Consider the following 143,621-nt stretch of genomic DNA (forward strand, 5'->3'; position numbering starts at 1 on the left):
GAAAACATTTTCTAGCAATGGGTGAAACAACGATCTTCAGATAAGAATCAGACATGTTGCCAGCCAAACTACCACACCACCAGTCTTAATTACACTGAATATCTACTAAATATTCTTCGTGATGTACATACCATGAGTGGCTCTCACCATGCAGTAACCTTTTTCTCCAGAAACTGATAATCTGTCATCAGACAACTTAAGTTGAGGAGCTGAAATTGTTCAGTAATTCAACAGTCATTTCCTTAAATTGATGAAGGTAAAATTCTGTGAAAGGTGCTTGCCTAGAAGGGAGGTTGCGTAGAAGATGTCTTCGTTACAGTGACTTATCTAAAAGTGTCACCATGAACAATTATGACTAAAACTGTTAAATAAATGATACTTGAAACAACGAGCCTGTTTTACATAAGTGCTGTGCATGTGTACATCATCTAAAAAATTGCTTGTAGCCTTGTGCTAGTCCTGAAGGCCCCAAGGGAGTTTGCCTGTCACAGCTCAACAGGGTGGTTTATTATTCCAAAGGACTGTCCAGGGCAGGCTGCTGTCTTGCAGGTAAATTGGATTAATTTTGTGCTGCAGTTGCTTGGTGAATTTAGCCTGAATTTTGGACTCCTCTTTCCCTGTGGACAGTATTAGCAATCTGACAAAAAAAAGTGTTTTTGACATGATTGTATAATTTTTATGTTTTTTTAAATAATTATTAATTTTTATGTTTTTCACCGTACCGCAACGGTGAAAAAACATAAACACCGTTGCGATTAAAAGCACAGACAGAAAGAACCCAGATGGGGTGGGCACCCAGGACTACTATATACAGACAGGACTTCAAATCCCCCACCCATCCCACCCTAGCTAAGGCAATATGTAATCGTGGTTTAAAAGATCCAGCTGCAACTATTCATCTACCCAAGGACTGGTCAACATAAAACTTGAACATATATTTATTTCCCAAAGATTCACAAACCTCTATCATTCATAGACAGGAGCACTTCCTTGTGGAGCTTTATTCTGTAAAGGTCTCCTGGTATGGGTTTTCCAGCCCAAAATTCCATGTCCATGTTTGCTAAAGGAGCATTTGAGTCTTGCTCTGCCAAAATGTACCGATAACCATCCTGAAAAAAAATTTCACAAAGGTTAAATGAAAGTTAAAAGTTGCAGGCAGTGGCATTCCCTCCAAAACTGAATAGCTAACAAAGTGCTCACAAAATAAATGCTATCATCTTTGCAGACAAAAAAGTCTCGCAATAAAATTTATCACTTGTAATAAATTCCTCATTTTACATGCTCATTAATTTTATTCTACAGTGCATGGGACACCACTACAAGTAAGAAAAGTCGTATTATTCTAGAATCCCAAATTTTCTGTTACAGGTGTATTTATACGAAGAAGGCTTGATGACCGTTTCCATAATCCAGAGTAGTACAACAGGATACCTATCTGAAATGTTGTCTTTGACACATTAGCGAACTTAAGCAATGAGAACAGTAACGGCAACGACAACGCCGCAGAACAATAGGTTTAATGAGGAAAAACAATCTCCACGCACATGTATTTTGAATTTTAGTACATTTCTTTGCCGTTCTCTGTAAAACAACAACATAAAATGACCAAATTCAAGGTTTTGTGGAGAACGTGAGCACACAAAGGTGAATTTTTCATTATCTTTATTAACTTGAACGCCATGCTTACTAATTTGTTTCCTGGATAGTTCGTTGTTTTTTTAGCCTCCCACGCAGACGTTCTTAGGGGTTCGTCACGCGTTCCTGCGTTCGTGGGGCAGGAACGCGTGACGAACCCCTAAGAACGTCTGCGCGGGAGGCTATTGTTTTTTACAAGTTGGATGAGCTGCATTAATCGCAAAGTAGCATAAATAAAATGTAGTTATATTTTAAAGTGGCATTTTTGTTGCCGTTGTTGTTGTTATTTATCACGGACTTTAAAATACGGCGACTACGAACTACGGACGAGACGAAAATTAGGACTGGGAGGAGACAAGTGTGCTCTCGTTTTCCACCGTTGCGGTGTGTAGTAGGCGAATTTTCGTACTGATCAAGGTGAGTACAGAGCCCTGGTACAGAGTGATAAAATATTGTACGAGAAAATAACGTTTTCGTTAGAATGTGGACTGAGGGCTTAATGCTTTCTATCACGTACACGAAAAACCACATCTGGACCAATTTCAAACGCTTTTGAACTCCAAAAAGCGAACAATTTACGGCTAAGTTGTGTTTTCAGATTTTGACCGCCGTTTGTTTTTACTTTTATTTACATGAGAAACAAAACTTGTAAGTTATTGTTTTCACTTCCCCGTACGGTTTTGACGTTATTGTTTTCTTTATGTTACGTCAGCGGTGGGTTTTACGGGTTCTTACGCCGAGGTAAAGCCAAAATTAGTGACGGGTGTCGTATCGTTTTCTAGAAAACTCATGATTGACTTGAAATTGTGCAAAACGATCGTCCAAAAACCGTTCCTGCTAGCTAACAAAGATTTTAAGTAATTAACAGGGTCTGTAATCCCAAGGAGCCACAACTCATTCAAAATCACTCAAGAATGGCGCTCATGTGATTTTTTTTCCCAGCGGAAATTTGAACTGTTTACCATTAAAGTTGTATGATAACAATAACACATTCATAGAGCTATTTCATGATCACATCGAGCAACGTTAATAAGAAACGGGAAAACGCCAGTCGCCGAAGAAATGACTATTCTATAATGCATATTTGCCCTAAGAGATGACACAGCCTGCACAGCAACAACGTTAGCCTGCGAGCAAGCTCTCTCTCCCTCCCGCCCCCCACCCCCAAGAGAGCTTGCTCGCAGGCTAAAACAACGTGGAAAAAGAAATCTCTTATCAGGTGACCCCACGGTTCATTTCGGCGGACATCTGTTTGGAAGGCGTTAATCTCCTTAGAAATTCAGATTTAGTTGTGAAAAACATCAAAAACTTTTGTTTTTCTGCAAAACACAGCTCCAAATCTCGTACCACTGGAAAACTGAATGATTCCTTTCGTCTTCAAAGGAGCAAATATGTCGTTAACAATGCGATAAATGGTCAGTAAGGACTTTGGTTAAGCCAACAACACCTCGTAAATTCGAGGAATAATATTCCGTTTCCAAAACCTTTCTGCGAATTCAATTTTCAGATAAAGCATCTAAACAGAACACATTGTATTAGGTTACACAAGTATGTCTTTCAAAGGGCACAAAACGATCTGGAAACACAGGAGAAAATTTTTTTAAGGTTTCAGTATTTTTTGCTTAAACGTTCTCGTTGAGTGCTCCTGATTTAATCCCGTTTAACGACTTCTTTATGGCGTTTTACCTGCGTTCAAAATAATTCTAATACCTTTCACCTTTTCAAGAATTTCCATTCGTTCTGGGAATTTTCCGTATGACGTGGACTGTTTTTTTTTTTTTTTTTTTTAACTGTAACCTGTTGTAGAATTTCCGTTCATTCTCGGAAAGGGAATGAATTGCCACACTTGAACGACTCTGAAAAACTTCCTGTCATTAAGCACTTTCACTAGCTAGTGCGTTCCTCGTGATATTTTTTGAATGCCCAACAAAGTTTTCTATTGCCACAATTCAATTGCCACACTTGAACGACTCTGAGTTCACCTATTCGTTCAGCAGGGTTTAGCTTCACGCCAAGCGTACAAAGGTGATATTTTGTTCTTTTGTTCAGAATGCTGACCGTTTTTGTTGTCCTAGGATCACTTCCGGTCCTGGTATCAGAACGGCTGCGAGGAAGACTAGTACATTCCTTGTATGTTTTCAGTGAGGGCTGTCCAACAATGTCTAAAAAACATCTTTTAGCTTAGCTTGATTGCTTGTAAAGAAGCAGCAAGAGCAGCTAAATCACTTACAACCGGCAGATAACTGTTCATTTCACGGAAAACAAATTATCTCCACACTTGAATGATTTCTAATTCTGACTTCATTTGACAAGCGAACAAAGCGGATAATGTTTCCATCGAAAGAGATTAATCCCGGGGATTAATCATCCTCCAATCAGAAAAACTTCCTGTCATTAAGCACATTCACTAGCAAACACGTTCCTCGTGATATTTTTTGAATGCCCAACAAAGTTTTCTATTCTCTCTAGCTTGGTTCCCGATGCGGTAAGGCAAGCTGAGAAAATGGCAACCGGAAGATTTCGAGGCCTTGGTGACACAAGGTCCATCTCGTAACTGGTGCACACGCCGGGTGTGGAAGTCAAGTTGCTTCGGTCAAGCTTATCTCATGTGAACGAAGTCAGCTTGATAACACCTAACCTGTGGATCAACTGACCATGGCTGGATTCATCTTTGTGTTGTTGGTCGTTTTACGTGGCTTTATGGCGTCTTCTGGAAGTAACAACCGCCAAATGTATTGTTGGAGGGCCAAAATGGCATCCGTGTACGAAACAAAACAAGGAACTGCCATTCCGGTGAGATTTGTATCTTGTTACCTAAAAAGCCAAGACGCTGGGATAAAGTTTCAATATGACATCAGCTGGGCTCTAAATACGTCTGTCACAGCAGAATTTGGTAAGGATATTTTAGTTCAAATCGGTTTTACTGTCGGGTGCCTTTCGCCAATGGAACTGGATTTTGTCAATCCTTCCAGCATCACCAATAAAAACGTTTTACTAAACCTGATATTTGTTGGCGACTGCAGGGTTTCAATGGAAAACCTTCTTGTCTGGGCCAAGGCAACCGACTTGCGAGAACTTGCTTTGAAAGGGAAGAAGTTGACCATATCCAGCAATACAAATCTAACTCAGCAAGAGGGAAATGTCACGCTTGCAAAATACTTAAAAGACATCAGTTACATTTATGCCAGTCAAACTAAAAACATACCAAGCATTTTTTCCAACACAAAGTATGTCTGGCCGAATTTGGAAGGAGTTGAGTTAATCAACATGCCAATTAAGGGAATTCCAGAACAATGGAAAACCACAATGCCATTGCTGCAATCCCTTTCCCTGACTTACAGCAACTTAACTGAACCACCAGAATTTCCATGGAATAACTCAACTCTTGGCATTTTTCGTGGATTGAAGAGAAAGGACCAAGAGGCTATAGGTGGAGTTCAGGTGGAAAGAGGTCTTTATATTCGTGGACTGCGCCTAGATTACAACAACATCCAAGATCTCTCGTCTCACGAATTTCGGGGATTCTTGCATGTGCTTCGTCTTCGAGGAAATGGCTTGAAAATAGTTGGACCATCATGCTTTCAACGTCTGGAAGGAATCCAGATGATAGATATGTCCAGAAATAAGTTGGTGTCTTTACCAGAAAGTCTTTTTCAGGGATTAACCTCTTTGCGAACTATTCTCCTCGGAAAGAACAACATACCCTTTATAAAACCAAACCTATTTCAAGGCTTAAACAATATCAAAAGGATTCAATTAGAGCATAACAACCTCAGTTCTATTCCACCTGGCTTGTTCAATTCGCTGAACACATTGGAGGTCTTGCGTTTAGATTCCAATAAGATTACAAGCATCGAGGAAAGCTTATTCCCACGAAGTTCTGCTTTACAGCAGCTTTCCCTACAAAACAACAGTCTGTCTTCCATTCCTTCTTGGATATTTCGCCTGAGCAAAATTGAAGTAATTGATCTATCGTCCAACGGACTAACCTTTGAAGATCTTGACAAAGCATTAAAAGCCGGTTATGATATACCGCTGGAGGACCCACTTGGAAATCAGCCAGTGATTCTTTATTTGGAAAACAACAACATCACAAGAGTAGTGGATTCCGAGGGGCTGGATAAAATAGAAGAGAATGAACAGCGGGCCCTATATTCCAATGTTTGGAAAACATTTTCGATAAAATTGACTGGAAACCCATTAACTTGCGATTGCGTTATGTCGGCCGCGGCAAAGAACATAAGAAAGATTTTGAAAACCAATCCTGAGATCAGCTTGCGCTTCCAAACCTGGAAATGCGACTGGCCACGTGGACTGAGGAATAAAACAATTTTGGAAATTAAAGAAAAGCAGTGGATGCAAAGAGAGGAACCACATAACTGCCCTTCTAAATGTTCCTGTCAAAATCGATGTTCAGATGGAGTTACTGTTGTTGATTGTGAGGAGAAGAGTCTTGTTGAAGTACCAAGCTCAATGCCACAAGGTCTGATTGAACTCAACTTAAGAAACAATGAAATCAAAGACATTCCTCCATATCCTTATTTGATAAATGTGACTGTTTTAAAACTGTCAAATAACAAAATTGATGAATTACAAGTCTCCACTTTAAAACAACTAAAACATACCCACACTCTGCTGATTGATGCTAATAAACTGACAACTTTACCCAGGAAAATTGAAACTATGAATTTTACAACATTGGCTCTGGATCAAAATTTGTTTAAATGCGACTGCACGACTAAATGGATGAAGCACTGGCTACTGAAAAACAAGCATCGAATAAAAAATTTTGAGAAGGTGCTTTGTACCTCAGGCGACACCCTTGGCCAAGCAATGTTCAATTTGTCAGATGATCAGTTCATTTGTCGTGCTGCAAATGAAAAGCCTAGCCTTTACTCAGAAGAGAAGAAGTTCCCAATAGGAACTATTATGGCCATTATTCTCGGTAGTCTGCTTCTTTTGATGGCGATTGTTGCGATCCTGCTGTACAAGTACCATAGAGAAGTGAAGGTCTTCATGTTTACCCACTTTAACTGGCATCCTTTTGATCGCATTGATGACTCCGATCCAACCAAGATATACGATGCCTTTATATCGTACAGTGGAAATGATCACCAATGGGTCGTGGAAACATTACAACAAAGATTGGAGAACCACGATCCTCCTTACAAACTATGCTTTCATCACCGCGATTTTTGCGCTGGAGCACCAATTGTGGAAAACATTCTGAAAAGTGTAGATCAAAGCAAGCGCATGCTGATGGTGCTCTCTCCCAGCTTTGCCAGGAGCGAGTGGTGCTTGTTGGAGTTTCGCGCTGCTCATCGTAAAGTGATAGAAGATCGCATGAAATACCTCATAATTATTCTGTTGGATGATGTAAACATCGCTGAGTTGGATGAGGAAATAAAGGCGTACATGCACACTAACACCTATGTGAGTTACAGCGACAAAGGCTTCTGGCAAAAGTTGTTCTACGCAATGCCACAGCAGCAGGCAAGCAAATCAAGGAAAGAGCAAAATATTGAGTTAGTCGAAGACATGACTTCAAAGGAGGAAGGAGCAGCGACTCTTAATGACGCCGACACTATCGGTTTGGTTTAAAACTAGAAACATTTAATATGCTTTTGATCACAGAAGAATGTTATACCTTGTATAGGGCGTTTTTCCATTGAGTGTCCCAAAACCAAAAGTAATTGCTCTAAACAATCACAGTATAGACGCAAACAGTGCAATGAACCAATCAGAATTCGAAGCAAATTCATGTACATGTGACCGACGCCAAGCGTGGAAGAATGCATGAGTTGAAATCACGCTTGGTTTTGGTTTTGTCTCATTGGTTGAAAAAGTGGCGCGAGTTTTGCTGCCTAATCAGACTGTAGTAGAGTAAAACTAAAGCAAACGCGAAATTATAATTCTTTCGGCACCCAACTGAAAACTGCTATAAGCAGAAAATATAGTTCAGATTCTCTTGAAATACGTGCCAGTATTTACCAATATTTACCAGTATTTGGCGATCAATGAAAGAATGAAATAAGTGGAAACGGCAGAATGCAACAAAATGAAAATGTTTTTGTACGGTTAGAGAAAAGGAGACAATTATTCATTCACATTTAATCAACCAGAGGGCTTTTTTACAAAATACTTGGGCTTGATTGATGATGTTTTTTTCCCTTTTTAAACCGCAACATTTTAGAGTTTCAAGCCTGTTTTCATCTTTTTTCCTGTCGTAATCACTGTTCCCTGTAGCGAGTCTCCCACTACCCTACTTCACGCGCTTCAATTAATTTGCGACGCCAGCGCCTCTCCCCTCTGTCTCAATGGGGAGAGAGCTTTGACGGTTGAAAGTTAAATTTTACCGATTTTGACGGCTGACGGTTAAATTTCAGGGCTTTTGACAGTTGACCGTTATTAAGGGTAAATTTCTTCCATGAGTTAAAGTTAATATTAACATTTGCGTTTTTAAATATTAACTATTGTGTTCTGAAGGTTGTTTTGTGGTCACAAACACGTTATGTAGTAAACCATTAATATTTTAAAACCAGAAGTACTTCAAGACGGAAGTTAGTTGTGATGTCAGTTTAGACACAACTAGTAAGTGGAAAAGCCCATAAAGTGAGTATATTTGGGAACATGGAAACTGGCTTACCATAAAACGATTCTTTGATAGCCAGCCGGTGAAAAAGTGATATTTGAAAGACCTTAAAACCGTTTGACGGCAAAAAAGAACTGCTTTTTTGACCGTTGACGGTAAAAATTACCCTTTTTTGACAGTTAAATTTTAGGCTGTTTGCGGCTGACAGTTAACCCGATTGAGACCCTCCTGAAACTGGGTAGTCTTCCACTTGCTCAGTTGATAGAGCATGCGACCTGTATACACGAGGTCATCGTTTTAAACCCCGCATTTATATAGTTATGCTTTGTTATTTACTGTTTGATCGCGAAGTTTTGCGGCGTGGCATTGAAACAATGTCAATCTGCACTTCTACCTACGTACTTGTTGGAAAATTAGTACTAACAAAAATAATTAAAAACCTAACTGGTTTCTTGATCTCCTGTCTGCTTTACATATTATTCTCTTTTTATAATGTACCGTAAGCAGCTGTGTTACGTAGTCTTACAATTTGTGTATGCCATATGAGGCAAATAAACAAAGTTTACATTTTACCTGTACCAGTGACATTTTCTTTAATTTCCTCCGTCCGAGAATTGGAACTGCTTTTCAATAAGTGAGTGCAGAAAAAACACGAGCAAAAGGACGCTCGTTGGTGGAACTGCACCAGTGAATATGTGATCACTATTTAACAATTATCCTGCGAAATTAGTCGAGCTGAATATCGCTTGATACGTAGCCGACGAGGCCATAGGCCGAGTTGGCTAAAATCAGGGCATATTTCGCAAGATTGAGCAGAATAATTGTTTTATTATTCACACATTAATAACAAAGCACAGTTTTATTGCAGCAAAGCTGGAGACGATCTTTCTTTTGCCATTTTTCTCCCCAACACACAAAATTACGTATATCGCAGGATATCTGTTGACTAATGACGACGAAGATTCAGCGCACCATGACCATATCTGAGCAGTCTTGCAGTGTGTTAGAAAATAATGAAGACTATACAAGGGCAAAAACCGTCCCGTGTCTACTGGTTCTCTTAGCCCATCCACTTTCCAATAGAATAAGAACAGTGGTGGAGTTAAACAGTGCAATTTTTCCCCACGCAGAACTTTTCTCTCATAGGCTCAAATAGCGTGCGAAATTAACCTGCATCTCATTGCTTCAGGCAAAGCTGTTACCCCGGGAAACCTTTCTTGCAACTTGACTTTGAAGAGGTGAACACAGATGATTGGGGGCTGACTTAACTTGCACATACACTTATGAAAAGTTGCAATCGCTGCAGAAAGTAAAACTCTATTCAAAGTTTTTGCAATGAGTGAATCAGATTTGTGCTACTGCAAAGAATTTTACTACCATGCAATTCTGGTTCAGCTCGTCTTACAACAGCCTCCCAAGTTGGGAAATTAGGGGGGGTGGGGGTGGGGGGTGGGGAGGGGGAGTACTCAGATGATACTTTCATGGGGAGACCTAATGGTTTCACAGTGAGATGTCTGTTTAGGCTAGAGTAGTAACAACAACTGGAGAGACAACAAAAAAAATATTGCACTAGCCTCAGTTCAGGAAAAATGCGGCTTTGCAGTTGTTAAATTTTTATGTAGCTTTCCTTTGAAGAATGAGAAAGTGGTACAATGTTTTGTTTCATGAAAGTGAACGGGGTAATATTTCAGTAAAATTTTTATGTCAAAGGTGAAGGGCCTGACCCTACAGGTGTAGCCTGCCCTTATGAAACTTTGTTGAGGTGGAGAGGGTGGGGGGGGGAGGGGGAGAGAAAGGTTTGCAAGTCAGCTAGCTTTGTTCTGCTAGCGAGCAAGTGTATTGCCTTGCCTTGTCGTTGGTCTCTTCCACTGTGTTATTATTTTAAAAAAGGACCTGGTGACACTAAGCATTTTTTGGCACTAGCGCTTGTTTGTCTTGTTACAAGTACATGTACACAGCGTCACTGAACCTTCACAGATTGTGCTTGGGGTGAGAATTAGGATCCAGCTGGCTCCCTCATACCTTCACACACATGAAACAGGCTTTGATCTCATTCCGTCAGGCTAAGAATTGGATATTTTGCTGACTCAACATGAACATGAGACTCAGACCACCAGCATGGGGCTTTGATGTCATTTGCATCAGAAGAAGGCTGTCATAACATGTCATGATATCTTCACCAATCAGAAGCTGGTTTGTCTCAACCAATCAGGAGCCACCATTTACGGTAGAGCAGCCTGTATTGCTAGTATCAGTTATTATTACTATTATTCCACCAAATTTTTGTAGTAGTAGAATAGTTGTATCTCTCAAGTATTATGTAATATTTTCACAGATTTTGTATCCACATCATGTAATTCACAATTAGCTTTAATTATTTTTTGCAATTTATAATTAGCACTTCCTTGTTGTCTGCTTTATATAAATTATAGTGTGAAATTTGTAAACATCCTTGGACTGACGATGGATATGGAAGTGCATGTATCCGAAACATGTCTTCTACACTCAAACATTGTGTCATGTTTTGAAATATTTAATACTATTGTAATTAATAATGAACAAAATTCATTTAACAAAGTTACAACAGACCTTGTTGAATGGATGCTCCAAGGGATAACCATGTGGCGGAAGTTTCTGCGAAGGTGGTAGATCGCTGGCAAGAGAGAAATCAAAATATGAAAATCAATAAACTCAAAACCGTTTCTAATCAATGACTCTAACATCTAACTTCGAAAACTGAAGTGGACATTAATTCCGGCAGCTCCTAAACGGAAAAAAGGATGGCTGTTATGATGGTGCTTTGTGAAAAGAAAAAGATAAGAAAGGAGGAAGAACTGAAGAAGGCAAAAAAAGAAAAGGAGAAAATCACATGTTTTGCAACTCACTTGACAATAATTGTTATAATTATAACTAGAAATACGTGACTCGCAAAACCTCGCGAAGCTGGGGCTGGGTGGAAAGCTCTCTTTACTCATATTGTAGCATCAAACGAGGAGATTAAAAGGTTTCTGAACATAGCAACTATTTTGATGAGCATGTTCCACAGGCTAGTTTGCGGTTGAAAATCTATTTCTGAGGCGACGAAATGTACAACAGGCGTGCAGCGCTGTCGTGTTCGATGAATTCATTTCCCATGGGAAATTATTTTACCGCGGCCACAAAACGTGTAATTTCTTCAATGCAATCTTTCACAAAAAAGATTTCTGGAAAAAAGGGAAAAGATTCTGGAGAGATAGTTCTGTATTCAGTGAATATTGTTGAAATTTGATCCGACAGGCAAACTTTCCAGATGTACGCAAATTTTGCTCCAGACGACGCCTGACAGTCTGACGTCATTCATACTTTGTTTTTTACTGTTGCTAGGCACCAGTGCGTACACCTTCAACAAAATATATATACAAACATACATACATACATACATACATACATATATATAAATGGCTCGTACGAACCATACTCAAAGCCTAACAACACCCCTCTATACGTGCACCGCGAGAGCAACCATCCACCTTCCATAATTAAAAACATCCCGCTCGCGATCAACAAGCGTCTCAATGAAATCTCGTCATCTAAAGAGTCGTTCGACAAAGCGGCGCCGGTGTATCAAGAGGCCCTAACAAAAAGCGGCTACGAACACAAACTAGAATTCAGTGAAGAGCCACGTGACAGAAGGAACAGGCGAAGAAACATAACCTGGTACAATCCGCCCTTCAGCAAGCATGTGAAGACCAACGTGGGAAAGAAATTCCTGAGCATTGTGAAGGATTCTTTCCCAAAGGGCCACCCACTGAAGAACAAAAACACGCTTAAGATAAGCTACTCGTGCATGCCCAACTTGCAAAGTAAAATAAGCGCGCACAACAAGAACATGCTTAAAGGCGATGAAACAACCACAACCAGAACATGTAATTGTAGGGTCAAGGCAAAATGCCCTTTAGCCGCAGAATGCTTGACAAAAAACGTCATCTATCAGGCTGTCGTAACAACCCCCCATGGGAAGGAATCTTACGTGGGTCTTACCGCGACTGAATTTAAGACTCGCTACCGAAACCACCTGTCGTCTTTCAAAGACCCGAAGAAAAAGAACGCAACAGAGCTGAGTGAGCATATCTGGCGCCTAAAAGAAAACAACATGGAATTTACCATCACGTGGGAAATAGTGGCACGGGCCAAGCCGTACTCAAACTCTAACAGAAAATGCAATCTTTGCACCACTGAGAAGTACTTCATCCTGTGCGAGCCGCATCGCAGTTCCCTAAACAAAAGAAACGAGTTAACAAGCACATGCCGGCACGCCAATGCATACCTGTTAAAACACGCATAAAACCCTCGCTATAAAAGACCAGATCTTGGCCATTCAACTCGCACCTGAAGAGAGAAGGCAACGCTTTTTCGAAACAGGCCTGTCGTGCCTCAGTTTTTCCTGAACATGGACTGATTACTTAACTACAAAGCTCCTTACTGTTGAGCACTTTACGAATCTAAGGAAAAGCAACTTTATATATATTACATATATATAAATATATTTTTCGCTCGAATTCGTGTGGCTTAGCTCCGCTTGGGCCGGCTTAGCCCGACAAATTTATTAACCTCGCTTCGCGAGGAATAATAATAATAATAATAATAATAATAATAACAATAATAATAATAATAATAATAATAATAATAGGTACCAGAGGTTAGCCCTATCAAGATACTTCCCAAATAAAAAAACTGAGAAAATAAAACCTTAATATAAAATCTTAAAAAAAAAACATCATTTATCAAAATGCACATAATATAATTTCTACAATTACAATTCTACAATTCTCCCAAGCTTATAATCTTTAATGAGGAGGCCATTATTACCAGAAGGTCATTCAAAGAACAGTTCATGGGTACTTTTATGTTAGTTGAAAAGGGAACCTAACCTACCATACTTAGTGCATATTAAGCTCTTCAGGTCACTGGTATATTGGAGAACAATGTCTCAAAAATGAACAGTTGGCTGAAAAGTGAAGCTTTGAGGAAAAGTGAGACATTTTAAAGAAAATCTTTCAGCCAAGCGCATTATAATGCAACATACCAGACAGCCGGAGGAGGTTTATTTATAATAAAAACCTCCGATCTGAAATGTACCCACTTTGCTGCAGAAATGGCAAAACAGTCAATGATGGTCATGGAATGATTACCAGCAAATTAAATGCAGACTGACCAATTTATTTGATTTGTTGCTCTGAAATTACATTGAACAACCTGCAAAAATGTTTTTATCTCATTCAAAACAAATTGGGTGACAGATACCAAATTAGATGACTCCTATTGTCTGTCCAATTTTATACCACATGACAGGTTTTTGCAATAATTTTAATTGGTGGCAGGTTATGAAAGGATGTGAGATCTTGTATGAGGGTCTAAGTTACCTGAAGGCAGGACCCCCTATGTACTAGAACTGTTCATTTAATAACAGAAGGAAGTGTTTACTGTTTTACCTCTTTGACTTCTTAGAAGATGACAACTGTTGACTACTGTCTAGCTTCCGTTTCCCTCTAGCAGATTTCCTTGGCACTGTGCCAGTACTTTCCTTTCCTTTGCTGACAAGCATGCCGCTGCTGTTTAGGCTGCTGCCCAAGCTACCAAGGCTGCTACTCAAACTAACGCTCAAGTCATGCTTAGTAATGTGCCCATTTCCTGGCATCATATCTTTGTTCTCAGAAACCTGAGCTAATGCGATGAGCAAGTCATTGTCAGTCAGGCTTCTGTCAACCCTCATCTCTGGTTCACTCTCCAAAGCATCATAACCATCCATCTGTGAATATGCAAAACATTATCCTAAATTTTCACTTAATGTGAACAAGTACAAAGACGAGCCACACGTTTTGTTACGTTTGAATATAAGAACTATGAGCCAGGCAGCATCGCCAGTCTCCTATTGCAACTTGGCTGGCACTCACTGCAGAAGAGACGAGAGATAGATGTAGACTTTGCCTTTTTAAGAAGGGACTTGATAATAGATCTCTCCTGCCCTTAGATTCCCTCTTTAGGCCTTCTCAGAAAACTAAACACATGTAAAGTGAACACTATATCCTGCCCTATACCTGTACTAACATCTATAAATTCAGTTTTCTTCCCTGCACAATTGTTAATTGGAATTCTCTTCCACAACAAGCCATGGACATTGCCAGGGACAGCCAGTTCTATCAATCTAGACTGCTCGCCAGTGCAGTGCATTTATATCTTTAGGACGTAGCATCTAAAATAAAAGTGAAATGTGCTTTTATGTTTAGGAAAGCGTGAAAAAAAGTGAGGCTTGAATGGGATTTGAACCCATGACACCCTGTGATACCAGTGCAGTGCTCTACCAACTGAGCTATCAAGCCAAATGGAAAAGGCTCATTTTGTGAACTTATACAGTATACCTATAGAGGTGAAGATCTGAAAGTGAAATATATGAAATTCATATATTTGAACAGTAGATTCATGAAATATTTCTGTAAGCTTTCTTTTTACAACTGCCTAGGCTGTGTTCTTAACTGTGATGGTCTTTCATTGTTTCATGTGCAATTCAAATACACATAATATGACATAATTTCACATGTATATGCTGTGGTTCAAAATTATTTTTGGTTTAAAAATTTCAAGTCAGTTTGATTTTTTCCCTTTGTCTAAGATTACAATAATGAATACTGCACAAAGAATAAGAAATATTTAACTGGTTCGAAAATTTTGAAACCCCAAAAAATTTAAACTGCAACATATACATTAGGCTGATTTGTCTTGACATTTAAATAGCACTGTGACAAGAAATGTGAAACATCACACAAATTATACATCTTAACCACAGTAATTAAAAATGTTATGTACGCGATGTAAAGAAAAACGTCTGACACTGTTGGTGAGAGAATAAGATGTTAAAATTGAGAGTCTTATCTGTTAAAATAGTGCAGATGTAGTTCTGTAAAATCAGAAATTTTCTGTGATGTCTGTTACCATTATACAAATGTCTATAAATTTTTCAGACTTAGCAAAACTTTATCTTTGCTATTGTAACCATGATAAAGATCTTTGGCTACTTACAGCATGTTCAGCTAAAATGTATTCACCATAACCGCACAGAAACTGTTGAGGTTTGAAAAAACTGGTCAACAGCGGTTTTATTTTTCAACCAAGAGCTTGCAATTTGAATGTTTGAAATTACCAAACCTGGCCAAACTCAATCCGTGGAGTAGGTTTGATTAAAATTACTTTAGCCAATTGAATGGAATCAACTGAATTCCAATCGAACTCAATTGAACTTAACTTAATACCATCAAACTTACAATGGAAACAATTCTTGGCAATCGAATGTTTGGTTGCCAAACCCTTGATTGCTAAGTTTACTGGCAAGTTGTGACAACGATTCAGTTCAATATCCGAACTCCATAAAACTCAGTTCACTGGATTGAATTTTTGATTGTGTGTGACTTATTAATGGTTCAGCAACCTTGTGGAAACTTCATTACTCGATTACATTTGATCAACCAACTCAATCAAACTCATCCATGGATTGAGTTTGATTGAGTTTGATTACCAGATGTTTGATTGGGGATAAAGAAACTGTGGTGCTTCATCAGTGGGGTGTGAAAGGAATGTCTGGTTTTATCAAATGAATTGATAAGGTCAATTGGCTGCCACAAAGATGTACAAAGCTAACGCTTGGGAAATTAGCTCCTGTATCTCTTTACAGTGGCCTAGATACCTTCTTAACACAGTTGATAAAACCAAACATTCGATAAAAATTCTGTTCAGTTGACTAGGCTCGGGGCAATAGTATTATGAATGGCCTTTTCGTTGACCAACCGATCTAGAATAAAAACATTAATATAGAGCCATCTTGTACATCACAACAAGCAGCACTACAAGAAAGTAATGGAAATTCTGGATAATATATAGCTTTCATTTCAATGGTTACACTTTAGAACTTCATCCACAGACTTAAACCCTTGAGCCATCCCGTAGTAACAGCATAGCATAGCATTACTTTCCTGTGGTGCTGTTATAGAATTTCGTTCAGATTAATTAAGATATAAGTTTACAAACTTAACTTCTTTCGTTCCGAGGAAGAGAAATTAAATAGAATCGATATTCATCAACACAAAGGACGAGATTAATTTCTTTGCCATTTCTTCGTAAACAGGTTTCTTCTGAAGTCACGATAAAGCTTAATATTCAAAAAGTTTCGTTCCTGCATCTTGTCATCTGTGTCATTCATATATTAGATAATTACGGTGAACATGAATGCACTGACTCGTGTTCTCCTCAGAACACTACTTCGAGGGGAAGAATTTAAGCCAAGTTACCTTTTCGTTCTCATCATCCACCGCGAAATCGCTCGCCGATTCAGCTCTTTCTTCGCAAAAACTTTCCATCTCGATATCTTCGTCCGCCATGTTGTTTCTTCTTTTGTTTCCCCCGCTTTGTGACTGGGGCGAGAAAACACACGCTTGTCCCCAGTTCTTGTCGGTTTTCAAAATGCCGCGGGGTGCACGAATCGAGGAGAACGAGAAAAGTGAGGAGGACTCACCTTTTCTCCCACTTCTCGCTCCCCTCTCCAATTACACCTTACACGTAGGCTAAGTCCCGCGCTAAATTTAGAATTTGGCAAAAAGGTAGAATTTAGGATCTCATTTAATTTAAACTCGAGGAAATGTAAAAACTAAGACATTGTGTATGTTGGCATCTCTGGTTGGCGTCTTATCTTTTATTTTCTGTGGCTTCAATGGCATTTTCGCCAGCGTTTGGGTCATCGCCAAACTTCATGCCGACTGGGCCTATGTTGTAGGTCAACTGGCCCTGTATATGACTTATACATGAATATGGATTGACTCAAACCAACCCGGACAGATTCAAGTATGTCTTGTACAGGGAGGCTCCAGCCCTTCCATATACCTTCCATAGAAAGTGGTTCCCCTTTTACATACCCATATTATTGAGAAAAACTGCATCTCTTTTCGGTGGCTTGGTTCAAGAAATCTCCCATATGACAGCTTCTTTTCCTTTTAGTCTGTACTTCAGCTGGTGAAATCTCTGCCCTTTAGTACATGGTATCCCTTCATCCTGAAAAAGGCATCCCTGCGACCCTTTCGGGTGGAGCCTTCCCGCTACGGCTAAGTCCAACCACGGGGAAAACAAGGACCGTTATTCTGCAATGTAGATAACAACGTATTCAATATTGAACGTCTAAAACTGAATTAAAAAAATACTTATCGCATTCTGTTATATTGAGCCACAGAAGATCAAACGGAACGCAAGGTATTCTCTAGTACCTTTTAGCTTCGTTGCGAATCGTACAGCAATCACTCTCTATAAAACCCGGGATAAAACCAAGGTCTGAACTCAACCGTCACTAAGCAAGTATTTATTTCCTTATGACCAGTTTCACTTGCCATAGTTTGTGTTAATGATACCACACAACATACGCTATTTCACGAGTCTCTTAAATCAATGTTCCCGAAATATCAACAAGAAAAACCCAGATAGTGAGGATATCAACCAGTTGAATAGTTTTGTTCAATTCAAACTTAAAACATCATTGTAACCGTTCCAATAAAAGGAGAAGTTAGCATAAGTTAGCATTCAGTTTTGAACAAAACTGAATGTTGTACGATTCGCAAATTAAAGTGCCAGTTAAAAATCTTGTCTCATGGAATCTCCATTGAGTATCCATTGAATATCCATTGAGCGCCACTTTAAAAACGGGTGGCGGGAAAAAGCCCGCATTATAATAGCACATTCCTATACACCGGCCTTTTCGTTATCAATGGAGTCGTTTCTTTTGTGTTCACTTGTCGCCTTTTGTTTTTATTCGTTTCTTTCAATCAACCCTAATCATACCTGTCATTCCATAAGTTTCCTTTGTAAAGATTACCGAATTATTACTAATCGTTTGACAAACTTTCTTCACACTAATTGTTCGGCGTAACAGTGTCAATAAAAAGGCAAATTAGCCTGCATGGCGTGTCGGAATGCACGAAACATGAAGTTTTTAGCATATTACAAATTCAAATTTAGCAGTATTCGAGTTTGAAAAGTTATTCATTCAGATTGACGGTTAACTCAGATCTTGGTTTATGAACGAAAGTGAGTGCTGCTTGATTCGCAAAGTTGAAAGTCACCAGTGAATCCATCCCGTTCACCGGCCTTCCGCGATTCAATATATCAAAGAAAGATAAGTATTTGTTGTTGATGTTGTTGTTGTTGTAGTTATCCCGCTTTATAGATTTGATCTTGAGTATGTTACAATGTACATTGCAGGCTAACAGTGTTGGTTTTCTTGGATTTCGCCTGGCGTCACTTGCAAGCCGTCCTTATTCTTGACCAGGCAGGCACACCGGTAGACGTAAACGACACTCTGTATCAAAAGATTTAAACCGCGGAATCTGTGGTGAAATTACATGATTCGCGTCCTATGTTAACAGCCAACTCTGCGGGAGCAATTGTGATGTTTGCTGCGGACTCGATTAACGCAGCACATGACGTGGTTTTCGGCTGGATCCTCAGTTTCAAAGAGAAGGACGGTTCTCTAAATAATAAAACGTACTGGAAACGTGCAGCCCGTGGGCTGCCTCAGGTCTCTTCGTTTGTCTACAGGAATCGCCAGCACATCTCATGTGACAGCCTCGAGCGTGATGCACAACAGCAGGTTTTCGTTAAAAGTTTCTATAAAATAAAAAAAGTGTGTTTTTGTTCGATCTTGTGCTGATTCAGGTGCATGGCCAAATTCTTGTTGATAGTTTTAATTGGATGTTCTTTGCTCGTGTGAACAGTGACTAAGTTTCCCTTGTGGCATACAAAAACGGCAATAAAACAGAGCTAAAACATGCTGTTGTACATCACGTACAGGAAAGAATGGCAAACTAGCGCGTGCTTTCCATTTGTCCGAACTGGCTGGCTAAAGACTGGTTATTCCGCTGAATAAAAGGACCATTTTCAAGAACTGGCTCCGGTGCTAGATCTTCAAGCTCCTTCAAAATGGGGCAAACCATTTCCAAATTCTGCATTATGAAGAATCTTTAGAGCTTACTCTTCAAAATTTCTCGTTCTATTTTAAAACTGATTGGCCAAGCTGGTCAGTTCTGACAAATGGAAAGCACTCTAGTATACAAGGAAAAATCAGCGCTGTAATAACAATAAAAAAGATCGGGAAGAAAGAGTACTCGGAGATATTAGTGACAGGGAGCCGCGAAGACCTTCATGAGAGTTTGAAATTGGCGATAAGGAACTATTTTGGTGTTAGAAATTTTCTGGCGAACTATTTTTTGAACAAAACATTTTGGTAGTGACCTCTATATAGGGTTTAATGCAGAAAATTATGAATCATTTTCCGTGAAGACTGGGAAGTTGGATGATTTGGGGATTCACTTTTAGTACGTTTGCAACAAGCCACCCGTCACTAATATACCTGAGTACCCACTCAAGAGCAGCCAACATTGCGCAATGGTGACCCATACTGGTAATTGTCGACCCTACAGTATGGGTACCCATGGACCAATATTGGCAGACATAGGCACGCATGAACCAATATTGGCATATATGGGTGGGCATGGACCAATATTGGCCAATATGGGTACACATAAACTACTATTGGTCAATATAGGCACCCATGGAAAAGTATTGGCCAATATGGGTCGCCAAACAACAATATTGGCCAATATATGTACCCAAAGACCCATATTGGCCAATATGGGTACCCAGGGACCAATATTGGCCAATATAGGTACCCACGGCCCAATATTGGCCAATATGGGAACCAATGGCCCAATATTGGCCAATATTGGTACCCATGGCCCAATATTGGCCAAGATGGAAAGCAATGGACCAATATTGGCCATTACGGTTATCCATGGACCGATATTGGCCAATATTAGTCCCTGGTTACCTATATTGGTCGATATTGATCCCTGGGTACCTATATTGTCCAACATTGGTCCATAGGTACCCATATTGGCCAATATGGGTACCCAGGGACAATATTGGCCAATATGGGCACGAATGGGCCAATATGAGAACCCATGAACCAATATTGGCCAATGCGGGTATCCATAGACTAATATTGGCCAACATTGGTCCATGGGTAACCATATTGGCTAGTATCGGTATCCAGGGACCAATATTGGCCGATATGGGTGTCCATGGACCAATATTGGCATCCATACACCAATATTGGCCGATAATAGTACCCAGGGACCAATATTGGCCGATAGAGGTACCCAGGGACCAATATTGGCCGATATAGGTACCCATGGACCAATATTGGCCGATATGGGTATTCATGGACCAATATTAGCCAATATGGGTACCCAGGAACCAATATTGGCCGATATGGGTATCCACATTCTCGTCCCCAGAGCCTCCTGTCCCTCTTAGCCGGCGGGGCCTTCGCACGAGGGAAAGGAGGCTCTGGGGACACAGGATTTGATTGGCTAGTTCCTAACAGTAGAAATCTAAAACGGAAGTGAAAATGTTAGTGGCAGACCTGGCGCGAAAAATAAAAGAAGTGTCAAAAAGAAATGCAGCACGATGGCGGACGCTAAAAAATCGATAAAGATTCTCCGAAAAGCCGTTGGCAAATTTTTTAAACATCAGCAGGTGTTATAATCAAACGGTTTTTAATTAGAAACCGCTCTGTCAATAGTTTCGTGAAGGAAACACGGTGTGGCTTTTAGAGTTTTTATCGGGAAGGGAAGTTTCGCTCGATAGTATTAAATTTTGTTTTCACAAGATAAAAAACATTTACGAATTGCAGTCTTTAATGAAAAAGAGTCTATCTTCGCAGGAACTTTCGTTGGCTGAGACAAAAATGAAAGAGCTCGCAGTTCTACGCCATTGAATGGTTAAATTTTCCGACCCTATCGATGGAAACTGCTTCTCGCCCAAGTGGCGATCACAAATGGCTGGAGCATTCCCCACAAATTTCTAACTTGGAATAAAGTACAGTAAGGAACATCTCTCAGCGCCTTTAGCTTTGCGATGTAAGACAGCAAGAGGGCCTCTATTTCATGTATGTTGGTATCCAGGAGCAGTGTAAAATATGTTCTTTCTGTTTGAGTTCACTTCAATGATATGATGACAGGATCCACTATCTCTAAGGAATTTGAAATTATATATCTTGGTTTCTCTGTTGCTGTTTACTGTAAGTGCAACTATAGGTATATTTGGCAACATGGCACTTAGCATACCTAATTATTAACAATGTTTAATATGCAGTTGTTTTGCAACATCCATTTTCTGAATTTTTTTTTGGGGGGGGGGGGGGGTTGGAGGGGGCGGTGGCAGAATTTTGAAAGTGGAAGAGGGCAACCCAAATAATTTGCATTGGCACTGTCATTCCTTCAAATCCAATACCTGCAGGAATTATCTTTGAGCCATAAAAAGAGTGTCACCGAAAATATGAAAATTCCTTAAAATTGTATTTTATATTATAATAGAAATTGCATTCAACATTTGGTCTTTTTTAAAACAACTTATTTTTAGTTTACTTAATATTTGGAACACTCATTGAACCCAATTAACTCAAAATAAGTCTCTTGAAGGATACAGACACATAACATGATTAAACACACAAATGTCAATGCATAATATAATAAGTGAATGAGTTAATGTGTGCTGAAGTCAAAATGGGTGAATTTATAGCAGAGATGGATAATCCAACCCAATGAATCTGTATGGTAGTTAATTTGCAGGTATAAATACTAAAGATGGACTTCTTGTCCAGGAGGAACAACTTGAACTGACAAGTGTTTCTAGTTTGTCTGATAATCTGTCATCTGTTATAACAGTATGGGAACAGATTATCCTTCTAATGGCATTCATGTATTAAAACTGTTAAAAGCATAATTGCTAATAGAACTGAGTGGAGAGCAAAGTTCAATATTTAGTAATTTATTACAACCATTTTGAAATCACATTTCTTTTTGTCAATATAATATTTATTGATCTGCTTCAAGAAACCCACTTTTTAAGCGGTTATTATTTCATTTAATTTTCATGGGCGTGCTAAAGGGATGCGATTTGGAGACAAAAAATAGTGCGATTCGTGAATAAATCACACTGTTGAGAGCCAATTAGGCTGCAAGGATCACCAGTGATTTTAAAATAGGTCAAATAAAAGTAGAAGCGAATAATTATTGAATGAGCCATCAGATGGTCCAACTGTATTATAAATTGAATCCTCGAAACACCAGTTCCATCCTAAAAATGAGAACGTGGTGTGGTCATTTTCCCATTAATGATTAGCATAACATTGTACAACTTTAATATAATGACAGATTAACCCTCACAGGTTTGTAGTGTGATTTAGACTGATCACAAAGTATATAGTTGTAGAGCATCTATGTGTTTATTGTGAAAAGAATTAGAATAAAACTTGTTACCATTCTGCAATGAGATGTGCCTCATCAACTACAGCTGCTTTGATCTTTTCCCTAATCTCAACGCTATCCAAAACCTTTCTGATTTTTTTTCCAATAAACTTAAAATATTCCTTCCATCTGGGATACAGAGAAGTCTAGCGATTCGCCTCAAAGAATCATTGCAGATGGTAGTTTCATGCTGTCAAGTTTGATATCTGATTCTGCATCAGCGCATTCAACGGCGATGCAACCGAAATGATGGAGTCACTGACCTCCAGCCATCAGTCAAAACAAAGGGCAAAAGCTGGAATATCAAGATTTGCCGAAGGCAAAGACACCTTGCATATCCCTCCTTTTTTCGACAATAATTGCGTTCCCAAACTGCACACGAAGAAAAATCGATTCCAAAATAAGACGACGCAGAACATTCGCCAGTATCTCAATAAACTTATCGCCTCTGGCAGCCGCCATGTTATTCTCACTAAATTTAATGACATTTCAAGACTTCATACATGAATACCGGAAGTCCTAGAATCTAGGACTTCCGTAATCCTGTGTCCCCAGAGCCACTTGGTCCTCGTGCCCAGCCTCCAGCGGCTAAGAGGACCAGGCGGCTCTGGGGACGAGAATGGGGTATCCATGGACCAATATTGGCCAATATGGGTATCCACGGACCAATATTGGCCAATATGGGTATCCATGGATCAATATTAGGCAATATGGGTGCCCAGGGACCAATATTGGCCAATGTGGGTACCCAGGGACCAATATTGGCCGATATGGGTATCCATGGACCAATATTGGCCAATATGGGAGCCCAAGTACGGATATTGGCCACTATGGGTATCCATGGACCAATATTGGCCAATATAAGTACTCAGGGACCAATATTGGCCGATATGGGTATCCATGGACCAATATTGGCCGATATGGGTATCCATGGACCAATATTGGCGAATATGGCTACCCAGGGACAAATATTGGCCAATATGGGTATCCATGGACCAATATTGGCCAATATGGGAACCCAGGGACCAATATTGGCCAATATGGGTACCCAGACACCAATATTGGCGAATGTGGGCACTCAGGGACCAATATTGGCCGATATGGGTATCCATGGACCAATATTGGCCAATATGGGAACCCAGGGACAAATATTGACCAATATAAGTACCCAGGGACCAATATTGGCCAATATGGGTATCCATGGACCAATATTGGCCAATACGGGTTCCATGGACCAATATTGGCCAATATGGGAACCCAAGAACCAATATTGGCCAATATGGGTATCCATGAACCAATATTGGCCAATATAGGTAACCAGGGACCAATATTGTCCAGTATGGGTATCCATGGATCAATATTGGCCAACATTGGTCCCTGGGTACCCATATTGGCTAATATTTGTACCCATGGACCAATATTGGCCAATATTGGTTCATAGATACCCGTATTGGCCAATATTGGTCCATGGGTTCCCATATTGGCCAATATTGGGCCATGGGTACCTATATTGGCCAATATTGGTCCTTGGGTACCCATATTGGCCAATATGGGTCTTTGGGTACATATATTGGCCAATATTGTTGTTTGGCGACCCATATTGGCCAACACTTTTCCATGGGTGCTTATATTGACCAATAGTAGTTCATGTATACCCATATTGGCCAATATTGGTCTATGCCCACCCATATATGCCAATATTGGTTCATGCGTGCTTATGTCTGCCAATATTGGTCCATGGGTACCCATACTGTAGGGTCGACAATTACCAGTATGGGTCACCATTGCGCAATGTTGGCTGCTCTTGAGTGGGTACTCAGGTATATTAGTGACGGGTGGCTTGTTGCAAACGTACTAAAAGTGAATCCCCAAATCATCCAACTTCCCAGTACTTAACGGAAAAGGATTCATAATTTTCTGCATAAAGCCCTATATAGAGGTCACTACCAAAATGTTTTGTTCAAAAAATAGTTCGCCAGAAAATTTCTAACACCAAAATAGTTCCTTATCGCCAATTTCAAACTCTCATGAAGGTCTTCGCGGCTCCCTGTCACTAATATCTCCGAGTACTCTTTCTTCCCGATCTTTTTTATTGTTATTACAGCGCCTATTTTTCCTTGTATACTAGAGTGCTTTCCATTTGTCAGAACTGACCAGCTTGGCCAATCAGTTTTAAAATAGAACGAGAAATTTTGAAGAGTAAGCTCTAAAGATTCTTCATAATGCAGAATTTGGAAATGGTTTGCCCCATTTTGAAGGAGCTTGAAGATCTAGCACCGGAGCCAGTTCTTGAAAATGGTCCTTTTATTCAGCGGAATAACCAGTCTTTAGCCAGCCAGTTCGGACAAATGGAAAGCACGCGCTAGTTTGCCATTCTTTCCTGTACGTGATGTACAACAGCATGTTTTAGCTCTGTTTTATTGTCGTTTTTGTATGCCACAAGGGAAACTTAGTCACTGTTCACACGAGCAAAGAACATCCGATTAAAACTATCAACAAGAATTTGGCCATGCACCTGAAACCGCACAAGATCGAACAAAAACACACTTTTTTTATTTTATAGAAACTTTTAACGAAAACCTGCTGTTGTGCATCACGCTCGAGGCTGTCACATGAGATGTGCTGGCGATTCCTGTAGACAAACGAAGAGACCTGAGGCAGCCCACGGGCTGCACGTTTCCAGTACGTTTTATTATTTAGAGAACCGTCCTTCTCTTTGAAACTGAGGATCCAGCCGAAAACCACTTCATGTGCTGCGTTAATCGAGTCCGCAGCAAACATCACAATTGCTCCCGCAGAGTTGGCTGTTAACGTAGGACGCGAATCATGTAATTTCACCACAGATTCCGCGGTTTAAATCTTTTGATACAGAGTGTCGTTTACGTCTACCGGTGTGCCTGCCTGGTCAAGAATAAGGGCGGCTTGCAAGTGACGCCAGGCGAAATCCAAGAAAACCAACACTGTTAGCCTGCAATGTACATTGTAACATACTCAAGATCAAATCTATAAAGCGGGATAACTACAACAACAACAACAACATCAACAACAAATACTTATCTTTCTTTGATATATTGAATCGCGGAAGGCCGGTGAACGGGATGGATTCACTGGTGACTTTCAACTTTGCGAATCAAGCAGCACTCACTTTCGTTCATAAACCAAGATCTGAGTTAACCGTCAATCTGAATGAATAACTTTTCAAACTCGAATACTGCTAAATTTGAATTTGTAATATGCTAAAAACTTCATGTTTCGTGCATTCCGACACGCCATGCAGGCTAATTTGCCTTTTTATTGATACTGTTACGTCGAGCAATTAGTGTGAAGAAAGTTTGTCAAAAGATTAGTAATAATTCGGTAATCTTTACAAAGGAAACTTATGGAATGACAGGTATGATTAGGGTTGATTGAAAGAAACGAATAAAAACAAAAGGCGACAAGTGAACACAAAAGAAACGACTCCATTGATAACGAAAAGGCCGGTGTATAGGAATGTGCTATTATAATGCGGGCTTTTTTTCCCGCCACCCGTTTTTAAAGTGGCGCTCAATGGATACTCGTCACCAGAGCTCTTTCCTGACTCTCTGTTGGGGCGATTTTTTTTTATGAGATTCCATGACACTAGATTTTTCACTGGCGCTTTAATTTGCGATCGCACAGCATTCACTTTCGTTCAGCACCAACACTTAAACCAAAGCCCCGGCGACCGGGAAGAACGAATTGCTTGTCAACGTACGAGTATTGCTTGGTTTGAATGCGTCAGTGAATTAATACAATAAAATAATCCCCCCCTTTATAGGTCCCCCAAATTCATGGTATTTCAGTAATATTAAAGGACCGTTAAGAGACTCGTGACATAGCGTACGATTTGTGGTAGTATCATAGCAGGTTAAACTGATCATAAGAAAGTAAATAAATAAATAAATAAATAAATAAGGCATAAAAGATTGAAAGAGATTAGATGGGGGCTTCCGCCTCCACCTCCCCTCCCTTTTTGTTAATTGTTCTCTGTGCTTTAGACTAACTCGAATAGAACGTGACAGTGGAATCAGCAACACATATCAACATACTTTTCCTTAATACGAGACCCCACACGCCATATAGTTTCCTCGTAGATTTTCCTTTTACAGTGTGGATGGATAATTATGGTGTAACTTTTGCGATGCGCTGATTGGCAGCAATACTTCAAGAATTAATGTTATTTAGGGCCGAGTGCATGTGCTAGGCTGGCTAGGGATAGCTCAGTTTAATTTGCCGATATCGGACCGGTTCCAAATTGACCCCGTACAAAAATCGAGCCGGGATTGGTCTCTTGTTCACACGGAACCTGTTATCGTCGGTACTGGGTATCCGTAGCTAATCAGGTCCGACTTTTGGACCTGGAAAAAAGCAGCTTCAGGCGCCCCTGCGCAAAACTGTTTGAAAATTAATTTTCCACCCAAATAATAGAAGACCTTGACAGTCCGATGGAGGAAAAGGAAAATCCTTGCAGAACATGGGAGGGGCAAGGCAGCTGGCCGACCTGAGCCCATCTAACAAGTATATTGCAATGTCAATGCCCGGGGGATACTCAGAGCCGTACCTAGGATTTTTTGTCGGGGGGGGGGGGGGGTGAGGGGCAAACTCCGCACACCCCTCACAGGGGTCTCCCGTATACAGACAGGGTTTCTAATTGGCCGTTTTGTTTTCACCCCTACACGGAAAGCTGCCTCGAAGACCTTTAAGACACACACTGATGCTTTTTGTCTTAAATGTCATGACTTTTTATGGCATAAACACCTTGTTTAGCTTGAACCAAGCATTGCTTCTCATCTAATGGTAAATTTAAAACACAGTCGATGCACTGCTGTAAACAAAGGGAGAAAATCACCGTGCTCCCACAATTCAAACGCACTATAACAGTGGAGCACGGCATTTGCAAAAACACCGTCGTGGTTTACGTACAATTCAAGCTTTTTGACACGTTGACACGAGTAATAGCGACCAGGTTGTTCTTGCAAAGCGAAATCAGTAAAATCCAGCCATATTTCTTGATTGTTTTTAATAAACAATTGTTCCACTCGTGTCGGATAGCCAACTCGGCGCTACGCGCGTTCTCCATCTTTTAAAAAAGGCCCTGGGACGAGGGCTAATGGTAGCACCTGCTGAGCAGACTCTTGGGAATAACGCGGGCGGCGTTTCGCGCGAATGCAGACATTTTTCTGCGGGGTTGGGTGTTCAAGGTGTGGACACTTCCCGAATTCTTCTCTGATTGCGGAAAACTGTCTTTTCATTTTATTCCTGCAACCTCCGAAGTCAGAGTATACTATATGAACGTTTAATATGCCTGTGTTCCACACCAAAACCATCGAGTCAATCTTGGAACCTGTAGCCCAACAGGTAAAGTACACTTATGACAGACAGACACTACGTGCAGATTCTAGTGATATTGTTGTAGACCTTTATAATTCAACGGACTGTTTCTCGTTTAGCTTTTCTAGCAAACTCTTTTTTTTGTGGGAAGACTGGTTTCTATTTTCCCGTTAAGGGTGCCATACAGAACTATCACCTGAAAGGTAGACCTTGGTGTTTAAAAATTCTTTTGGACAAATATTGTAAACACTGTCCGTGCCCGCGACAACTCTGGAAACGAACGTGACAGACCAAAAATTTTACGACAGCTGTCTGACTTTTTACGATCGATCCAGGCTGTAAGTGAGTTGTATCTTTGTAACACGTTTGGTGATAGACAGACTGGAGCATTTATGAGGTTTTGCAGTATTTTTGTGGTAATTTATAGTCTTCATTCAGTTTACAATTTTTCAGGGTCTTGGAGTCTTTTGTCATGCAAAATAAACAATATCAAGAGGCAATTGATTGTTCTTTTCTACGCAAATAAACATCGCATTTTCGCAGAAAAAATAACACACTTTACGTCGAGGCGTTTGAAATCATCACATGCTGTGTTTTGGAAAGAAATTGAAATTGAAATGTATTTTGTTATCTTGAATAACAGATTGTGCAATGATGCATAAATTATATGATTGTAGTGACTCAGTGCCCTACAATTAAAATTAATTGGAGTTCAAAAGATGTGAGATTTGTAATATTCTTGTCTGTCATTTACAGGTTTCCACATTAGTTATTCTTCATGAAGAAGCTGAGGATGGCAAAGCGATGCCTGATTTGGCCATGCCAGTGCAGGCTGTTGGGGCAGCAGTTCAAAATCTTGTCAAGGTTAGTGTTTTTAGGTCGTTTCCCTTTGAGGAAAAGGTCCTAAGATATGCAATAGGACAAAAGGGAGTCATATATCCATGGCTGTCAGTATTAGCATTGAAGAAGACTGTTCCAAAGGAAAGTAAGAACTTGGTAAATGATAAGGTCACGCAGTGTGTTTACATGTACCTTGACTTTGTAAATAGCTTTGTAAATAAATAAATAACTTTGACGTTGTTAATAGCACCTTTGGACCCATGGGAATGGGCACTCTATAAATGTCTTATTATTATTATTATTATTATTATTATTATTATTATTATTATTATTATTATTATTATTATTATTATTATTACCTGGAGGTTTTCAAACATAACCTGAAATCTTTCTGCAAGCAACATTTTTGGAAACAAGAAAGAGAAAAACCAAAGCATGTCTGATTGCAGGTTATTTTAAAAGTAATTTGCTAACAAGGCCAGGATTCATTCATCAGGGAGCAGGGATGAGAGCATTGGTGAGAGCACTTGCCTCCCACCTATGTGGCCCTGGTTTAATTCTTGGTGATCTAAGCGTGGGTTGGGTTTGTTGTTGATTCTTCCTTTCTCCGAGACATTTTTGTCCGTTTGTCACTCTCCTCAAAACTAACATTTCCAAATTCCAATTTGATTGCTTAGAGCATTAGCATTTATTGTTAGAGGCCAGTAACCAGCCTCATAAACCCAAGGGCGAATGAAGTGGTGCGTTTATGTTTTGATAACTTGACGATCATCTGAAAACTTCAAAGATTCTAGTCTGGTCTTAAAACGGAACAGATTTTAACCATTCTAGCCTGAAAGTCTTGCAACAGGTATGGATTTTACAGAACAGGGGCCCGTTTCTCGAAAGTCCCGGTAACTTACCGGGGGTGATAAGTTTATTTTTTAACATTTTTTCATCGATTATGCAGTTACTGATATGGTGCTCGGCCAATGTTTTCATAGAATTATAAGATTTTAAAATTTGGTTTTCAAAGCTAACAAAAATTGACTTCTGTTAAGAAACATTTATCACCAAAGACACTTATTGGGCCCGGTAAGTTACTGGGTAAGCCCAAGACAGTGCCCTGGAACTCACAGAACCAGAGAATCCTATCTACCTTGGCATCACCTCAATACATTTCTGGACAGTAACTTTAATAAGGATTTAAGGACGGTGCCTACTATTGTTACTGCGCATGCGTTCTGCGCATCGCGAGATACTCGGGTTTCCTATGGGTTGTGCCTACTAATACAGGAATATTTTTGCACAGTTTAAAACTATACGGAGAAAGCAGAACTTACCAAATGCCTTTGTTATCTCAAAAGAAAACTGGGGGTAACCATGCATTTTTCAGAGAAAATTAAGTTTCAATTTAGGAAAAAATCCCATACATTGCTTTGTATTTTGGCGCTTTTTAGAGATATTGTTGCTTAATTATCTATGAAAAATGCATAGTTACCCCCAATTTTCTTTTTGGATTCCAACAGGCCTTGCTAAGATCTGCTTTTCTCGCATAGTCATAAATCGCACAAAAATACTTCGGTATTAGTAGGCATCGTCCTTAATATAAAAATTGGCCATGCATGTAATTGTGGGGCATAGTACATTATGGTGTCATGAATCCAAACAGGCAACGTCCATTGTTTAGTTGTATGGACAGTTGCTTTATCTACCAGCTTGCTTTGTCACAACTGATAGTTGCCACCTGTCTTTAAACAAATTCACTGAGTTTTCCAAAGTATAATCATTATTCGTCCATCTCTGTTAATATAATTCTCAGGTAGGAAAAGAAACAGCTGCATCCAGCAAAGATCAAATCCTCAAACAAGAAATGCCACTTGCCTTTACAAGAGTTGAGGAGTCCTCCATTCTTCTTGTAGAAGCATCTCAGATTTTGAGAAAAGATCCTTACTCATCAGAAGCTAGGAAAAAGTTAATTGATGGTGCCAGAGGTACATGATACAGTGAAGTTCAATTTGAAGTAATATACTGTTATGTCCAGTTGAAAGGTACTCTTAGGAAGTACATGACCTGCTCAGTAGCTTTTATTCGAATGGTCACACTTACAGATTTCTTCCACAGACTCAAAAGTTAGAACCATCTTATCCAGCATAATAAACTTAACATCTCCACAGGAAAGTACTGCTCAGTAGCTTTAATTTGAATGGTCAAACTTAAGGATTTATTTGTAACCAACAGACTCAAAAGTGAGAACCACCTTGCACAAAAGATATACTGTAATTTTGCGTCCTCTTCTTGCTTTATTTCAGGAATTCTCTCTGGTACATCAGCCTTGCTTTTGACATTCGATGAAGCAGAGGTGCGAAAGATTCTGAAGGTTTGCAGAGGAGTTCTGGAATACCTGTCTGTTGCTGAAATTGTTGAGAGCATGGAGGAGCTGGTAACCTTTGTCAAGAATTTAACACCTGGAATCACTGAAATGGCTAAGAAGGTTGAAGCTCGCCTCGAAGAGCTAACTCACCAAGTCCATGCTGATATGCTGAAGAAGTCAATAACCACTGTTAAAGCAATGTCAACGCAGTTGATTACTTCTATCAAGACCTATGTTTTGACCGTGCAAAGAGGTAATAATTAAATTCACTGATTTTAGTGTTTGTTATAAGCAAATACACAGTCATTTCAAACCATCAAGAGTTTCAGTTTACCAGTTTTATTTACATGTAAACCTTGCGAGGCATGTACATGTATTGTGTATAAACAGAGAAATCTTGAGTAATTTGCAGCCAGGTGAGAAAAGCTCCAGCACATGTTACTTTTTAAAGGTTTCAAGTTATGTATTTAATATTTGCAAGTACTTGTAATTGACTGAAAGCAATTTACAGATTGAAGGTAATCTTGATCTAACACTCATATTCAAAGAATTCTTCAGCGTTAAGGCAAAAACGCATAAAATAATGATATGCCATTTAAATAATAATAATAATATATATTACATTAACAATAATAATTGATTATACATTATTAATAATAATTATATGCCTTTTTGCCATAACACTGAAGCAGCTCAAGTGAGTTGTGAGTGATTTCTGTTACTCTCTGTTTGAACTGAAACAAAAGGTCTATTAATAAATAAATTATACCGATGATGATGATAATGGTTATATATGATAGCATTTCCCGTCAGCTTAGTACTGTCTCACAAAAGACCCCTGTTCTGCAGTTTCTTGATTCCTGTTTTCTTTCTTTCTGGAAAACAAGTCATAAAATATACTATTTTTATTGTGATATTTTAAATACTAATATCGTGGGTGACAAATTACTCCTTAATTTTGGCGTGAAATTTCAACGTTAATTTATAATTTCACATGTAAAATTACAACATTGCTATGGCAACGTTTCCTGTATCTCAGTACCAAGATGGCGTCCAGGTTTTAAGATGTTACGAATGAAAGAGGTTACGTCATTAAAAGACACTGCAGAAAACCTACAACACGCAAAAGAGCACAATTAACTGGGTGAGGGTTTTTGAGAACTGGTGTGAGAAAATGGCCTTGAGAAAAACCTTGAGACGGTTCTTCCTGAGCAGTTGGATAAAGTACTCCGACCAGCAATTTTTTTTGTGTGCGTGTGTAAACAAGACAGAACCGACCACGATTGTGAGCGTAATTTGTCACCCATGATATTAAACTTAGGTAATCAAATGGTATACTTGTGAAATTACGAAATCATTTCACTTGTGTTTTGTCAAAAAAACGCGCTTGAAATTATTTCTTTATTTCACTCGTCACCATTTGATTACTTATACATACATAATTTATTTACAGGAGGGCAAAATATAGCTGAGGCACAGGAATACAGAAATTTTGTTGTTGGAAAGATGTGTTTTGAAATCAGTGAAATAATCAGAATTCTGCAGTACACCACCTATGAAGAAGAAGGAGGGGATGACCCATTGAATGACATGAAGAAAGCTGCATCACTGTTTGAGAGCAACATGGCGCCAGCCATGAAATGGGTTTCCACGCCAACAGAATCAGCTGGTGGACTAGGTAGGATAGAGCAGAAGGACGGTATTTAACTAGTTCTGTAAAACTCTCAAACTTGGCCATATTTGTTATTCTTAAGGTGCTCTTTAATAATAATCTTTATTGAGGATTAACCTACACGTACATCACAAGAAGGGATTCAAAATAAGAAAAGCTTTATTAAAACTGCAAAGTAGGAGCAGTGTCACTGGTGTTTCACTTCCCAGCGTACATCAAAATTTTTAATTACCATGATAACAGAGAACGGCAAAATCCCAGAGCTCTAATATGTCAGGATCCTCACCCCCCTCATCCCCCTCCTTTCCCACCCACCCCTCCCCCCTCTCCACACACTTTGTGTTTCTTATTAAGGAAAGGATGAACTTAGTGTTCACTTTCTTCTCTTTGAATTTGCTATTATTTACTGGCCATGTTTGATGTCTATGTAGGTGAGAAGGCTGTCAGGGAGTGTATTGCACAAGGGCGTAAGTTTGCTGATGCTTGTCAAGGACCAGACAAAGAGAGAATAAGGAAAGTGTGCAATGATCTGGATCAACTGCTCGGAGATTTGGCACAGCTGAGAAGGCAGGGCAAGGTGGGTGTACAAAGTTGTACTCGAATCTCTCTATGGTGGCCGATTTACCTTAAGTTATTAACTCTGTTGATAAACTAGATATTCGTTTCTACTCCCCACCGACACAGCACCTCAGTTTGTTTAGTAATCCATTAGCTATTTGATTAGTCTGCCAGAATGATGTTTTTAAAGGCATATCCAGTCCCTATACATGTATTTGTTTATGATGCAGTTTATAATTAACAATTATTCCCCAAAGTGGAGGTGAATAGTGATTGATATTTACTGAGCCATGAAGCAGCAACGCAAAAATAGAAGTGTGTGTTCTTTTTGTGGTTACAAATTGACAAAACATTGTGACTTAAAACAGAGCATTCCCAGGTTTTTTCAAAGAACTACAAATGGCACAAATTGGGTACAAGTGGGCAGTGAGGCTCCCGTAAAGATTGATTAACAATCAGCAAACTTCCATAACATTTTTGTTCCAAGAACTGTCATAAATTTTGTTCTTCGTCTCGTGTTTGTCGCCAAATGAAACTTGATACACATGAACAATCTTGGTTGCCAAGCATGTGACCAAAATCTTCCCCTTGTGTTTAACGTTGAGGTTTTTTCCACGTTCAAACAAAGGCTTTTATTGCCATTTTATATCATTGGAAGGGGCTTTCAATTTTGCTTACAGTAAGTCGTATTTTTGTCTACGGCTTCTAGAGAAGCGTAGACACTATGTCATCGGGTTGAGTGAAAGAGTGTAAGAGTGTAAATGCCACAGGACTATCAAATGGAATCCTATCGAAAGCCGACGCTAATCCTCGACTGAATGAGATCTAAGCGATTGTATTTCCGGATCAGGACAATGGCGACAATACGGTAAATGATGTTTTCCGATGTTGATTTGCTTTTTGCAAATAGTTTAAGTGATGATTTGAACCAGAATTCTGTAACTTCTGTTATATTTATCGCAAACGTGCCCGAATTTACTGCGAGTGATCGCTTTGAACAAACACAGGGTGTCTTCAAATTTTACATGCGTGTTTGCGCGCACGCAAAAAAACTGAAAGTTTTTTGCCTCTAATAGCAGATGCATCGTTTATTTCAATAAAATTTGTTGTTGGAAAAGCTTTTTGTTAATTTTTGTGTCTTTTTTAATTTATATATGCGTTTGAGAAGCGACAGATCTGTAATCGAGGACAATTTGCATAAGCGGGTTGAAATTTGATATGCCAAAGGTCTTCATCAACATGCCATAAATTTTAGCAATTTTTGCGTTCAAGTGTGTTTTTCGGCAAATGATTAATAGGTAACCATATTATTTTACGTCAGAAAACATTATTTTGTTTAATCATTCCAGTTTAGTATGCAGTTAATTTTGGAAGCCAATGATGTTTATTTATCTACTGCGCATTTTATTAAGTTAAACTGCTCTAGGAAAAGTTAATTTATGCAAAAACTATGGAAACACAACAGGAGTCAAAGGGTTAAAGAATGATACTTGCCATTCATAAGTTCAGTATAGATTAATTAATAGTTTCTGTTGCATTTAATTTTATGCCTACGTTTCAGATTAGAACTTTGCTTTCAGTACTTTATGTTTAGAACTTTGCTGCATTGCTCTCAGTACAAAGTTGTGGTTCACGTTGTAATATTATATAATATCGTTTATGTTAGAATAAAGTTACAGTGCTCTTCATACAAAGTTTGTGGTAAACGATACCAGCTTAATCTCTTCTCGCCAGTATTCTGTGCAACATTCTTACAACCATTTTTTTATCTCTATCCTATTTCCCCTCCTCCCTCTTCGTTTTCATTTCAGTCTTATTTCCCTTTTCTTCAATTCTTTTATATCACATTTCTATACCAGTACTGCAGTAGACACATGCAGTCTGAGACTGCCTATTTTTCCGTAATCCAACGGAAATGTAGAAATGTGTTCAAATGTGTTGAGCGTTACGGCTCTCAGTGTTTCTGGCTATCGCTATGCATGAAGTGTTGTGTTATGCAAATTTTCAGTGTCTTAATACATCGTGATCTGATCGATAACATAATTGACACTGAATGAGATTTTAATAATACCACGCTGTGAAATTTCCTATTTTACCTATTGTAAATTCTTTCACTCATGGAATTTTCTTGGATTTTTCGGGTTAGTTCCTTTGAAGGTTTTTATATTTGCACTGCCGGGTCGAAGACTGACCATTCTCGTTTCTTTTGTAAGTTAAGGCTTCACAGACAAATTGATTCTGCAGTGCCCAATCCGTTGTGCTGGCCTTTTAAGTTTCTATGCTTGTGGAGCGACCAGCCTCTGCAATTGTTCACTCCTCAAGAAATAAATAATATTATTATTATGTTGTAATTATTATGTTATAATTGTAATGTTGCTTGATGTGTTCAACTTTTTTATTAAATTATAGTGAACAATGTTTTGTGAGTAAATTCAACCTGCAGCAGTTGAAATATTAAAGAACAAGTTTTATCCTTTACAGGATTCTTTCGCTAGGTGGATTTATCCCTATCACCTGTTACTTGTTGACAGCCCTTCTTGATTAAGTGATTTAAGAACTTGAGAATTGAAAAGGATTATTGAAAGTGTGACTTTTAATAGCACAGAAACCGTGAAATTTAAAACTCTAACCAACAGTTACATTTAGCTGCCTGTTAAGATGCCAGGATCTTGGTCAGAAGAAGGTTAAAAATATTTCCACAAAATGATTGTGAAGGACATGCATGATTTACGTATTTGACAAATTTACACTCCAAAGGGAACATCTCCGGAGGGTCAAAGATTGAACAAGGAAATTGCCCAACGGTTGGAAAATTTAAATGCTGAAATGCAGCATGCGACACTGGAACAAGAACAGTCAGGTGTGCGAAGACCGGCCACCACCTTTGCTGGCAAAATGGATCAAGTCCACCAGTGGATGAACAACCCTTCTTCAGATCCTTCTCGCTTAGGTGCGTCTCTTGTATTACAGGTAGATAATTGGAGGTTGGGCATGCAGTTACCTTGAAAATAAACTGGGCTTGAAAAGCTAAACCTTTAGGAGGCTAATCCTGTAAGCTAATATTAAAGGCTCTGGTACAAGAATTGCTGGCATAGTACTGTACTACTTCTAGAAACAGTGAAAGGTCTGAGTGTTTGTAGTTTTACAGTCAATCCATGTCACGCGAAAATGAAATGAACATTCAAATTCCTCTTTGTAATGTCCAGGATTTGAATGGAATGTTGAACATTTATGTGGAAATCTTTCCCGAAAAAGGTGCATTAACTGAAAAAAAGATTTAAAACACTGAGGAAACAATTGTTAGTCTTGAAATACTTAATGCTGTAATATAAAGTAAAATTCATAGCTTTGTACCGTCAATAAACTAGAGAAATTTCTACAGGAACTCTGAAATCTTGTTGGCGATGTTCAAAACTGACACGTAAATTTCAAAACTCTGTTCAAATTTCAAAAATGCTGGTCACATGTGACGTGAATTGACTGTAAATTACTTAAGCCTGTGACTAACAGGGGAATTTGAATAACCGTGGCAGAAACTCTGTCACCTCCAGATTGGTGGCTGGGTATGGGGCTAATCATCACACTGTTAAAAAAATCTGCTAGTGATATTATTTTACAAATTTTATAAACCTCAAAAGTCAGTATCTGAGTGCTGTTATCACTAGCAGATAATAATTAGATAAATAAATATGATGGCTAGGACTGATGATTGATGATGGTCGTGATGAGGGCAGTGGTGATGATGTTGTTTCTCTTGGTTATGATGATGATGACGATGAGGATCGGAATACCGGTAATGAGGATGATTATGACAATGATGAGGGGGATGGTGGGAGTGATGATGATGTTAATGGTGATGGTGATGATAACAATGACAATGGTGATGGTGGTGGTGGTGATGATGTTGTTTCTCTTGGTTATGATGATGATGATGATGATGATGATGACAATGACGACAATGAGGATCGGAATGATGAGGATGATGATGACAATGATGAGGAGGATTGTGGCGGTGGTGATGATGGTGATGATGTTGACGAAGATTTCTCAAACTCATTAATCATTTATCAAGAGAAAACAAAGAAAATCACTACCGTGACCGTGGTTTGCATATGTGATCCTAATTACCATAAAATTTTGCCAACTTTAGCCTTGAATTTCTCCAAGAATTATTGATCATTTGAGAAGCCATATCAAACACTCAGAAGTGTGTTTCATCAGATATCCAAACACCTGGAAGTCGTTTAAAAAAACTCAGCTGCACCTCATTTTTTCATCCTACTTCTCAGTGTTTGGATATCTGATGAAACACTCTTCCTCATGTTTGATATAATTATTACGTCTAAACATCTTTATAGATCAGAAATGGTGTGTGAAGTAAATCATTTTCTTGGCAGGTGAAAGGGCCATCCGTGAGTGCATTGATGAGGGTCGTGCAATAGCTGACAAATGCTCTGGACCAGAAAGGAGTGCAATCGTACAGCTTTGTGATGAGCTTGATCAACTTACTGATGAAATTGCCAACATGATGAAAAGGGGAAAGGTAGGTGACTGTGTGGTTCGAACTGGAGACAAACTCAAAAGCAAAAATTATGATTATGATGACTAATCTACATGCAATCTTGAGTATTCTTACTCTCGGGCCCTGGATTTGATCTAGTCCATTTCAGTGGTATGCCCATCATTAATTATAATTTTGTCAGGTTTTGTCCCTGTTCTAGAGCTCAACAATTTATCCATCAATAGGCCATTTTCAAGTTGCTTTGGAACTCATTATGATTAAGCAAGGCTTTTGCAAAGCTTTTCTCATTAAAAACTATGTACAAAGCCTCACTTTCATAATGAGTTTTCAAACAACTCAGAAAATTTACAGCCACTTCTAAGACCCAAATATGTGCAACTCTGTCTCCCTTGTACCCAGGGGGATTTACCCATGTGACTACACAGAACACATAGCCACAATTTATATTAACTAACAATAATGACAGACACTATGTGAGTCCCAGAAAATAATCCAGAATGCAAGGAATGAAGGCCCAAATCCTCTGTTTATCTTGGGAGATTGTTCTGTGCAGTCAAGCCCAGAACTTGAACTATATTTGGGTTAAAAGTGTTGAGTTTCCAACCACTTGAGTACCGTACTACTGTCTTCTTATAAGGTAGCAAGAAGCATACTTTATTTCTGTCCATTCTCGTAAAGTGACAAACATGTAAAACTGTTCTTGGTTTTCCAGGGCAGTTCCCCACAGGCTTTTGCCATCGCACAGAAGATTGAGAGAAAGTTGGACGAACTGAACAACAAATTACAAAATGCAGCTATTGCGCAGGTCGCAGAAGACTTCATGGACACAACAACAAATTTGAAGCAGTTAGAGAAGGCAGCAAGGGCCCCACCAGGTTAAAATGTTACAATATTACTAAAAAAAAAATTGACACTACTTGCTTGTTGCATTTAGTTCTAACATAGGACTTATCTATGTATTTTTCACCCTCTCTCAGAAGTATATAATTTTTGAATGCATGCCCTTCAGTCCACATAGTGGCAGTATACACCACATATTAGACCAAACCCCTACCTGTAGGTGTAAAAGTCACACTAGTGTTAACTGAGTGAGTCTCCCAGATTAAATCACGAGCCTTCCAAGTCAATACATATACTAGTTATGCAATGCTTTCGTGTGGTATACCGTGAAATATGCCACGAGTGACTTGATTTTTCTTTGTATACAAGGCGAGTGTGTATACCAAGAAAAATCAAGTCACAAGTGAGATATTCACGGTATACCACAAGAAAGCACTGCATAACTAATTTATCCCATGCCACTCATTGAATTAACGTTTCTGTTTGACGTCTGGTTCCAGGAATTCAAAATTAAGGTCAAAACTGGGGTATTCTTCTTCCATGTTTTAGTTGTTGACAGTAATTTGTTCTGAATGAAAATTTTGACCTGTCGCAGGCTCTTCATTCGATCTTTTGGCTGGAAAAATTTGTAGGCCGCGAGGAATGGCAGGATTTTTACGTGGAACACTCCCCTTTGCAACCGCAGAATATGCAACAGGTTTCTAGCTTTCTGATTGGCTGTATTCTCTATGGCATGGGATGAATATAAGTAGTGATGTTTTGGGCCATGTGGTTTAGGTTATCCTGTTTACTACACAACAATCAAGCCGTTAAGACCCTTGATTGCTTTTAGAGTAACCTGCTTTTTCTTGGTTCTTTTATTTCAATATCGTTTTAATTTCCTTGAGCCTGCCTCAGATACAACAGAACCTACAGTTGTACGTTTGGGTTCTCAAGTGTTTGCTGTGCTTGTTTGTTTAAGTGAATAAAGTTGTTGGGTTGTTATTGTTTACAGATGCACCAGGGCGTCAAGCTGAGTTTGAGAGCAAAGCAGGTGCCTTTGAGCACCAAGCAAACCAGGTTGCAGACACTGCGATTAAACTGGCAAATGCTGGCGGTAACACCAATAAGAGACTTCTGAATCAGATTCGTCAGAATGCAGAGGAAGTGAGTCTTGCTTGTCACAGTGATTCCATTGATTGTCTAGCTTAAGTGAAAACATCGGGGCCCAGTTGTGTGAAAGCAGATAAACACTAATCCCCAGTTAAGAGTTAACCAAGGTTTTCATCTCACCTTTTAAAAATTTAATGTTTTTAATGGCTAATTCTTAAGCTGATGGTAAAGAATAAAGAATGGTCTTAAGTCAAAAATGAGGGACAAAAATCTCAAGGAAAAATTGTTATTGATTGGTAACTAAACTTGAATCAAAGTTCACGTTAACCCAGGATTAGCATAATTGGGCTTTGAACAAGATGCCCCGGAACTCGTAGAAATAAAGCTAGAAAGACGTGGATGGCTTTCTTTATATAAATGCCGTAAGTTTGAATTAGTCATAACCCTAGTCCTTAGACCGTACAAACACCTAAACTCTAAGTTTTAGGTACCACACATTTTTCATGCATAATTTTGACTTTTTTTTTTCACTGTTTTGAAAGTGTTGCTAAACAACCTGGGACCGTGGCCTCTGCGATATAACCCAATATCAAGATGTATCTTCTCCTCACTGTTCTCATATATTTATCATGGGACTAGTAAGGAGAATTTATTTCAACATAAAAAAAATTATCTTCAGTTTGGTGATCACCCCCTTCATTCTCACGTCCTATAAATTTAGTCAAGTAGTGACATTGTAAGGAGGCATTAGTCAAGATGCTTTGTTAGCTTGTCACTAATTATTGGGATTAAAAGGCTTTTAGGGATGGTGCCTACTAATACAGAAGTATTTTTGCGCGGTTTGTGACTATGTGGAAAAAGCAGATCTTAGCAAGGGCTGCTGGAATCCAATAAGAATATTGGGGGTAACCGTGCATTTTGCTTAGAGATAATTAAGCAACAATAATCCAAAAAAGCAGTAAAATACAAAGCAGTGTATGTTTTTTTTTCCACATTGAAGCTTTATTATCTCTGAAATGCATGGTTACCCCCAGTTTTCTTTTTGGATACCAAGAGCACTTGCCAAGTTCTGCTTTCTCCTTATAGTTTTACAGTGCAACGAACTCAACCAGGGCCACCGAAAAAACCGACAGTTTGAAATTTAAACAAATGTTCTCGTTTTTGATCGGTTTACAAACTACCAAAGCCAGACCCCTTTGTTGTAAACGTGACCTGTGATTGACTGATCAATGTTGGGTGGCCCCGGTTGAGTTTGTTGCACTGTAAACCACCCAAAAATATCCCTGTATTAGTAGGCACCACCCATAGGAAGTTAAAATATCTCAAGTATCTCAAGATGCGCAGAACGTATGCACAGTAACAAAAGAAGGCACCATCCTTAACTTTGCTGAGGGTTTAGCAGTTATTGATTCAATGTTTATCATTGTTTTTTTTTTCACAGCTGAAAGAATTGACTCCCCAAGTTTCCCATGTGGCTAAAATTCTATTGGATTATGGCAAATATTCACCGGGGGATGTGCCTGCTGTGTCAGTTCATTTTGAGAGTATGCGAGACAACTGGAAAGACAAGATGCAATCACTGACGAATTTGGTGGACAGTGCAACAGACACTGGGAAGTTCATTGAAGCTTGTGGTATGTTGCAGTTTGTATTCAGACATTGCTCTTGCTATCCCTAAGATACAAGATGGCAAGACAGAAATGAACATTTATTTCAATCCATTATATTCTGGTGCACTTTTCATTAGAGTCTTTTCACAATATGACCATCTCCCAGTTGGCTTGATAGCTCAGTTGGTAGTCAGAACACTGCACTGGCATTGGAGAGGTCATGGGTTTGAATTCCATTCAAGCCTGAAGTTTTTCAGGCTTTCTTTTCACAACTGCTTGAGATGTGTACATAACTACGATGGCCATTCACTCACTGTCTTTCACCTGCAGTTTAAAAATCTGAATTTCATACAACTATTTTACTTTCATCTCAGCTCATCACCTGTACCTGTCGGTATATATTTACAAAATGATCAGCTCCCAGTTGGCTTGATAGCTCAGTTGGTAGAGCATTGCATCGGCATCGCAGAGGTCATGGGTTCACATTTTTTTCAGGCTTTTTGCAAATGCTTTAGTTGTGGAGGTACAGTGTAACCACGATGGTCATTAACTTAAATTGAATTATAAGTCATAAATACAGGAAACTGCCATCATTTTTCTAGTAAGCGCATGAGAACCTCGTAACCTTAACTTTTAAAATTCGAAGCAGAGACTTTGGAGTTTTTAAATGTGACTTTCAAGACTTTTAGAACTTTAACAATTCTAGTCCACTCGACATTCAGGGCATTACAGGACATGACGTCCTCAGCTTGGGGATGGAAAGATAGATCTTATACATTTCAGCTGTCCAGATTAGATGTGCAATACAAAATGGATAATAGTAGCACTTTAAAAGAAACAAAGAACAAAATGTTGGAAAATCCCCCTTGAATAAACATTTAATGTTCTTACAAGGAGGATTTTTCTGCATTTTACCAATTCTATACTAGCACAATTTAAATTAATCATAAACCTTCTTAAATATAATAATTTTATTATTTTCAGGATCCATAGCTTCCTTTTAGTTTACATCATCTGTTTCAAAACTTCAGGTTGATCTCATTGCTCTCATATTTTCAGAAACAGCAATTAATAAAGATGCAGAAATGTGCAATGCTGCAATGGAACAGGGAAATCCTCAGGTTTGAAAGTCTATACTCTACATAAATTGCATTAATTTTTGTTATCATTTGATGGCTTTGTGTGAGAACTTTTTAAGCATATGCCAGGTCACAACATTGGTGCCCATCTCAAGTCATGACTTTAGGTACAGTGTAATGTCTATTTTTTATAAGGTGACATGGGCTGATAGATTTTTTTTGGGGGGGGGAGGGTGGGGGAGAACAAAAAATCAAGAACTGATTTTAGTACTGTCACATTTCGTCTCAAATCTTTTGAGTTCTGTGCTGTGGTTGAACAGTGATTGCATTGCATGTCGTTCTGTGTGTTTTTAGTTGGTGATTACAAAAAGTTCAAACATTGCTCGTCGAGCCAAGAGAGTGGTAGATGTTGCAGAAGCTGAGATGGAAAACTCATTAGATCCGGAGTATGTTACAAAGATGGGTACAGCAAAGGATGGTTTGGGAAATTGTAAGTGACTGCATTCAGTTTAACTGTGTGAACATCCATATTGTGGGTACTTGTAAATAGTTATATAGTATGGGAAATGTCTGGGGAAGTTTTGCTATAGTACTGTTGTAGAGGAATGATGTTGTTATTGTAATGTTATGTAGTTGAATTAATGATATACGTATCATAGATAAAATACACAATAAAACGGCGGCAGTGTGGTTGAGTGGTTAGGGCGCTGGACTTGAAATCCGAAGGTCCCTGGTTCAAATCCCGTTCTGACCACTAGCTGGAGTTGTTTCTCGGTAGCCCCTAGTTCAACTCCTCGGCCTCGTTTGTAAATATCCAGTTGGTCCCCCTCCTGCCAGCTGGGATTCTTAACCATGTTATGTTGTGTTTGAAATATTTGTTTCTTCCTGTTTGTTTCATTGTCCCTGAAAAGCCCCTTCCGGGGAGAGGATAATTAAGTAATTATTATTATTATTATTATAATTATTATTATTAATTCTGAATTTTTCATTACAGGTATCACACCACTGGTGATTGATGCTAAAGCTGTTGCCACAAATCCTGCTGATAGAAATGCGCAGCGGAAGTTAAGGGACTCCACAAGGAAGGTATGGTTGATTGTTGTGAGCTTGTATAAATGTGCTTTGGGACATGTGAAGGTATCACTTTCCTGTGTTCCTGAGGCCTGTATTCGTGAGACTGATACATAGATTCATATCACCTCCCTTTGTAGCTTGTGCTAGTGACAAGGAAGCGGGGGGGGGGGGGGGGGGGCAGTGGTCGGATTACAGTCTCAGAAGATAAGCTGGGGCTACCAGCTGTTCAAACACCCTCCCCCTCTCCCCCTTTTTCCCAACACCATCTACTCCCCTCTATCAGGCAAGCTAAATTACTTGAAGAGTTTAACATGCCTCATTTGCAGTTGCAAGATGCTGTGGCAGGAGTGCGAGTGATAGTCTGTGGTGAACCTGTAGAAGAAGAAGAAGACTTCCCTCCCCCTCCCCCTGATATCTCAGGACTGAATATTGGTGAGAATAAGATAAAAGTGAATATCAAGGATCTTACATCTCTTTGCTTTTTGTTTTAAAAACCTAATGAGCCTGATACGAATTGTCAGTGACAATTGTCGAAGATAAAGTAATGATTTGTAATGGCATACAAAAGTGCAATTGTCACCATAGATTACTGTTTTAGTGTTGAAACAAATTCTCTGAAGTTGTTCCATACATAATATGGAGGAGAATATAAATGGTTGAAGGTTCAGTTGCTATGTGACGTATTTCCAATTGCAAAATGGTGTTCAACTAGTTAGCTTATTAAAATTCTATTCAGCTACAAAATAGAGCATTGTGGTCTTTCTTATTTCACAGCAACAACCCCAGAACATGAAGTGCCTCCTCCCCGCCCACCCCTCCCTAAAGAAGCCACTGCACCACCACCTCGCCCACCCCTCCCATCCAATGAAATGGTAGAAGTACAACAGGTCTTGGAACAGCCACCCGAGGATAACAGAATGGCGGTATGTAAAGAAAACGTCTATCCCCCCTCTCTATAAACTCTTGCGCTGTCTCGGTGACCAGTCTTAATTAAGTTAGTTTCAAGGACGTTGCCTCCTAATACCAACACATTTTTTGCGCCGTTTATGACTATGTAGGAAAAGCAGACTCAGGAAGAGATAATAAACAACAATAATTCTGCAAAGCTTTAAAATACAAAGCAATGTATGGCATTTTTTTCCAAACTGAAGGTCAATTATTTCAAAAAAATGCATGGTTACCCCTAATAGCCTTTGCTAAGATCTGCTTTTCTTGTATAGCCGTAAAACCACGCAAAAATTCATTTGTATAAGTAGATTCTCGGACCATCCCAAGATGCGCAGAACGTTTGCGCAGTAGCAAAAGGTGGCACCGTCCTAGAATCCACCACAGGAAAATTACGGGGCCATTGTAACGAGACTCGTACTCATTTTCTAATTATGCATCGCAAAACAGCGTTATGAAAGTAACGAAAACTATCTCGGTTCGTAAGATAAAAGGAAGACCGTTATTTCACTGACAATAATAGGTTCTTGAAAAACTGTTTCCGCTAGTCCACAGCACGCACTTGTGTTTTGTAGCCTTTTTGGAGGTTTTCCCAACGCTTTTCGTTTTGGAATGAGACGGAAATTTAATAACTGAATCCGCGCTGCTTTTAGCAACGCTGAACCCAACCGGGTTCTTTTCAAAAATGGGCTTAAGTCTGAGAAATGTTAAAAAACCCACAGATAAATTCGCAGCTTGTTAAGACAATAGAATGACACAGGTGTTGTTCGCACATTTGCAGATGGCAGCTCATCATCTGCACAGAGAAGCACTCAAGTGGGAAGAAGAAGGAAATGAACTTATCCAAGCTGCTAAAAAGATGGCTATTCTCTTCGCTAAGATGTCACAATTCATGAGGTAACATTTGGGAGCAGGGATGGCACAGTGGTGAGAGCACTCGCCTCCTAACAATGTTGCCCGGGTTCGATTCCCGGACTTGGCGTCACATGTGGGCTGAGTTTGTTGTTGGTTCTCGTCCTTGCTCCGAGTGGTTTTTCTCCTTGTGCTCCGGTTTTTCACCTCTCCTCAAAAACCAACATTTCCAAATTCCAATTCGATCCGGAAAGTGTCCCCAATTAGTGCTCTACGCTAGATACATTGACGCTTAAATGAGGTGATTTATTACACGGAATGCCCGCAGGGCATGACGTGTCTAGGTTTCGGTCGGGTATCTTTTTCTTCATCGGTGTCATAAATGTGCACATTAATTTATGCATTAAACTCTGTCCTCCCCTAGTAAGGATATATTGTTCTGATTGTCTTCAACAGAAGCGGCCCAATCAAAATCTATTTTTCAGGCACATATCACGAGAGAGGGGACCCACTCATCACTTCTGTGTGACGTCAAATCATCATTTGATTTATTCATTAAAACTAGATTAAATTCTTCCCTCTCCCAGAAGGGATCTATTGTTTTGATTGTCTTGAACAAAAGCGGCCCAATCAAACTCCATTATCTGCGCGTATATCTCGAGGGAGGGGACCCACTCATCTCTACTTGTGTGACGTCAAAGCAAATCATCATTTGGAAAAGTTGTTTTCGTTCAATGGCGGCCACATGTCTGAATTTAAGACTCCGGATCTGCCGTTTTCAGAGAGAAAACCAACCTTTTTCAAGCATTAAATCGAAATAATAACTTCTAGGTAGTACTCGACAGTTGAAACGGCGGAAATTGGGAGAGTTCACAGCAAAGAAAATCCGCTTTAAAAAACAGATCGAATGATCGACGCGAAGGATTAGAGCTAGAGGAGGCCAGACCAGTTCAGCGGGGTCATGACGTTATTGCATAGTTATTTCTGGTATGATTCCTAGTAACACAACGATAAGTATCACGCAATATATCTGAATAAAACCATTCAGACAATTATTTCAATGGCCAAGGGAGGATATTTTTTAAATATCTGCGAAACATACAATGGGGAATAATTGGGGCTACATTAAGCATTCCGTGTAATGCCAGTAGAGGGGCATCTTGTTTGTTTATTTAATTTAATAGAGTTAAATGTAATTTAACTTAGTTAACGACTTGGAGCAAGTTTGCTCCCTGGTGGCGTGGCGTAGCGTGATTGGCTTATAGTTTGGGCAATGGTGGCACATTAGCGTTTGGGCGTTTGTTGTTTTCATTACTGTTTGGGCCTGGTTCAGGTCTGCGGGCAGTTGAATGGCCAGCGGTATTCTCTTGCAATGTAGGCGTTCTCCTTTGCACGTGCTCGGAAATTTATTCTACTCAGCGTTTTTCGTGACGTGGTTTGTTTATTGCGTTTTGTGGGGCTTTTCTTCTTTCTTCTGCTTATCGGGCCGGTAAGTTACCGGGACTTTTGAGAAACGGGCCCCAGGAACTTGAGAGTTGTATACGACTGCTCGAGACTGCGACGTTTCAAGTTTCAAACCATTCACGTCCCAGAACTCCCGCTCTTTTCTGTTGTTTACCAGCAGATAAAGAAACCCTAGAAACAAGATGTATGTGGCAAGCGATAATTTCATGCGAATTCTTCCAACTTCCAACTTCCAACATTCTTCTTGACAACTGATTCCAAATTTCGGAGCCGAATAAGGCCTTTCGAGCAGATTTCCACCGAACTGAATCGCTGGGTGTCTCTGATCTTTTAATTATACTGAAATAATTAGATTGTTCACTGTCATGTGAAAGCTGCTGTTGATTTGCACTGCGCCGTCATCCACTGTCATGTAGTAGAAATCTCGAGCTTACCTTCGAAGTGTTAAATTGCTGTGTCACATTTTTTTTTCAAGTTGTCTTGCTTTTCTTTGACTTCAGAGATGCGGAAGAAGGCCAGCCTCATCGCTCCAAGAAGGAACTGATTGATCTGGCAAAGGAAATAGCTGCTGCTAGCAAAGAAGTTTCGGCTTACTCTGCCAAGATTGCCAAGAACTGTCCTGATAAGAGAGTTAGTCAGGTGGGTATTGGGGGAGGAGTGGGTGGGGATGAAAGAGGCAGTCACGTGAGTAATATGGAAGGGATGGGTGTGGGGAGTTTCAAACTGTCCTTCCTGGTGAAAGCGGATTCAGTTAGGTTGATGGTGGGGGGAGGGGGGAATGGATGTGGAGGGGAGGGGAGGGGATGGTCAATCGCAGTCGAAAGATTGGAAATTGTGGGGTAGATTGTTTTGGAGAGAACGTTTTGGCTGTTCCCTTCTTGTAGGGTTTGTGAAAATCGTGTATTATGGTCCTAGATTTTGGTTGAATTAGCCAGCTGAATAATTAGATTTGCGATCTTTCGTTTGCGTAGTTATATGAGACATGCTCCAATTTGTGGTTTTCCTGAACAAGAATGGATCATTTCCCACTGACGTCAAAAGAATGATTAGTCTGTGGATGCATGATGAATGAATACTTGAGTGGACTCATGAACTACTCCGAAATCTCTTGACTTTCTAGTAAACACTGAATCCCTGCTTAGGAACGTCATGCACGCAAAATAATTTTTCGGCCCTGGCAAGTTATCGGCACTTTCGAGAAACGAGCCCCAGGCTGCCTTTAGAAGTTTCTCATCTTTACTGTCATTGTTTGCTTTTTTAGACGCTGGCACAAACAATTGAACGGATACCTACCATCAGTACTCAGTTAAAGATTGTTGCCACTGTCAAGGCCACAATGATTGGAGCTGACGGTAAGGACTATCCCCGATATTGCATATTTTTCTTTTGTTTCTTGGTTCTCTATTGACTGGGTTGGGGCCTACAAGCTACCGATCGAAAGTCCAACACGCTAACCACTGCACCACCGCGCCTCCACTTATGATGTTGTTAACTAAGTATAATTTGTCCACTGGGGCAGCGTCCGTTTTAGGACACGGTGAAATTGGGAACACTCTGTCAGGCTTGCCATCGCGAGGTTATGGTGTTGGCCGTCAACAGCAAGGCGCATGCCTCAACCATTAACAATAATTAGAAATCTAGGCATTTTATGTTCTGTAAGCCTGGCCTGTACCAAATCAATCTAAGGACATTACAACATGCTTCCTCTCTTTAATAACCTTCCTCCTAGCTTGTGGTCGTAAGTCCACCTAAGCGAACAAAGACGTGGGCATAGTTCTAAAAAAATGTGGCGCCGCCTCTGACGAACGGCTAACGCTTGAAACGTCAGCACTCGAATCTCTTTTCGTTGGCCAAATTACCTTATCAACTCAGCTGATAAAACCCATTATTAAAACATTCCAGAGTTTTAGTTGGCTTTGTGACCATGCTACATCTGTTCTTGCAAAGCGAAATCAGCAAGATCTAGCAATATTTCTTGGTTGTTTTTAATTAAACAATAATTCCACTCCCGCTCGTTGGATATGATATGATTATAGCCAACTCGTACTCGTGAAAATCGCTGAGCGAAAATAGCTCGAATAAGGGACCACTTATGAGCGGTGGGGCCGTCTTTACAGTGATGAAGCCATCATATGGGAAAAATGATGTTCGGGAGTACTTCTATTATCGAGGGCAAATCCTGGGGCGATGTAGCAGCATAGTTAATAAAAGGCCTCTTTGTTATGTGTTTTTGCTAGCATTTTTGGCATTGACCACGCACAGACCAAAATAGATTTTAAAAGTGTTGGAGCAACTGGCCAATAAAAACGTTCCTGTTAAGATATTCAACTGTGGTGTGAACATTAAAACAAAGGATTGTGCACGGCCGCGGCCCTTCCAACATAAATTGCAGTATGGTTGTTTTCATGGGAAGGTTTCATAACCACTTCCTCTATTAACTATGGTAGCAGCTCTCATAAGGTCTCACGTGATTGGCTTGCAACCCTTCTAGAAAACAATACAACAAACAACAGAACAATACTTACCACCCTACAAACAATAGCTGCTTGTAGTGAACCTCATTATGAAAGCGAGGCTAAGTGCAAAGTTTTTATTATGAAAATTAGTTTTCATTCATATGCAAACAAAACTAATTTTCATATGAAAAGCTTTTGCACTTAGCCTCGCTTTCATAATGAGGTTCACAGCAACTCGGAAATGGCCTATTACAAGCTTACGACATGCACTGCACTACTGAAAAACTAGAAAGAGGTAACAACTGCATTACATATTTATTATAGATCCAAAAGCAGACATGGAGGCTACCGAGACTCTTGTAGGATGCGCAGAGAACTTGATGGGAGCTGTACGACAAGCCGTGAAGGAAACTGAAGCCGCTTCCGTCAAGATGCGCTCTACGGCAATTTCGTTTAGAAAAAGATAGGATATGTACAAAGATTTAGGTTATGTGGACAATTCGAAAGGAAATTTACTGTAATACCGTTATTTCTTAAGCTGACCTGGAATTCTACAGAATTTTTTCGTTGATTATAAATTAACTCATTTGGCTTGGAAATTCTTTATGTGGTCAACATCTAACTTCTCGTTACAATATTATCACGTCACCAGGGTCAACCTGGTGTAAAGACCTTTCTGTCAGTAGGCTAAAAAGATTTAACGGGTTTTTATGGAGAAAGCTGTTGTCTTTGTTCCCTAAATCCAAAAATCCGTTCAATTTTCGTCTTTATGTTCAAATTTCCTCACACTTAGCCATTTAGACAATTCTGCCTATCCTCGGAGATCCAGGGCCAGATAGCCGCGGCGAGGGAAAGTTAAAGCTGATTCTCCATGAATGTTGTGATACCCTTTTGTATTCTTTAAGTTATAGTCCATGATAATTTTTTTTTTATGAAAACAAGGTCTTGTGATCCTTTCTTAAAGGGCCTGTTGATTAATTGAACCACAGTGACGAAAAATTGCATCAAGTGTGAAAAAGTCGTACTACGGTTAGGGAAGTGGTCAAAACTACTATACTCGAACAGGACCCACCAAACCACAAAATAGATGGTGGTCTCTGCCTGCATCCCCCTTCCTCAACTTCAAAAGATGGTGTCTTTATTGCATAGCCACCCCTCTATCCAGCAGTAAAAAATGACAATGAGATTGAAACCTCCCTTTTCTTGTTTATGTAGCAATGCTGACTCTTGCTAGCTCACTGAATATTTCAGTGTCAGCTCAAATTTTAAAGCCAATAAAATTTTGTCAACAATGTTCATGAGATAGGCGGTGTCTTAGATAACCCTCCTCACTGACAAGGTGGGTCCTGTTCAAACAAGTTTATAATGACCAGTTCCCCTATAAATAGATGAGTAGCACGCTTTGTCGTTTTGTAGGCTTTAAATAATTTCTTTTTGGGGGTAGGGGGGCTTAAGCTATGATTGTGCGTGGTAATTATATTGTCTAGGGTATTGATAATTTGATTGCAAATTAATAGAATCGATGTAGAACCGTAATGGTAGTCCATCAAAATGGCAATCTTCTTTTGGTAATAATAATATATTTTTCATTGTTAGGGATATCTGAAAATGAACCCGTAGTGGAATACTGCGCTAGGAAATACCTTTTTTTAAAATTACCTTTAGCTAGCGAAATAGATTGTTGACGAACTATTTCATGTTAGTATCTCAAGTTGCTGAATTATGTGATGATTCCGCCCCTGAATTTGTGTGCAATGTTGCGCGCACTACTGCAAAATAATCAGTGGCAATGTGTAAAAGTGTGTACGATATTACAACGGAATTTTTTCTTCCTCCTGCTTCTGGCAAGCGGGGGTTGCAGTAAGTAAGCTACATAGTTACTTTGTACTCTCCCTTGCCAACTTTGGTGTGGTTTTAAGAACAGCACACGAACGCGCGTGAGTCGCCTCGCCACTCGCGCGGTAGGCGATTTCACGCGCACTCACGTGTTCTGCTCGCGCCTTTAAGTGAATCAGAGTGCTGAACAGACAACTCGCTGTGTGATAGATTATTTTTGGAGGTTAAAAACAACTAAGTAGGTTTTTTTACTGAGGGCTAAAATGTTAGCAGTGTTAGCCTTGTCAAACTAGTATATGTGAATAAAGCTTAGAGAGATTTAACAATGATCACACTGAATGTTAATAGATAATAAATAAATACCTTTGCGGATGATTTGAAGATGTCAACATAGAAACGTTAAATTCTCATTAAAACTGTTGTTTTAAGTAACGCTCCGGCAATGTCCATTGTTAATGAAATGCTGAATCATCGGAAACCTCGTGACGTGCTCTCAACGCAACGTGTGTGCAGTGTTCAAGACCTCAAAGTAAAATATCGAGAAGACCTTGGGGACGAAGACACGTGATGCAACGTTACAGGCAACTGTCGAAAATCACGGTGGTCACACGATGCACATTAGGCCATTTTCGAGGGCTTGAATTTAATCTCATTATGAAAACGAGGCTAAGTGGAAAATTTTTATTTTGAAAATTAGTTTTTATTCATTACTACTCATTTTCGTATGAAAAGCTTTGCACTTAGCCTCGCTTTCATAATGAGATTCACAGCAACCCGGAAATGGCCTAAACGTACAGCTTTTCGTGCAACGCCGGTTTGGAATTAGTTCAGCGAATCAGTTATATCCTTCTGACAACTAAAACGGAATTTGAACTAAATAGAGCTAGGTGTCAGGTTGTTATTTTAAGTAAATAACTTTGAGCAGGCGGCCGTTCCAAACGAGAGTTGCACGAAGTTGCTGAACCGTGTTGGGTTCCAATCGCTGACCAAAAGAAACGTAGGTTCTGATTGCGAAGATGGATTGTGGGAATTCCCACGTGAATAACAAGGTACTCTAATCCAGCTTACCGAAAAAGATGGGGTCTGGTACATTTACCCATAATTCTTAGCGAACAAAAACCTACAAACAAATAATCGACTGTTTACCCAAGGAAAAACAATCAAACGATATAAAGAACTCTTTCAGCAAACTGACTCACTGACGCATTTTATTTCAGCTAAAACACAAACACAACCAAAAATCCGCCAAGCAACACAATCTTATAAAATTTCGATGAGCGACGACAAGTCTCCAATATTGATTCTTACGAATTTTCGACGACGTTTCACAGAAATAGCATTCATCTGAGTTTGTATGTTAAGAAAAACGTCTGCACACTGAACAAATTACTGCTGTTAAGCCTTCAATTGAATGATCCCTCTTAAGAATTTCCTTCATATTCTCAAAACAATAACCGTATTTCATTTCAATATAATCGTTCCTCGTTCTTTTCTTCTCTAATCACGCTAAAGGACAGCTCAAACGACGGATTCGGTTATTTTGAATTCTTGCATTACCATGGCTTTGATTCTCTTAGGTATTCTTATTTTCTGTACTAATTCATACATAATCAAAAACTGATTTAAAAAATCTTTCGATTGTGCGAGTTATTTCCAAAGCGCAGGAAATGATTATATAATAGAAGAGAACTCGTTCAAATTCTTGGTCATCGTTTTCTTTGAACTTTAGACTTGCTGTCCGAGTGTGAGAAGATCTGTTTGAAAAGTTTGTTGAAGTATTTCTCCAGATTCTTGCCAGCTTTTCCCACTTCTGAAGTGTCCTGAAACAATAACAAAACAATTTTTAAAACCTCTTGACGGTCTTAGGTGTTACGATGAAAGGCACTAGAAAGGGTGAAAAATATACGAGGTATTCCTCATCATCACCATTTATTTGTCTTACTAAAAAAAGGAAAAAAGAAAGAAATCATTCAATTTACAATAATGGCGAGGAAACCTCAAGAAACCACCAGGCTTATAAGAGAGGCCACCTCGGCTGTCATTAATAGATAGAAAATTTATGAGCGTATACTTGCGAACGGAAACAAAGTTTTTTTGGAAACAAAGTTAATGGCGTATTTTAGTTAACAATTTGAATCGAAAAACTCGAAATGTACTGCCAAATTCGTTAGTATTTGCTGGGGAGCATGACAGGTGCCGCGTCTCAAATGGGCGTCAGTGTCTTTAATCACTCTTGTATCAGTAACACGACAGTTAGCGATTACTGGTATCGTTTGGGTGGACATCTAAAGGTAAACAAAACGTCAAAGCGCTCGAAGTGCCGTGCTCCCAAACGAATGCACCCTGTGTTTTGCACTGATAGGGTCTCTCCGCGGATGAGCACTATCCCGTCACGTGATCAATTTAAACCAATTAGACTTGGAGAAAATTTAGTGGTAAATTATAATCTAGTACAGAATAGGTAGTGGTGGCATACCAGGTTGTACTGGTCACTGTTGCAAAACACAAGACGAACATCCGCCACAAAACTCTCCACATCCGGGTACTCTAAGTTCTTCAGCTTGTCCCGGATGGTACCCAGGTCCATAGGGGATTTAACAAGTTCCATGTAGTCTGGAACCTAACAAGGAAAAGAGGACAGTAAACAGAACATTTTCCCAATCGTCTGGCTTGTTACTTTTTCGCTTATATTTGACCGCAGAAGCACTAAACAAAGACATCGGTTTCAGACAAACCAGCACTAAAACGCGTGTAATTTGTATAGAGATTTAGAATAACGTATACGGCAAAAGGCAGAAATGACAACAACAACAATTTATTTACAAATTCAGATTATAGAAGGGGCTTGTCCCGCAAATAGCCACAAAGCCAGTCGAGGCGGGACAAGACGAGCACGAGAACATAATGGAAAAAAAATTACAGTAAATTACAAACATGCTGGAAACGGAAAAACTTTAAAACTTCACATAATAACGCAGATTTAGATAAGGATATGCATCAAAATTAAAGTAAATTACATGTAATTTTTTGTTATCATTAATATTACAATAGAAAAGAGATGAAAAGGGAAAAGGAGAATCAGATTATTCTAGCAAAGAGTAGGCCATGGATGATCAGTTTTTCATTTGGTCAATTATCCGGCGTTTCCACTTCAATACAGGAGTCTACGGTTTCAAGTATATCAAATAACTTTTCTTTTAGGGATTCTTTAAAAGATTTTTTTGCACTTTTTTTTAGAGTTGCAGGTATCCCGTTCCAAATTTTGACCCCAACACGCGAGAATGCATTTCGTGTGGCATTAATGCGAGATTCCTTTGTATAGAAATGACCAGAGGTAAAGGAACGCGTTTTATAAGAATGGACACTAGAAATTCAAAATATTTCTTGGGGCAGTGCATTCGTTAATGACCACGTTTATCCTTCATTTGCCGCTCACTGTTTCAGTTTATGAGTAAAATTGATTAGTTTTCCTTTATCACGAATGGCCAGAACTGTTTTGCCTTATTCCCATCCATGTATTCATTTTTTTTTCAAGAAAACACAAACGCGAATCTCACGTTTGCCGTAAACGCGATTCTGAACCTCTATTACAATGTCAAAGTTACAGTGCAACGACATCACGACAATGAGTTGAGAAGATAACGTTAAGGGTGATATGCACGCACCAACTTCTCGTTGGGCCATATTTGGCAACGAAAATTGGTCCGATTTATAAAAATAAGAGGCAGTGTCACAGTTTTGAATCAGGCTGATTTTCACCCGGCCTGCGCTACACCAACAGAAAAAGAAAAATCGGCCGACATATAAATTATTGCAATGTGTAAATTGGCCCATGCGACGGAACTTACTAATAGGGCGAATAAATCAGTACGTGAAATTAGCCTTCATGGGACAGATAAGTGAGGTTGTACTTCACGGTACTTACCTCAAGCTGGTTTTAAGAATGGAGGCTCCTAATATCAAAGTATTTTTTGCGCGGTTTATGACTATGCGGGAAATACAAGATCTTAGCAAAATACAAAACACTGAATAAGGGCCTTTCCTCAAGAAAATGCATGGTTACACCAACTACCGGCCCCTTGTTAAGATCTACTGTTCCCGCAAAGTGATAAACCGCGCCAAAATACTTTTGTAATACTAAGAAGGCACAAATCCCGGACTATCTCGGACTATCCCGTGATGCGCAGAACGTATGCGCACTTGAAAGTGGACGTACCGTCCGTAGGTACCGTTCAAAGCGTAGATTTTGTTGCTGAAAATAACATACGACCTACCTCCCGCAGATTAACAGCTTGTGTGAAAGGCCAACTATCTTCATGAAGAATGAGATCCCGTAAAATTTGCTCACAAGCATCCATCTACATGAAATAGAAACAGCAACACATAAAATTAAAGCCCCGATATCGGAATGTAAATTCTCCTCACCGTTTGCCATAAATTTCTTATAGCAACAGCCGAGAGACTTTGTTTAAACATCACGATGAATTATCGTTGGCAATCATTTCTTTATTCTCGTAAACTGTACGTTTGAACAAGTGACGATATTGTTGGGAGAAATTCGATGCTGAGTTTAGAGAAAGTGAACGCAAGCCGGTCATAGCAGCTCATGGTAAGCACACGCAGATCTTGGCCAGATGAACTCAAACGTTATACTGAGTTGTTTGTCTGCATCGCATGCAATCCTTGCGCGATTCTTCGAGAAGTCACTCAGTGTGAATTGCTTCGTGGTGTTAACTCTAAGCTGCAAGTTCCTCACGGATCGCTGTTGTGCACTATTACTTTCTCTGGCCCCTGGATCCTCTCGGTGTTCCCAAAGGGTAGCGATGTTTGAGTTCAAGGACAGGTTGTTAAAAATAAACAGGACTTACTTCTACATTAACTCGCCGCCGTTTTTCCTTCTTGTCTTCTTGTGAAACCTCGGCTCTAATCACGTTTCTTGTTTCTGTGTTCCTGTCTTTGGTTATGGAACTAACAGACAGACAGAGTCAAACGATCAACCACAGCACTGCAAGGTTCAGATATTAAATTCATCGCACTGAATTCTATCTCTTTATTTGGGAAATTAAGAACAGGCGATGACAACGCAACGAAAACGGAACTTAAAAATTACATTCGCGTTTTCTGAATAAATTTGCGATAATTTCTACTCATTTAGTTTGTGTAATGTGGCCGAACTATCCGGGAGCTAACGTCGTAGAGGCGGATTTAAAGTTCAGAAAGAGAAAAGAAAACTAATCATTGTGCGGTCATGTCTTCCTTAAGGCTGGTTTCCATATGATCGCGGATCGCAGATCGCAGATCGCAATAAGGTCTGCAATCGTCTGCGATCATATGGAAACTACTTCTGCGATCGTCTGCGATCCTGCGATCGTGATCGCAGACGATCGCAGAAGATAGAACCATGTTCTATCTCCTGCGATCGTCTGCGATCAATTGCGATTGTTTGCGATCTGCGATCATATGGAAACCAGCCTTTAGATAGAACATGGTTCTATCTTCTGCGATCACGATCGCAGGATCGCAGACGATCGCAGAAGTAGTTTCCATATGATCGCAGACGATCGCAGACCTTATTGCGATCTGCGATCCGCGATCATATGGAAACCAGCCTTTAAAACCTTGGATGTGGTCATTTCATGTTGTTGTTTTGCAGAGAAAGGCAAAGAAATATACTAAACTGTATACTGCACGTGTAGAGCCAGTACTTTGCTAATTAAAACTATTGTTTTCCGACGTTCTCGTTGCCGTCGTCGTCGTTTCTGTTCAAGACCCAACGAATTCAACACTTGACCAACACTCGTTCAACAAAAAATGAACGGATGTTTGTCAAATGTTGAACGGAGTGTTCAAACGGCTTCAACGCCATTCAATATTTTCGAGAGCAAAGGAAATGTTGAATCGATGTTGAATAAAAGTTTAAACTAATTTAAATTTGATTCAACAAGCTTTTAACATTTTTCACATTTTCAACAGTGTTGAACGGCCTATTCAAAAGCCCCCGACATCTGGTTCAACAAAGTGTTGAACGCATGTTGAAGCAAATGTTGAAGCCTACTAAATCTTGGAAACGACTTCCTGAAAATGTCAAGCTCAGTTTACTCACAGGACATGATCGAGTACAAGAGAATCAGATTGTAGTATTTGTTACGTAAAACCAGCAAGCGTCCAAGATTTTTGTTTTCACCAACTAAACGCCTGCCGGTAGGACTGGGATAGCAGTTGCTAACTTCCCGCAAAACAACATGACAAGCCCACCAATTTTGCCTCGTTTGTTGTTGTTGGTTCTCGTCCCTGCTCCGAAAGGTTTTTCTCCGGGTACTCCGGTTTTCCCCTCTCCTCAAAACTCAACATTTCCAAATTCCAATTCGATCAGTAGAGAGTCCTCTCTCGGAGCTCGTTCAAAGGTGTCCGTTGCGTTCCAGGTCGAATTGGAATTTGGAAATTTTGGTGTTTGTGGAGGGAGGAAAACCGGAGAACCCGGAAAAAAATCCTCGGAGAGAGGGACAAGAACCAACAATAAACTCAACCCACATAAGACGCCGAGTCCGGGAATCGAACCCGGGCCACATTGGTTGGAGGCGAGTGCTCTCACCACTACGCCATCCCTGCTGCCCCAAGGGTGGGCTGCGGGTACGAGAGCCACGCTTTCAGCACCTCGTGCCTCGCGTGTTACTGCGGTTCTACCCATTCCCGCGTCCTTCGTTTAATTCTAAGAGAAAAGAAAGCAACTATTTTGCAGCCTACATGTACTATTTTCTAGTCTTGGCCCCGAACACAAGATCCACCTTACCTGTTGTTAAGGACAGCTTTCTTTTGCTTTCCTCCATTGTTCTTTCCGTTGCCATCGTCCGATTCCACACCTTCTTCATGTCTGTTCCTGTTTCCTCCCCGTCCCTGTGTCTGTCGTTTTACGTTACCTCTGTGGGACTTGTTAGGTTCAGGGCATCTATCCCTCACCGAGCGACTCTTTGATGAACTGCCTTTGGATGTATTAAGCCCACTCTCGTCAGACGAGCTCGAAACCTGTTTTGCGTTTCTCTTATTCCCAGAACCACGCTTATTCGTGGACTGTGATACACCTGTGTCATCGTCTTCTGATGGTTCGGAAGAGCTCGACACTCGTCGTTGATTCCTCGTAGATCTTCGGGCAGAGTTTGAGGTACCGCTGTTCTTTCGTAGAGACGTTTTGCGGCTTTCTTTTTCCTCCCTTTCATTATCCTCGTCTTCATCCTCAGAATAACCTGTGAACAACAAGAACAGTAAAATTGCTATAAAAAGACCAAAAACGTTGTTACAACACAGATGTTTCGTGAATGGCCAACGCCAAGCAATTAACTTTAGCAACAGAACATAGAAATCACTAATTGAAGACCTAGTGTGACCTGCGTTACAGCTCGCGACGTATCTATCTACTACGTTAAACACAACGAAAGGACGGCAATCTAAACCAAATATTACAGCAAGATGTATATATAATAGGCCATTTCCAAGTTGCTTTGAACCTCATTAAGAAAGCGAGGGTTCGTGCATAGGTTTTATTACAAAAATCCGCAGTTTTCATTCATAAGCAAACAAAACTAATTTTCACTTAGCCTCGTAATGAGGTTGAAAGCAACTCAGAAATGGCCTATTAGCTTCTACGCTGAATACACAAGGTTGCTTTTTCCCGTCCTGGCTCCTAAGCTCTCTTAAACCAAACGGAAATTCTGGAAACTGATGACCTTACCCACAATCGGACGTCTGTTTCTCCGAGAGCCACGCTCTGGGTGCCTTGCTGCCCTAGTTGTCTTCTTGCGTTGCGTCACAGGCTCCTCCTCCTCCTCCTCCTCCTCATCATCATCATCATCATCGTCACTGATGTTGCTATCGTTGGATGTTTTCCGTTGACATGTCCGTCTAGTTGAACGACCATAAAACGAGTTAACGTTCGAGTCAGGACTTTCCGCCTTCTCATCCTCGGAATCTTGTGGGTATCTTCTCCGTAGCCGGCTCACAACACTACCATTTCTTGACACCGCTTGTTTTCCCCCTCCTTGCTTGCTTTTAGAGGCTTTCCTTTTCCCAACAAAACTTTCGTCATCCGACAGGTCTTCGATCGACGCACGTGCTTTGCGTCTCCTGTCACGTGCGCTGTCGTCATCGGCGATTTCCATTGGCTGACGTCTCTGACGAGTTCGTTTGGAAGACTTCTGGTGCCCCGAATCCTCGGAGCTCAGAGAACGGGACCGTTTGCTTGTCCTCCGAGAGCTTTCGTCTTGTCTTGCACGTTTTTTGGCTTTATTTTTGGCTGCCTTTGACTTAGTCGTGTGACCACCTGCAATTAATCAATCAATTTGTCAAACAACCAGTTAATCAAACAATCACCCAATCCATCCATTAATCAATCAATCAATCAATCAATCAATCAATCAATCAATCAATCAATCAATCAATCAATCAATCAATCTCTCAATCGGTCAGTCAACAAGTTAATCATTTAGAACAAATCGTTTCGTTCATATATTATTTAATACCTTGCATATTCTTCTTTTGTTTCTTGTCCTTTGGCTGCCGACATTGCCAACAACTCCACGCTCCCCTAAAGAAAATGAACCAGGTTTTGATTCGTAAAAACGGCTTCTTAGCCTAGTAAATACCAAAGGTGGCATTGCAAGGTATACTGAGACCGAAAATGTCCCTTGTTATAACGAAATTTAAAATCACAAAAATGACACAGTAATAGGTTGATGAACGGGACATCAGATAAAATAATATCGAGCTATCTAGAATTAGGGATAAACCTTGATCAGGTGCCTAACACCTCACTCTTCTCCTGCAGCTTACAGACAGCTTTTTTTGTATTCACACCCCACCCCCACCTCCCACCTTTCTTATTCATCATCCCCTATTTACCGCATGATGCAGGCATTGGTTTCACCCATAACCGTGAAAGGGGACAATCAAGTTAGGCTTGTTCAGTTTCCCAAAACATTTGAAGTGGGATGTGTCAGCAAGCGAAGTGATTGTTAACTGCCGTACAATCCTGAGAGAAATGGGTACAGTCGTAAGGGGCACGTCAAAGGGAAAGCAATCTCGTCACCCAGGGAATCCCTACTTCCAACGGCTAATCTCACTCCAGGGGACAGAAAGAATGGTGACCTTGTGGGATGAAGCCGGAGGGCACTTGATACAGCTTTGATTAACACGTGATACAAGCGTGACTGACACATGACAAGAGTGTGATGGACACGTGACGTGATTATTTACCGTGGTATATTCCTAAGTGGGGGCTGATGACAGACGGTATGGAACACCAAAGGACACGAGTCACAACAAATCAGATCGCCATCTTCACCACAAGTGTGACAGTAGTCTTCATGCTCGTCTGTCTCATCCTCAAGAGAGCTGTCTTCAGAGTCTCCCAAGCTCGCTTCACTGGCCTGGTGAATACGATAAAGGAGTTCAGTGAGAACTAGCAATAATTAATAAAATTGATGAAATTTGTTAATAGCATAAGGTAAGTTAGTCTTTTAAGAGGGCACTGTCCCGAAGATGTTGCTGTATTTTGGTCAAAACGTCTCAAACATTTGACAAAGAACCTTTCCTTTACCACGAAGTTGCTCGTAGAGCACCGGGAGGATTTCTTGGAATAAAACAAACTGTAACCATTCAAATCCTAGCAGTATGCAGGGTCAGTGTTTGGCCAATGAACCTGGTTTAATGGTCTTATCTCACACGAGTCTCCTGTAGCTCAGTGGTAGAACATCCGAACTAGTAATCGGAAGGTCTTAGGTTCGACTCCTGATAGGAGCACTCAGATTTTTTTTTTCCGAGTATGCCTGTGTCATTTACTGATTAATACATCATTCTCAAACTGTAACCAGTTTTTCAGTGGTTTCTCTAAGATACACAAGACGAACTTTTTCGAGTTCAATTCGTTTCCATCCTAGCCATCCGCAGCCACAAACAATTAATACTAGTTTCTGTGTACTGGTAAGGTTTTTGTTGACAAAACAGAACCATTATTTTAACGTTTCCAGAGATAAAATGTAATATTTGGCTATTCAAAATGACACTAAAAACACGTGACACTGGCCCTTTGAGATAAACTACGACATCTTTGATTTGACAATGGATACGGTGTATCCGAAACATGTTTTCAGAACTCAAAAATGCCGTAGTTTTTTTTGTTTGTTTTTTTGTTTTTTAAGTTTGTCTACTTAATGAAATGTAGTAAGGTTATTGTTATTCTGTTACTTATATCACACAACTGACTGACTGGCAGACCTCCATCTTTCTGTCTGTCTGCCTGTCTGCAGTGACTGTCCAAATCCCTGACAGATTGACTGACTGTGAGTTGCCCACCGGACTAAATGACTATCTGACAAGAGCGGTGTTCATTTGAGTGTCGTAAAATCTAGAAACAAAGTAATAACTCTGACCAATCATCAGTGATTTAAACAGCACAATGAACCAATCAGAAGTCGAAACAAATACACGTAACCGGCGCCAAGCGCGGGAAAAAGCGTGCACACAAGCCGCCAAGACTGATTTTGATTCTCATTGGTTGAGAAAGAAACGCAAGTTTTGCTAACCAATCAGAGAAGGAAATAAAGAGAAACCAAAGCATTACCAAATTATTTTTGACAGTCAACCGAAAAATAGCTCTAACTGTCTGATGCAATGACTGACTGACTGACTGACTGACTGACCGACCGACCGACCAACTGACTGACTGACTGACTGACTGACTGACCGACCAACTGACTGACCGACCAACTGACTGACTGACTGACTGATTGACAGTATTGACCACAGAATATGATAGCACCTCTTCATCTTGATCTTCACTTGAGCTCCCTTCTTTGTAATTTTTGATACTGGTTCGGTTGCTTAGCCTCTCGTTCGGCTACAAAAACAAATAACAAGGGAACAAATTCGACATATGGTAGAGTGATAGTAGTGCGCAAATTAAGTGTGTCACTAGTGTGATCATAGGAAGTTGTCCCCTCTACTAACTATGCTCATAGTTACTTGAGGGACTGGTTATGAAACTGCCATGAAAACAATGGTGCTGCAGTTTATGTTGGAAGGGCCGCGACCGTGCACAATCCTTTGTTTTTACGTTCACAACACAGGTGAATATCTTAACAAAAACGTTTCCATTGGTCAGTTGCCCCAACACATTCCAAATGCTATTGTTGTTTGTGCAGGGTCAAGGCCAAAAAGGCAAACAAAAACATGTAACAAAGAAGTTTGTCAGATTTCATAACCATTGCCTTCAATTAACCATGCTATGGCGCGAGAATCTGTGGTTTGAGTCTTGACATGTTCTCAAGACTGAAGACAGTACAGCTCTAAGGATTATCTTTCATTCCCGTCATCTCCCACCATGAAGCAAGCACGCAGTTTAATGTGATTCAAGAAACCCACTCCAGCTTTTACGATACCTAATCAGGAGCAAAAAGAAAATCATCATCATCACCACCATCAACATCAACTTTATCATCATCGTCGTCATCATCATCATCACCACCACCATCAATTCACATCAGCATCAACATCATCATCACCACCATCAACATCATCACACCAGCATCACCACCACCATCAACATCAACATCATCATCGTCATCATCATCACCACCACCACCATCAACTTCGTCATCATCATCATCATCAGTTTCTCCCGTTGGAGAATTGGGCTGTATATTCTCCACTTCCATGCCCTTCTGTCAGCTTCCGTAGTCGCCGCCTCTGCCCAACGTTTCACCCCATCACCTAAGTTAGCTCTTTCCCATCATTCTTCCAACGTTTCACAGGACGACTCTACCTAGAGACACCCATATCAGAGCTAAAAGAGAAAATTCATTACCTTGCAAACAGGACAACTCCAGTGTCCCGCAGGCACCTCAGATAACGCTGGCCGCAGACACTGAAGATGATAACCTAAATTACAGTCATCACACAGGATCAGCAGTGTTTTACTAATCCCTTTGATGCGACAAATCTTACATTTCTGTGGAGGAGAACAAAGTGAAATAAGATTTTAAACTGTTGTTACTGCCAAATGGGATTACATCCATCAATTAAGATACAAAAACCTCAAAGTTGGCTTTAAAAAAAACTTGGCTGCGCCTCGTTTTTCCCACACATTTCTTGGTGTTGGAAATCAGATCAAACAGACGTATGAAAGAATCCACTTACTGCATTTTCTGCTGATAAATCCCAAATCACGGTCGAATCCAGAATTCCAAGAAGAAGATGGAGACGAGAGGCTGTCGCTGCCTTCTTCACTTCTTCCAACCAGCATTCCTTGGCTTTCTCTGAGTTGGTCTTGTCTTTAGAGAACATGCCTTGATAGAATTGTGGCAACACTGATGGCAGTAATTTCTCAAGTTGAGATGCCTGATAAAGGGAAGAAGTGTTACTACAGGTGAGAATTCAAATGCTGAGCTTGCAAATTTTAGCAAAAGGTTAAAGAGCGGTTTTTCTGCTTTCTTGTAGTTGCATTGTAAGCTTACCAAATCCCCAACAGATGAGGAGTTATCTACAGCTTCTTGATATTCCTCAAGGCCATCACCCAAGATGGCCAAGTTACCATGAACAAGTCGCTCAGCAACGTCCTTTAATTCCTGTTTTCAGAGAAGATATTTTAGCAAATCATCAGCAATGTAACAAATACTGCAACCTTACACAATCTCATCTTCATCATCCCAGAGATGCACAATTAAGGCAGGAAATTGGAAATCAACGAAATTGGTTAAAGGGCAAGCGTTGAAGCACCAGTAAGGCTGACAAAAAAAAAAGGATATCACCCATATTGCCCCACTTGCCCCTTCCCTTACAAAACTACTCACAACTTTTTATATTAGGAATGCACAGATTAACACAAGAAGAATTGAGGGGGTGCCTGGAAAGAAGCCCTAAGTGACTTCTGATAAACTGCTAGATTCTCCTTTCCAATTGTCTTGTATTCACTTGTGAAACAAAAGGAGAATTTGACCTTACATCATAAGTCACTTAGGAACTATTTTGCACACCCCTTCAATTGGACAAAGCCATTTATAACATGGCCCAACATCGTCAGCATCGTTCAGGTGGAACAAACTTTGAACGAGGTTACATTTGGCTTAGCTTGTGTAATGTCTTGCACAATATGATATGAAAATGTTTTCTCCAAAAAATGTTTCAGTTGTCTTTTCATGCTAAAAATTGATAACAAAGTACTTGTAAGGCAGAATGCTTTGAAGAGGATATTAACTTAGATAACTTAGATAAGTACTAATAATATTATTGTGAACCCAGAGCTGTCATTAAAAGGAAAGTAAAACTGTAAATGGTTTGAACCCTGGAGTCATGTCATAAGTACGTAAACTATGACCACCCAGACGAGTGGAGTCCTGAGAAGGACTGGTTGAGGTGATATTAACTGAAGATTGGACAACCTGAGTGGAAGTCAAAGAAAAGTAGCTGATCAAAACCAAAAGAAAGTCTCCCATTCTTCTTATATTTCAATCATTTTAAACCTCTATGTAGCCAGCTAAATTTACTTATTGACACTGTTAGCCTTAACAGCCGGTTGCCATCAGTCATGGCTAACTCGATCTCTTGAACAATGAATTTACTGTTATCCATATTCCTAAAAAGAAGAAGTGCTGTTGGTGAACAATGAATAATGTCTCAACAACCTAAGTATCTTCACAGTCAAGTGCACAATTAATATTTTACAGGTTCATGTTTAGTTTAATAACAAACCTCTTTCATGGAGTTGAGAAGTCCCTCTTCTGCAGTTTCTAGCTTTGCAGGTTTCCTGTATGAATTCCTGTTAAACAACAAAACGGATTAAGAAAGCATTCATTTGCATTTACTTTCATCTATAAAACTATTTTCACAAACAAACATGGCCACCAACTGACAAGGTCTTTCATTGAAACTAGTTTTATAGTCACCACTTAATTATGTAAATTGTGTGTTGAAAGTAAATACAAATAATGTTTTTCCAAATAAAGATGATGTTGAGCAATACTCTTCTTCACAGAGAGGAGTTAGAAAGGCAATGACAAATAAACCACCACCTGGTATAGTCAAACCTCCTTGGGCTGCTACACTCAGAAGCCAACATCTTTCTTGTGAAGAACAACATCATGATTCTTATTTCCCTTTTCATTCTCGGTAACATACTGCATTTCGAGCCTCGACTGTTGCAGTAGCTACATTTGCAGTAGCTACATTTGCAGTTTAAAATTTGGAAAGTTATGTTGGTGGTTTTTACTGCCTTTACTAACAGAAAAGCAAATATTTTACAAGACAATGGGGGAATCAAGATTAACAAGATAACCTTACAAGAAGGATAATTAGGGGAAAGATACCAGCAATACAATAGGGAGTAACATCTTTTGAAAAAAAAAAAAAAAAAGGCAGCAACAGTAATCATCATTTTATACTGTCTTCCATCCTCAGTTTCCATTCCTCACTTTAACTCTTTAAGCCCTAACAGTGATCAGCATCAAATTTCTCTTTGTAATATCAATGCTTATTAAACCTAAGGTCATGAGAATTAAGGATATGATCACCCAAGGTGGATTTTCTTGATGTTTAAAAAAAAAACTCTCCCCAGAACTTTTATAGAAAAGTATGGGGACAAGATGGGAGAATTTGTTCTTTGATGTTAGGGGTTAAAGGGTTAATGTCTAATGGTGGAATTATTTCTGCAAACCTTCTAATGCCTTCAGTGATGGATTCCATCTGTGCGTTAAGAGCTTTCCTAAGTGCACTCTCTCTTATGCCTTGGTGTGATAAACACTCGAGCAACAATTGCACTTCCTCTACAGTGTCATAACATGACCAGCTGTACGGAATGTCAGGTAACCTTTTGAAGGAAATAAATTAATATCATTTACTAAACAAAATACAGGGAGTGTGATCAACTCAAATACCACTGACTGCACATCAAAAACCTCAGAACATGTTTACTACAAATCCAAAGGAGACTACTCCTACCTCAGCTCCTGTACATCGTCTTTCTTATAAGCGTCCATCTTCCTTTCATCTTTCGTTTCACAAACTATTAACTCCAAGTCATCTTTATTGTAAGCATCCATCTTCCTTTCTTCTTTTGTTTCACCAACAATTTCCACATCACCATCAAAAGGTGCTTGCTTGCTGCCATCAGTTTCCATGGAAACTTCTTTGGAACTCTCATCAAATGTCTGAGAAAGATCCTCCAGGTTCCTCCAGCCTTGTTCTACATAAACACCAACTGCTATGCCATTGAACACCCAGTAACGGGCATGGTTGCGGTCATATCCAATGGGCTCCAATCTCTTTGTGTACTGGCAGTGAGCCATGTTAATCTGGAAAATGCATACAAAATAAAGGTCATCCTGCAGTGTTGTTAAACAGGGACCCACACTATAAAAGGGATAGCTCCTCCCACTTTTGTCACACAGTGTCTGCTTTAACATCACATTAGTGAGGCAGACATAGTGAGCAAGTAGGAAGTAAACGTTGTGGAATTAGTACATGTATTTCAAGAAATAAAACCAAACATGTCTTGAAAATTTAACCTAAGCTGTTAAAAGAATATTTTGGACAAAATATACTGTAATTGAGCTGTAAAAACAAATTTAATTTAACAAATTTCAAGTTTTATTCATGAAGTAAATGCTTTCCAAATTTTAAATTTATGCTGTCAATATTCACAGCTCAGTGTCCACAATGAAATGACTGGCAGCTTGGCCAGGACAAGGCTCCTTTTATAGTGCAGGTCCGCGTTTATCAAAACCCTAAACTATAGGCTCAAAAGCTAAATTTAAGGCTTAACAAATGAGGTTGCATAGGGGTTAGCATGTTGGACTTTCAATCAAACCTTTGGTTAGAGGATGTGAAGGTCGGTGGTTCAAGGTGTGGTTGATCCCTGCATTGTGTTTGTCCCACATTGTTTCTCTTCACACAGGTGTACCAATGGTTACCAACCACATACTGCTGGAGGGTAACCCTGTGATGGACTAGCATCCCATCCAGGGAAGAGTAGTGAGGGGGTGTTTACATGTAAAAACGGTGCGACTTCCATACCAATATGACATTGTGATTTCATATCATCTTTACATGAAGGGATGAGATTTCATTCCATGTTCACATGAAGGAACACTTCATGTCAGCCGACGTGTGTTTGAGTAAACAAATTTTGTGATCGCGAGGCCATCTTGCGTTGGATGTCAAAAACTATGCATGCGCTACCCGTTCCAGACTCTCTCAAGTGATTTCACGCTGGCCAGATGTACAGTCGTACTGCCTTTACATGACGTCGGAATGAATTTTCGTACCGGAATGAAAATCTTGCTCCGGTACAGTGACCGGGGTGAACTTGCACATGTATGACTCGCTCCAGTATGAGATTTTGTACTGGTGTCATTTAAACAAAAACAGAGCCACAAGAGGGAACTGGAGTGAAGTCGTACCAGATTGAAAGTCACGCCGGTATCATGTAAACACCCCCTTATTTTCCTAATAATTAGCTTCATGCTAGAGAATTAACCGGGTTAAGCCGTCAAATCACAGGGCTTGGGCTCAAGGAGCAAAAACCCCATCCCCCTCTGCTTGAGCCCTGAATCTCCATCTTTTAGTCTCAGAATTTGGTGCCCTCAGTATGGAAAAGGAGATATTAATGGAGTAAGGTAAATTTGGATGTTGATCACTTACATTCCACTGTTCTTTCTCTTCCTTTTCCAACCTAAAATTTAACAGTGACAACAATAGAGATTTCCATTAGAGAGGTTTACAATATGTTTACTACAAACAACAAACATAAGATTCGTGTATACGTTTTCTCGTACCAGTACATAGATGAGAATAACTTGCAAAATAATTCTGACCTTTGATGCTAATGCAATTTAACTACTCAATTTCACTGAGAAACTGAAAACACTGAGCAACAAATATAAGGTAAACTTGGTCATGTGGTCATTTCTGCCATTTACCATTTGCCGTAAATGTAATTCTAAATTCCTCTTATGTCAGTTTTGCAACTGAGTGAACTAATGGGCATAATCAATGTTATTTAGTGGCTACATGAGAATAAATTTGAAGTTGACTTCAGGTAAAGACATAAAATGAGTTAAACGATAGCCAAAGACAATAAAAATTATGATATTATTATTTATGCATTCAGTGTCAGGAACAGACATAATTTTCAGAATGGCATACTTTTTACTACAACTACAAGAATTCTTTTTGTCTTTCCTTCTTATTTCGATTTTGTGATCTAGATGAATCCTTACAGTCGAACCAGGTCAAGCGTACCCCCCTAGACTCGATTAATGGATGGATTATTTGAAAATTGAACCCATTAGTCGTTTCAAAGAATGCATTCATTTATTCATTGTTAACGCGGATCAATGATCAAATTAAAATTTGCAGAACATAGATCCGCGCTAACAGTAAAAGCAATAGCCTGTAAAATTCAAACTACAGTACATTTGAAACAGCTTGTTCGTTCAAACTGTTCCTGCATGTTGTTGACACATTCATATAATTCGCTATGCAAATTTGGTCACGGCAAGAGTACAAAGTCAAGTGCTTGCAAATGAGTCGGGCTGAAAAATTCCAATTTATCTTTCATGTATAGCATTACCTACCTTGTAGCATGAAAAAGTTTGGTATATATTATTATTTTACCAGACTGTCCATTATACGTCGACGAATTGCGCAACACATGTGCTGCCATTGTCGAAGGTCAACTGAAATGAACTTCTTTCACTGTGACTTTCGCATACTTTTCGCTAAATTAATTTGCATATACCTCAAAAAGAGAACCGTTTGTTATAATAAAACGCTTCCAGTCCTTTTTCATTTTTGTTTTTGAATAACTAACGGAAAAAACGCAAGTGTACAAACGTAAAATGTTCATTTAGTGATCATTAGTGAGTTTAAATTTACGCGACAGGACCCACCGTGCCCGGTTTAAAATGGCGAATTTTCTTTCTGACAGTACGCGTTGACTGCTGTAAATCACGAGAAGTCTTTTTTGGAAAATCCACTGTTATATAAATCAAGAATTGCCGCTCTGAATATATTGAGAGGGGATTTTCCCGTGGGCTTTCTGGTTTTCTGGTTTCATGCCTTGTTTGTACCCTGGTTCGTATAATCCAATCAGAAATCTAATTTTGATTTGAATACTTGAAACGACTAACGGGTTCAATTTTCAAATAATGGATTCATTAATAGAATCTAGGGGGGTACGCTTGACCTGGTTCGTCTGTAAATAATAACAACCCTGATTTTTCATGGGAAACATTACAGATCTACTTGACATGTAAGTGCAACTGATATTCTTTTTGGCAATAGCATTAGGTATAATCAGTGACTTGATTCTTGCCTGTCCTTTTCTTCTTTCAGTTTCCTTTCTTCCTTATTTGCCATGTCTTCCCTTCGCTTTCTCATGGCCTTCACCACATCAGACACTTCTTCAGAGTCCTTCTTTGTGCCCGCATCTTTTGTAGTCTCTTTTGTTGCTTTCTGTTCACCATCCTTGCTGGAGTTCTCTGATGCTGGATTAACAGAGGCCGCTGCTTCAGAGTTTGTATGTGAGGATTCTGTTTCTCCTGTGACAAGAAACAAAGGAACATGGTTTGAAACAAAAAAGATGGAAGACAGGAAAGAAGAAAGTTAGGAAGAAAGGCAGGCAGGCATGAAGGAAGGAAGGAAGGAAGGAAGGAAGGAAGGAAGGAAGGAAGGAAGGAAGGAAGGAAGGAAGGAAGGAAGGAAGGAAGGAAGGAAGGAAGGAAGGAAGGAAGGAAGGAAGGAAGGAAGGAAGGGAAGGAAGGAAGGAAGGAAGGAAGGAAGGAAGGAAGGAAGGAGGAATGGAAGGAATGCTTGTGTTTAGTACTTTGGATAAGTCTCAATCCAGCAGATGTGGCAAAATGTAATTTAGGTAAAGTTAAACTCAAAACAATGCTGGTTAGCAACTCCTGCATGGCCTGGTATGTGAAGTGGCCCCTCGGTTCGTATGAGCCTTTGATGTCTATCAGAGTACTTGTCCATGGCAAACACTTCCCTCCTGTTTTCAGTGGCTTACAGTTTCATACTTTTAGGTTTTCCGCTTCTAGCCCCTTTCTCTAATGTTAGAGGTGGCTAATAGGTCCTTCAAAAATTATGGGTCTTGCAAAAATTTTAGCCAAATTTCACGAGTCTCGCAGGCTCATTTTTTTGGCAGTTATGTACATCTCACAGTCCAATTTTTTTTACGAAGCCATCTTGGAGTCTGGATCTTTTGCCAGGCTAAGGAAGCCTTGAAGTCCTGATTTGTTTGTTTGATTAATGATGTCTTCTCATTAGTTAAATACATGTTCATGATCAGTATCTTTTTCATGCCCACTGATTTTATCAGTGTGATGGTGCCCACAGGGTTGATTATGCACTGCATTCAGCTTGTATATCCCACGGCACCACCAACCTTTCAGGCAACAACCCCCAAGCTCAACAACATAGGGTTTACACACCTTTTTCTGTGCAAAATTCATTTACTTTTTCCACACTTATTTTAAACCATTATTTTCTTTTTTTCCTGACTCAAGGTTATGAGTAAAATCTCAGACCAGATAGTACTGTTGGGGGGTAGGGTAGGGAAAGTTCTCATGATTTGCCAATTGAACATTTTCGCTAAGACAAAATTTAAATGGAATTTGACTAGCTGGCAAAGATTAATTCACTCAAGAATTAAGCACTTGCTGCAGCTTTGCAGAAACTCCAGACTTTTTAAAAAAATTTTCAGACTTTATCTTTATTTTCCACACTTTTTCCAGGTCTCGAAAACTAGTCAGCACACTCCCTTACTTTTTCAAGAATTCCAGACCCTGTACAAACCCTATCAGTAGGTGACAAATTTAATTTATTTGCCTTCAATTAGTTGGAGTACGCTTCATCTGCTGGATCCACTGGATAAAGTCATATGCTCTGGCCAGATGTGCGGATACTTGGGCAACAGTGCGACTATCACACCATAATAGTGAAATTAACTATAAATTGTACCTTTTTTGTTGAGATCATCCATCGTAAGTTGCTGAAAAGGAAGACAACAGTTACTTAGTCTAATGGAGTAAAAGCATTCATAATGTCATTGAGACATTGCAAACAAAATTTTTTGCTAGGTTCACCTGGTGGCTTATTGGTAACAACTTATACCCATGGATAGAGAGAGGCTCTGTAGTGTACTCTCGTTTAATTAAAACCAGGAATACAGTGGTTAAAATAAAACAGATTTTGGTGGTTATTACTTCAGTGGTTAAAATAAAATAGTTTTTGGTGGTTATTAATAATTATGGTGGTTCAAATAAAACAGTTTTTCGTGGTTATTAACATGGTGTTGCACATTATGAATGTGTTTACCATCGCAGCAGCACAGATTTTAAAGACAAGAAAAAAAAGGCCAACTGTTGGGACAAAATCGGGCAGAAGTCTAATTTATCAGCTGGGGAAGCAGAGGCCAAATTTCACAACATAAGAACTGCATACCGTCATTATCGAATCCAAAACCGATATTTTGGAGCTGACGACCACATTGCTTCATGACAAACAGAAGAAGTAAGTTTGCTTGTAGCAAAACTTCCTCTTTCACATCCCCCATGTTGTTTGCTCTTCAGCCTACATGCGCATGTCTATTTGACGTTCCCGCAGACCAAAACATATGGCTACGGTCCATTCTGCAATCGTTTCAATTGTATGGAAACAGCCTTTTTTGCGATGGTCTGCGATTGTTTGCGATCTGCCATCGTCTGCCATCATATGGAAACCAGCCTTAAGAAAGTCACATCTGGTGCAGCTGTAGATGAGGGACGTTTAATCTATCTAAATTCCATTCCTCCATAGGGAATTTGAGCATCACATTTATAACTAGTAGACTAGTATAAATTTGAAAGGGATATAAATGACCCAAAATGGTGGGATTTGACCTTATGCGACCAGTTTTTGGACCCAAGGCAAGGCTGTTGCCTAAGAAAAATTCCACAAAGTCCACAAGGCCAAAAACTGAGAAGTTAAGAGCCCAACATGTGAAGTGTTAGGTGCTGCTGCAAAAAATTAGGTGTCCAGAGCACTTTTGTGGGCACCCAGGCTGCCGGGCTCCTATTTAAGGCAGCAGCCTTGCAAGGCTCAGGAGATCTTGATTTGAAAAACAATCTTAAAGAAAGTGGAGTAAGACTGATAGAGGTATAAGCATTGTACTTGTTTTAATCAAATTTTTATGTTTCCTTTTCAACTTCAATAAACCAGCTTGAACTTGACACAAGTAATCACAAGACATACACATTAGAATTGGTAATAAGACTACAGCAGTAGCTTTACTCGTTCTGATTTTTTAAAATGTTTAAGTTTCTCACAATACGACCAGCTCCCAGTTGGCTTGATAGCTCAGTTGGTAGAGCACTGCACCGGCATCGCAGAGGTCATGGGTTTGAATCCCATTCAAGCCTGAATTTTTTTCAGGCTTTTTTTTTTGCAACTGCTTAAGTTGCATGCTAACTGCGAGGATCTTAACCTTTCTTCTATTTAATTTACTCATTCTGAAGGTGACGATTTTTACCTTTTTGCTTTCCTCATCCTCCTTTTGTTTTTGCAACTCTTCTTTCTCTCTCTTCAGTCTCTCATTTTCCTCTTTTTGCTGGTCTTTCTTTTCCTTTAACTTTGCCATTTTTTCTTTCCTTTTTAACAGGAATTCATAAGTAAATCAGAGCATACTAATCAGTAAAGATCTTTCCAAAACATCCTCACCACCAGTTTTGACTTAGCTTCCCTTCCCTTTTGGCTTGTCACAAAATCTTTTCTTCCCAACAAGTCTTCTGGAGGAAAGAGTGTCTGTGAGAGAGGCTAGTTTTGACTTTTGTTTACTTTAAGCTACAATCCTGGTCAAAACGTTTTGAAACAGCCCTCTCCCCTACTCAGTGTAATTATTTCTAGCCTTTGTTGTTTATTTCTATCAAGTTCACCACCTCCACCATTAGGATCAGTCTGCCGTCGGTATTTTGTATTTGAAATAATTATTTTGCTGATCCAGGTCTACAAGTGATCCAGCACCACTCAATCGGTTTGTCGCTGTAAAATTGCAGATTTATTTTATTTGCTTTCACTAAGTTGACCACCCAACAACCACACAGTAGAAAATTCCATGAGATAATAGAGTTACCAATCATGTGTGCAACATATCTGCTGATTGTTCTAAAGCTTAGAAATCTACTGGTACCTTAATTCTGTGGCCGCAGCAAATTGGCTTCCCATGTAGTCATCAAAGGCATCGGATGATAGAACCTCATGGCACAGGGTCACCAGGATCTACAAGAAACCAGGACACCATACTATTTTAAATGACATACACAAAGGGTGCCAAAGTTCAAGACTCATATTTCCAAACTAATTGCAAACAAAATTATGGTTAAGTTCAGACTGAAACAAACCCCTTCCCCTCCCCAAAGGAAAGACCCCCCCGCTCCCCGAAAGAGATATTGACGTTTTGTGGTTGTTGTAAGCCCAGAAAAGATCATCCTCCAAAAGAATGCATATCTTCCATTCTCAGAGTGACAATCTCAACACGAGGAAAGGGTTGTGGACAAGTGAACCTTCACAACTTATAATTAAGTACAACTGTTCAAAACAAATTAATTATCAAGCCAGCCTTAATGTACAACAGCGAGGGGAAAAGAGAAGACAGAAGATTGATGTTTCCCAGTTCAATACATGAAGCACATTTTAAAATAAGATGCCTGCAAAGCACCTCAAGCCAACAAATCAAAGAGATAACAGGTATTGATTTGATATCAAACATGAGAAGATGGAACAGGGTCAATTATACAACAAAGAAACAGAGAGAAACACTGCATTACAACACTGGAATGGAGGTCAGAAGGGAAAAGAGAAGATGGGCAAGGTCCCCCAAACAACATTAAGGCAAATGGTGGAAGATGAAAGGTACATGTAGAAAACAGAGTGGACGTCATGAGTAAGTGTAAATCAAAGTTGATGGAAAGAGAACACCAAAGCCGCAAGTTTCTTGTGCAACCACCATCATCATCATCATCATCATCATCATCATCATCAATCCTAAGCAATGCCACGGGAGCATACTAGGGTATTCACCAATACAAGATATCTGCAATTATACCAGTCTGAGTTTCTGTTGCATACTTTTTTTAAGAGGTAAGGCTGTTAGCCTTGAGCTTGTGCCTCATGCCCAATCTCCAGCCTGCTGGTAAGAGCCTCCCCCCACCCTCTCCAATAATAAGGCTGCACTGTACACTATTGCTCCACATTGAAGTACCTTTAACACAGAAAGTCTGTGAAAACACTCTCAATGTACCTTTATCTTTTCATCAGCAGTGAGACTGTACAGTTCAGCATGCTGCAGTGATTCAAGGATTCCCTGAAGCTGTTTGTCTTCTTCATTAGCTGTTAAGATTTTGAGTTTTGAGCTCAGGTAGAGTCGGGACACCTCTGATGCTGTTTGCTGTGTCAGTGGCATTTCCGAGAGTTGCATGCCTACCTCTGTACCCTTAAAGTGGGAATAATAATGCAACATTAATTTAATAGGAACCACTGTCAGTTGATGTTAATTTTGGCTTAAATCTTAAATCCTGCTTTGAGCATGGCACTGTAGTCTAAGAAAGGCACTCTCATTCTATGTTAATAAAGGTTTCAAATTATTGTGCAGTTTCCAGAAAATATCCACACTCCCCCCTTTGGAAGGATTTTTGTTTTGTACGCCCCTCCCCCAGGAAATTCCAGTTTAGTTTGACTTTCATACTTTACTTTTACAATTTTAGCTTTTAAAAACCCCCTCCCCCTAGGAAAAATGATGACCTTCCATGGGGTGGGTATGGATTTTTTCTGGAGCTGTACATTATAGCAAAGAAAGGGGTTTCATTTTAGAAGGGCTGAGCACCAGGTAAATAGACCATCTGTAAAAACGGTGTAGAACTTTGCCTGGCTGCCATTTTCCATAAAAAAACATACCCAAGTCAACTCTCTTGCCTGCCTGTTCAAAATCTTAATGAAACCCTTGCGAAGTCCTACCAACATAACTGTCAGGTTCAGACCGGTGAAAACAATGGCATGAACCAAACTCTTTTCAGGTCACACAGGTAAATTACAGGTGAGATTAATTTTTTTTGTTGGGGGGGGGGGGGGATCTTATTGTGCAGTTCCTGAAACACTCCATACCCACCCCATGGAAGGTCACCGAAAATTCTTAGAGGGAGGGGGGGTCTTAGAAGCTAGAATTGGAGCAAAATTTTGCAATTCAAAAACTATTAAGACAGCTTGAAAGACCAAGATATTACCCCTTTAGCCCCTAATTTCAAAAACTTGCCCCCATAATTCTCTTATAAAAGTACTGGGGAGAGGTTATTAAAATATCAAGAAAATTCACCTTGGGTGATCATATCCTTAATGCTCATGACCTTAGGCTAGGGTTTGAATAAGCATTGATATTACAAGGAGAAATTTGCGATGCTGATCACTGTTAGGGCTTAAAAGGGTTAACAGTATCTCAAGGGGATGACTTGAAGCATGTGGTTTACACTACATTTCATAGTACCCAAGCATACAGTCATAAGCTCTGTTATACACACTCAAAAAAAAAACCAGGTACAAGCTACAGAAGCCTTTAACACGATACCCCTAAACTACAAAGTTGGGCCTAGAGATCCATGCACAAATTACAATTTTTCATCTTCCATTTTATGGGCCATGGGCACCTGTAGTAAAATTAAAGAGCCTTCAAGTGTGAACCCACCTTGGTTGAACTGTCCTGTAACAGGATCTGTAAGAAGATGACTAATATTCTTGACACCAGAGCAAAGCCTTTAACACCTGCCACCAAGGCCTCTGATAAATTATCTGCCAGAAATAATGAAACAGTATTGACCATTAAAAGGTTCTTTACTTTTACAATGAAAAGAGTTAAACAGTCAAATTAGAAAGAATTTTACTTATTAACAAGCTATTTGTCTCTTAATTTATGGCCAGTTCAGAGAGGCACAGCAAACAACAAACCCTTAATCTGCAAACTGCCACCCCCCCCCCCCCAGAAAAAATGAAGGGCTTCTACCATTAACCGGGCATTAGTGCCTTTTAGACCACTTGCTGTTGTTTTGGTGCAGATTTTGCTTGATTTTTTGCATGCCCTCAATTCTGAAATACAGCAGCAGATGAAGCATTGACAGGGGCCCTTTTTCAATGGAATTAAAAGTCACACGCACAAAAATGTTACTGGCAAAGTTGACAAACATTCTCACCTATGGAAATATGCAGCGTTTCCTTCGGGACAAGAAGATCTCGGAAGGTGTGAACAAATTCTGCTATCATGGCTACATCGCTGAATGATTCAGGTGATATTCCAGTTAGTTGATTGACAGGTTTGGCTGGAGGAAGAGGCTTTAAGTCTAAAAGCTCGTGATCTTCTGGTTTCTGCAAAACAGGTGTGAAATTACTCATCAAGAGAAGACCAAACACCATAATTTTACTTTAAGCTATATAATATTTGTTCCAACATGCAGTCACTTCAAGGGAGACTCACCTTCTTGGCCACAAGTTTTCCATTTAACTGCCTAAAATAGAATGAACCAGAAAACAAATCAAGCATGTGGGAATTACTTCGCTTGTAGGAAAAAACAAGGAGAAGCACAAGGAAACATAACTTGTAGCAATGCAACATCCACTAACAGACTGATTTTTGATCAACTTAACTGCTTAGGTTTCTTCTCCATATTCTAATGCACAGCAACGAGGGCAGGAATATGTATGTTGACACTGGGAGCTTAAGGGTTAATGGACCGTAGTTATTGGTGGATGTATGTTTATTCATTTTGTTCATGTTAGGAAATATTTTAAGGGAGGGGGAGCTTTACCTTTGTAGCTTTATTCTCTCCAATCTATTCTTGGCCTTTTCTTCTGCACTCATTGTTTTCCTTAAAAACAAAATTTTTTGTGCATTAATGACTGTCTCTGATGAAACCATCATGATCTTCTTCAATAAGTAACAATCAGGTTGTAAGTAGAAAGCACATTTATTTATTTATTTATTTTGGTAATTCTGTGTTAAGTCATTTCCAGAAATTTGCAAGGTACAAGGGCTGGAGAAATAACAGAACTGAGCACTCAGAAAGACACAAGTTTGTGAAAAAAAAAAATGATAAGATATATAAAAAAAGCAAAAGAAGTGAAGATTGTTTTGTGCATTTACACTTGAAACCCGTTGAAGAGCTTGAGTGAAAGACACTATTCCAAACAAAAAAAAAATGAATTAAGGGTAAATTGTCTGATGTGAGTTTTAGTTAAAAAAATGATAATTAGTCTTGACGCACAATAATAATGTGCCAATCCCATACACAAGAGCGCTCTCAGCTTACATCATCATGACATAAAGTCTCACCATTTTATCCTTTCTTGGTGGGCATGCCACTTCTCAGCCACGTGATCACGCTGCTGGGTGGGAAGGTTCAGAACTAGATTGCTTGGGGAAGACACTTCTTTCACAGTTTCCCTGATTAAAGCATTCAGTGCACTAGGTTTATCTTTCTGTGATGCAGCACTGAACCTGGCAACGGAACAAAGATAGGTCAATTAATAAACAGGTACAACTTCAACTGATCATTAATCAACCTAGGAACTAAACATGGTTTGGTTTCTCTGGCATGAAGCAACTACAAGGAGTAATTTGCTACTCCCCCCTGGATGGGATGCTAGACCATTTGCAGGTGTATGTTGCAGTACCCATTTGAAGGGCTCACGGCATACCCGACAACTAAGTGCCTTTTACACCCCTTTTTAGAATCCGCAACTTTTTCTTTCCGGATACGAAAATATCCGTGCCCACACGTTATGTGATCGCAGCGTATTCAAATCGAATTTGCCCGTCCACACGTATTCGGATTCACTCAGGATTCACTATAGAATCGTCGAGGACGGCATTGCTTTCCTGCTCATTTAAGTTGTTTCTGCCAGCCGTTTTGTCCGGTAGACAATGTAAAGAGCTTACAGATGTCAAGCCGCCTTCTGGCATAACTTATTTCAGCATTTAGTATCTTTTCACTTTTTTTGCAGTTCGTTTAGGGTAAATACCCATGATTATGGGCAAGATTTCCCTTCAAATCACAAAACAAAGCGCAAAGCAGCGGATAAAACATCAAGCCAATGTTTCCTAAAGGAAATGAAGGCCTGATTTACATGGTACGACGTTGTCGCATGCGACAAGCTTACGACAGGCCTATGACATGAATTGTTTCATGTAAATCAAACGTACAACTCGCTTACGACTGTCGTGTACGTCACAAAAAAAGTTGTAGGATTTTAAAACATGTTTCAAAATCCTACGACAATCGTAGGTATTGTCAATGTTGAATGACGAGAGTTGTATGCCACGTTTTGCATGATGCAACCAGCGCGCGCTCTAGAAATTGCATGCGACAGTCAGGTAAGCAAAAGTCGTACCATGTAAATTGGCCTTAAAAGGGGCTATAGGTTAGTTATGCCCAAAGCCCTTCATGTATACACCTGTGTGAAGCGTGACAATGTTGAGTATATAATTAAAATTTCTTGTTTAACCCTTTCACTCCCAAGAGTGCCAGTGGCACAAGAAGTCATTGCGTGCCCAATATTAGGTCAATTTGCATCAAATTTGGACACCAAACAGATCTTGGAGAGATCTGCACAATGGAAGCATAAAATCTTACCCCCCTCCTACATAAGACATGATTAACCACCCTTCCATATTTTGTAACTTTTTCCTCTTACACTTTTAAGATGAAGTCGCCATTAGACAAGAAACTATGTGCTGAGATCTGCAAATTAAGCTATAGTTCAGGGGTATACCCAGTGTATACGAGAAGTGAGATGTATTTTAAGGTTTATATTTTCTCGTTTTAAACACTTTTCATTCTTTTCTGTTACTTCCTTTGTCTTAGCTGGAATGATTTATACAATGCCCCAGATAAAACCTTTAAATTGGTGTACTACAGTTAGTGTGGGGGTTCACAGTTGCCGTTTTACAAAAATACGACATTTCCCAAACAAAAAGACAACAAAGGTTGAGCCTGACTTCAAACAATAGGAAGCATAGATGTTTGTGAGCCATGGACGGCAACCGGAAGTCGAATATTTCCTTTTTTTGGCGTGGTTTTGCTCCTTACCACAGACAGGAAAAGCTCTTGTTGATGACTGTGGCTTGGCATTACAAACGCGATGATGTGAAAAGGTTCCAAAAACTGAAAAATTCAATTCCGGGTTGCTGTTGTGGCTCAAAAACGTCTGTGCTTAAGTTCCCTATTCTAACCACTACATTGCTGCACATCCCCACCCCTCAACCAACTTATGAGAAAGTCATTAACTAAGGACACCCACCTAGCAATTTTGAGCACTGAGCACCACTTTCTGAAGAACAAAGTAACAAGAAGTACCCCCCTCCCCCCACTGGCTGGAATACTTAGCCTATCCCTTTGAAGAGTTACTTTTATTACTTCAGGGCAAATGGCAGATGAACACTACAAGTTTTGGAAAATCTCAAATTTCCCCTGTTTTGAGTACCATAAATTTCTGGTCCCGGTAATATCATGTTATCCCAAGCTTTGAACAACTAGGCCCTAAATATTACCCACTCTCCCACCACCCAAAATATAAGTCCTCAAAATCTGAGCTGCTAAGATCATGGTGATAAAAAAAAAAACATACGCCCCCCCCCTCCCCCGTTGGCTGTTAGCGTGATGCTTCAAGCTGTTTTTATTGCTAAACTTTCAGTAACTCAAATTTTGTACACTTTAAACAGTTTTTATTTCCTGTCCTGATGATTTCCAACAATGGCAAAAAATGTTTTCTCGCTAACTTGCAGTCATCTCAGAGATGAATCCTGAGTTCAGTAACACACAAAACTTACATTTCAGACAATGTTTTCTGTTTCTTTGCTTTGATCTTTGGTGATAAGGGGGCAGCCTTGCCATCATTCGTTTTCTTTGTCAGGTCTAACAACGTCATCTGCTTCATTTTGCTAGCTGACTGCTTTACACTGATGGGTGTCACATGGACTTTAAGCTACAAGAAAGAAAGCCTCAACATTCAAATCCTAGAAGTATGCAGGATGTTTGTCACATGAACCTTGTTTAATTCTCCACTCAAGAAACATACATACAAACTTTATTGATGCTCCCTAAGTGGGTTTTTCAGCTCAATACAATTGCAATTACAAATCTAAATTAAGTAATTAAGAATATTAGCACAACAATGCGGAGACTAGTACGAGTGAGCGACTATGGGATCATTTGGGTAGATGGACAGAAATTGCAAGGATGAATGAAATTAGTGCATTTCTCGACAGTCAGATGTATAGAACACTCTTTTAGGCAAAAACTATTTAACAAGAGCCGTCATTCCCCAAGAAAATGCTGAAAAATGCACTTTGTCGGCATGATATCAATCTGTTCACCCAAACAATCCCATAATCCACGGCTCATACCAGTCTTCTCAAACAAATAAACAAGAAATACTGGTAGCTTTTAATTATTAATACTTAATTTCTAAAAAATGTAAGTGACCTATGCAAGGCAGATATGGACTACTCTTAACTGATTTTGTTTGTTTGCAACTACCAATGCTAAATGCTTGACTTGGTTCAGTCTCATATATAAAACAAATCAGTCGAGCGTCAGTATAGATCTCTTTTATGTGGGTCACTTGCCTTTTTCTAGAAAAGTAATAACTAAAAGCTATTTCTTGTTAAACTTTTACCTTCTTTGGACAAGACACAAAATCGTCCTCAGACTGATCTGCAAGATCCACCAGTTCAGTTCTTTGCACAGTATCTGCTTTTGGTGTCTTGGCCTTCTTTTCTGATTCTGCTTTCTTGATACAGAGATCTTTTTTCTTGATATCACCATCTATTACCACAGTTTCAACACTTTTGGAAGGAGCTGCATCTTTGAGCAGTTTATCATTACGTTTAGCCTCTGCCAGTTCCCTTGACTTCTTGGGTTTGCTACCTTTAGGAGACTTTTTCAGCTTGTTGATAGATTTACATAAACTTTTCTTCGGAGTCTTGGAACTGATGGTTGTTACCTCACTTGTGTCATCCTCAATAACCACACAATTTGTTTTACTGTTATTAGCAGCTCCTTTGATGCCAGAAATCTTTTGGGCGGGGCTTTTTCCAGTTCCTTTGTATGGAGATTTCACTGGAGTCAACACTAATCTACATTTTATTGGAGTTCCTCGTAGCTGTCCTGAAGGTGTTTTATCATCATTCTCCTCCAAGCTTGAAGAACCTTCAACAGGGTCCTTTACCACGGGAGTGTGTTTTTTAAGAGCATTCTGAATGAGCTTCACAGAGCTCGTGGTAGTTTTGTCTGTGGTCTTTGAAATGTCAGCTGTACTTTTTCTAAAAGCGTCTAGCTTCCTTTGTGAAGGATCCGTCTTGTTCAGTTTAGGTTTTGAATGTCCTGCAGCGCCGTCATCTAGGAGTTTCTTCTTTGGTTTCTCAGTGCTTTTGGTTCTTTTTGTGGGAGGCTTTGATTTAGGAGTAGTTTTCTGAAAAATGTCAACAGCAAGGAAAATTTATGTCAGAAATATCAAAACTAAACGGAGTACCATTAGAAGTTGTCCAAGTGTGTTTAATACACTTAAATTCAAATTAAAGAAGTTAACAAGAAAGAGCACCAGTTATGTCTGTATGCAGTCAGCGCTGAGGTGCAGGTGCAGTAGTTCTTAGCTTTGTACATGTGACGTGTGATTGGGGCAGCACAAGGTTCCTCTGCCAACGTTGCAGGCACCAAGGGTTTTGGACTGTGGTTGTCCCCCCCCCCCCCCCCCCCCACTGCCTTCTCCTCCCCTGGTCAGTGTAACAGGTGCCTGCTCCTTTGCATGGACGCTCATAGCTGGATGCTGGATTGTGCCCGCCATGGGGGCATTATTCAGTCTAGGGGCTGGCTGCCAATAGTGGAGGACCCTGGTGTAACAGAGTTGTCATGACTTCCGGTTGCACGACAATGACGTCACTATGTCATGCTTTACTGAACGTGTGCATGCTTTCCGTTTGGAGAGTGAGTTGTATAGGAGATGCCTTCGTAGTTCGTTGTGTTTGTAATTAAAGTTTACGCTGGAACCCTGCAAGACCTGTAGTGAGTCTTTCACACCTGGATAATCCAGTTGTCAACACAAAAAGAAGTACATCAGAATTTTCAAACTAAGACTGAAAATGCATTAGTCATTATAAGTAGTACTGTTCTCTCAACAGAAAAGCAAGTGAAACAGTTAAACAAGCCCTAGCAGATATTACAGCTGTAGACGTTTTAAAAGTGTGGATTACAAATCATTTTCTTGTGGAGAGTATTTTTTCGTGTCACAGACTGAAGATAAAATACATCTTTCTCATTTAAACACAATGTTTAAAATGTACATGTATCATCGCATTTCTTCCACTGTGTAACACTTACCTTGTTAAAAATCAAGGTAAAATCTTTCAACTTGTCAGTGAGGGAATATTTCCTTGCCAACTCAGTCTGAAGATTAAGAGATTGAAGATTGGTCTTATTTAAGATATGATAACCAGAGGTAACTATATATTAAGCAAACACCTGTAAATCAGTTACCATATATCTATGTAATACAGGAAATAGTTCAAATTTTACTATAATTAATTTTGAGAGCACAAGAGTGCTAAAACCTTTGAAATTTGATCTTGTGGCAACTTCAATCTTGATCATCACATCATAACATTTTGTTGACAACATGATCAGTAAAGCTGGACTTGATTTCAACTTACAGAACATTTGAATCCAATCAAGTATTAAAAATCACCTTTCTATATCCTCCTAACAAACATAATCTAGAGCTTTGCTATTATGCAGGCCTAAATCAAATGGGCAATCACATACAAGTAGTTACTCAATGCTATTCTTACAAAATCTGAGGGTTCAGGCATGATCTTAGTGATAATGATTCTTGTAACATTGGAAAATGAACCTCCATGGCATTGTCCTGTAGTTAGCCACCCCAACAAACTTACAGAGCAAATAGATATGCCACTGAGAAATCAAAGAAATAATTTCCAGTCTAATGCATTTTCCATTAGACTGCACACACATCCACTGTATGGCCGTGTCTAAATAAACCACTACATAACTAGGTAGCACTTAGAAATTCTCTTTTCTTGACAGTGGCAACCCTGCAAACTTCAAATAAAGTTTTACCAAGCAGACTGTAAAACACAGTTAATGGAACATGACGCCCAACACGCAGTAGGTGTTTGCAGTCACAACTACAGGTACCTTGAGTGACGGTCGATATCTCGGTTGCGCCTCGGTCGCTACTTGGTCGATAATTGGGGATGACTCGGCCGATGTTGTACCGTTATGGCAGTCGTCGTATCGACCGAGGTGGCTGTCGGCCGATATAGATAGCAATACACCGACACTTCACCGACATATCACCGATACTTCATCGATATTTCACCACTTACCGGCCAATATATTGGTCAATATTCTATCGATATGTTTTTTCGACACTTCGTCCTTATCTCGATCGACATTCGTGTACATAGCGCACCGCTATATCGGTCATCATATCAGTTGATGGCCAATATAATAACGACCGATAGTCGGCCGATAGTCTGTCGTTATCTCATTTTATTCTTCCACGATTGCATCATTTTACCATATTAGGTCAAGAGAATGCGCAAAAATATGCCAGCGTATTACACTGTAGTGTCCCGTTTTAACCGGTTTAGAACAAAGCAAAATGCTCGTTCCTTTTTTGTGTCGACAGAGTATCAGCCGATACTTTACCGATACTTGACCGATGGTTCACCGATATATTGCTGACACACTGCCGATGCTATCGCGACCGACTGTCGGTCGATCTCTTGACCGAAGGTGATTCAATGATTGGTCGACACGTCACCTATATAGCGGCCCATGCTCGACCAACAATCGACCGATACTTGGTGGATACATCGACCGAGATATCGACCTTCAGTCGACCGCGAGTCGACCGACATATTGACCGTTACCATTGATCGAGGCCCTCCATAAGACACAAGGTCCCATTGTTCAAGGTACAATTTTCCTTGTGGCAAGATCTGTATTCAATAGTAGGGAAAGCTCTGTGTTTTTTAAACCAATAATAATCCTCAGCCCTGGTCATATTTAACAAACCCTAGATTGATTTACAGTCAGTACCTTGACCAACCAGGGGCTGTTGTCATTTGACCAAGGGTTTTCAGTGTTGGCTCGGATAAAACACTTCAGCAACTCCACTGATGGCAGTTTCTTGAGACGTCTAAAAAAATAATGTAATGTTGAAATATTCACATCAGAACAACTACTAAAATAAATATGATTATGTTTGGCATTTGCAATTAACCGCCTCAGCATCCTCTAGGGATTTCCACGTCACATCATAGTATCTAGGTGTCGTCAGCTCTCGTGCTCGTAACAGCCAGTTTTCGTGCTCACATCTTAACAACCTTAATTTTTCTAGTATTTTGTTTGGTATTTTAATAGTTTTGTAGCTTACACTGTCCAAGTAATTTTCTCTTTTCATTTTTTTGCTTCGCCACTATGTTATTGCTTGTATGCTTGCTTTTTTTCTTTTTCTCGTCTCCAATAAACACTACTGGTCGTGTCCTTCCTTCATCATTGTCTGTTGTTTTTTCTGCTTACTAGAATTTAAACGTTTTCTCTGCGGGGGAACACAGTGACATGGCAGAGAACAACAAACATCTACAGCCATTTCCAAAAACAACCAAGATGCTCTCAATTTAATTTAGGAGCACACCCAAAACATCACTTTATGTTACACCCCTGGAAGGACTTTTTCAAAATTAATTACTTATTTTGAACATTTTTGTTCAAATGTAAGGAGAAACAATCACATAGAAAACTGGGAGAACCCAAAAGAGTTTTAGAAAGACTTCCCTTGAATGGCGCCAGTTAAAATTATAGCATTTTCGCTCTCCCAGAGACTTCTATTTGTGTTTCTCTAACTACATAAAAACAGTCTGCAAATGACTTTTTTTTTTTTAACAAACTGCTTTACAGTGTATCACTGTTGAACTTTCTTACTTGATATCCCCTGCTAGGATTCCCTTTAGGCCATCAGGAATACTCTCAAATGTGAGGTCATATTGCAATCCAGAATTCTGAAAACAAGTTAGCATGTACAGTGTAAGTTTAAATTAGCTCCAACAAAACTCCTTTGTTACAAAGAAGAGGGCACTTGTGAGGGTTGGGGTTAGGTGAAATGTGAAAGGTGGTTAAGTAGGTAGCACATCATACATGTATCTTCTGTTTGAAAAGTAAGGCACGCTATCCACTAGTGTCCCAGACCTTCAGTTCAAATGTAAGTAGTTGGAGTCACCTTCTGCCACGTTTTTTCCTTCTCTACTTTTATATCCTTTGTTTCCTAATATATAGTTTACTCCAATAATCCTGCTGGTATATGTTAAATCAAACTGCTGATCTAATTATTAGATCAGCAGTTTGATTTAACATATACCAGCAGGATTACCACCCAGATGGTTGATTCCTTGAACATTTAACCATTCCCTTTTTGACCACCCCTTCACAGCCCACCCCTATGGATGATAGTCTTTAGGCTAAGCACTGAAAAAAATGTTTTCAAAAAAGCTAGCAAAACAAAAGGGGAACTCACATGCCATACAACATAATCCAAAGGATTCTGAGAAAAAAAGTGGGGGTTGTAGGAAACTTTCTCACACATAAGGGGGGAAGGAAGGCTATGTAATACCCATGCCTCTGCACACCATGCATACCTACATTGTTATTGTACCACATGACCTATTGTTGAATAAATGAAGTTCTATCCAACATGGTGTCTCAAATTGAATTCACACTTCACGCTAGATCATAAATGGAATGTCCCTAGACAAGAAACTGTGCTCCATGTGGTGTGCAGACAGGTGAACAACTTGTAGAGTTTTAAATAGGTACAATTGTATGATAGGGTCCATTCTTAATAATATGTGCCCCTTTTGGTTTGGACACACTGGGACACACCCATCATCATTTTTTTAGTACAGTGTTAGGTTTCAGTCTCAGTATAGCTCATGTGGCAATTGCATAATTTTTGCCTTTGCGACTTTTTTCTTACCAACCCCATTTTCAAGACACTTATTGGTTGTTTGACGTTATAGAGCGGGATAATACCAGTACAATGAAGCTCTGTTATTAAAAGATATTAGCTTGATGATTTAAGTGAAGTAGTGATCATGATGGTGTTTTACCTTTTCAATCAGTGATTGTGGTTTTTCAACGATTGAGTTTTCTTTGTCACTTGAGGGAGAAATAGAGGTACTGGAAATCTGATGAAAAATTTAAGTACAGTCCTTGTTAAATCTCAAAAACATTTAATTTACTTTTAATATATATCCCTTGAATGGATACTAGTCCATCCATCACAGGGTTAGCAATAGTTTACTTCATTAGCATCCATCTAAACCTTTGGGTGGAGAGAGAAAATGCAGAGAAAAGTTTCTTGTCTATTTAGGAAACAACACAATACAGGGACAGGTCTTTTTCACAGGCCACATTCCACATTTCACTATTGTACTGGTATATATCCAAGAGGGTTAGTGTGCCTTAGGCATGAATTAGCTTTTTAGTATTGAGTTTAGGGGGCTTGGAGACCCGGCTGTTTATATTGTTTATATACAATTATCACAATGACCTGTAGTTGTGACCTGTGACCTGTAAAAGAAACCTAAAAAATTCTAACTAGTCTCTAGGTTAGGGCTTGTCTGCAGTCTGCAAATGTTCAACTTATTCATATAATTATTTTTGATCTTGCTGTCAAACATTCCTTTGATTAAAAAGTCATGCAAATGAGGCAGAAGGGTCGACATTATACAATGCAGAATGACCCAGTTGTTTCATGTGTGTACGTCAAACTGCTGAAAACTGTAATGATACAGTGTAGCTACTTAAACCTCTACCTTAGAAACATCAGACTCACATTGTTTGAATCACTGCTAGCAATACTTTCATGATGAACTCTGGAGATTTTTCCTTTGTGCCTAGAGGATGTCAGAAATTTGAAGGAAACAACAAATTATTAATGAACGCATGAACAACAAAGTAAGACAAAATAATTATATGGTGGACAAGGGAACTTGCAGCATTCTGAGAAGGGACAAATGATTACTCACATGGCAAGTCATACTTGATTGATTTGTGCCAAATATGGTAAGTATATGCAAAGGTAAAACTACAGGAATCAATGAAGGTTCATATGATTAGCTGCTTGTCATATCAGTCATTAGTTTATGCCAAAAATGTCAAACAAAACTTGTGCATTGATTGGCTGATACATTCCATTCATTTACCAAAACCCTATAGATCTACCGCAGGGGTATTGCAGAACGCCGCAAGCCAAACGGCAAATCCATAGTAGTCCTATAATGTCTGATGTCTGCCATAACAACAACTTAAAGCTAACTGTCTGTATAATCAGTGCTTAATCCTAAATAGTATAGAAAAGTGCTTAGACCTAAATAATATTGTTTGTTGCTTAACTGGCAGGGTTATTTTGCAGAATGCCGAACACCTATAACAGTTTACCATTAAGCAACGAACGAAGTTATTTAGGTCTAACCACCACTCTGTACTGTTTTGGGTTAAGCACTGATTATGCAGACGGTTAGCTTTAAGTTGTTGTTATGGCAGCCATTGCATAAAAGGACTTCTATATATATGGATTCGGCATTTGTGACCTCTCACGCGAAAACGTACACTAACGGCTTTCCGTTTTCAAATGGAAATCCGTTCACAAGCTGTTTCTCATCCGTTCAGAACAGAAGTCAATCTGTTTGAACAGCTGTGTCATCCGTTCACAAAAATTGCCCAACCGTTCGAACAGCTATTGCACCCGTTCAGAAAAATTTGCATCCGTTCACAAAAATCGTCCATCTGCTTGAACAGCTTGAGCCATCCGTTCAGAAAAATTGTCTATCCGTTCAAACGGCTGTGGCACCCGTTCAGAAAAATTTGAATCCATTCCAACCACTTGGTCATCTGTTCAGAAAAATTATCCATCCGTTCAAAACTTCAATCAGTTGGAACCGTTCATTCAAACGCCTTGGATCATAATGTACGCTGTTCAGATGGCCTTATGCATTGCCTTATGGCCGGTCGTTTGCGAAAAGAAGACATGAAATGGTAGTTTGTGCTAGCCATGCTTCATTGCTTTCGTGCTGTGACGTAACATTGATCTCAAACAAGCGTGAAATTCAGAACTGACCGAAAAAAGTCTGACAGAGCGACAAAATATTGTCTTATGTAAACAACTGTTTCACTCACTTGCCGCAATTGTTGAGTCGAAACGTGTTCCTCTGATCCAAGGTAAACTACTAACTAAAGAAACTATTGGTGGAAGTGGCGATTTAACTCGTTTAATGACCTGTTGCCAGAATCACGGGAAACAGTCTACCAAACAAAGAGAAAAGGGTTTTACCAGTACACTTGCAAAATTCATTGCCTAGCACGTGACCAAAATCTACTCAGTCAACTATCTGATGATTTATTTTTCGTGAACGAATACTCTCGTCATGCGTTTGGCATTCTACAAAATACCCCTGCCGCCCTATCTACTCCCCACAAAAGAGAACTCATGAAAATTTAGAGGGTAAAAATTAGTGGAGCCCTGATCACCAATCATTATCAATGGTGATTTTAAACTCATGAACAGGACTGCCCTGGTAACTTTAAACCCTTTAAGCCCCAGTATCAACATACATACATACATGTGTAATCTCATCACTGTTCTCCACATATTTCTTGTGGTAGTAGTTGGGAGAATGTTTTAACATCAAGAAATTTTATTGTGAAAGCTGGAAACATTGGTCAACATAGTGGAACATAATGATAAAATAGTGGTTTGTCTCACAATGAAGTCACTTAAGTTGTAGGTCATGATGTTTTGCCTGCTTACTGAGCTAGTCTTTGGCAGGTGATGAGGTTGACTGATCATGCTTCGGTATTTGTATCACGAAAGTCAGCTGTGATGAGGGGAAGTTTCTTGTTCGAGGTTCACGTTGGTATACAGTATGTGCAGGGTCAAGGGTTGCCTATACACTCAAGACAGTGCTCACTTGTGTGGCAGCAGATTCACTGACTTAGACATAGAAAAGTCTGTCCCCAAGATATATCAAAATAAAAATACTTCATCTTATCATGTAGAGTACATGACGTCTTGTCTGATAGAAAATGCAGACACTTGTCAAGTGGAGTTTTTTACCTCTGGAGGATTAAAGTTGACTACAAGTAATTTTAATAATTTTAGTAATTCCTGAATCCTGTATCTTAACTAGGTACTCAAAGACATGTCATGTTATGCTCACTGTTTTCAAGGAAGAAACTCTCGTCATGCGTTTGGCATTCTACAAAATACCCCTGCCGCCCTATCTACTCCCCACAAAAGAGAACTCATGAAAATTTAGAGGGTAAAAATTAGTGGAGCCCTGATCACCAATCATTATCAATGGTGATTTTAAACTCATGAACAGGACTGCCCTGGTAACTTTAAACCCTTTAAGCCCCAGTATCAACATACATACATACATGTGTAATCTCATCACTGTTCTCCACATATTTCTTGTGGTAGTAGTTGGGAGAATGTTTTAACATCAAGAAATTTTATTGTGAAAGCTGGAAACATTGGTCAACATAGTGGAACATAATGATAAAATAGTGGTTTGTCTCACAATGAAGTCACTTAAGTTGTAGGTCATGATGTTTTGCCTGCTTACTGAGCTAGTCTTTGGCAGGTGATGAGGTTGACTGATCATGCTTCGGTATTTGTATCATGAAAGTCAGCTGTGATGAGGGGAAGTTTCTTGTTCGAGGTTCACGTTGGTATACAGTATGTGCAGGGTCAAGGGTTGCCTATACACTCAAGACAGTGCTCACTTGTGTGGCAGCAGATTCACTGACTTAGACATAGAAAAGTCTGTCCCCAAGATATATCAAAATAAAAATACTTCATCTTATCATGTAGAGTACATGACGTCTTGTCTGATAGAAAATGCAGACACTTGTCAAGTGGAGTTTTTTACCTCTGGAGGATTAAAGTTGACTACAAGTAATTTTAATAATTTTAATAATTCCTGAATCCTGTATCTTAACTAGGTACTCAAAGACATGTCATGTTATGCTCACTGTTTTCAAGGAAGTTATACATTTTACAGTTTAAGTCTTACCACTGGCCGCTGACACAACATTCTACTGGCTCATTTTCAAAATATTCATTCTCCAAGAGTTTGTAGCATTGCTGTGCAAGGGTTTGTAATCCACTTGAACCTTTGTAAACAGATAACAAAATGAGAATTTCAGAGTTTTCATGATCAGGCAACTTTAATTAAAGGTAATACAATTTTTTTTTTTTTTGGGGGGGGGAGGGTTCAACCAAGCACTTCAGTCAATAACTTTGGGGAGAGAGAGGGTACTCAACCCAAGGCTGGTAAGATAAAGACGCACTTCGAAACTAAGTGAACTACAAACGCGGCTGGAGCTTAACCTAATTTCTGTAACATGAAGCAACAAGGAGTGTTGTTACTCCCCCTGGATGGGATACTAGTCCACAACAGTTACCCCCAGCAGTATGTCGCAGATGCCCATTTATAAACCTATAGAGACAATATGAAGCAAAGTTTCCTGTCTAAGAAAACAACATGACAAAGCAGAAACCATTACCAAGCCTCAAACCAAGGATCCTCTGATCTTAGGATTGTCGAATCAAGAGTCTAATGTGCTAACCACTACACCTCCAAAATATTAAAGTTGGGTCCCTTCAAATTCCCGACCCCTTTACTCCCGTATCTCCACCTGTTAAACAGCTGCAAAAAGAAAGCCTGAAAAAAATGGCTATGCTCCCATAAAAGCTTAATGAGCAAGTCACAATGTGATGAGTGATAAAATGTGGCTAAATGTAATTAAGGCAAAGTTAGGTTCAAGCCAATGCAGTCAGTGGTCTAGTTTACGGCAGTTCATGATCTGTGGGACGTCCATAGGTCCCTGCAGGGCAGATTTCCTATTGTGCAATACATTTAACTTGTAACTTAGCTGATCGTCACAGATCATTTGCTGGGCAGCAAATTGTTGCGGATTCTTGCCCCACGACACCCACCCACATTTTGGCTGGGGGATTCCAGGTAAGTACTGTATTGGGTAAGGTATAAGTATTGTGTGACAGTGCCCAATGGTGACTGCTTGCCAAGGTGGTTTCTAATCACAGGGTTGCCATGGATACCTCTCAGCATGCCTTAACCGTGTGAGGCCCCTCACCGACTCTCTAGGCACCAGTCTCCCAAGCTCATCTATTGGAGATGAGTTTAAAAGGTATGAAACAACTAGTACTTACTGTGGTGAACAATCTGCAGGATTGGTTTCTCAAAATACTTGGGAAAGCTTTCCAGTCTTTTGAGCGCTTGCTCTTCACATGCCACTGCTTCTGCATATTTCAGGTTTGTTTTCCCAGTCAATTGGCAGCTCCATACTTGGAATCCATACAGAATGATACGATTGACATATTCACTTCATCATGTCAAGAAAAATACTTAATTAATATTGAGATGAAGAGATGGAGTCTAGGTAGAAAAAATCCAAACAAATACATGTAGACCCTTAAGTGGAGGATTTATCTAGCTAGGCCCTTGGTGTAAGATATTTTTTCTCATGAGCCAGTAAACAAGTTTAGAAGACATGCACTTTGGACACATTTTGTTTGTTCAAACAATAGTAGATTCCTTCATGGCTCACATGCGTACATGAACCCACACATCGGGTGTGTTTTCACGACGCCGGATGTCTCGCTTAACATTCCTGAGGGTGTTTTGTTTACCGACTTCGTTAAGCGACTTAAAGTTGATGGGTGTTTTAACGAGTAAGATTATATTTCATTCTAGTAATTTGAGGAGATAACGTGCTCGAATAAATCAATTTGAATAATATGGCGGGAGATGCAGACGGCGATCGCTTGTTCGTCCTTCTTCTCTTTATTACTGTGTTTATGCGCTTGCTTTATAATAGAAGGAACCGATTTCATCAAAGGTTGAGATTGCTATTAGTTAGAGCTAGGAGAAGAAGAGTAGAGGCGTATTTTTTACATTCGCAGAGGAAGATATGCCGCAGAAGGAAAATTGCATGGATTTTTGAGAGGCCGCAATTCTGGTTCGAACATATGGTTTAAAACCAGTACGCCGATAATATTTGGCGAGAACATTTTCGAATCTCTAGACATACGTTCCAATTCGTTTACAATTTGGTTGGACCGCATCTCTTACGGCAAGATACAAACATGCAATGCGCGATTCCAGTGGAAAAGCGAGTGGCTGTTGCTTTGTGGCGGCTTGCAACTGGAAATTCTTATAGGACGAGGGGACTTGTTCTTTTTACGATTTGACAAGCTTATCAGATAAATGACCGCAAGCTCCTTCTCACTGGCGGAAATTAATTGCCGAGTCGCTTAAGCTACCTGGTTTGGTGGCTTAAATTTAATGACAATTGCATTGAAGTTTGCCGACTCGCTTAACTTTAAGCGAGTTGGAAAAGCAACTGTTTTCACGAGATTTCCGGTTGTCACTCGCTAAGCGACTTGAAAAATCGCTCGTGAAAACACACCCATCTGGAACCAGTTGCCATCTGCTGTAAAAAATGCACCTAATGCATCATCCTTTCGGAGACTTTAAACTAAGTTAAATTTTATCGGCTGTCAATGCAGCAATTGCCTTTGAACCGATTTATTTTTATTTATTTATTTTTATAGATGGATGTTATTTTTTTATTTAATTAGTAGCTATTGAAGATATTAGCTTTCTTTTATATTGTCAAACACTTTTATCATGAGCCTGTGGCTCAGGGGGCTGGGAGACCACCCCCTGTGTATTTGACATTAAATAGATTATGTTATCTTATCTTATCTTCAATGCTACAGATCTTAGCATATCGACAAGTTCATTGTTCCTGTTAAAACATAGAAGATTCTTGTCAGATTTTTAGATGATAACTTTACAGCCCGTGGATCTTGAAGCACTGATCGAAGGGCTTCAATCGAGTTATGCATGTACACAGCCAGTTACGTTTAACATAAGCATACACGAATACAGCTTATCATGGTATTAAAGCATCATTGTTAATCGGGCAGTTTGTACATGAAGTGAAAGCAAAAATTTTATTCTGGAATGTACATTTTTGTAATGATCCTTAATCCAAACGTACCAAATGGAATTAATTTCAAGACTGAAACCATCTGTTTGAATTTTTTACCAAACACACACAGTTTTTTTTTCCCATATGCTTCTGAATTGCAGAAAATGTATGGGAAAAAATAAACATCTTTGCGAATAAAATTTACCGGAACAACCATGGGCTTTGTTCTACTGCTTCTTCAGACTCATGTGTTACAAAAATTATACATTGGAGCGCAGTTTTTGTTTAAGTTTCCATCCTCACACAAAATTTTCCACCATGAACATGATTATAATTACCCATGATGCTCTATAATACTGTGATGGCTTCTTGTCCGACAAATGAGTCGAAAAGAAGCGCTTTTGAACAACCAGTTCAAGAAAGAAAATCAAACACGGGGTTAAACCAGTCCAACAAAGCGACAAGAGGTCTCACATGATCGGGACAACTACCCTAGCTAAGTTTAGATGATATAACCAAAGCTCGCATCGCCAGAATTCAAACATTACAACAGGCTTTACGCGCAAGTTTACCCATTTTACAAGGATACTCGTATGACCTGAACACTTCGTTCGTCTCTTTGATGACAAAAACCTCTTCTTCAGGCTTTAGATCTTTCGGAAACGGGCTTGGCTTGTACGATTTCTTCCCCAAAAGCGGCATCTTGGAAGAGATGTTGCCTTCATCGATACGAGCGGGAAACTTTGAAATCGGCGGGAAATCAACTAAAGGCGTTCTGTGGATTGCGGGCTCGAGTATTGTCAATCGATTGTTTCAGCCGGTGTGTGCAACGACACGTTAGGCTTGAAAAATTCCAGATTATAGGGGATTCTAATCGTACGATTAAATCAAAATTAACAATTTAGGCTACTCAGCCTGTCTGAAGTCAGCTTTTCATTTATTTATCGTAAAAATCGCGATGATTTCCAGTTTTAGCTACGTTTTTTTTGAGTGAGTGAATATTGGGAGTCTGGCACTAGTCAAAGTTAATTTTCGCTTTTTGTTTTGTGCTCGAGTGAATAAGAAACCGTTTTATCAGTTTGCGCCGTCGAAATGGTGACAAATGTTGTTATAATGGAGTAAGGCGGCTGTTTGCTCGCTTGAAATTTGAAAACTTTTTCTTTGAAGCGTGGTTTTGAGATTTTCTTGCTACTGAGTCGGCGCGCGGTCTTTGTTCAGTGACTGCGCATCAACAATGCGGTGAGGGAAATTGGCATGGTTTAGTTTGGTTTTCATACTCGTCTTTGTGAAGAAACTTGCCAACCAGTGCCTTTTTTAACGAATCATTGGACAGCTTCGGAGCTTAGCCAAGGGCTTCAAAGCTCAGAATGGAAAGTTCTGCGATGGAGACGGACGAAGTTGTGGTTGAAAATCCAGTCGAGCCAGAAGTTGCAAAGCCGGACGAAATCGCGCCGGTTGAAGTTGGCGAAACTCGTGCTCAAACGCCGGAAGTAGAAAAATCGCCGGATCAACAAGTGAACCCGCTCGATGTTACGAAGCTTACTTACGAAGTTCAGCAGGGATACCGTGTCTTTGTGGAACTGTCGGCCGATGCTTACAAAAATGTGACTTGGCCATTTTTAGAGCCAGTGGACGCCGAAGCACTTGGTTTATGGGACTATCACGAAAGAATCAAGGAACCCATGAGTTTTCATCAGAGTTAGTGAAGCTTTTAATTAAATTATCTATTATTAAACTTTCTTTTAAATTAGCTGCTTTGAATTCGCCATTTCAAAGCTTAAATTTTTCGACGTATTCCCGATAAGTGGTTTTGACCTTTACAATGCGACTACGTGCACCTATAAATTCGGAACTTTAACAAATCTTGGTTTTGACATCTAAGGCAAGCTTATGTACTAAATACGCTTGCTTAGATCTTTTTTCGTGTCACCGCTCTTTTAACAAATTTTCACATTTTCGGTTATGTAAGTTTTCTCTTCACATAGTTCCGTCAATAAGAGTTGCTTTCATTTCCCCGCAAAAAACCCCAAAAACCAAACATGGTATTTTTTAAAAGATATAACTTGTATGTCATGTCAGCGAGTTTTTTAGACTTCCCTGCGGCCTTCGTGGAAGTAGTTTGTTCTGTTGATAAAAGTGTATTTCCCTATTTTTTGCTTTGATACCTCTTTCTATCTGGAAAATTTTGAATTTCATGTAAGGATATTGGATTTGTAAGAATATCATTTTGACTAAATGAGTCAAAGCTGCATCAGTAAGTCTGCTTCTTATGAATTTTTTTTCCTGAAATACACATAAAGTAACAAGGGAATCCCCATAAACAATTTGATTATTTTTACCATACTTACTGATTTGAAAAGGGGACAGGTTGGGGTTTTTTTTTATTATTTGAATTAACTCTAATTAGACAGTTTTCTTAAAATTGGCATTTTTCTAACATCTTTAATCTGGTAAATAATAACAAAATTTCCCCTAAATCATTTGAAACAAGCAAGACCAGGGAGAAGAACTTGACCATATACATGTATAATACATGAGTCTGGAATTTGAATTTGCGAGACACGCTGTAATGTTGAAACTGATTCCTTACATATCATTGACATGGTTTACAGCGTATACAGGTGTAAGACAGAAATTTTTATTTGCTTGGTTTCTTCTCGCATGAAAATCTAAACAAAAAAAGTCCTATTAAGTTTTCTTTGTCAGGTTGTTGATGTATAAAAAAGTGAAATTTTACCTCCTGTTGGGATACAATACTGCACAGGAAGGGAAACCGGGGATAGGATCACTAGTTTCACATTTTCTCTGTTCCTCAGTTGTTTTTCATGTGCGGATCAGGAAGAAAGTTGTGTGGACGAAATTATGACTTGGAATGTTGAATGCTCACAGCTAAACAACTGAGGAATAGAGAAATCATGAAAGTAGTGATCCTGTATTAATGTCACAGCTATCTCCAGTCTCCCATCTCAAATGTATGTGAGAAAAATTTTGCCATATCCACTTAAGCAGTGTTCCAGATAAGCTCAAAAACTGGCTTCCTGACTGGTAAACTTGAGAAGATTTAGAGAGAACCAGAGTATATTATTGACCCCTCAAAATTCTTCATTGACTCCCTGAATTTGAAAGTTATCTGGAACACTGCTTAAGACAGTTCACATGCAGATGAACTGTGTATTTCATCTTTCAAGCTTTCTATTTCAGGCCTTACTATCACTGATTTTACTTTGAGCACCTGTGTACCACATTGTCCGCTCATCAGTGCTCAGTTCTCAGTTCCTTACCAAGTTTTTTTTTGTTTTCTTTCATGTTGCCCTAGCGATTGCAACGTTCATAAAATTCCTTGTGATATATTGTTTTCATTTTTCTAATGAAATTTTCTTGCTTGCTCTTTTTGTGGTTGTTTTCTCTAGTCTGTTTAGGTACATAACACTAAATAATATTTGTTATGCTTTTTCTTTTCAGTTGGTTGTAAATTTAACAACTACAAGTACAACAGCATTACGGAAGTCATCGCAGACATCCGTCTTATTCTTGAAAATTGTTATCGCTATAATGGATCAAGCCACTGGATCTCCAAACTTGGCCACAAAATGGAGAAAATATTGGAGCAGAAGCTAGCTTTGTTGAACAGGTAAATTTCAGATACAAACATATTAAATACATTCAACGTACTTCTCTCTTCTCAGTAGTCTTCACAGCGGACCTCCTAAACTTGGTAATCTTTTAACCAGAAAGGTCATATTTTGATGATAAAAGGCAACTTGTAAACATACTGGTCATAGGGTCACTTACTGTACATTATGCTTATCTGTGATCAGACCCAATTTCATTGTCACTCAAATGTTCTCTGGTGTCGATAGTTTGCTACATGTAAAATTTGGCTCCAAGTTGAAGTCTCACAAAAACCTATCCGTCTTGTCCAGTGAAAGTTTGGCTGGTTGAACTCACAATGTCATAATTTGGAAATAAGGTCTGTAGTTCTAAAAGCTTTTGACTGGTTCACAAACTTTGCATTTACATGCACTAGTACTGGGGAAAAGCTCAAGAAAGCTAGACGTTCTCAATATTGGTAGAGCTCAGCGATAAATAATTATTGTTTGTTAGTCTTATCCCCTAAATGCAAGCTTTTGATTGTTTTATAGGTCCCTCAGAGACAAAGTGAGTCTAGAGGCAACCATGGCACTAAAGAGTGACTTCATATCAGCAGTCATTACAGGGGAGGGTAAGCCATAAACAATATGTATTACAACAACAACAGCAGAGGGCCAAGTCATATCATCTTAATTTAAGGAGGTTCACAGCAGTTTTCCTGGACTTGGGTGAAAGTTTTGAAATTACAATCCCTCATAGAAGATAAACTCGGATCTCCTTCATACTACATCATCATTTCAACAAAAGGTCAAAGTTAATTTTTTTTCATCGGTTTCCAAGCAACAACTGTTATCATAGCAATGGTAGTGCATACTGTAACCTCTCATTTTAAACATTGTTGAAATTTAGTCTGACACTTTATGACAAACTAGACAACTTGCAGGTGAAATTAGAAAAAAATTCTGTAAGAGCGTTTTCAAGTAAATGATGAATCAATTTTTATGAGGTGATTTTTTTATTCCTGCATTTTATACCAATATCTCTGGCAAAATAAAACTTGACACTTTCTCTTAAATTCTGTTAAAAGGTCTTTCCTCATAGCAAAACATTCTAAAATGTAAATTGAGCTTCATGGGTGTCTCTGATTTTAAGATATTTATGTTTCGAGGTATCTTTAAAATGCCCCCACAGATATTTCTGTTAAATTACAAGCGGTTAGAGTAGGAATTCTTTTCAATATTCCTGCAAGTTTTAGGCTTAAGAACCGAAACCGATGTTAGACAAGAAGGCTGAATCTAGGACAAGTCTCAGTCGTTATTTGTTTTCTCTGAACAAGAGTTTTGTTTTGTTTGTCCGGGTCTATTTCATTGTTATTCACTTGCTGTGAATATATCTGGTTACGTGAAGTTGTGCAAAACGTAAACTTTACATCAATGTATGCTCCTGCTTCTTTAATCTTTAATCTTAATTGTGATTTTAATCTTTTCTCTTTAATCTTTAATCTTTGATCTTCAATTCTCGAGTCTTCCATTGTAAATTTTACATTTTGCACTACTTCACATTATTATAAATATTCAAAGCATGTCACGAATAGCAGCAAAAGCAGTCTGATTTACATCAGACTAAACCTTCTTCACCTCCTTTCAACAAACTAAAACAACCTATTTCATTCTTGCTTGTTTGGAATTCTCAGAAAAAAAAAATTCATGCTATTCCAGGGTGTGGAAATTACAGGGAATTCAATCATAGGGTTTTCCTCAATACCAATCTATGCATTCCTGTTACAACCAATAGATTAAATTACATCATGTTTTTCCTCTATGTGTTACTAGGGACTGGTCGTCGACGAAATGCTCCTCGTAACTCATACAACAAGATGATCAATGGAGAAGACTCCTCCTCTTTACTTGCACATCTAAAGATCCAAGAGGACATAGAAGAGCGTGAACGTCGCCGGATTCGGGAGAAAGAAAAGAAGGAAGCTAATCTGGTTCTGCTTCAGGATTTAGCGGAATGGGAAGAGAAAGAGCTTGGAGCTGACATTGTCAAACAACTGCACTCCATGTGGGAGGTAAGGGTTTAATTTGAAAAGGTTCTTTTAGAACTTGAGAGTTAGTGCATATTAGTAGACTAAGTGTTATTAGTATATACAGTAGTGTAGTGTAGTATGTAGTAGTAATTTTATTATTAGTATTTACCTTTAATAGTTTTAGAGTCACATTTTTAAGTTGTAACACAACCCTACAGGTAAGCTATTGCTTTGAGTTCTCATCATGTATAAATAAAAGTTATGGTATGGTATCTGAATTTAAACCCTATGTTTTTTGGATGGGGTGTCTAATATACATGTATGTATTTCCATGAATTTCATCAAGACTTTAAACGGTTGAGCAAAAGTTTAGAGCCACTGGGGAAGATAGTTAATTTGGATATGGTCTTGAAGTTGGTAAAGGTTTTTTTCAAGTAGCTGGGCAAAGTCATATTTACAGACATTCAATTTGTCCAGTGTCCAGCTCTTAATGAAACCCCTGATACTGGCCAGTAGATTTAAAGGAGAGTAGGTTTGGCCCATGGGTATTATTTCAATGCTAAGTCACATCTCCCAATCACTCTTTGATGCAGTTCCCCTTTCATGATTCTGAAGCATTTGAACTTATGAGAAATGTATTATTTAGTGAGTGACCCAGGCATACTCAGAAAAAGGAAATCCAAGACAGTGCTCCTATCAGAAGTTGAAGCTACAGTGTAAGACCTTCTGATTACTTGTCCGGATGCTTTACCACTGAGCTACAGGAGACTCGTGGGAGCTATTAAAAAGGCCATTTAACTAGGTTCTTGGATAAAAGATCCTGCATACTGCTAGGATTTGAATGTCAATGTGTTTGTCTTTTTTAATTACAGTATTCTGGCCTTCTCTCTTGTTAGTGCTAACTCTAAAATCTCCCTTACTTTATCCTCTCCACAGATTCCTTCACTGGCTGGCTTGTTATTTCTTTTAAAAGACTTGCTCTACATCCAAGACCTGAGCATCACTGAGCTTGAACTTGGTTTTGTTTATGCCAACAAGTCCTCATTACTGGCCAGAATATTCACTGCTCTCTTACTTACTCCACATCAGAGAAAGAGGTAAAAAATCACTTTTCTACTGGTAACAAAAGGTCCCATGAGTCAACAATATGAGATTGTGCATAACTGTCAATTTAGACTATGCTCAAATGCCGGTACCAAACTTTCACAGAACTGATAGAGAAGGGGGTAACTTTCTAAAGAAACGGTTGTGCTACATTGGTGGGGAGTGGAAATGAATGTTTGGTTTTATCAAATAGAGTTGATAACTAAAGCAAAGGTAATTTGCACACTGTAAAGAGATTGGAGCATTCACCCTTCCTCTGTACTCAAATCTCTTTACAGTGGCCAAATTATCTTAAGTTATCAACTCTGTTGATAAAATTAAACTTTCATTTCACAGAAATGAACTGTTTGTACAGCCTGTATTAGGTGTCCTAAATTGTTTGTTTGCTTTTTTTTCCTTTTCTTTTTTTTTTCTTTTATTTATTTATTTATTTATTTATTTTTTGTTCTGGTGTTATTATTAATTACTCTTACAAGAACACTGGAAAGACAATTTCTTCACTGTTGGTAATATCATTTCTTTATTAATAAACTGTTTGGTTTATTATTAATAATAATTTTTTTTCTGGCCAGCTTGTTCAAGAAACCCCCAATGAAATTCAAAGTCTGGGAATCCAAGTTATGTGACAGAATGAGCATTTGGTTTAAAGCTACTGAGAAGGATGGGCAGGAATTGGTAAGAAAGAAACCTTCCAGACATTGTCAGTGATGAATGGAGAATTTCTATATTACTGTAGCTGACCAAAGTCAAAGAGGCAGTAAAATTTGTTTCTGTCAATTTTAAAGCTCTCAAATCATAGAGGAATTGAAAGTGGAAAGGCTCCCACACAGCAGATTTTTGAGTGTTTTAGGAAAGTAATACTAACAGTGCCCCTGGAGAAAAGCCTTGGGATGGTTGTTCAGTTAACTTTCATACAAGGAGACTCCACCCAGAAGTTCTCACCCTTTCCTTTCCACGCAACAACTTTACAGAAAGTTATTTCTTTCACATACCCCTTTCTTATACTGTACATCAAGGATAGCCAACAGGAAAATAAATAACTGTACCACCTCATAATGCCAGGTAAAACCAGGTTTTCACTAGCGATGCAGGCACAGGTGCAAGCTTAGCAAAAGCGCAAGCATAAGTTAGAGTGCTTATTTCGCTGTCAAAATGGGCTCAATGCAAACATAAGCAAAAGCACAAATATGTAAGGACCGAAATTTTTCCTTTTCTTGTGCTTGTGCTTGCGTCAGTTTTGTTTCCACTTGACTTAAAGCTCTTGTGCTTGTGCTTGTGCTTGCGCCTGTGTTTGTGTCGCTTGTGAAAACCAGGCTTAATCAACAGTAATACTCTGTAAGTAATGATTATGGACAATAGCTTGAATGTGCACAAACAACGTCCCCAAAATTTGCGGTATGCACTTGAAAGTAGCGTGAAGAGTTGTCATGTGATTAAAGTCTGAGTTTGGTTTGGTAGGCACAGTACAAGTGATCAGATTGTTCCATCTTTTATTTTTGTAGACTTGTCATCAGTATGGCTTAGACATGGCTTTATTTGAGGTTTTGGGTGAGTTGAGTTGCTTTAAATTGTTTCATTTTAATAGAAGATTATGCATATGATTATATAGCTTATTAACTGATTTTGGTTTGGAAACAATTTGTCCGTAATAATACTCTAGTAAGTTGATAAATTTTACACTAGTTGGCTTTTGGCTGGGACTCTCCTGGACAGTAATAATATTGATTCTTGCAGCATGATTCCTTCAAGTTTCTCTCCCTGAAAAAATGAATGATGTCAGTGTAGAACCTTTGCCATAGTTCTATTAATTTTTACAGGTGAAGTGAATCCTCTTTTGGAAAAGTCCTACATGGATCTAACCCTTCATCAACGAGTATGGATTCTCAAATGTGTTTGTGACAACAGCCTGGTAAGTGACATTGTTTCCATAGAACGGTTGATAGGGCTCAGCATGAAAAGTGTGCAGTGCCAATTAAATTTAGAATCTCCTTGTAAACAAATGAGCTTTAGTTCAGCATACACACTGCATGGTTATCATGTGAGATCTGTTTGTGATATGTAACCTGTTGCTTTGCTGTATTGAAGCTTACTTGGAGAAATTTGGATTCTAAGAGCTTATAATTTGCTCTTTTCCCTTCAAGCCATTCAAGGAGACCAACCCTGCCTGGAACCACTGACTCTCTGATTGAAAATCCAATTGAACATCCAGTGTGTTGTTACCTACACACAACTGCATGTCTTTACAATGTACAGCAGAACAAGACTTCATCTCATTGAATATTCATTTTATTAATTAGTAATAGTGTATTCTTCTTTCACATTCACATCAGGTCAGGGACTATGATTTCCGTGAACATCTTTCCACCATTGCTGCAACTGAACAAAGGGAACTGGTTTTGGGAAATGACGCCGATAGCTGGTCCTATCTGTACTTTCCTATCTTTTCGGCTACCGATTTGCGCATTTACAAGCAGTGTCCTTTGGAGGTTCCAACATTAAGCAAAAGAAAGAAAAAGGTATGTTTGTGTACTGGTAGCATACGTGTTAACACCATGCACACAATAAAATCTTAATACATTGATGCAAGCCATTCATCATGTCTTACATATGAAGCTATGTCTCTATGCACATACAAAAACATTACAGGGAAAAAAAGGCTAAATTATACAGCTTTTTCTTTGCATTCAGGTGGCCCCACCCCCACCCCCTCCTCCAGCCGTGGTGAAAGCAAAAGTGACTCCAGCAAGGCCTGTCACACCCACTCAATCCCGGAGAAATACAAGACTTAGAAAGGTAAGAGAGACATCACAATTCGGTGGCCTAGAAATCACCCAACTCCTTAGTAGGAGACTTTCCATGAGATGCAGCTTCAATTCTTGCAGAGTTTTATAAAAAGAACTTTTACGAAAAGAGAACTGCTAAGCCATAATATGATGTCAGTGCTCTTCATCTGCCGAAGTAGCCAGGGTTCTCACTCATTAATTAATTAATTTATTTATTTTATTTATTTTATTTAACAATTTGCCATAAGAGAGGTGAAAGAACAGTAGGACTCACAGTCCCTTTCCTGGTTCTCCTGTCCAAACCACCCCAATGAAAAAGACCTTACCCACCCAGCCCTGTTTTATAAACAAGTATTTAGAAATACAAAAAAATAGAAAGCAATATATCTAGTAGATAGACTACAAAGGTCGGGCAAATGCAGGAAAAATATGATTATGTATATATATTCCTGACAAAGGCAGATAGAAAATAGAACATATATGTTATGTACGAACTTATCTGTCATAAGCGTTGCCATAATCATTGAGTACAGCAACGCTTAGGACAAATAAGTTTGTATGATCTTTTGTTGTCACCATCAAAAACAGTTTCTGAGCGCAGATGGAAAAATAACTTAAGTTTGCACAAATTTACAGACTGGCAGGTTTTTATATCATAAGGTACATAGTTCCACATTAATTATTGCAATATATTATATTAAAGAAACAGTTTGTGAAACTTATTAGTTTTAGTTACAAGTTTGGGTGTCATGATAGCCTCTGGCCTGTATTGACAGCCCTGTTCTGCAGCCAAATCCCAATATTTCAGATCTAGGGTATCTGTAAGAGGAACCTCCTGTATTTAAAGTAACACTGAACAAATTTGTGGAAGATGGCTTAATTGTTAATTTATCACTGAACAAATTTGTGGAAGATGGCTTAATTGTTAATTTATCTTCTATAAGTTTGTCCAGTGTTACATAGCTTCATTCATCACTGTCTGAGTGTTTGTTTACATTCCCTGCACATTGAGCTCATTAAATTGAAAGGTTTATTGTTTCCCTTTACGGTTTGAGTTATTGCTACGGACAGAACAGTAGTTAAAGGTTAAGTTGCACTATGAGTTTAAGTGGCACACACAGCCAGGGCTTAACCTGGGTTTCTGTAGCATGCAGCAACTAGGAGTATTGTCAACCCCCCTAGAGGGGATGCTAGTCCATCACAGGGTTATCCCTCAATGGTGAAGGGAGGCAATGTGAAGCAAAGTTCCTCATCTAGGGAATCAATGCAGCAATGAAGAGACAAACCTACAATCCTGGCCAAAATGTTCAGGATGGAGGCTTTGGTGGGCCGAGTAGACATGGTTCCATTCCCCACCCCCCCTCCCTGCAATGTTGATGAACAAAGAGGAATCTACGCCACCTGTGTGGCAACATTGAATATAGGGTGGGGGGATTACATCAATGAATGACATACAGCAAAGATGTTGATTCAGTAGAGGCAAAGTTTAGTGGGAAAAACATTCAAAAACAGCCAAGTGTCCCTAACTCACTTGGCCAGGATTGTAGCCTCAAACCACCGATCATCTGATCCAAAGTCCAACGTGCTAACCACTACACCTTGCCTCCACATGGACAGAACCATAATACCATAAAACTCTCAATTTACACCCTTTGTTGGAGAGGGAGTTTTAATTATTATGAGAGGGAGTTACACATTTCCAAATTTATTGAAACAATAAGTTTACACTAACAGTCCATGATCAGCTTATATTCAGGAAATTGTGTTTCTTATTGTTAGTGGGATTTTAGCATCTGAGATTTGGAGGGGGCTCATAATTATTATTTGGGATAATTTTGCAGTAAAAAATAAAATTACGTTTATGGTAAAGTAGAGTTAACTATTTAGCTCATTGTAGATTGGTACATGTACATTTTTATCAGAACATTGCTGTCCATGCCAACGAGCAGCTTAACCTAATACCTTCTGATCACGATGAAGAACTGGTATTATACTGTTTTTTTGTTGTTGTTTTTTTTCCAACAAGAGCTCCTTTGTGTTAAGCAACACACAGACTGTGTACATAACATGACTTTGTTTAGCCTTTGGCTGAACAAGACTGTTTTTTTTTGTTGTTCCATAATTTATTGATATTAAGTAATTCCTTTATCAGCTATAGTTGAGTTGTGTTTCTTTGCTGTTGCCTTTGTATGCACACATACCATTGTGTCTTAAAGCAGCTTGCTTCACATTAGTTTTGTCACCCTTATTTCATGCCAGGGTGCACCCAATCAACTAGTTCTATTAACTGCCAAAGACTGGGTGACTGTCTTGTGTATTTTACATAAGCAATAAAGTCGTTAATTATGTTTAGTGCTGTTAGGAACTACTGTAGTCAAGAAATTCTACTGAACGCTTTAAATTTCTTCATGATTGTGTAGCTAAGAAATACCACACCATCACCTGAACCAGAGACCACTACTCCTCCGACACCACCACCTGCTGAAGAACAAGACCCACCAGAGCCAAAGAACACAATTGCTGAAGGCTTTGAACTTGTTGCATATGATGTTGAAACCCTCAAAAAGCTTTGTGAGAAATTTGATGAGCCTTCCCCTCCCCCAAAGAAACGTGGAAGGAAGCCCAAACCCCCTCCCCCAAGGAAGCGATGTGAAGTTGAAATGCATCAAACTCTGTTAGCCTTGCTTGAGGAGTTGGAGAAGTACGAGATGTCATTCAGCAAGCTGCTGAGCAAGGCAAAGATTAAGATCATGAAGGAGAGTCAAGAACCTGAACCAGAGGATGAGCCAGGTAAGAGTGATCAACTTTTAACTTGTTCATATCGTATTTTATACTAGAAATATGTGACTCACAAAACCTCACGAAGCTAGGGCTGGGTGGAAAGCCCTCTTTACTGGTATTGTAGCATCAAATGAGGAGATTAAAAGGTTTCTGAACATGCAGGCAACCATTTTGATGAGCATGGTGTTTTCGTAGTTCCACAGGTTAGTTTGTGGTTGAAATCTATTTCTGACACTAGGAAATGTACAACGGGCGCGGCGTGCAGCGCTGTCGTGTTCGAAGAACTTATTTCTCACGGAAAATTATTTTACCGCGGCCACAAAACGTGTAATTTCTTCAATGCAATCTTTCCCAAAAAAAGATTTCTGGAAGAAAGGGAAAAGATTCTGCAGAGATATTTCCATCCAGTGAATATTGATGAATGTTGCAGTTGAAATTTGATCCGGCAATGAAAGCGAAACTTTCCCAATGTATGCAAATTTTGCTCCAATAAAGTGTGCCTGACGCTAGTCTGTCTCAACCTGTTACTGCCTAGCAACCTTATCTTTGTCTAACGTCATTCATACTTTGTCTTTCACTGTTGCCAGGCAACACGACGGACATCTTCAACGAAATATATATACATACATACAGTCAACTCTCTCGTAAGCGACCACCCTTGGTGCATGACAAAGTGGTCGCTTACGGGAGGTGGTTGCTTACGGGAAAGATCAACAAACTAAGCCCAATACTGGATTGATTAATTAATTACATAAAAATATTACCTTAGCAGCTAAAATTAGGCAAATAGAAACTAATTTATTTGATTTTTTCAAATCTATTCATTCTTCTGATGAAACTGTATAACATGGTTCATGCTTCATTTTGGAACAAATCACTGTAACAATTCCCGTTTACCTACAGATCTAATTATAGCCATCTTCTCTGTCTGTAAACTGTCGTTATCTGTCAGCAGTCTGGGGAAGCGTCATCAAAATTAACTATTGTCACTTTTGAGTAATGTTTTACAAGTGATCATACGTGATTATGTTGGGTGGTCGCTTACCGGAAACAGAAAACAAAAGAATATGTGTAATTTCTGGCCTTAAAAGTGGTCGCGGTCCCTTAAGATATTTGAGTGGTGGTCGCTTACGAGAGAGCTCTTGAAACAGTATTTAACTGAGAAACAAAACGGTTGTTTACGAGGTGGTCGCTTACGGGAGGTGGTCGCTCACGAGAAGTGGTCGCTATGAGAGAGTTGACTGTATATATATATATAAAATAATATATTTTTCACTCGCATTCGCGCGGCTTAGTTCGGCTCGGCCCGACAAATTTATTAACCTCGCTTCGCGAGGAATTAGAAATATTTAGAATATGTAAAGCAAATGGCAGAAATGACCATGTGACCATGTTTAGCCTACATTTGTTGCTCGGCATTTTCAGTTTCTTAGTAAAATTGAGTAGTTTTGCGTTAAAATCAAAGGCCAGAATTATTCTGTACTATTCTCATCTAGGTACTCATTTATTCAAGAAAAGATAAAATATACAAATCTCATGTGTGTCGTAAACATGATTCTAAACTCTCTCTGTTGTCAAGCAGGCAGGTGATAAGAATCAAGAAAACCACCAAATGAATAAATTTATTGTCTTGTGGTACAAAGATCTAACTTAAGAAACGGTCAATCAGAGGAAAAGAAAAGAAATAAACAAAATAAACAAGCAATGTATTTTATTCAGTTCTGTAATTGAGACATTATTTTTCAATAAGAATATACCAGAAAAGTTAGAATTCTAAGGTTACATTGATCAAACATTTCTATTATGTTCTCACAGGTGCATTATATCCCAAATTGGCACAAAAAAAATTGGATACAGAGATGCAGCTTGTCTACAAGCTTTCTTATTACTTTCACTCGGCACAGATCAATTCCTATTGATTTACAAAGTGCAGAAAAACTGATATAAGAAAATCTGTTAACTTTTAAGTTCACTAATTTTGGTTATTTGGTTGGGAGAGTGTTCACATTCAGTGGCTTTTAAATTTATATTCTACAGAAGAGATCATTCCTACAGAAGAAGGAGAAGAGTGGGGCAGTGAAGAAAGCATTGGAGATGAAATCGAAGATGCTGGTGCTAAGAACATGTCAAGTGATGAAGATTTTGTTCTAGAAGATGAAGAGGGAAGAGCAGGCAAAACACCAACACCCATTGAAACAAAGGAAGACAGTGAGCCTGGCGAGAATAAGATAAACACAGGAACAGCAATTGTGTTTCCACAAAAAAGAAAAGCTGATGAAGCAAATGACGATGAGGAAAGTAAACAGCCTGCAGCAAGTGCACATATTGAGAATAACAATGATCCGTGCTCCATCTCCATTCAAACAGCTCCCCTGAAATTGAAGAAGAAGCGAAAGAAGTTGACACCAGTTACAGATGTCAAAACCAGTTGCATCAGCCATGTGCCAGCAGGTTTGCAGACGGTCAAAGCAATTAAAGTAGCTAGTGTATCAGCATGTACTTCTGTTTCCTCTGTGAACACAAACACAGCTGCTGGTGGTTGTATTAAATCTGTGGCATCTGGTGGAGGTTTTGTAAGGGGATCTCAGGCTTCCACTAATGTCACACAAACAAACACAAGCTCTGTGAGGATACATTCCAAACTCCCAGTCATCTTGAACAAATCAAGCTTGTCCACAGTGGCTAAGCCCAGTGCATCAGTAGCACTGCCAACATCTCATATCCAAAGCGTCACCACAGCTTCTGCCATCACAGCTTCTAAAAATATAACATCAGCAGCTACCAACATTAAGAATCTTTCATCAACAGCTACCACCATTTCCTCTCCAAGTCTCCAATCCCAAGCTCATTTGACTGCGACAGTACCAGGTATTGGAAAGGTGATGTTTGTGACAAGCACTGGAGTACCATTACAAGTCTTGCAGGCGGTGCCTGTGTCGCAGCAGCCTTTGATTCAAGGAAAGACTGTTGTTTTGGGAAATTCCGTCAGATCATCTCCTTTATGTGTTGTCTCTTCATCTTCATCTCATTCAACTACAACCAAGGTGTCGCAGCAGTCTTTAGTTCAAGGAAAGACTTTGAGCAGTGCTTTGCCCAAAAGCACTAATGTGTCATCTTCAGTATTTGTTTTGTCATCACCTTCATCGCTCTCATCACCAGCTGGAGTGACAGGTCCAGTGCAAGTCTTGAAAGCAGTGCCCACGTCACAGAAGCCTTTGGTTCAAAGTAAAGTTGTGAACACTGCCGCATCAGGAAGCACTAGTGGCTCATCTCAAGTGCCCTTGGTCTCTTCAACCTCATCACCCTCAACAGCAGCTGCATCAGTGCTTCCTAGCTCTTCACTTCCTGTTAAATCAACCACATCTGGATCTCAGCTGCCAAGCTCACCCGTTCATAAAGTTGTCATTTCTGCAACACCCACAAATGTGGCTAATATATTGTCAACTGCTAAGCAAGCCAGTCATGTTGCTACCACAAGTGCATCATCACTCAACCCCTCTGTTATTTTAGTGCAGCGTCCAGGAACAGGAGGAGTTTTGCCATTAGCAGTCAAGGGAGGGACCATGGTCTTGCCTACCCCATCTGCCTCACAACAGGTGGTTGTTCTCGGACCTTCAAATGCACTGGCATCTTCTACCACCCCTGGAACAGGTATTTCTGTTTTGGGAAATACAAAGATTTCACAGACTGGACATGGGCATAAAGTAATTTTGTCCCCAAGCACCAATCCAACGGGGCAGAGCTTGCCACAATTGAAGCCAAAGACTACTTCCATTGCCACTGGCATCAAGCCATTTGTACAGGTGGCAATGTCTCCGATAGGAACCAAACCATCTGAACCTAAAACGACTGCTGTAGCTTTGGGAAACAAACCACTCACCACAACAACAGTGACAGCCTTGCCGACAGCCAAAGCATCAACTACTACAGTGACTTTGGGAAGCAATTCAACAGTGTTGATGGCAAGCACTGCTGAGGCAAAGCCCACATGTACAACTTCACTTGCAGATAGTGCAAAAGTTGCTATGAGAGCAACAACATCTTCAGAGATTACAACTCCTAACAAACAGCCCACTAATGTGGAATCACATCATGTATGCAACACTGTAGTGCTTCATTCAGTTACAAAAACTCTGACATCACTGTATGATACAGTAAAGGTGGAAGACAAACAAAAACTTTTAGCATTGTCACCAGACACAGACTTGAAGCAAACCAAACTGATAAAATGTGAGGAGCCTTTGTTATCTTCAAAGACAATACCCTTGGACGAGAGCTGTGATTCAGGAAAGTTAGCTGGGAATGGCATTGAGAATGAAGACAGTATAGGTTCAAAGGAAAAAGAACAAGATGACAAAAATTGTTCTGAACTTTTACTGGATTTAACATGTTATGAGACAAGTGTTAGTGACTCAGCAGGGTGTGAGGAGAGTGACGACTCTGCCCCGAATGGACTGCACCAAGATGTGAAAAAATCACCACTCACTGAAACAGATGTTAAACTATGCAATGGAGTTGCTTGTCTTGTGACTCACATCAACAGTGGTGAAGAAAAAAAACTTGATTCTGTGGAACAGAACCAAGCTGCAGTGGCTAACCAAACCTGCAATGGTGATGCAGTAATTGAAAATTGAGCAAGAGTTACGGTCGTGGTTCTTTTGCCTTATCTTTCCACTGTTAGTTGTAGGTGTGACAAATCTACAGGAGACTGGCTTGCTTTTTCTTGGTTCAATTTCAAGGTGTGCCAAATGGTCCCTTGAAAAATCCAGATTCTTGCGAAATTTTGGCAGTCCTAGAATCTTAAATTTCGTAGGGCCCTTTTGTCCAAAGCCCGATTAAGCTAATCCTGGATTAATGTAAACTTTGGTGGAATTTTAATCATTAATGAGTAAGGATGCTTCCAAAAGGTGTTTGTCCCTTAGTTTTTGACTCATACTTTTCTTTATTAAAATTAGCTTTTAAAATCATCTTTAACCTCTGTTAACTATTAATCGGGGATTAGGTGTAATCAGCTTTTGAACAACTGGACCCTGGTCTCAGTTTCTCATTTTCTGAGTTTGCCAGCTTATATTTACAGTGACTGTATTAGGCTGAAGTTTATACAGTCTCAATCTTGGGTTTTACAGTGCGACGTGTCTTGCCGTGGCCACCCAACAAACTTTTTTTTCAAGTTAGCCAATTAGGATACATGAATTTGATTAACAGTCACGCCTCCTTGCAAAGTCCAACAGGCAAGTGACGCAACAACAAATTATTGAAAACATGTTTGGTATTTTATGAACAAGGAGGAAGATATCCTGATTGGCTAACTTGTAAAAAAAGTTTGTTGGGTGGCCACAGTAAGGCGCGTGGCACTGTAAAATCCAGGTCTCTGATCCAGATAAATTTACAAACACATCTTTTTTCCCTGGAGTGGGGTGGATGGGGCCTTATCTACTCTTACGTTAACTTACCTACTCCCTTCAGAAAAGGCCCCGTCCATACTAAGTCAGATTAGAAGAGCACTGTTCAAATTCATCTTGGTTAGTGTGGACATGGGAGGTCTCAGATTCATCTTGGCACCCCTATTTATTCTTCCTTTAAACACGGACCTGCACTGTAAAAGGAACCTTGTCCTGGCCAAGCCATCAGTCATTTCGTTGTAGACACTGAGCTGTGAATTTCGCAGAGTCTGTGCGGCAAGATACAATAGAATATTGACAGAATAAGAAAATAATTTGAAATTTTTATGCGTATTTGTCCTCCTTAATAAAGCTAGAGATTTGCTAATTTGTTTTTGTGGCTCAATTGCAATATATTTTGTTCAAATATTCTTTTAAAAGCTTAGGTTGTTTTTTCAAGACATATTTGGCTTTATTTCTTGAAATACTAATTCCACAACGTTTACTTCCTACTTTCTCACTATGTCGACCATTCCTAATATGACATTGAAGCAGTGACTGTGTGACAGAGGTGGGAGGAGCTATCCCTTTTATAGTGCAGGTCCTTGCTTAACTTTCTTGGCCCTCGGAAGATGTTTATTTAATAGTAGGCATTGTAAACAGGGCTCAAACATTTTGAGTGGGCCATTTTCTTCCTTTGAGCTGTTCAATCTTATTTTGTGGAATGCCTTGCATCCTAGACTTAAAAGCCATTTTCTGTTGTCAATAACCTCAAGGGAGGGGCAAGTAAGTTTGTCTCATACACTTCATGTAGCTTCCCTCAGAGGAGTCCCCTCAGTGTTAATTTTGTGCCAGGCTCACTGTTTGGTATCTTACTTTAAAAGTGAAGAAGGTGCAAAAATGGCAAAGCAAGAAGAGAAGGCGATTAAGGGAGGGAGGGCTGGATAGGACCTGCTGGAGTTCCGTTAGGGGGGGGGGGGGCGTCAGGTATAACATTAACAGGAGAGAAATGAAGGATTTGGGGGCTAAACATTTGTGATTTTGATATTTATTTTATCCAGGGTTTTGGGGCATTTGCTATCTGTTCAAAGCTTGTAGTAGATGGTAGGATGAAAAAGAGGCAAGATGCAATACAGTAAACACCCACATTTAAGAACCTACTTTTTTTTCAAGGTCAGCCTGAATAAGTCTTCATATATTTATTCTAAGGTTCTTATATAACAGGTGTCTAAAATGACGAATTCAGCCTGGAGGTTCTTAATCCACTTCTCCTTTTTTGCGGATGTTTACTGTACTTGTTAATTTTTCCGAGTATTTTATTGTGAATGTTTCTGAATTGATGGCCAATCATTTGGGGTAAGTCTGCATAGTATGGCAGAACTTGATGAGATCTTGCGCATGCAGAGACATTTTCTGAAAACTCACACATGCACTTGCCTTACTTCTGCAGACTCGGTTTAGGTGGTTTATTTTTTTTTTAATTCTTGTTTTATTTTGAGTACTTTAATCCCACTCCTTCTGTGTCCCCAATCCCCTATACCAAGTGGTCTTCATACTTTCCCACTCAGTAACTATAACAGTCTTTTATAAAATTTTCAAATGTTACTGGCCCGATAGTTTAGCACATGAAAAATTTATTACGACTTGAAAGGTCACATGAGATACCATATTGCTACTGAGTTTACTTGCATGCTGGACTGATATATTGTTCATGCAAGGCCGAGTTCCTCAAGGAAGTTTTGAATAAAAGTGTTGTGTGGGAACATAACAGTATGCTGATTTTCTGTTGCTCCAGTTTTCTTTAGAAATAAATGCTCATTGGTTCTTCTAGTCAAATGTAGTTAATCACCTTGTATGTTGCACTGCATGCATCAGTTTGCTCACTGAGTAGCCCCTTCCAGGCTCTCGGTATACCGCGGGAGACGCGAAGGAGCAGGCGAGAGGAATGAAAATGCTCAAGGTCCATATCCTTACTTTTTCATATACCATTTAGTGACAGGAAAGGTAACCTTTTCATATACCATACCTTCCACAGGAAATGGTAATCTTTTCACACAACTACAGTAGAAATACTCTACCTACCCTATTCTACATATCTACTCGTGAAATCCCTACCCTTTCTTATACCTCCATCCTAAAACAAGGTATCGCATTATGATTTTGGGCGGAGCCCCCCTGAATTGGCCAATATATAGGGAGTACTCGACCCTCCCCCCTCCAAGCTTTGAAGGCATTTTCGCTCTCCGTGCCAGTAACCGGCTTCCCAGGACCATTCTTCAGAAAAAAAGAAGAAAAGGCACAGTAATGCATGCGAAACAAAATTCTAGGAATAAAATAAGAAATTTCTTCTTCTCCATTTTTGCTTTTTCTGTTCTTCCTACCGTTGTTTCCTTCTTCATAACTTTTTTCTTATTTCAAAGTTTATAGTGAATTTTCTAACCCTTAACCTGGATTAGGATTTCAGAATACTCGGCACTCTTGTAATGGGAGATGTCTACTGTCCCTGTAGTCCGGCCAATTTATCAGATTCAACCACAGCAACAATGCATAATGATGATAATGCTGAACGAAAATTAATTGAACCAGTAGCCTAAGAAAACAGAAGACAAACAGAAAACAGATTACCATTTTTTTTTTTCTTCAGTTGCTATTTTTTGTGTCTCCTTCCCCGCCCTCCCCGTCACGGTTTGTTGTTGTAGTTGTGGTTGATGATAATGATGACGATGATGATGATGATGATGATGATGATGATGATGATGATGATGATGATGATGATGATGATGATGATGTAACGATAGCAGCCATTTCTCTTGACATTATACGGTGATGTGGGTAGTCTCACGTTCACTTGGCCTTACTTGCTTATGAATGACGTCAGGAGCTCCTGTCGAGGTATGGCATCTACAGATCGGAAAGCGAACCAAATTTATGACTCGGGGAGGGAGAGGAGATAAAAGCTGACAGGAAACGCCTGCAACTGAGCCCACAAGTTTTAACAAAATTTTTGGAAAGCCCGTTCGTCCACGACCGAGAGGGAATGGATTTCCTCCTCCCTTCCACTTTCTTTTTCTTGTCAGTTTGTTTTTGTTTTGTTTTGTTTGTTTGTTTGTTTGATTGTATCTTTTATCCCGTGAAGACCAACCTCGTTCCCAGGGCTTTTCCCTGGGAACGAGGTTGCGTGAAGACTTCCTTTGACCCGTCATGTCACGCACTACGTGACGAGCTAAAAGGGGCCAGTGTTACCCGCGAAAAGTATCGGGTATGCAGAGGATCTTGGGAAGGATGTTATCGTCTCGGAAAGGGACACGTACATGGTTGTTATTGATTGCGGTATTATGCAGAATGTGAAATTAGTTTCGACGGTATAAAGACCGCTGTGCGTTGCTGAAACACCTACTAATTATTTTTTTACTTCGAGAGTTTTTTTTAGATAAGTTAAGCAACTTTTGTTCGTGTTTTTCCCGCACCATGCGATCGCCACACAAGTTCGCCCTGCTCGTATTTGTACCGTGGCTGGCACCGTGGCTCGTTTTGCTGCCAAATCCGTCCTGTGCGATGACGAATGGCTTTACTACAGTGGTCGAAGCTGGAAAAGTAAACTGCTTTTATGACAACGTCGATTCCAACAAAACTTTGGAGATAGAATACCAGGTAGGATGCCATTTCAGCTGTTTATATACTTAGTCTACAACTTATTTGCTTGTTAAGTATAAAAATATTTATTCGCAATTCACAGTCTGCTGTAAATAAGTCTTAAAATGTTTTGAAGAGAGTAGAAACTGATAGTAATTTACTCTACTCCTCAAACGTTTCACGTATATACAATTTCGGCCGCCGAGATTTCTTATTATCTAAAACTTATAAACAGTGATTCGTTTGAGTTAAGCTTATAAGTCATATAGCTTTTTAGAAGTCTTACTGGCTATTGTATGTAAGCTTAATTTTTAGAACTCAAATAAGCTCAAGAATAAGAATAAGCTTATATGATTTTGGTTCAAAATGCTAAGCAACTGCCAGCTCGGTGAACAATTTCATTCACACTGCATATTACATGTAATAGTGTAGGCGATAATCACTTCTCTACTCTGTAAGTGATGTAAGCTCTGTATATAATTAGCCCCCTCTAAATAAATACTAGAAATTACGTGACTCGCAAAGCTGTGGACAGTTCATTAGAAGTGATGTTGTCTTTTGTCTTTGCTCTGTGGTTTCCTGATGTCTCCTTCTTCGCTGGTTGCGCTGAGTTTTGTTGTTTAACCTCCCTTGGCAAATCCGTCTTGTCCCTTGTGCATCCTCCTGTGGTTCATTTACATCACAGTTTGGTCGTGTTTTACTAATAGTAAACATTTTTCACTGCTCGATGATTAAACATGTTCAGCCCTCAATGAATAAACATGAGTTGCATCTGACACCAGCCTGTCTTCCAACCTGTTGTTGCCTAGCAACCTTCCTTTTGTCTGACGTCATTCGAACTTTGTTTGCACTGTTGCCAGGCAACAGCACGGACACCTTCAACGGTATATATATATCAATATACTTTCGCTCAAATTCGCGTGGCTTAGCTCCGCTCGGGCCTTCGACCCGACAAATTTATTAACCTCACTACACTCGGGCCTTCGACCCTCCCTTTGCGAGGAATTAAATTTGTTTCTACTTAAATTTTGGCATGTATGGGAATTCACTCACTTGTTGAGAACTCAAGCCTTTTAATCCCCATAGCTTGGTTTATACTAGCAACAGAACTGCAAGGTCACACAAATGCCAAAAGAACTTATATCGATGTTACTGGTGTAAACAATACAATGTAACAGCTTGCAAAGAAGGAAAAAAAGACCGTGACCATAGCAGTAAAACGAAAAGCTGATTTTTTTGCCTGGTCATATTGTGTTTTTAACATTTACACAAACCATTCAGAAATTTTGGTTGTAAGTCAAAGCGGTAACAACATTTCTTGAAATTTGATCCAGAATTTTCAGGCTACATGTGCATTCAGAAATACAGCGGAACCCCATTCATATGAACACCTTTGGGCCATGAAAATGTAGTCATACTTTCGGGGTCATTTATCATGGGACATTGGTAAATTCCTACCGTTTGTAATTTTTTATAATTTTCATCACCTATCGGAAAGAATCAGGTGACATCATTATTTCATAGAAGGCAACATTTCCAGGGGGGGGGGTGCTACTTTCTTAACATAATGAGATACAAATGATGCCAAACCAATATTATCTTACTGAAGTGCATTTTCACATACTTAGCCAAGTTACACGTAAATTGTCTCAATTCTGATTGGTTCATTGCTCCTTTTATAAATCTTGTGTTGTTGTGAATGGGCTTTCATGTAACCTTTCCCTTGGCAATTCAATCTTTTATTTCAACTGAAGCAATTTTGTGATTCTTGTAGCAGTTTGGGATTAATCTGCATTCATCTTGGCTTGCAGGTTATTGAAGGAGGTGGAGAAATGGACATAACCTTTCGAGTAACATCTCCTCGTGGATTAATTCTTGTGAATGATGAAAAGAGAACTGATGAAGTTCATACAGTTACTACACCCCATAGTGGCGTTTATTCATTCTGTTTTGATAATTCATTCAGTACGCTGGCCGAGAAAATAGTATATGTGGACTTAGACCTTTCAAATACTGATGAAGAAAGCTGGGTGAAGACACTAGGGGACTCTGACTTAGAGGATAAGGATTTGCAAATTGACAGCATAAGGGTACGTATTTTAAATTAAGTCATAGGGGATCTCAGCTGTTGAACTGGGTACACTGAGCAGTTTTCAATCATGCATCATGAAACCAAAACCAAAGTTTACTTTTGCCAGTGACAGCAGCTGCAACAATACAATCACTCATAGCAAATACAAGTAACAGGCACCAGCTGCGGCCAAATGTGTGCAAGCAAGTCATTTTTCTTTTAATCCTAATTAGTTGAGAAAAGAATTGGCACAAGTGTAAATAGGAATTCATGTAAACCAAGCACAGTGCACACTAAGACCAAAGCAAATGCAAATTACAAATTCGATACCTGATTGAAAATTTCTCTGACTGGTTTATTAACAGATGACTAGATTAAAAATTCTCACTTTTACTATGACTCACTTATTCACTTCTTTCTCAGTCAATTGCTTACTCTCTCTCACCCATCACTCACTCACCATAGTTCTTTTGCAAAACATTCCCCGCAGCTTAGTTTTCAGTAAAATTGAAGAATGGCTCCCCCAACAAATTTGTTGGTTGACTGTTGGTGAACTGTCAGCCTTACAAATAATCAATACAATGCTTTGTGAGCTGCATTAGGTACCATACCTCTCACATAATCACAACAATGCTGACAACATCCTTCTGATAGATCTGTGTGTTAAAGGAGGAATATCCTTCAAGTTATTTATTCATTATTATAATACCAACCCATATATCACAGGAGACAACAATCAATGATAGTTTTAACTTTTAAGATAATGAAATGTCACCAACTACTTGCCAACAAGTCACACACAGGTAACCGACAAGTCATCAACAGTTTAACAACTGTCGCCCAAACTGGTTGGTCAATACTTGATTTAGGATAAGGTTAAACTGTCATTTGTCTGTTGGCAAACTTTTGTCAGCCAACTGTTGGTCATTTGTCAGCTAACAGGTGTATTGGGGAGATGTTCTTGGATTTTACCTATTTTTCCACTTTTGCCATCATTTTAAAGGAAATTTCATGGCTTAACTTTGTCTTCTTTTCATTTCTGACAGAATACACTTGATAATATCAGAGAGATGCTTGAGAAAGCCCAGCATTACCAGAACTACTTGACGAAAAAGAATTTTAAAAACCACTTTGTTGTCACAAGAAGTGGAAGCCGTGTGTTCTGGTGGTCACTTATACAAAGTATTGCTCTCATTGGAGTGGGTATATGTCAAGTTTTAATAGTGAAGAATTTCTTTGGAACAGGTAGTACTAATCAAAAAATTTGAGCAGTTTGTTGTTTGCAAGCTGCTGTTATCATCATTGACATATCTGAACTGCTCATTTTTGACTGTTTTATAATTAAATATGCTGTTATTACTCTGTTATCACTCTGTTTCTTTCTCTAGTGCATTTTTATGTATTCTGGGGCTTTTCCAGGAATGAACAACTGCAGTAATAATTATTATTTTATATACTGTATTTGATTTAGATATTTGCTTAGATATTGGATATTTCTCCCTGTGATTTGAGACACATGGTATTTACTGAAATCATTTTACTCAGACTGTATATCTTCTTTCTTGGTCACTGGTTGCAACGAGTTCAAAATAGTTTTGTACAAGTCAAATTTATTCAGGACTTTAAATTGCTGTGTACCAGTTTCTGTTACTTAAAGTGCCTATGACATGAAATTTTTTAAGGAAAACTAAAACAGTGTGTCATAGGTACTAAAAGTCGCAGTTGTTGCTATTTCTCTCCGAAAAGCACATTTTTAGTGCAATATTTGAACAACAAAAAAGTGTGTGACATCAAAACCATTGCAGTGTAACTAGAAGTCACTCAAGGTCACTTGCTACTTTCTTTTGGTATACATGGATCTCAACTGGATGGATATTAATATTTTATAGATACAATAAAATCTATTTTCGAACTCAGAGTGTTAAAAAAATGAAGAGCTAAATGATGGTAAACCTTGAACTGGAATATCTTGTTCAGGTTAACTGGATTTCATCAGCCATAATTAGTTTATTATTAGGCCCCAAAGCAGCAAGGATGGTGTCATTAATTCTTGATATGTGAAACCCATGGTCTCAAAGACAGCTTTTGTAGTCACCGGTCACAATGGCTTCTTTCACACAGTGCTTGAAAGTGTTACTTTCTGTGGCAATTACCATTTTGGCTTTGTTGAAATCAATGTCCAGTAGAGGTGCTGATCTCATGAATAGCTCCCTTTACAAGTCACCACTTCAGGGCATAGTTTTTACTTAGGAGAAAGAGAAAGAAAGAAAATCTCTGGGATTACAAATTGAGCCTGTGTATAACTTTAACTCATTGAAAAAATGTGCACTGATAATCCCTCTGTGTTCCAGTAGCCTGAGAGCAAGCTCTCTAATATGGGTCTCAAGGAAGGTTTATTTGGGGGATGTTTAGTGAGCGAGGTGAAAGCCACCAAACCTCCTGTGGCTCGTTTTCCTCACTGCTAATGCCCCAAATAATTTTAGCTTTAGACCAGCTAGAAAAATTGCTCACCAGCTAGTGACTGTTCCATTTCCTAATAATATACAACTAACTTGGCTTAACTTAACTTGGTCCAGTCTAGCACATTTTCTGGTTGTCTCTCCATCCATTCATTTGTTGCCTTGTTGTGGTGACTTTGCAATAATAATTATTGCAAAGTCACAAAACAATAGTAATAGTTATTATTACTATTGTTTTGATGTCACAAACATAATTTGTTTGACCATGTTGCAAATGCCCCTCAAAAATATAAAAAATTAGTGGTTGTAAGAGGTCCAAATAATGTATCTATTTTCAGTGTTAAGCACTGCTAAATGTTGAATCCATTGAGAAAAAAAAAAGGTTTTCTAAACATATAATTGTCTTATGGAATATTCCATTTTATTTCATAGGCACTTTAAATATTTTGAGAGACCACAGTGGAACAAATTTCCATATTTGACAACAGTTTGGGGAGATAATGCACACTGAATATGTCGGTTTCTCAATAATTTTGCCATTTTTTAACTTGTGATCGATTTACAGCATAATATACTTTTCTTCTAATTTATATTGCATTGCCAATGATTAAACGTAATATTTTTTTTAATTACTTGGCCAGTTTACAATAATTATTTGAGACAGATTAGTTCAGGAGGTGGAAAAGGTTTCATAAATTTACAATAAAGTTGTTTGCTCTTTGGATGGCAAATTAAGTGTTCAAAGTTTGGATTACTAATAAAAGTTGCCAAAAAGGTTTCCTTTATTTAATGAACAAACTGTTGTGAACAGTAACCACACCAGTAATAATGTTTACCTTACTTAAATTAATTCTAATTGATATTGTACAGAAAGTAACCTGCATTTTTCCTGTTAATGGGAAAAAATGTAAATGTGGAAGTCATAGAATAACAGTACTGATATACTAACTTAATTTGTGCCGAATGTAATTTAAAAAAATCAGATGTCTTGGAAAAGGAAGAGTCGTAGAAAGGTATTTCTAATATTTTTAACCAGTGTTTTGTGACCTCTTAGACATTATTACGAACTGTTGTGAGGTCCAAAGGGACAATGTAACCTACTTTCAAATGTCACTTTGTATGGCTAAAGACCACATTTTTCTATCAAATTGAATGTTAAAATAATCGTCCACTTTCATTGCCAACAAATTGTGTTACTCTACTAGTGTACAGGAACTAGTTTTAACCCTTTAAGTCCTAGGGGTGATCAACATATAATTTTTCTTGCTTGATTAAACATTTAAGCCAGGAGAATAAAGGAAATAATCACCAAACATAAAATGCCTTGATTTGTTTTTTTTTTTTTTTTTTTGACAAATTCTCCCAACTAGAAATGTAAGAAATATATGGAGGATAGTGTGGAGAAAATAGATGTTGATACTGGGCTAAGAGGGTTTCTTATCTTTGGCAGTGGATGGTCAGGACAGAAATGGATTACAATAAAATAATTTATTGGCCAATTTTGTCGAAAGTTTTGTATGAGCAAAAGAAAATTGGTATAAAGATGAACAAATAGCATATTAAAGTTTCGGTGGGTCAGAGGTATTTTTTACAAAGGGATGTTAGAGTAGGTGTGGCATCAGGGGTGGGGGTGGGTAGGGTTAAGTTGCAATTAGGTTGAGGTTAGCAGTTCATTAGCCTGCGAACGCAGACGTATTTCTGGCTGTCGCTTCTCTCTGCTGAAAAATTATTATTTTATTTTTTGGCGGAGAGAAGCGACAGCAGGAAATACATCTATGTTGGCAGGTTAGCAGTTCATGCCTCTTCCAAGATAATTATTTTATTTCAAGGGAAAAGACAACTGTTTTGCTGTCTAGTTGTAAACACCACGGAATGTTTCTCAGGGGCAATCTTCCCACACCCTACAAGCAGATTTTCCTTCTTTCTAGAAAAATCTGTCCCTTCCTCTTCTCAATTTTTCTAGGAAGATCAAAGGTATCTCTGCTCACAGGGTAATTAGCCTGCAGAACAGGCGCTATTTTTTGCATTTTTCAAGTGAGTGGAGGCAAGCAAGAGGCAAGTGCGGAGCACGCGTCACACACGATGGGAGGGGCGCAAAAAATTAATTTTTCCAGTTCCAACAAATGGGAAGCACCCTAAGATTCTGTGTACAAAATACAAATAATCAAAGATAAGATCTTGAGGTTTCTTTATTGGCAACAGTGAAACACACCTGCTCACTGCTTTAGAAGCAATAATGTTCTACATACTCCAGCAATTTTTGAATCTGCAATACAATAGCTCATTACTGATCTTATTTACAAGTTGTACATTAAACCATATATTATTATATAATTATCATTATTTTCCACTGTGACTTGAAACTTATTCTAATTTTACACAATCAGCCTTGCAGTATCGACAAGCACAAATACGTAATGAAAAATAATATTAACATACAGTTTGTTTTACCGAAAAAAAAAGACTACAAAGAAATTAAATTAACTGATAATCTGTATTTACAAATTTTGAACCCATTATAACCTATTATAAAGTTATTTTGGAGTGGATGACTATGCTACATGTGATGATTTAGAGATATTTACACAACACATTCAAACCATGTTTCTATGGACACCTTATAATGGGCAGTTGCTTGGTCCCTGCGTAATAACTTGTGCGCAGACATCTATTTTCCCTTTGCTTCACACAGAAAGAGATGTCTTCTTTCTCCTTGAAGCAAAGGAAATAAGGGACGCCTGTGCTCAGGATGGCTTTGTCTTTCCACGGACAATTCTAGTGGCGCGGACACACATCTGTCCATCTGGCACCTTATCAATGAGGTTCAACAGTATTTTAAACTGGTGTTTTTGTGATGAAAAGGAAGACTGTCTATTTTGGACTGTGAATAAAAATTCAACTTTACAACAACATTTTATAATTAAATAGCCTAATGTGACAAATCTTGAAAAATGTACAACAATGACCTTAAATTAAATGCTCCTAAATTATTTGACCTAAAAATAATTATTGTTGAAATTGAATTAGAGAGAATTGTTTATCCACTTCTGATCAAGCGAAGAAAAGTGAGTTGTCAGAAGACGTCAATGACATTGATAAAGTTCTGTGAGCTTAAATCAGGTGCATCATTTTTACAACACTTTTACTAAGAACAACCATTAAAATAATGCAAACTTTGAGTTTACAAATTTACAGCCAAAAATACACTATCATTATAAAACAATTGCTTCTACCTGTTTACACCTGTTTATAGAAGCCCAAAGGGGAAAAAATCAGCAAAAACTACCACCAATTTTTCACACAGCATGACTGTAAAAGCTAAATAACATACCAACACTTTGAAATAATATAATAATCGCAATATCGTACTTGCATTTACAAAGCATGCAATAATTGCTTTTAACAATTTTTTGTGACTTAGTTATCAACTGCTAACCACAGTAAGTTATAAAACAAATAGCCTAAGAAATAATAATTACAAATTTGAGGGAAATGAAATATTTAATATTGATAGTGTTATATAAGTAAAACCACTATTATACTAAGACACAGCTTGAGGAGTAGTTAGCTGGAGTATGGACCAATGTACATTTTGTTACTGAGTCTGTGATCGTTTTATAACTCGCTTATCTGCTTCCCCCTGTAGTAATTCCAGCAGTTGAACTAAAATCAGTGCATCAGCCAACAGAACTCGAATGGATCAAGCATATTCACTTGAGTCAACCAAACTTTGTGAGTGTAATGGATGCCGCCATTCATCAAAATCAACTGTCCTTGCACATTACAGGGCTGTTGCATTGTTTTAGGATGACATTTATTCTCTGTACATTAAACAAATTATTTTTTTCAATATGTCCTAGCTAAGATTAAATAAAGTCTGTCTGATCAAAAACCCACATTGATGTGTTGAGGCTGCATGCTGTAGTAATGCGGCATGCTGTAAGGTAGAGGAATGTCAAAATCTTGACCATCGCTGTTGACAAAATATTGCGCTGAATTTTCCATTTCCACCGTGGTGGTGATAGGGTCGCATCCATGCATACCATTTAGTGGCTGTGTTGACATTGGTAAGGTTGTGCAAGTGCTGAGTGTGGGGTCGATTGGTAGCTCTGTGCTCTGAGAAATGATGTCATCCCAATCAAGGACGTCATTTTGTTGAATTTCCTGGATCAAGTCATTGCCAAAGAGTTCCTTGGCAGCATCTGCCGCAGCCATATCTTCGCAGTTTTCTGATGGGATCTTTATTTGGTCAGGAGAAGTGTCCAAATCATCACTTGAAATGGATAGCTCGTCTGATAACGAAATGTTACAAGAAAATTAGTCAAAACATTTTAAAGTGCCCACAACCTCATTTTTCTTACTTATTAAATTTTGATCTACGCATCTCTCAAAGCCCAACAGGGTATGGTTTTCGGGGTCTTGAGTCTTATCTATAACTAGGGTATACAATTTCGCTATTTAGCATCTTGAACAGGATGTCTTTCTGGACCTTTTTCAAACGGGTGTGAATGTTGGCGGTGTATCAACTACAGTACCGACAATTTTTTTTTAAAAAATCTAATTCTATGTCAGTTATGATGTATGTGAAATGACAACAACAACTATTTTTTTTTTGTTGCTACTCCACATGAAAATTAAGTTTTCTCAAACCTCTTATGAGTGCCATATCTCTTTGGATCTGGTCACTTTGGATCAAATTCAATTACAAATATATTTTCTTTATTCCAGAGTCACATGAAGTATTATGTTATTACGTCTTGCATAGACTGTACGATAGCACCTCACTAGACCAAGTGACCAAGGTGTTTGGTGCTTGATCTGTGTTAATTTATAACTGAAAAAGCTCATTGACCCCAGGAAAAATTGTGTTCATTTTGCACCTTTTGTGTTATATAGTTTTGGGCTGCATTCTTAATCAGGTTCACAAGAGGAGGTCTCTTGTATTAAACAGGGTTACCGTAGCAAAATGAACAAATTTTGTCTTAACAAGGTCAAAGGCTTAATTGGCGGCACACCCCCACCCAAACTTCCTTTAAGTGTTCAGCACCAAATTTCTCCTTGTAATATCAATGCTGCTTATTCAACCCCTGAGGTCATGAGAATTAAGGATATGATCTCCCAAGGTGAATATCGTTTATTATGTTAACACCGTCCAGTGTTTTATTAGGATTTCTGCCACTGAGAAAATCCAAATATTTTCACATGTAAAAATACGATATTTTTGTATCCATTGATATTTGATAGTTTGAGAACATTTTAACCATTAATTTTATCTTGTCTTTTATATTTTGAACAAGATACCGGACATTTTTTTCATTATTTTTTTACTGTACTTTGTAGAGCTCCGAGTTTTCACTGGAGTATTTTAAACAATGAAATACACTTATCGGGTTCTCGACTAAATGGCATGGTTTTGGTTTATGGAATGGCTGATTCTTGTTTATATAATAAACAGAATAACACATGGACACTTGGAGATATGGAATTTATCTTCTCGTGTTCACATTCAGTATCTCACTCGTTCGCTGCGCTCACTCGTTCGATATCGATGTGAACACTCAAAGATAAATTCCATATCTCCGCGCGGCCATGTATTATTATTCTCTATTTCTTCAGTACTTTTATAAGAAAAGTATAGGGACAAGATTGAAGAAATTGTCCTTTGACTAGAGGTTAAGCAGTTAACAGATTTGATACACACCTGGATTTGCCATGCTTGCTCTGATTGCCTCAGCATGTTTCTTCTTCCACTTTCTGATCTCCTTGTCCATCTGTTCACGCCTCTCAGGTTTGAGCGACCATAGACATCCTTTCCTCTGTGACGCACCTTGTGGTCTCTCTAGCTTGCAGAATGCCTTGTTTAAGGACAGGTTGTGTCTGACAGAATTCTGAAAGGAAATAAAAAGTAATGAAATGCTAATTAATGATTGAGCAATTGATGTCAAATTATCTCACTGGTCTTAATGGATGGGGAGGAAGAAATACACTTTGGAAAATGTTGATCACTCATTCAATGCTGTATTATTTTAATTTTTTCTTAAATTGAGGACTGGAATCTGAAGAAATCTCACTTTTTCAGCAAACTCTCTTGGTCAAAATTGACCCATTTCATATTGTTACTCTTTAATTGAGGGAAACTTTTGTGTCTAAATTGTAGTTGCTATAATCTTCACAACCAGGAATTGAAAAGACAATTGGAACACTCACTCTGTTAAGACGTTTCTGTGCTAATGAGTTGTCATTTGATAAAGTAAGTTGTGGCAAGAACATTTATACTTTGAAATTAAAAAAAAAAAAAGAAGAAGAAGAAAACTTGATTGTAGCTTAGTCACAAATGTGTCTCAAATTTCACAAAACAGCTTATCTCTATCAGCGTACGCCTAGGGATTCTGAGTATCGAGCCTTTACTCATAATATCTAACTACAGCACATCGGCAGAAGACCATAGTAAGTGGAAAACGTTTCTCAACAATTAACAAAATAATGCATCCTGTTGTTCAAGATTATTGTTTAAAAATTTGCTTCGCAGCCGTGAATATGACAGAATTAGACAGATACGTATAATAACAAATTAGTTCATGGTCATGATTACTATATGCCATTAAATCTAAGTGTGCATAACTGCACTGCACAGGAAATTTTGCGTAAAAACTTAGCAAGATAAAGATCCAGCTTTGAAGGTCGGTACAGAACATTAATTTATTTTCACGTTTAGGCCCTCTAAAAAAACAAGCTTAAAGGGAACTTTTAACACACAAATTTCATTTCTAACGACAAAATCTTTAAGAGCTTTTTTTTAAAACCAAATTTTATCTACAATTTCTCTTTTGTCCTCAAATCACAGTAAATAAAGTATGTTAGGGTGTGGTAGAAAGGTTATTTATTATTAATGTACTGTTGAAGGTAGATTAAATTCTTTTGTGGAAAAAAATTTAAGTGTCATACATTTAAAGTTCCATAATATGTAAGAGAATAAATTGGCATATTTATGTCCCACAAATTAATTTGGAGGATTTGGTTAACTTTACACTGAGCAACAGATGAAAGAAAGCACTCAATTAACATATAAAATTGTACATTTTTTAAGCTTTTGCATTGAGATCCAGAACCACATTCAATCCTCTGCCAGCATGAATTATTTGAACCTCATTTTGTTTGGCTTAAAAATTTAAGCATAATTTGCTGTAAGGAAATGTGAGCTATATTGTATTAGACTAGACATAAAAAAAACTGTAAATTGTGGTATTTTTCCTGTATAATCTCATTCCTTTAAGATCCCCAAAACAGACTTGACAGAAGTAAATAAATTATTGTTCAAGAAATAAAAACAGAAATATATTGTAATTAATCATGTCCAAAGGAAAATTTGCATTGGGAAATGTAGGACAAAGTATATTTATTTTGTTTCCTTATTGAGTGGCCAGCGAATGTATTTACGTTTCACAAACGAGCAGGAATTTATTTTAGACATTTCTTTTGTAGTGTTCGATCAAATGTAGGAATGAAAAACGTAGGATTATCTCGGAGGCTTTCTTCACGGTAGAAAAAAAATGAGTAATAAGCTTTAATCTCTGAAGCCAACATTATATGGACTTCAAAAAATAATACAGTTCAAAATGCGATCTAGTGCAGTACTGGAAACAAGCAAAAAGCTGTCAATGCTATAGTTATTTTGTCACGAGGCCGCTTTTATGTTTTTTTCCTCTGGGTTGATGAAGGAAAGAGGAAAGAAAAAATTATACATCAACTTCTTTGCAATATGGACCTTAATTAGAATGGCATAAATTATTCAGCATATCAACCACCTGTTGTAGGAAGAGAAACCTTACAGGAAGATATAAAACTTCTTTATGAATTTTTTTTTCCTTTTAAAGCCCGTCAAATCCCTTGCCTTCATTGATGTTCCAGAACCCTTTAATCAGATTCATCTGTACGTGTGATTCGCTTCAGTGGTGCAAAATGTTGACGAAGATTTTTTTCCTTTTAAGTTAGTGCTGAATTTTCAGGAGAAATTTTTGTTTTCTCGTCCTCGATCTCATGCCTTTTGATATCGAATTGAGACCTTCGATTACACAAACCCGGCGACATTTTTTGCCGTGAAATCTGCGCGGAGAAGACACTCATTGTCAAAGAGATAGAAAGAATTTGTATCTAATTGTCATTCGACCTCCTATAAATAAAATCGCGGCCCCACCCTAGCTATCTTGTCATTCGTCTTCTAGTGTGGAAATGGCTGAATCTTTCTCGAATACAGAAGGTTCACTGATATTTTCCGAAGTAAAATTACCAAAATCTTATTTGAACTGTTTGGTTTTCCCACCAAAATCGACGTACATCGATTGCGAAATGTGGATCACGTCCTGTACGTCTCGTAAAATCAGTTCGCAACGTATCTATGAGATGATGAATGTCGCTTTGAGTATTCGTTTTGACATACTCTTTTGCTCGCTGGTTTCGTCAGCAATTTATTACTATGTCTTGATTCATTCTATTAAAAAAAATCACAACTCATAGAACCATCGATCGATCTAAAAGACAAAATGTTCGACAATCTCTTCGCTCGCAACACTTCCTATTCGTCCAACATTAGGTCCATTGTGTTACATCCGATTCGGTAAACAAGAATATAACTACATGTCATGAAAGAGAATAAAACGCAATGAAAATTACCGTCCTTTCGTCAAAACTGTCTGATTTCCAAGGGAATTTTTGCTTTTATGAGCAAATAAACGCTTGGAAAGCAGTTTAATTCGGCGAACGTAAAAGAAGTGCGCGAATTTTGCAAACGATTCAAACCGCTGTCAGCTGGTCAGAACCCATTGTAGTGCTGCGAGGAAAACCATTCAAGTGCGGAGTGTCAGGAAACCGTTGATAACGAGAGAGCAGTTTTTAAAGTTTTTTCATAGCTTCCGAAGATTTTATCAATCCGTTGAAAACTAATGCAAGGACGATAAAATTTACGCAGTAAATTTCCTCAAAACGCCAAGAATATGCTGTATAGAGCGTGAACCGTTACTAGCTCGAGCGAAATGTTTTTAAATTCAAACTTCACAGGTACCGTACCGGTCATACGAAGAATAGATTCGATAACTACATTTACACTCACCTTCCAACCATCCGGAGCCGTCTTGAAATACGGAAACTTTCCCCTGCGAAATGCAAAACAAAGCAAAATTTCAAACCTCCATTTGCGATTTAAATACAGATTGCAGAAATTGACATGGTCCATTTAAGCGCCAAATGAAACTTACATCATGAACTTGTAAATTTCACTGACGGGGAGTGTGCCTGAATCGCTGTTCTTCAGAGCCATGGCGATGAGACAGGAGTAAGAAAATAGCGGCTTCGGGTAGGACTTATCCTGTGATTTTAAGTTATCCTTGAGGCCGTTTTTCTGCCCGTGTTGCGACGATTTCGGTTTGGTCTCCGCCGCACGTGCCTGAAGAATCTGCGGAGCTGCAACGGAGGTAACGTTCACTTGCGAGTGCACTTGGGACATGGGAACTTGTTGCTGATTCGGCCACTGCACAGGTAACGCAGTATTCGGATCGACCATGACCTGCTTCTCGCTAGCCGTGTTTTTCTCCATGGGTATGCTAACGCTCTGTAGCCATTGCAAGTTCGTTAAGTCGCCTGCAGGCGGACAGTCTGTCCTGGGCCTTTCTTGTTTCACCGTCATCTGTTGCTGAATGTCCTGAAATATACTGCTCTCGTGCAGTTGGAACAGTGGATCATTCAAGTTGAAATCCATTTCGCGACTGTCGCATTCCACCATCTCTTGCAGGGACAGCGAATCCGGCGTATCGTAGAAAGCCAGTGGTTGAAAAGCGCTGTTCATCATTTTGGAATAACTGGTTCAAAAATTTTCTCGAGCGAATGATAAGAACAGAACTTTTCTTCGATGTGAATCAGTTACTGGCTATTTGGATCGAACCACGGATCAACTGTGATTGGCTGAAAAATGGCGGTCTTGTCTCTGATTGGTCGCTACGGAAAACAACCCCCCAGGGTCTGCTCCATATAAGGCCAAGTTACTACTTTCAGGACTGACAAATTCTTTCGGTATGATCTGTTCAACCACCAGTTCTTCCCACGCAAAAGTGTTAAAATACTGGCATTACTTCGTCCGATGCCTGGACCGTTACTCTGTAGTCGCAACTGAAAATTTTACGCGTAAGTCCGCGGTTATCAGCAATTTCACGGGGTACAATTCACGGAAATCCGTGTTTACTCATGCGAATCGACAGCACTTATTCACTGCGGTTGAAATGTTGACAATCGACGACCCCACCCCAGCTTTTCTTTCGCGCCTCAAATAATTTACATAAGACGACAGTTTAGAATAAATATGCAAAGTAGTTACAAATTTAAAAGGTCCGTCATCCACCTCCGCTTTGAATGAATCATCGGGAAAATCCTGCGCCTTTTGTCCCGTTTTTTCGTCATAGAAACGTTAATTCAAAGACGCATTTTTTCGAAGGAAATTTGAAGCTTTGCTGTTTTCCACCGTTTCGCGCGCTCGAACAAAAAATCTGCCGGGTGGCGGCCGGTGAAGGGTTAGTAGGACGGCTTGCAAAGCGCGGCATCGTCAGTCTGTTAGGAAAGCTTAAGAAAATATTTTTTACATTTTAGGTAAAAGGCGGTCCGCGGTTTGAAATACCGGTAATTCGTAATGTGTTGGCGCTCCGATTCACTGTAATTCGGCTCTCTCTAATTGCCGGAACTGATAGCCCGAAGCTTTCGCTCCGAAAACCACTTCTAGAAACGATGTATTTTTCAAACGATTTCTTTTCTCTTTGTTTCTGTAAACAAAAACAGGAGAACGGGTATTGTTGAAAAGAAGTGTGTTCTTTTCAGATTGCGCGTGCCTTCGAATGAAAAATCGCCATCAGGGGTAGCCGAGTTGAATGCCAGGTTTAATACTTCGCCAATGTGTTCAAATACACCACAACAATAGAGAAGACACAATACGGCAGGCAAAAGTTGTTAGTGAAGGGGGTACTGGTAAAAGCGTACTCCTGCCGCAAATCTTTTCTTCGTATATAATGTCCAATTTCGCAAAAACTTTCGTCATATGACACTAGTATATCATTCTAATTTTTTTTGTCGTATTTTGGTGCGGTGTCGTGTCGAAGCCAAAATTCCGAGCAACAGGTGTTATTCAGATCTCCTAAAGCCCTTTTACAATTATTTTAGCTCAATATCTCATGCAGTACTCCTTTTACATCTCCTGTTCTCGGATTTTGCACTCAAACGAAAATATAGCCGGGCTGAACTTTGGCAAGTATGCGTTTTAATTCTAAATTAACGCAAGTCTTGAATTATCTTCCGACCACTTTAGTAAACCGCCGACAAAATTTTATTCAAATCCAAGGAAACTAGATAAAATAACATGTTGAGGTGAAGTGTAGAGAATATATTGAAAAACATAATGAGAATATTTATGTTGACTATTCGTCAGGTGGAAAAGCGCCCAAGAGTTTCATGGGTGCTGTTAATTAAGGGAAGGGAGTTGGGGTGTTCTTGTCGTTTTTGGTCTTTTCTTGCTAGTCCTTGAAAATGTTAATAATGCTATCCTTCATTCGCCACCATGAGCCACTTTATATTTTAATTCTTTTACCTGTTGTAATAAAGCTAGTGCAAACATAATAAAGAAGTTTTTGGCAATGTTCGTGTTTTTGTAATTAATCCGACCACAATTCTTCCTCTTCAGCTTTGTACAAGTAACGTATTCACGTTTTAAGGTCTTTCTAGCGATTGGTTAACTGTAAATTACTAAGATGTCGCAATATGGAAATCATATTTGACGGTGAAAAAGAAAAAAAACACGAGCGAACTGAAGACAAATAATATAATTTTCGCCGCGCCGATCACGAAAACACAGATGATGCACAAGAGTAGAAACCTGTTTCCTCACAGCGGTGTGCAAATTGTCTCGCCACGTACCTGCAGCCATGCTGCTCTCAAGCCGGTCATGGTGTTAATAAATTATAGAGCTGTTGATCAAAACCTGTTGAATACGGCAGAATTATTCATCATGGAACCAACATACTCAATGCAACAGGTGATTGACGACAGGTGCTTCCAGACTTTCAATTAGAATCACTTGTTGCTCCTGAGGGGGCTCTGGCAATTTAAGTTAGAATACTCCTCTCGAATTAAATTCATTTAACGAAGTTTCTGTTTTTTTATTTCGTGATGAACTCGTGCCACGCAATGGATAGTTTCGTTACCAAACGAGGGCAGATACCTGCGGTCCATACTGCAGACTGCATTCATCTGGGAGTTGGGTGACCAAAAATGTTATGTGGCGAAAAAAAACTTTAATTCATTTTGGTCTTATAACTGAGATAAATCGCTGGTTCCACGACTTTGTAGTTAATTCGTTTAATATATACCGAGGATGCAGTGAAAGTACAAAAAATACCCCTAAAAACTGTTTACTACATTTCGTGCAATTTTGCACGGGGCATCAGTTACAGACTAGGAAACAAATCATGATTAATTTTTTATCTTCATTTGGGTATTGTGGTTCAATATTCTACGATAACCAGTGTAAACAGGTATACACACTCTTGATGGCTCAACAACTGAATATGATTATGAGTTTTACGGCTGACTATATGATGCCAGAGATGTGTAAAGCCGGTCGTTTGTTAAAATTTAATTAAAAGAGCGAGCACTCAAGCGAGTTGTTCGCGACGGAAATTTGTTAGCTGTTATCATTCAAAGCCAATACCACATCTTTAGTTGTTCTTGGGTATTTTTTGCACATGATAAGCCTGTGATACGCTTCCGTGTTCACGAAAAAAACATGCCTGATATTGCATGTGTGACATTAAAAGGCTGTCACAATAAATAAGGTTATCTCGGTTTATATTTGCCGATAGCTTCTGATATCAAAACAGCTTAACAGGCCTATTTTCTCTGTAGACAAGTTATTAGCATAGCACGGGAGCAAGTTCTTCTCGGAAAGGGCTTGTTCTGAAGCAAAGTGTGGGACATGTGTGTACCAACAGATGCGAGGAAAGCCGCCCCGTCGGGGCAAATTTGAAATCTCGTTTCTAAGGGAGTGCTTTAGGCTGGCTTTAGGAGACCACTGCCGTAAATGTAGTTTAGCCTCCGAATGAGTAAAATGCATTATGTTCCATATTTTGATATCATTTTATCATCACCAATGTATCACGGTTTTTTAATGCCTTTCCAGACTTTTCAACGTCTCCCGAGTTCTTTCAAATCTGGCTTCGGCTATTTTGCGGCAAAGACCGCTTTTGTGAAACTTTTGACTTGTGTCTTTTAAAAGCCGCCTTTGCTCGGAATGCGGGGCACATCATAGTTGGAGCTCTTTTGCACACGCCTTTCGGAACATTGTGCGTTTTCATACTAAATTTTTGTCTTTTGGCCTTTTGTGCACCGCCAAACGATTGCAAATGCCAGCGAAAACGAAGAAGGACTTAAAACTTGAGACTTTTGAAAATATATCGTCAGTTTTGAAAACGCAATGGTGTGGACGGGTGATGACAGAGTTCTTGAAAAAAAAAACGTTCCTCGAGTCGTTCTTTTCGTTTGTTTTCAGCCCTTTAACCCCTAATATCATAAAAAAATTTCTCCTTTCTTGTTCTCATGCTTTTCTCATAGAAGTACTGTGGAGACGTTATTAAAAAATCAAGAAAATTCACCTTAGGTGATCATATCCTAAAATAAGCATTATAAATTTTCTTTTTCAGTATATTAACCGAGTTCGAGGTCCATACTGGTTACGGACAGAGATTTTTCCCGTTGATTTACGCTTGGCCCTGACAAATCAGCGGGGAAAAAAACAAGGATCCGTAACTTACAGTTCGAACCGAGAAAACAAGGTTAGTAAGGTATTTATTGTATCTCAGAGGTTAATCGGGCGCACGGGAAGCAAACTTGTTAAAATTTTGCGGGCGGTACAGTGAAATACGGCCCGCAAAGTTGACCGATCACACTGTGCATAGAAACTGAGAGATATAATAATACTTGATGATATTGCAAGGAGAAATTTGATGCTGATCACTGTTATTGCTCAAATTGTTAATAATGTCGGGATTGGCGAATCTTGCATCAAAACTGAAAAGGTATCAACGTGGACGATTTGTCTGAATGCCTGCGTGTGTGGACGATCGAAGATACTTTCTAAGTCTTCTGACATTTCCAGGAAAACAAACTAGCGATTTTTGAAAACGCGTCAGTGTGTGGAGGTAATTCTCAAATTTGGACTTGACTTGTTAAATCAAGACTGAAAAATTATAACGGCATACCGAGAAGATTTGGTATAGATGCACGGTGTGTCCAATGCAGGTCAGGCCAAATATTTCATTCGTCTTCTTCACTTACTCCCGGCTTCAGCCTCGATTCAGCAAGTCAAGCAGGGTCAGTCAATTTTGGTAGCAGTGAGTGGCCAAGTACCAAAGAAAATCAGTGTGAAGTCTTCAAGAGAGAAGGTTTGAAACCAGACGCTTCAAATTCAGATCAGATGGTAGTTTTCAAAGCCTTCTGCAGTTTAAAACCAGGTGTTATGGGAGGTTTTATAGTATTGATCAGGGCTGCCATCATACCCTCCCTCCCTGCATCTCATCCCCAAAAAAGACACCTTATCACACGGTTAGTTTTATAGTAGACTTGCAGTGCCTCACTCACGGTCTCAAAGCCAAACGGTTGATCAACGCAGCCGGGGTATAAAGTGTTCCAAACCCAGCGTTCGAGACGAACTGAAAAGTGGAAAAAACGATCCTCTCCGCCTCACCTACGTCCAGAAATGTACCTAACCCTGAATTTGGGTACTTCACATAAAACAGGCCCTTTTTTTTGTTTTCATATGACTTCATGTTTGACAGAATTATATGTGTTTTAGTGCGAATTAAGGTTAGGGGACACCTTGTGATGTCTATCATACCGTTTATGAATATCATATCGTGCATTTCTGGACATATCCTTGTTTAAGATTTAAGAGAGTGGCTTTTGACTCCCAGAGTTCCAATTTTGGTTTTTTCAACTCTAAATTTCCTTGTCATTTCCAAATTATTTCTGTACCCAATATATGTTTATATCGTTTTGCTTTTCTAACAAATCAGGTCGTTATAGAATGTGGTAGGAAGGTGGGGCTATAAAATGAACGTTTTAGTCTAAGCTGAGTTAAAGCCTTTCAGAATGATTTTGATCAGGTTGGGAACTTGTGCCCTCATACCCTCGGAATATGCCTCACCAGACATTCGCCACCCAAACTTTTTTTCACGTACCTTTCCCCGGGTGTCATAACAAGTTTCGATGTAATTATAACTGAAATGTGTGTTTCGTGATGTTTCTTATTTCAACTCCGGAAAACCGTCCATTCGGATGAAACCCTTTATTTATTGAGTTGTACTCGTTACCAATTGTCAAATATAGATCCGTCAATGTCGGCAAGTTCCACACAAAAACACTTCTCCATAATTCATAGCCTTATCTAAATCTGCGTTATTATGTAAAGTTAAGTTCTTCCGTTTTCCAGCACGTTTGTAATTTATTGTAATTTTTTTCCATTATGTTCTCGTGCTCGTCTTGTCTCGCCTCGACTAGCTTTGTGGCTATTTGCGGGACACATCTAAATTTGTAAATAAATTGTCGTTGTTGTTGTTGTAGCTTATAAACTTTACAATTCAAATACTGTATATCATATATCAGGCAGTTTCTCTGCAGTCTACAATAAATGTATTGAAACGTGGACTAGTCATATCTACGCGCAAACGAGGTCTTCATAGTTACCATGTAAGAGTCTGGCATGGATTTGCGTGCACTTCTCTAGTATGCTTTCGTGATTTTTTGTTTGCCCTCACTAAATAACCGTAAGAGTCATGTAAGAGTCTGGCATGGATTTGCGTGCATTTCTCTAGCATGCTTTCGTGATTTTTTGTTTGCCCTCAGTAAATAACCGACTTCGTGATTTCAGTGTTTGTTCCAACTTCATGCCATGGCAAGAGAGTGTCAAAGTGCGGTTGCCCCCCAGGACGACCTCCCAGGAGGCTGATTATCATTCCCGGATGTTTACAAGCCCGCAGTTTGCAGTCAGCGGAATCTCTGTTACAAACAACATGGCGGACGAAGTGAACTCTCCAATGCAATTTAGTAGCGGCGAAAAAGAGGTTATAGAAAGAAAGCTAAATGTCCGTACCGAAGGTGCAGGTACTAAAAAGGATATAAACGATTTTTATGAGATTTCAAGATGCGTAGATGTCGTAAAAAGAGGGAACTTTCAGAAGGTGAGAAGCTGACCATATGACCAGAAAAAAGATTTTAATTTCTCAGACTTAACTTACATTTTAAAAAAATATTACACGAGAAAAAAAAAATGCAAGGAGAAATAAAAAGGAAGATTCTAACACAGGGTTACCACAGTCAGGGAAGACTTTTTTTTTTCATGGTCAGGGAACAGTCAGGCAATTTAATTTGCATCAAGTCAGGGAAATTCTAAATTCTACCTTTAAGTCAGTGAAAAGTCAGGGTATTTTATTTTTTGTCTAGCCACAAGACTTTTTCTTGGTAAAGGTAATGTCGTTTCTGTGGTTTCATCACTGACTTTGTTGCCAACGGATTGTTTTGTTTTGGATGGTCAGTGAAAATTGGTGTTTGATCAGTGAAAAGTCAAGAAATTTTTTTATGTTGATGAACTGCAACCATGTAACAGTCAATCAATCAATCAATCAATCAATCAATCAATCAATCAATCAATCAATCAATCAATCAATCAACCAACCAACCAACCAATCAATCAACCAATCAATCAATCAATCAATCAATCAACTCACCATCCAATCGATCAACCAATCAATCAATCAAGTTACTTTGGGAAAAGGCAGCTAGTATCTAATGTGGACCTGTGATAGCAACTGCAGTGGCAATAGTTAGGTCTAATTTAAGACAAGATAACATCTAGAAGGCTTAACTGTATAGTAAAATAATAGAAAATAGGAACAAATAGCCACAAAATGTATTCCAAGGGATAAGATTGGGTTGGCACAAAAGAAAGGAATTTTGGTCCTGAGATTTCTGATGTCCAGAGGCTGGCATCTCTGAAAAATGGCTACAGAAGAACTTAATTGAGTTAAAAATCCTTAACCTCTGAATCTAAATTCAAATCAGTGGTACTGGTTTTATTTTCCATTGAGAAAGCATGCGTGTTACATCTGACATCATTTTTATTGTTTGTACTCTTAAGCTGGTGACACTGCACAATGTTGAACCATATATCACCCGATTGGCTGGCACCGTTCAACAAGTGGCAACTTGTTGAATGGAATAGAACTTATCTCTATTTCGTTCAACTGTATTCAACAATGTTCAGGCCTATTTCAACAAAGATTCAAGAATGCATTACACTCTGTTCAACATTTGTTGAACAGGAGCTGTAACATTTGTTGATCAACAAATGCTGAACCATGTGTCACCAGCTTTATAGGCCATTTCTATTAGTCAATCAACATGCGGGAATTTTAACAGTCATCTTATAAAAAAAAGAAGTTGCTGGCCATAGTTGCTGGCCATAGTTGCCAGCTACAAGCGACTAATGATAGCCCAACAATGGCAACAGATCTTGAGTGAAACTGGATTATTTCTCTCTTTGTACAGATTGCACTCCAGTTTCCAGACTCATTATTAGTCGATTCTGCTGCCGTAGCTTCATTGATTGAGAAAAACACTGGAAGGAAGGTTTTTGTATTGGCAGATACATCATATGGAAGGTGTGTGATCATGTGCAACTCAAATATTTTTTTGAAAAAAGTCATTGGGAAAATGTTTTAAAGATTTAATATTGATCTGTCTTATTTAGTTGTTGTGTAGATGAAGTAACAGCAGAGCATGTTGAAGCAGATCTAATCATTCATTTTGGCAGAGCTTGTCTTAGCCAGTAAGTATTTTTCCCATCCTCTTTTCTTATTTTAAATGACATAAACAGGGCTCTCTGCTTTAGGCCTAGCAGACCAGGCTGGCACGGATCCAGGTTTTTAAGAGAGGGGGTTTCGATGAAAGGCGGCCGCCAAAGGCAGCGCCATAGTAGGGGGGTCTGGGGGCATCTTCCCCTATAAAATTTTGAAATTTGAAGTCCTCGGAAACGCGATTTCCGCTATTCTGAGGCAAAGTCAGCATGTTTTAATATCTCGTTTTTGAAAGTTAAACTGCCATTCTTTTTCATAAAAATGTAACAAAGCTCTGTAAAAACATGCAAATCTGCATTTAATAAAACTGTGATAAAAATATACTGCATTTTATCTTATTTCAATTTTGTGTTTTTTAAAGACGGGATCAACAAGGAGCATTCTTCGGGGATATCTTTACCCATCGCATATCTTTACCCATCGTAGTTAACGGGCTTTTCGTAAGATTGACTACAGGTATTTATTTAATATTTTTACAAGTTTTTGATGTTCGCTGTTTTAATTTAGGAGGTTCAATCAAACCCCCTGAACCCCCCCTAGATCCGCCCCAGCCAGGTCTGCTAGGCCTAAAGGGGAGAGCCTTTACTGTAATTTCTTATAAAAAACACTCAACTGCCACTTTAATGGACATCGTCTTCTGGATCACAATTTGGTGCTCATAATAGTTAACAGTTGAAGTGGAGGTGAATAGTGATGCTCGCGGTGAGGTAAATATCCATCATTTTCACTGACACACAAGCTGAATAAGAAGTGGACAAAAAATTACTTGATTTTTGACAATAAATTATACCAACAAATGGTGGGAAATTTTAAAATCTCCCGCGCCGCACGGTAAGCGATTTCTATCATAGAAAGTTCCGTCTCACTTTCTTGCGGACAAATAAAACTTCTGGAGGCACTTGTTTTGTTGCTACGTGTCTTTTCTTCGATTGTCGTGTGAAATTTGTCCTGTTGTTGAAACCATACTGCAAAACATTAGATGTGTCATTGTTTACATTGTAATTATAGTGCTCGACGGACAGTTTTCGTAAACAATTTTTTTGTACTTTTATTTTTCGCCTTAGAATATGAGGTGTAAAGACTAAATAACTTACCATATAATGCTGTCAAACCAAACTTGGTTGCCATTTTTGTATTTTTTGTTATAGCGGTCTCTTTCATCAAAATATTTTCCTCTTAAGTGACTATGGCGAAACGGGAAGCCATCTTGTTTCTCGTCGGCTGCTCAGAGGTGAATAGTACTTGGCTAATCACCTCCGAGCTAGCCAATCAGCGCATGCGAAAAGCACTATTCACTTGTGTGGTATATAGTAATGGGCATTATTGCCAGAGATTCTTCTTTGACAGGAGTTGAAATCTGAAATAGTGAGGCTTCTGCAAGGATAGAGCCAATTGATTGCATATGTGAACTATAAACTAAACAAACCTCTGATATGAGATAAAACCTAGTGACTGTCCAGACAACATTTCTTCATGATCACCAAGAAAGTCAAGATAAAAGGTGGTAAATTACCTAACCTGAGTAGAGTGACCTGGGGTCCAGAATGATGATTACAGTAGTCACGGGATGCACTGGTCATGCAAAAAAACATCTGACATTCATTTCGTGATTCTCATGAAAAAAAACCTAGATTCATGGTTCATGGCTATGTATTGTAACCAAATCACATTTCATGAGAAAAAAATAGCCATTTCACAATTCATGGAAAAAAGGTCTTTCGTGGATCACCAAAAGAAACCCTTTACCAACCTCATATAATTACAGTATGTAATGTTATATAGTTCCCAAAGTAACAAAAGTCCCTCACTGCACCTTTAAATAACATGCAATCTCTGAACTTCAAAATCCAACTAATGCTTGGTGTCAATCATAATTATGGAAACAATCAAGTGACTGCAAAAATACAGAAACCTAGAAAGTGGATCGAAATCTGCCAGTCACAGTGTTAGAGAAAAACAACTTTGTTTTATAAGAGGTCCACTGCACTGATTGATGACAGTGAAAAATGTAAAATCTTGAACTCCAGAGTCAGCATGTTATTGGAAGGTGCAGTAAACTGAGCAGCATCCTTTCAAGTGTAGCAATTTTGAAATGTAATGGCTGTTAATCACAATGCTTGTAATCTCCCCTTTTACCAGGACAAGGAGGCTTCCAGTGTTACATATATTTGGTAAATGGCCAATCAACGTCCAGAGTTGCTTGGAGAAGTTTCAACAGATGTTTCCAGATCCTGCCATTAAAGTGCTGGTGTTTTTTGATGTTGTTTACAGTCACTGTATTGGTAAGGACCCATCTGTTCATTTCAGTTAAATGTTACATAAATATATATCAGTGGTAGATCTACCTACATGACTTTAATCTCCACGTAAAAAAAAAATGATTGACTATTGTCACTCGATCCTGCCTGGCAATTGTATGAGTGCATAGGTAAAAAAAAGGAAATAAATAAAAATAAATTTAAATAAATGTATGGATACCAGCAAACTTCTTAGCTTGTGTACAGCCGCCCCCTCGGGCGGCTGTACACACACTACAAACTGCTTAGGAGCCCATATGTAAATATGGAACATGTACCTTACATGGAGTGGTTCGTAGTTTGCTCCCAGCTGCTTATGGTGCTTCTAATGGAAACTAAACCATTGCTGGCACTGAAGAGCCTGCCCCTTGAGTTGTTTAATCGAACAGAGACTTTCACTTTTAAACCAGTCCTACATGTATTTCCTAGATGTGGTTGTCTGTAAATTATTTGCCAATTTCTATTCGGGAGGAAGTTGTTCCATTTTGAAGGTGACACTGACTTCAAAGAATACTCCATTTTGGTTGAACTGTGAATGAGATATGAAAGATATTAAATGGATCACACATTCTCCTCTTAATGCCCCAGTTAGGAAATGTGGACTACCTTTCCAGAAGTTAGATACGTTTCTGGTGGGCAAAGCTAAAGATAGCTTGTTCTATATAACATTAATTTTTAGTATCCTGTACCCCTCCCTTAAGCTGCTAAAATGAAATACTGTAAGCACCCAGATGGTAAATGCAGATTCTCAAGTTGTCAATGCTAATAGTAAACTACCTCAGTTAAATAAAAAATTATCAAAATCTCTTGTTTTCAGGAGAAGTGGAGAATTCCATCAGATGTAATTACCCTAATGTGATATTCAGCAAGCTCATATATTGTACATTTGAAAAAGATGACAAAGAGAACAGCCCTGAGGACATGACAGATCATGAAACAGAATCGACAAGTAGATCAATGGAATGTGACGTGGAGATGCATTTACAAGAAGACAACAAGGAAGGATCTGTGAAAATCTCTGAGAATAATAGCTATTTTTGCAAGTGGGTGAATCTAAATATACATAATTCTTTACTCTATAATTGAGTTATTTCTGTTCAATGGTAAGTATTTACACTCTAGGATTATGCAGTGCTCATGTTCAAATATTGGGACTAGCTGTCTGCATCTGAGAGCTGTTCAGCTGCAGTCAACTCTCTCATAAGTGACCATGCACCCTTGAGGCACCACAAATTGGTCGCTTAGGGGAGGTGGTTGCTTATGGGAAAGATCAACAAAATAAGCCTTATACTGGATTGATTAGTTATTTACATAAAAATATTACCTTAGCAGCTAAAATTAGGCATATAGAAACTAATTAGTTTGATTTTTTCGCATCTATTCATTCTTCTGATGAAACTTTGTATAACATTTTGGAACAGATCACTGTAACAATTCCCGTTTACCTACAGATCTAATTATAGCCATCTTCTCTGTCTGTAAGCTGTTATTATCTGTCAGCAGTCCGGGGTAGGGTCATTAAAAATTGAACTTTTGTCACTTCTGAGTAATGATTTACTAACGATCATACGTGATTATGTTGGGTGGTCGCTTACTGGAAACAGAAAACAAAAGAATATGTGTAATTTCTGGCCTAAAAAGTGGTCGCAGTCCCTTAAGACATTTGAGTGGTGCAGGTCGCTTATGAGAGAGCTCTAACTTGAAACAGTATTTAACTGAGAAACAAAATGGTTGTTTCAAAGTGGTCTCTTACAAGAGGTGGTCGCTTACGAGAAGTGGTCGCTATGAGAGAGTTGACTGTATAAGAAGTGTCAACAGCAGCTCAGGTTTCACTGTCTATAAATTTAATTGTTACTAACAGTATCTTTGATGTTTTGACAGCAGTAGTTTAACCAATGCCAGTGCCAAATTATTGTGACCAGCTGCTAAATTCTCCTTTCAATATCACTACCTGATCAGAACATATAGATCATGAGAATATAGGAAATGATCACTAAACATAAAGGGTCAGGTATTTAAAGACAGTTTAGACGGTGTTAAACAAAACCATGTTCTAAGCCATTTTCAATTTTGCCAACAGTCATATCTAAACATTGTCTGCTGTTGACGGTAATAAGAAGGCTTGTATTCCAGACTAGAAAACTATTTATCTAGTTAAAATAAACTACTTATAAACAGATTTGGAGGCCCACTGATTGTATTAAGCCACGGCCTAAGTTAGACTCTGTTTAAATAACTGGCCCAAAATGTCTTGATGTTTAGAAACATTCTCCCAAATAGTACCATAAGAAGTATATGGAGGGCAGTGAGGAGAAGATACATCTTGATACTGGAACTTAAAGGGTGAAGGACCACAAGGATGTTGGGCAGTCTTTTTGTTACCTTTTACCGGTAATGTGTTTCCATCATCTGTAGGTTTGGACGTGAATTTAGACTTCCCTGTAACACACAGTTGGAAGAGTATGAGGTATTTTACATTGGTGGTGAAAGTTTGTGTTTAACAAACCTTATGATGACTTACAACAAATGTCAGGTATGTGAAAAAATTTTAAATTGTGTAGTTCCAGAAAATATCCATACTCCCCCCACTGAAGGTTTTTTGTTTTGCACCCCCTCACCCCCCAGGAAATTCCATTTTAGCTTCATACTTTCCTTCTAAAAGTTTGGCTTTTAAGACCACCCTCCCCCTAGGAATTTCCAATAACCTTCCGTGGAGGCAGTATGGATATTTTCTGGAACTACACATTACAGTTTAAATGCATTCATTGTGTTTTTGTATAATAATTGTTTTATTTTTTATGAATATTTAAAAATGACCACATCCTGCTCACTGAACATAATTTGCGAAAAAAATTAAAAAAAACAAATCTTGTCTTCTGTTCATATGGGAAATTTAATCCCGGTTACCGAGATGAAAAATGTCCAAAAGGCCCCCAAAATACCAGTGGAACCACGGTCCGACTTGTTAGTGACCTTGCAAGCCATGCGCAGTTAAAAATGTTTCATCCCGGACAGTCCCGGTATCCAGGCTGGAGTGTTCATATGGGAAAAAATTTCCAGCTCTGTTACTGAGATCTCGTCGCAAAAATCTCAGTAACCGGCCCAGGTTGCATTCTTATATGAACACCTCAAAATTTTTGTAAAGAAAAGAGGGGCGAGGCGAGATCTTATAAACCAAGCCAGCCGAGTCGCCAGGCTCATATGAAGAGGCCCTAAGTTGTTCACTGTGAATGTTTTTCCAGACTGCACTTTTTGTACATCCAGAAATGCACACAACTGTAAAATTAGATGTATAAAGTTTAATAACAATTGAGTCACATTAATTTTGTTTTGGTAACTTTAATTATAGTTTTATTCATATGATCCATGCACTGACATTGGAAGAAAAGAGATGCTTAATATTAACAAAGCACTTATGAAGAGGTAACTGACTGCTGTAACAATCTTTTCATTCTACTTGTAATTGACAGCTTGATATTTGTTACTTCTGATTGATAAACTTTTTTGTGAAATCTGTTGCTCAGTTGGGAGTTGGTCAAACAAATGTTTTGGAATCAAATTAACATGATTGTGTTATTAGCAACACCAAAGCTCATTTTTGGCTCATTTAGTGTCCTAGGTACTAAAGTTGTCACAGGAAACTATAATGTTTACTTAATATTATGTACAGTGTGTGCTTTTTATTGAACCCTAAAATTTTAACTGCATTTTTCACCGCTATCAATCACGTAAAGCTGGCGACACACCTGGGGATTTTATACACTGATCGCAGCGAATTTGATCGCCAGCGAAAACCGCAAGCGATCAAAAGTCATGTGATAAACTCGCCTAACCTTTTTTTGACTTCGCTAACAATTCACACCAATGAGCATAGAAAATAGCAGGAACAGGCACACTCGGCGAATGCCGGCGAATTCAATCGCTGATATCTGACGTGCCAGATCGCAGCGATCAGCGAAAATGGCAATTGCTGCACCAGGTATATTGCCGGCTTTAGACAAGTCTTGCATTTTGGATTTCAGAGTTTTGGGATTTCCTAAAAAAGAAGTAACATTATTTCGATTTCACTTCCTAGGAAGTAATATATTCTAATTTCTTTTTGTTGTATGATTCTTTCTTTTCAAATGTGTCACGTAGGTATTATATGATCCAAAGAGCCAAAGATGCACAAGTGGTTGGCATTGTGGTGGGAACATTAGGTGTAGGTAATATAACAAGAATCTGATAATCTTTATTTGA

The 143,621-nt window shown here is 39.0% G+C and overlaps 8 protein-coding genes and 1 long non-coding RNA gene across 12 annotated transcripts in view; 5 read left to right on the plus strand and 4 right to left on the minus strand.

Annotated features, from left to right (window-relative positions):
- The window catches only part of LOC146485102 (set1/Ash2 histone methyltransferase complex subunit ASH2-like), a 26,319-nt gene extending 9,661 nt beyond the window's left edge, over positions 1-16,658 (minus strand). The window contains exons 1-5 of the mRNA XM_085104050.1: positions 16,546-16,658; positions 13,699-14,015; positions 10,817-10,880; positions 962-1,109; positions 132-209 (exon numbers count right to left, since the gene is read on the minus strand). Coding sequence (XP_084960176.1) covers positions 132-209; positions 962-1,109; positions 10,817-10,880; positions 13,699-14,015; positions 16,546-16,635 — 697 coding nt within the window. The 5' untranslated portion in view covers positions 16,636-16,658. The remainder of the gene's footprint in view (positions 1-131; positions 210-961; positions 1,110-10,816; positions 10,881-13,698; positions 14,016-16,545) is intronic.
- Positions 3,573-8,922, plus strand: LOC146485103 (uncharacterized). Its single transcript, XM_085104038.1, has 2 exons — positions 3,573-3,660; positions 4,105-8,922. Exon 2 carries the CDS (start codon positions 4,291-4,293, stop codon positions 7,234-7,236), a length of 2,946 nt encoding a protein of 981 aa, XP_084960164.1. The 5' UTR covers positions 3,573-3,660; positions 4,105-4,290; the 3' UTR covers positions 7,237-8,922.
- An 11,125-nt stretch (positions 16,659-27,783) lies between the features above and the next one.
- On the plus strand, positions 27,784-51,576 carry LOC146485104 (vinculin-like). Its single transcript, XM_085104041.1, has 20 exons — positions 27,784-27,984; positions 28,714-28,821; positions 30,599-30,770; positions 31,089-31,403; positions 32,604-32,828; positions 33,254-33,399; positions 36,138-36,330; positions 37,778-37,923; positions 38,615-38,777; positions 39,737-39,888; positions 41,276-41,468; positions 42,504-42,565; positions 42,878-43,013; positions 43,518-43,609; positions 43,924-44,029; positions 44,372-44,520; positions 45,324-45,439; positions 47,359-47,497; positions 48,120-48,210; positions 49,639-51,576. The coding sequence occupies exons 1-20, from the start codon at positions 27,928-27,930 to the stop codon at positions 49,779-49,781; spliced, it is 2,904 nt and encodes a 967-aa protein (XP_084960167.1). The 5' UTR covers positions 27,784-27,927; the 3' UTR covers positions 49,782-51,576.
- Positions 51,577-52,322: 746 nt separating this feature from the next.
- On the minus strand, positions 52,323-94,188 carry LOC146485105 (tyrosine-protein kinase BAZ1B-like). Of its 2 annotated transcripts, XM_085104026.1 has the most exons (36): positions 93,907-94,188; positions 91,531-91,703; positions 90,371-90,470; positions 87,130-87,190; positions 86,402-86,479; positions 85,221-85,297; positions 84,336-84,435; positions 82,593-82,658; positions 80,893-81,687; positions 80,045-80,199; positions 77,549-77,713; positions 77,025-77,084; positions 76,694-76,724; positions 76,413-76,584; positions 75,911-76,014; positions 74,477-74,668; positions 73,367-73,455; positions 72,710-72,827; positions 71,161-71,191; positions 69,509-69,734; positions 67,834-67,864; positions 66,133-66,485; positions 65,849-66,001; positions 64,888-64,954; positions 63,654-63,764; positions 63,337-63,537; positions 63,005-63,148; positions 61,961-62,038; positions 60,397-60,569; positions 59,664-59,728; positions 58,877-59,464; positions 57,941-58,391; positions 56,019-56,118; positions 55,425-55,508; positions 53,627-53,770; positions 52,323-52,970 (listed from the first exon to the last, which is right to left on the minus strand). In XM_085104026.1, exons 1-36 carry the CDS (start codon positions 94,017-94,019, stop codon positions 52,857-52,859), a joined length of 5,763 nt encoding a protein of 1,920 aa, XP_084960152.1. In that variant the 5' UTR covers positions 94,020-94,188; the 3' UTR covers positions 52,323-52,856. The 2 variants fall into 2 exon arrangements, with proteins under 2 accessions (XP_084960152.1, XP_084960153.1); XM_085104027.1 differs by lacking the exon at positions 82,593-82,658.
- A 191-nt stretch (positions 94,189-94,379) lies between these two features.
- LOC146485106 (uncharacterized) lies at positions 94,380-111,906 on the plus strand. Its single transcript, XM_085104034.1, has 13 exons — positions 94,380-94,556; positions 94,651-95,015; positions 96,780-96,948; positions 97,460-97,539; positions 98,741-98,979; positions 99,874-100,034; positions 100,614-100,716; positions 101,544-101,589; positions 101,859-101,950; positions 102,372-102,557; positions 102,730-102,834; positions 105,245-105,614; positions 107,643-111,906. Exons 2-13 carry the CDS (start codon positions 94,685-94,687, stop codon positions 110,237-110,239), a joined length of 4,479 nt encoding a protein of 1,492 aa, XP_084960160.1. The 5' UTR covers positions 94,380-94,556; positions 94,651-94,684; the 3' UTR covers positions 110,240-111,906.
- Positions 110,912-112,921, minus strand: LOC146485107 (uncharacterized). Its single transcript, XR_014863501.1, has 2 exons — positions 111,987-112,921; positions 110,912-111,940 (listed from the first exon to the last, which is right to left on the minus strand). It is a non-coding gene; the product is annotated as an uncharacterized LOC146485107 (long non-coding RNA).
- Positions 112,922-114,258: 1,337 nt separating this feature from the next.
- LOC146485108 (transmembrane emp24 domain-containing protein 1-like) lies at positions 114,259-118,057 on the plus strand. The gene is made up of 3 exons (XM_085104076.1): positions 114,259-114,637; positions 116,431-116,709; positions 117,737-118,057. The coding sequence occupies exons 1-3, from the start codon at positions 114,455-114,457 to the stop codon at positions 117,956-117,958; spliced, it is 684 nt and encodes a 227-aa protein (XP_084960202.1). The 5' UTR covers positions 114,259-114,454; the 3' UTR covers positions 117,959-118,057.
- A 4,841-nt stretch (positions 118,058-122,898) lies between these two features.
- LOC146485109 (forkhead box protein N4-like) lies at positions 122,899-129,700 on the minus strand. Its single transcript, XM_085104052.1, has 4 exons — positions 128,401-129,700; positions 128,256-128,298; positions 124,851-125,037; positions 122,899-123,441 (listed from the first exon to the last, which is right to left on the minus strand). The coding sequence occupies exons 1-4, from the start codon at positions 128,988-128,990 to the stop codon at positions 123,035-123,037; spliced, it is 1,227 nt and encodes a 408-aa protein (XP_084960178.1). The 5' UTR covers positions 128,991-129,700; the 3' UTR covers positions 122,899-123,034.
- Positions 129,701-135,212: 5,512 nt separating this feature from the next.
- The window catches only part of LOC146485110 (2-(3-amino-3-carboxypropyl)histidine synthase subunit 2-like), a 20,530-nt gene continuing 12,121 nt past the window's right edge, over positions 135,213-143,621 (plus strand). For 2 of the 3 annotated variants that reach the window (XR_014863494.1, XM_085104048.1), the window contains exons 1-8: positions 135,213-135,411; positions 136,778-136,890; positions 136,980-137,057; positions 139,225-139,367; positions 140,200-140,425; positions 141,798-141,915; positions 142,732-142,805; positions 143,520-143,587. Coding sequence is in view for 2 of the 3 variants with exons in the window: in XM_085104048.1 (XP_084960174.1) it covers positions 135,244-135,411; positions 136,778-136,890; positions 136,980-137,057; positions 139,225-139,367; positions 140,200-140,425; positions 141,798-141,915; positions 142,732-142,805; positions 143,520-143,587 (988 nt within the window). In the remaining variant the exon portion in view is untranslated. The remainder of the gene's footprint in view (positions 135,412-136,777; positions 136,891-136,979; positions 137,058-139,224; positions 139,368-140,199; positions 140,426-141,797; positions 141,916-142,731; positions 142,806-143,519; positions 143,588-143,621) is intronic. The other variant, XM_085104049.1, reaches the window with a different exon arrangement.

The sequence above is a fragment of the Pavona decussata genome, unplaced genomic scaffold, assembly GCF_977016875.1.
Source record: "Pavona decussata unplaced genomic scaffold, jaPavDecu1.1 SCAFFOLD_28, whole genome shotgun sequence".
Classification (NCBI taxonomy): Eukaryota; Metazoa; Cnidaria; class Anthozoa; order Scleractinia; family Agariciidae; genus Pavona; species Pavona decussata.

What these genes read in the sequence shown, in the direction of transcription:
- LOC146485103 (XM_085104038.1), top strand. Translation starts at nt 4,291, where the DNA reads ATGGCTGGATTCATCTTTGTGTTGTTGGTCGTTTTACGTGGCTTTATG.
- LOC146485104 (XM_085104041.1), top strand. Translation starts at nt 27,928, where the DNA reads ATGCCTGTGTTCCACACCAAAACCATCGAGTCAATCTTGGAACCTGTA. An exon ending in CAGTTCAAAATCTTGTCAAG is followed by an intron (nt 28,822 to 30,598) that starts GTTAGTGTTTTT and finishes TATAATTCTCAG; the next exon opens with GTAGGAAAAGAAACAGCTGC. An exon ending in TATCTCAGGACTGAATATTG is followed by an intron (nt 44,030 to 44,371) that starts GTGAGAATAAGA and finishes CTTATTTCACAG; the next exon opens with CAACAACCCCAGAACATGAA.
- LOC146485105 (XM_085104026.1), bottom strand. Translation starts at nt 94,019, where the DNA reads ATGCCGCTTTTGGGGAAGAAATCGTACAAGCCAAGCCCGTTTCCGAAA. An exon ending in ACAGCCCCTGGTTGGTCAAG is followed by an intron (nt 82,659 to 84,335) that starts GTACTGACTGTA and finishes CTTAATCTTCAG; the next exon opens with ACTGAGTTGGCAAGGAAATA. An exon ending in TACAGGACAGTTCAACCAAG is followed by an intron (nt 74,669 to 75,910) that starts GTGGGTTCACAC and finishes TCCCACTTTAAG; the next exon opens with GGTACAGAGGTAGGCATGCA.
- LOC146485106 (XM_085104034.1), top strand. Translation starts at nt 94,685, where the DNA reads ATGGAAAGTTCTGCGATGGAGACGGACGAAGTTGTGGTTGAAAATCCA. An exon ending in ACTCCACATCAGAGAAAGAG is followed by an intron (nt 100,035 to 100,613) that starts GTAAAAAATCAC and finishes TTTTCTGGCCAG; the next exon opens with CTTGTTCAAGAAACCCCCAA. An exon ending in GTGTTTGTGACAACAGCCTG is followed by an intron (nt 101,951 to 102,371) that starts GTAAGTGACATT and finishes CATTCACATCAG; the next exon opens with GTCAGGGACTATGATTTCCG.
- LOC146485108 (XM_085104076.1), top strand. Translation starts at nt 114,455, where the DNA reads ATGCGATCGCCACACAAGTTCGCCCTGCTCGTATTTGTACCGTGGCTG. An exon ending in CTTTGGAGATAGAATACCAG is followed by an intron (nt 114,638 to 116,430) that starts GTAGGATGCCAT and finishes CTTGGCTTGCAG; the next exon opens with GTTATTGAAGGAGGTGGAGA. An exon ending in TGCAAATTGACAGCATAAGG is followed by an intron (nt 116,710 to 117,736) that starts GTACGTATTTTA and finishes CATTTCTGACAG; the next exon opens with AATACACTTGATAATATCAG.
- LOC146485109 (XM_085104052.1), bottom strand. Translation starts at nt 128,990, where the DNA reads ATGATGAACAGCGCTTTTCAACCACTGGCTTTCTACGATACGCCGGAT. An exon ending in GAAATTTACAAGTTCATGAT is followed by an intron (nt 128,299 to 128,400) that starts GTAAGTTTCATT and finishes TGCATTTCGCAG; the next exon opens with GGGAAAGTTTCCGTATTTCA. An exon ending in CGGCTCCGGATGGTTGGAAG is followed by an intron (nt 125,038 to 128,255) that starts GTGAGTGTAAAT and finishes ATTTCCTTTCAG; the next exon opens with AATTCTGTCAGACACAACCT.